This window comes from Neltuma alba, unplaced genomic scaffold (genome assembly GCF_004799145.2).
Source record: "Neltuma alba isolate B1F8T4 unplaced genomic scaffold, ASM479914v2 tig00010452_pilon, whole genome shotgun sequence".
NCBI lineage: Eukaryota > Viridiplantae > Streptophyta > Magnoliopsida > Fabales > Fabaceae > Neltuma > Neltuma alba.
The window spans coordinates 75,358-219,536 of record NW_021635344.1 but is presented as its reverse complement, the minus strand read 5'-3'; the positions used below and the strand labels follow the sequence as shown (position 1 = coordinate 219,536).

Genomic DNA, 144,179 nt, shown 5'->3' with positions numbered 1-144,179 from the left:
TCTTTAGATATACTTGCCCCATTGATAAATTGGGCTCATAACGCCCAGTACTACATAAAAATGCTTCAGATACCAACAATAGTTATCAATGGGAGTTGGATCTAATGAAGAAAGTTAACTCCTTACAAAGTGGCGAATTGGATCATTACTGAGAAATATGCCAACATTTAGTACTCAATAGTGTATCGAATAGGATTATCTCTATTAGGAGAATACATTAATCTACCCTCCCACTAACAAGAGTTGATACAATTAATAAATAGTCGACTCACAATCTACAACATCATAAGTCCAAATACTACTGCTAATGTGTCTTTCTTCTCTCTTTTGATGACATGCCTCTTCATCTTCTTCTCCCTCTATCTTTCATGGCCTCTTTTAATCAAATTGTGCTTGAGTTGTGCTTCTGTCCTCTTTATGATTATCCTCCTCTTATCCCATATGATATAATGTAGATATATTACTTTGTTTTTTTTATTTAATTTGCTTCCTCCTCCTTCAGTGGCCATGGCACCTTCTTCTCTTTATATACTTTATAATATCTCCTGCAAAATAAAAAGGATTTGAATAGATTTTACAGAAAGATTCCTTTTTAATCTTATAATTAACTAAAAAGAGGAAAATATATCAAAGTTAATTAAATAGGCATAAGATGTTCATAAATTTAACAAAATATATTCTAAAATGTAATATATTTAATTATAAAATATTTGCTTATCACTTAACATAATCAAGAAAACTAATTGTGGTTTTCAACTTGTTTGGCAATAGTCTCTTGGGAAACGATATCTTTTTACTACTTGCCACCAGTGCAAAAACGACGAAAGAAAGGAGAGATAACAAAACACAAAAAAAAAAAAAAAAACAAGAAGAAAAAATGGGAGGAAACAAACGAAAATGAAGAGAGAGCAAAGGGAAGGGAATTAAGAGAGAGATAGAGCAATAAAATATGCTCTTTATTCAAATAATTCAAAGATCTAACAAATTAGAGGACCTTAGTGGTTATACAAATAACGTTACATACAATCATTTGAAATTAAAAAAAATAGGACTAGCTTTCAATGTTGATTTTGTATTATCAAGAAATCGTCGTCTTATGAAAAGCACAAGCACAATTCTCAACACCAATATCCTCAGCAACGCAAGGAGGCTTCATTTGCTTATTATTACCTTGGTACCAAGCACAACGATTCTTCACAAACTCACTCACAAACGAATCCAACATTTCCTGCGACACATGTTGCATCACAACCACATGTGATATATTCCCTTTGCTAGACAAGCTCCACTTGCGAGCAAACGCATCATCTTGAGGCCTCTCAAACACCACAGTGTTGCTGAACTTGTTTAGCAATGCTCCAATGCCGTCCTCTCTCAAGGAGTCTCGAAGGTAAATCGCTTTCTTGATGCATTCTTGGACTTCTTGTTGAAGGCCATTGAACACTTTCTTGTTGAGAGCATACCAAATGAAGATGGCAGCATGGCCTCCTCGACTTCCAGAGATGGTATTGTTTTTTGAGGGAATGTATTCTACTTTTTCGCTTGAGCGAAAATCAATGTGTTTTAAACGAGTTATAAAAATGCCACAAGGCATTGGACAGCCCAGGAACTTGTGGCCAGAAATAGTTATGCTTCCAATGGGTTTCTTGAAAGAAATATCTGGTGCCTGTACATTCAAAATGCGATGTTTTGAAACTTTACTTGGAGTATTTAATCTTTGAAAAATCATTAAAAAAATTGAAAATTGAATAATTTTTCGCTCATAAGCCATCAAAATGTTATTTACTTTATGCAGAATCTAATGATAAAAAGAAACTCAAAAAATTTGAGAAGGGCCGCAAAATTAGGAGGCAGCTAACTGTAACAAAAAATACCCCTAGTCCGTGTGTGCGGGTTCGCGGTTGTATATCTTGAACACAGTAATGTTAATCTCCAGTACAACCTAAAGCTGCAATTAAATTATGTTGTTCTATCCCATGCGCTTTAAATTGTGTTATAATATTAGTTGGATGTATATATTTGTATTTCATTTCATATTGTTATGTATATATACTCACGCGAACATCGAAAGGTACCATCATTCCGGATAGTGCGGCATCACAGTGAATGTAGAATCGATCTTGAGTGAAACCACAGTCCTCAAGTGATTGGAGCACAAGATCCAGGTCACCAATGGCTCCCTTTAAGGTAGTCCCTGCAGCAAGACAATACCCATTATATATTGTTATTCATGCGCGCGCGCACACACATATAGAAAGAGAGAGTAGGAGAAAAGACCTGTGTTTTAGGTTGATTATGGCTGGCTTGTCCTTGTTTGCGAGAAGTGACTTTAGTTCGTTATAGTCAATCTCACCTGAGATTAGAGTTCCCACTACCGCACACTTGACTCTAAGAAGTCTTGCTACTTTCATCACTGAATAATGCGAGTCCCATGATGTGTAAATAATTCCTTCGGGATGTAGTTCTCTCCTGTTTTATTGGTAAATAAACAAATAGATCTTTACATATAGAAAGGGGGGGAAAACTCAGTCTTATTTATCTCGATATTTTATCACTTGAATTTATAGAATTGAGGCAAAATAAATCTTTAACAAGTTTAAGATTAGAGTTGGAAAAAAAAGATAATAAAATACCCAAAAAAATGATAAGGACAATTTAGCCGGATGAATTTCAAAAACCCAAACAAGACCCTCTATACTATTTTAGAACTTTAAAACATTGTGAAATGACAACATTGTCTTTACTCTCAACGACTACTTTTGTATAATTATATATTGACCACTCTAGTTTTACTATTAACTACTTTTGTTTTCAAAGTTTTGATGATTACTTTTGCATATCTATTAACTACACAAGAGTAGTAATAACTAAGTAAAAATATTTACTAGATGTCCAACAACGCTTGATGCATTTTTTAAATTTTTGAAACAAAAATAGTTAATAGTAAAGTTATAGTAGTCAATAGCTAAGCAAAAGTAGTTACCAGAATTTTAAAAATAAAAATATTCAATCGAAATACTAAAATAATCAATAGCTAAATAAGAATAGTCATTGGAATTCTAAAAACAAATTTAGTCAATAGCTTTAAAACAGTATTCAAGACATGAGAAAGAGTAGTCACCAGAACTCCAACAACCAGTCACCAAAGTTTTAGTGACATGTCCCCAGAGCTCTGGCAGCTATAACCCTGCTAAAAGTGCTGAAGTGGCAATATTTTTGAAAAAAGAAAAAAAGGAAAAAAAGTGAACGGGGTATGTTTCAGTTCGTGAGATTTAAAAATTTCAAAATAGTGCAGGAGGTTTGATTTATAGTTTTAAAATTCACCCACACTGACTTGTTATTTAGTAATTTTCAGGATATTTTATTGTTTTTATCCCTTAGAATCGTCGCTTTACTTCTCAAAAATCTAGTACGTTACCCAACTAAGAGCCCGTGAAAATTTCCTTCAGTTCCACCAGTCGTAATATATCCCCAGTACTCATTCTTCTCTATTTTCCACAGTTCGGAAAACCAATGAAGTACGCACAGCTCAAATGGGTTTGAGTCAAGTGAATAACCGCTGCCTATAAATGGATCACCAGCGTTGTTCAAGTGTAAACGTAGTAACTTCTCGAGTGCATCGTAGTTGAAGTCTAGATTGGTTGGATAACCTGCGGACATACAATTAAAACTAGAATTAGAAACTCAAACTAGTAATGGTTGATATTTTCTTCTTCTTTGAATAGTTTTGACTTAGATAGATGTCCATTAGAGAGATTTGATAGGGTTTTAATCCGGCGTGAGACCGGCCACGAAACATGGACAAAGCTTAATTATTGTTTTATGGGATGTTGACGTACTTTTCCGCAGACAATATATACCATTTGAATTTTAAATCACTTGATCATATAGAGATTAAAACAAATTAAGAATATTTAAATTAAAGCGAAATAACAAATTACCTAAGAAATGATCTCTTGTGTGAGACATACGGTCGACATAGTCATCAATGACTTTATCCATTTCGGCGTCATCCACTCCGTTGAACTGAGAGATGGTAGGACTGATCATCGAATGTGCATTCTCTAGTGCAGCTTCCTCCATTTTCTTTTCTTCTTGGATTGGCTTGTCGGAGATAAATTTCAATGGCAAAATCTGCTTTCTTTATAAAGGCGTACGTAGTGTGATGTCAACAACGATGGGTCTACCAAACAAACAAAAGACTAGTAGGATGCGTGTCTAAGGCTTTTAGCCACCCAAAAAAAAAAAACTAAAAAAGGAGGCCGAAAGTAGTACTCTCTATAGACCTTATTATAAAAATCAACAAATTAATTCACGGGTACAAATAAACACAATTAAAAGTATTAAATTTGTTATAAAATTCAAGTGATTTTTAATATTCTCCTCATTAATTACGCTGAATTTCAACATTATATTAATTTATATTTCCTCACTACTCGTATTAAATATGGGCACCTACAAATAAATGTTTCATACTCAAATTATCAACGAGTCTTATAAAAAGGATAAAAAAAAATTTTTTTTAAGAAAAGAACTAGAGGGAAGGAATAAGGCTTTAAGGACTGCTGGGTTCGGTTTCGAAATAATACTAAAAGGTGTTTTATAACATGAAATAGTTAATAACAAACCATTTGAAAAGATACAATGTTTTGTCATATTAGGCATGCAGTTTATCAATAATCGAAAATTAAAATCTTCCTAGGCTTGTTTGGATTGGCGGTAGAGTGGCTTATTTTCAATTGAGCTTTTGAAAACTTAAGATTAGGTAAAGGTTAGATTGAGTAATTTAATTGATGTTTAGATTGACTTTGATGTTTAGATTGACTTTTATATATAAGTTTATAACAATAGAATTGTTTGGATTATAATTTGATTGTTAATCTTGCTTGTTTAATGTGATTTGTTGTTTGCTTGGATGGGGAAACTTGTGTTGTGGCATGGATTGGTTGAATAACATTGGTTTATGCTTTGGCCAAATGCATTGAATTATGCCATTGTGAAAGTGTTGATGTTCCTCTTTTAGCATGGCATTAAGCATGATTTTATGTGGTTGATTATGTCTTGCGGTATGATAACATGTCACATGATAACTTGCTTGATTTGCATGATAATTGTAATTCAAATGCTATTGAGATTTTATAGAAATCTCATCCCTCCTATGTTAAATTATGTTTGTATGACATGCCTAAATGTTGGAATATTAAATGGTATAATGTCATAAGAGTGTAGGAAAAAGGAAAATGGGAGATCAATTATAGAAAGTAACATTAGGGGATAGAATCTCCCTAAAAGAGGCTAAACTTGTGGCACATGAAATAATGAGTGATGATGCCTCTGTCGTTAATGCACTCAATTAAACTATGTCCTAATTAATTTGTAGTTCAAAATCGACCTAGGTCATTACTTCCAAGGAGCAATTTATGGGTTTCTTTAGATAAAAATTCAGGTCATAAAAAAATGCAATAAATTGGACCTAAACTAAAATGCAAAATTCTAATTCTAAATGGAAAATGCAAATGTCCTAAAATCTATATGAAAATTAAATTAAACTAAATAAATGCAATGCAATTTTTGGGGGGATTTTTTTTTAAAGGAAACAAAATTAAAATGATAAATGAAGAAAATTAATCAGGAAGCAAAGAAAATTAACAAATAAAAATGGAGAAGTTCTCTTCAAGTAAGGTAGAGGGAACAACTTAGGATTCGCATGGATTTAACTTTCATAATTTTAATTAGTTAATTAGACCAAAGGGAAGTGATAAGAGAGTGGAATTAAGAAACTTAATTACCTACTTGAAACAAAGGGAACCCTCAATTTCAAAAACCCTTAAATTATTAGAGAACTCATAACAGTATAAGGTTGGTTAATTAAGATTATTAAAACCAATGAAAAATAACTCAATTAATTTTGGAAATTATGTTTGAAATTATCCAATTAAACAATTAGACAATTAACCAAATTAATTAAACAATTAAGAGGCAAAAGGACCCAAATTTTGCAATTCAAACCAAATTGATAATTAAACTCATAATGAAAACTCAATTATAAATTCAATTAACAATGCAAAGGTTCTAAACATAAATTCCAACAAGTGTCTCAACACACATAAAATCCAAATATAAATCCAATCCAAGCATAAAGATGACAATCTAGAACTAAATTGTCTCACAAAATTACAACTTAAAATTATTTAAAACTAAATAACCTCAAGTCCTTGAATTAAAAAGATAAATGGAACATTACTCCCTTGTGGTCTTCAAGTGCTAGCCCAAGGTTCGAGTCTCCTCCATGCTCCTCCCAAGTTGCCTCCCTAACAAGCTTAAGCCTCCATGGAAATTATCTTCCCTCCAAAATCATTAGATGCCGCAGCCATGAGGAGTAAAAAAGAGAAGAGGATGATTATGTGGATTGTACGTGGAGTAAGAAAGAAAAGGATGTGAATTGATGATGGTGAGAGCGGATGGATGTTTTTTTTTTTTTTTCCGAATATGGGACGAAATATATATGGCATATGGTGAATATGGGATATTGTTGAAAGGAGAGGATTCACGTTTTCTAATGGTCCGTGCGTCTTTGATATTAGCTATTGGATTGTGCTTAAATCTCAAAAAACAATCTTGCACCATTAGATTTCCTATATACTCTTTCTTGACCTACAAGAATTTAAGTGCATCCATTAATGTAGATTATATCCAAATATAATCAAAAATTAAATATCAGATCTATACAAAAATTAGGCAAGAAATTGCAAAACTTTCTAAAAATAATCTTTCTAAAAATATGAGACTTGTTTCCAAAGAAATAGAAAAAATTAATTCCAAGTCAAAAATAGGAAATCACAAAATATTTATATTTTTAATCCAAAATCTCAATTTTTATACAAAATCCAAAAACCAACCAATTAATCCAATAATGCACAAAAAGTTCATTTAAGCTCAAAATTATCATTTAAATCCTGAATTAATGTGGGATAAAATTTATAAAAATTGGGCTTTATCAATGAGCAATTATTGGAATTTGGACATGAAATTTTACAAGCTTATAAATCTTATCTCTAGCTTTAAATCAAGTAGTAAACCATCAAAATCAGAGTTTTGTGCTAAGGGTTCTGCCCTTCCAAAGTTGGGTAAAAATACTAGAAGTTCGAAGATTGACCAAATAAATAGTGCATCTTGTCGAATTTTCTGGTGTTTCTTTGGATGGAATTGAGTCCAATGAATATTTTTTCTCTATAGAACTCTTAGCAAGCTTTGTGTGAAAATTAGAACCACCTCATTTTAATTTTTCTAGATTTAGTTATGAATTTTCAAAGTTGGCCCATTTTCAGATGAATAGTATACGGACAGGATGAACAGTAAAATCCTGAATTTTAAATTTTTCTCCCAGATGTGTTACCAAACGACTTATATTGGTTCCAATTGATATATAATAGGTTATAAAGAGAGGTGTGACACCTTTTGGTATCAAAGCAAAGGTTCTGGCTCTGTTTATGTGTACTGAGTTTGCTGTTATTTATTGTGCACAATGATTGATTATTGTGAATAGTGTTTGGTAGTTGTACTGTTCCGATTGTAATTGTTGATCATGAAGTGTGATTGTTGGTTGAATGATTCTAGTTAGGATTATACCTGGGGTGATGGGTTTATTATGGATTGAGTTGAGGGCAGGATAAACTATGGCCTGTTGTAGTGATGATTCCGGGGAAACGGCAAACTAAAGGATGCCTGGGGAACTGTACCCAGACTGGTACCATCTACATATTTCTGACCTCTATGACTCGACTCCACCACCTGAATATTACCAGCCTCTTTGAGAGAAAGAGGATATATATTCAGAAGAGGACTCCAATGACCTAGTCAAGTTAGAGAAAGGTGATGCTCAGAGCACCACGAGACCTCAGTCATACCCTGATGAGGCGAGTCCCAATGCCATTAGGGCAGTACCTATCCGAATGGTAAAGCTAGAGCAGATTAAGACTAAGGATCTACCAAACAAGAAGAGACTCTATTAGTAAACAAGGTATTTAAATATCATAATAGTCTCTTCCAGGAATTAATTGAATTCGATAGACACGTAGATCCGACCCAGAATCAGTATGTTATAGTCTACCAGGACTACTTCTACTACTTGAGGTTATTGCATAATGAAGTAGTCGAAGATGGTCAGTTCGTAGATGACACTTTGTGGTGCCAAGTAGATATATTACCTACCACTCGAGTTTAGCAAACTCAGATCCGGCAGCTTTGCAAATCCTCTATGCCTAGTGATTTTGATCAGCTGCTAGATGACTTGGAACTTTTTGTAGTTACTCTGTTTCCCTCTTCCTCTACTGGGTTGTAAATATATGATGACTGTATACTATACCAATTGTGGTGGGCTGTGACCTTTTTGCTGACTGTGCCTGATGTATATATGAACTGAAAAGTAATACAAATATCATTTATGTAAATTAATGATTCTGTTCCTCTTGTAGTTAAGCCAAAAACAACAAAATGGTGAGAATAAGAGGAGGGTTAAGAGGAAGGGGAGAACCGTCAAGACCCCCGGTTGATCTAATAGAAAAGATTATAGAGAGACTAGAGAAACAGCAGAGGACCATGGTTAAGATATAGGCCACTCAGGCTAGGCAAGAACATGAGAGAGATGCTACTATAGCTACAGCAGCAGCAGCAGCACTAGCACAATTACGGCAACCCGGACCAACTTGTCACGCCCCAACTTTGGAGATGACTGGCACAGAATATGAGAGACCTCACACTCCTAAGCCTAAATATATGAATTGTTTAACTAATATATATATTTAGGATAATCATGAATAGAGGCATCTCATTAGACAAAACATTCATATACTTAATCATGTTGTGATTAAAAATATAAAACTATTTGTAGAAATTTTCAATAGAGCCTCCACTGTAATCTAGACTTCTTGAAAATTCTACAATAGCCTGCAAGTTTCAAACAATATTTGGGGCTCTGCTCCCCAGTACCAGTATATATATAACTACATTCCAAAATAACCCAAAAGATGAGGACCTAGTCATAGATTATGTGGAGCATCAAATTCTAAAAGTAAAGACATAAATGTACTTTGGAGTTTACATTAGCTAACAGTTACTCAAAATAAAGTCACAAGTTCTGGATCTTCAATGAGGCTCTTCACTGCTCAGTTGGGGGTACAGGGTCAGTGGTGCTGTCTGAAGTCAACAAAAGAATCTACCGGTGAATAACATCCCATTGATAATATTTAAAAAGGTAATAACAGATGAATGCAATAAGACTAAACTTTACTTGGAATGACTATGTGATAAAGAATTAAAGTTTCTATAGTACACAATCTTAAATTAAAAGATAAGTGTATACTCAAGCTCATTAAACAATTAAATCCAAAGTTTGTAATAAGATATCTTGTTACACAAAAATATTATAAAATAACATTTCTTAAACACTAATATTTTTATAGGACTTCAACAGAATGGAATAGCAAGCGCAGCTTGAAGCCACGAATACAAGCGTGGACACATAGTCCACGAGGGTAAGTAACCAATCAAGTGCGGCCAAAGCCACGAAACAAGCGTTGGAACGATGCGCACGAATATCAAGCGAGCTCAAAATTACCATGGCGTGCCAAGGACTAACAGTGCTACTGTTAGTGACCAGCGTTCTGTATCCAAACCTTAAAAAAAAAAAGTGTACAAGCATGCATGGGATCAAGTTTATTACTAACAACCAGGGGAATATATATTTATATATTTTATTTCCACGAATGGAATCCTTTAAGGAATATTTTATAACAGATGATCCCAGCATGAAGATTTTCAAATAATATTTTCAAAACTCCTTTTTATTAGAAACAAAAATGCAGATTAACGAATTGTAAGTAGAACTTTTAATCAGCATATAACGAGATAAAATATTCCTTCAAGTAATAGAACATTAAAACATTAAATATGTGAGATTGAAAAAAAAAATGATAAAATTTAAGTTAAATCACCTTGATAGACCATTTAAAGAAGCTAAATGTTTTTTTTTAAAAAAAAAAACTTATGACAATGGGACGCTATTCACTCACCTGTTATGCTCCCAAAATATAACTCATTCCAATTAGCACATCCTTGAGTTATGCTCACTCCTCAATCCCTTAGTGTCCCTAAACAAAACATTATTAATACCCCATTTATAACTTATATACATCTAAATCACTTATCAACAATCTCTTGCAGCTCTAACAAGCCCATCCATGTCAAAGATATCCAAAGATTAGCATAATAGTCGGCAAGCATAACATATAAATTATAATTCACTTGTTTCCCAATAACAACGTAAACTCCAACCTTCAAATTTTCTACCCACAAGAACAATAAACTCTTATTTCCTTCATGTATCTCTTGAAAACCAAAGTTTAATCATAATTAATCCAAAATAATATCTATCTTGCTCTTTTCCATCAAAATGTTATATAAACACCTATCAAGAAATTCTTTTGCTCATGTAGACATTTTATCAAACACCCCACGGGCACTCAACATTGTTTTGTGAAACGAACATCCGCACCAAAAAATTTTCAACTTTCCTTCTTAACTAAATTCATCTCATAGACCAAAATAAACAGCACCCAATGATTTCAAGCTTCAAATAATAGTTGCAAGCAAGCATCATGCATCACCCCGTTAACAATATATAAAATCCTTCCTCTTCAATATGCTTCGTTTAAGACAACCCCCATAATCCTTGAAATCTCAAAACTTCTAGCAACCAAACTAATTAACATTCTCTACCCAAGCCAAAAATCACAAGATCCAAGAAGATAACATCCTACACTTGACCACCCAAACCCAAAATTTTGCAGAAACGAATATGGAAAAGAAAATTCGCATAGCCACCCAAGATCAACCAAAATCAGCCCTAAACGCACAACAAGAAGGGTAAAACTTACCTAAACTTACACCATACTCCTACATTGCAAGACAGACCAGAAAAAGGGGAGAAAATGACTCTAACTGAAAGAGAAACACCCCAAACTCTAGCAATGTTCAGTAGCGAAAACAGAGGAGAAGGAATCTGCAAGAATGCACGCCGAAGACTGCAAAGTGAATAGTGAAGGACAGAGGGAGATGCGACTGTTGAAGAAGAAAAGGAAAGGTTAGGGATTTAGCTTTGAAAAACTTGTTCTGCTCCTCTTTTCTCTCGTTGAAATGAAAAGCATCGAGAGAGAAAGAAAAATTTGATGCTTTTTCTTTATTTATTTTATTTTTACTCTAAGGGTATTTAAGTAACTTCAATAGTGCTAAAACAAAAATTAAATTACTCTAATGACATGGCCTTAGTTCAAACCCAATACCTCCAATGCCTTCAGCCACTTCCAAAGCCATTAAACCAAATGATTTACTTGGTTGCAAGCTACAACAACAATAAAAAGAAACTATTAACCAATAATTTAGTATAATAAATTACAAGATTGTTACACAGCTATAGCCCGAACAGCCTAACCTACGCCACAACCACCACAGCAACCACCGGGAATAGCTCCTGTGAGGCCCCAACCTGCTGTAGAGCTTGATACACTACATCAATGGATTGTTAAGTTTGGAAAACACAATCCTCCTGCTTTTGAGGGGACCTTTGATGTGCAACTAGCTAAAGACTGGATAATTCGGCTGGAAAAGATCTTTGCTATACTAGAGTATCCGTTTGAGAGGAAGGCACAAATGGCAATCTATAAACTAGAAGGGGAAGCTGACAGATAGTGGAAGGGCACTGAACTGGTCCTCCAGGCTAACGGAACCCCTGTTACTTGGGAGTTATTTAAGGATCAGTTCTTTCTAAAATATTTTCCCTGATCTATGAGGGACGAGAAAGAAGCGGAGTTCCTCACTATAAGGCAAGCAGCGAATGAACCTTTCGATGAGAACTTGGCAAGGTACATTAAGTTATCCAGGTACTCCACTTATCTCCAGCACATGAACGATGAGCGTTGGTTCATAGAGAAAATGATCAGGGGGCTGAAGCCCGAGTTAAGAGGAAAGGTAGCCCCATAACAACTTGAAGTATTTAACAAGGCAGTAGAGGTCTGCCACATTACAGAGAATAGCCAGAATCTTCAAGATTCAGCCAGGGCAACCCTAAGGGCTGAGAGATTCGTGGAGAGGCCAAGTCAAGAAGGGACTTCCTACGGTAATAGCAAGAAAAGAAAAAGGCCTAGTTTGTCAAGAAGACTTAAGCAAGGAGAAAGAGCAAGACAAGAAGGAACGGATCCCATTCGCCAAGGAAGGGAATGTGAAATTTACGATAAGAGCCATGGGGATAGACCATGCTTGATTCGCCAGAACGTATGCTTTAAGTATGAAAAGCCGGGACATTTCATACGAGAATGCCTACAGAATATGGATAGTTCGAGGCGATAAACTTAGGGCAGGGTATTTGCCCTCAGTAAAGAAGAGACTAGTAAATCATTTGAGATGCCCCGAGGTACAATCATTCTAAATGATCTCTTTATACATGCATTGTTTGACTCGGGTGCTAATCATTCCTTTATATCGTATGATGACGCTAGACGCATAGGCCTCACCTTTGACATGTTATTACATGATCTTTGTGTTTCATTCATACAGATACCAAAGGTTTAATTTCTGGTGGCTATCTAAATTGCATGTTCTAATATGTTCCTTGTAGCGCTACATTAAACCCCATAAGCATGCCTTCCCATGATATTGATGCTATACTCGGATTGCATGAGTTATCCTTGCATAATTACTCCTTGATTGTAAGAAGAAAGTATTGACCCTACCTACCAGAAGATTTGGTCTTCACATTGAAGGGAAACCAAATTGCATTACAAAGGTAAAGATGGGTAAATACCTGAGACAGGGTCGCAATAGACCTAAGTAAAATAAAGGCAAGACGATAGGATAAGATGCTTGAAGTTTATATTAGAACCCTGAATAGGGATAGAAGCCCTTAGGCATGATAAACTAGGAGGGATAGAGACGAGATAATATGGAATGAAGAACTAATGCTAAGTTAAGTGCCTGACCAAAATAACACAGTGTCATGATTAAATATTTGCTATGTAATGTGATAGAAGGAGGGTGGTCAATATTTCGACCGTAAGGATAATTGGCCAGAAGGTAAGGTAAATTAAGAAATTAGAATCAGGCAAGATCCCTCTTAAGGATATTATGAAAAGAAAATATATGAGAATGTGATAGCTGATGGTTGCACTGAGAAGTGATATATAGAAAGTGATGAGCAAGTTCCCAATGATACCTAGAGTCCAATAATATTTAGACACATGGTAATGATGGTTACTAGTAAATATCTCTTTATGTCCCTCAAGCATCAATGAGAAGTACGACCATAGCACTCAGGCCAATAAGAATGCAAGAGATAAGACTCGTATAGATGGATGCCACTGCCATAGTGATTAAATGAATCAAGTTGAGAGAGTCCCCTAATAGGGATACGGTATGAAAAGAATATGCCAGGATAGAGACTAAGCAACCGGCGATCTTAGCCATAGAGTGTTTCAAAAAAAATTTTGGGAGTTGGTTCTCCGATTCAGGGTGACGCTGCTCTATTGAGAGCAAGCTGTTCTCTAAAGAGGAAGTGATTCTCTGATGTAGGGTTGACGCCGCTCTATTGGGGGTGAGCTGTTCTCTGAAGAGGAAGTGATTCTCCGATGTAGGGTTGACGCCGCTCTATTGGGGGCGAGCTGTTCTCTGAAGAGAAAGTGATTCTCCGATACAGGGTTGATGCCGTTCTATTGGGGGGCGAGTTGTTCTCTGAAGAAGGAGTGATTCTCTGACACCGAGCTGAAGCCGCTTTATCGAGAGCGAGCTGTTCTCTGAAAGACATGAAAGATTCACGGAGTTAACCTTACCCCAATGGGAACGAAACTGGCCAAGAATAAGGAAAGGATGGAAAATATAAGAAGAGCATAGAGATGATTTTACAGGATCTCTCCCTGCAAGATGAAAAAGAAAATCACAAGGCATGGCAAATTGGCATGGATATGATAACAAGCCTAGAAGGGCCATAGAGATAAGCCAATGGTTTGGAAAATTTCATGAGCACCGTGCTAGGAAAATGGCCTGAGGTAGCTAAAAGTTAAGGGGAAAAGGAAACACAAGAAAAATGAATGATTTCAAAGATGACTGAAAGAAGTGAGTCAAATCTGGAAAGACGGTACTGGCACCTATGATTGGTCTTGGGAAATGACCAGTTAAGCCACCAACTGAGGGTAGACAACTTATTCTCTAAATCAATCTGCTAGTCTAAAGACTCCTAAAGAGTGGAACATGGTTTAGGCATAATGGGAAAGAATTCAAGGTCACGGTAGGTCTTGAAGAGGCTTACAGGAGAACGTGGTAGCTCTCAAGGTCACAGTAGACCGAGCCTAAAGGAAGGTTACCAAGCTATGAGGATAGTATCTCTTTGAAACATGAGAATGAGATGACTAAGGATATGTCCAAGATAGGGAAACTTCCTTAGGTTGGTTGCTTAGTACAGAGAGAGTACCTTGACTTTTTCACAGATACCATTAGCGTTGAATAGGCCAAACTCAATTCTACTCTAGCCAATGAAAGAAGGCGAGGAAAGTACGAGTTAAAGGAACTACAAGCTGTAAGGGGGTGTTTAGATGAAGCCAAACCATGGTTTGGAGAATAGCTTCTGGAGAATAGATTTTGAAAGAATAAATTTTCTGAAAAAGTGATTTTGATAAAGTGAGAGTGTTTGGATAGTTGTTGTTAGAAGTGCTTTTTTATATGTAGAAATTACTAAAAAGGACATAAATTTAAATGATAATTACATATAAGATATATTTCATAATATATGTTTACTTAAAGTAATAAATTTGTTAATAATATCTATTTTGGCAACATAGTAAATAAGACATAAATAATATAAATAAAAAAATTAAAATGTATATATATTAATAAAATAAGTAAATATGTTTTTTGTAAAATAATTTATTTTGCCAACAAAAAATATGATTATTTCTTAAAGATTTTAAAGATGAAGAAATCCCATAATTTTTTTTTCACAAAATTGAAGAACCACACCATGGGCCCACCACCAATGTTCAATTATTTCAAGCAGAAGTAGCTCCTCCATCACTTTATCTAAAACCAAGGTTTTGGGGGGCAAAACCATGGTTTCCCCCAAAACCATGGTTTGAGATTTTTGAGGGGTGTTTGGAAATTTTTTTTCCAAACCATGGTTTGGGGAGATAGCCAAACACCCCTTAAGTCCTGAAGGGTACATATTCAGGCAAGCTAAATACGAGACAAGAATATGAAATAGAAGAGGCATGCCTTTAAAGTAAAGATGGGAACAAACGGGTATGCTGGAAGTGACAAATAAAAGTAATGTTAGAGGTACCTGAAGTGCCAAGGTACAGTAAAAAGCCATGAAGGCAGAAGCACTGCCATGGTAATGTCATGAAAGTGAGCTAGGCTCGTATAAAGGACAGAAAAACTATGCCGACATATGATAGAAACCCTTGAAATTTAAAGTTGGAAACCACGATTATCTGGAAGTACCTCCAATTATGAGTGTAGGAAGGTGGATCAAAGCCCGCAAATTGATGCCGAAGTTCATCAAGACCCTTCCAAATCCTATCCAAAGCTGCCCCGAGACTTATAGCTTGGCCCTACCCCCTGATTTGAGCCAAATTTGTGATGTCTTTCATGTTTCTCAACTAAAGAAGTACCAGCCAGATCCCTCCCATATTTTGAAATACGAAGATATAAAGCTGCAAGATAACCTTACCTTCGAGGTAAAGCCGATGAGAGTAATAGATCGGCAAATCAAGCAACTGCGGAATAAGACCATCTCGATGGTTAAAGTCGTTTAGAGGGATCTAACCCAGAAGGAGGTTGAAACATCCTACCTTTAACCCCTCAAAGTGTACAGTTGTAAGCGTTATGGTTCAAGCGGATCACAACACAAGCCCGTGGATTAAAAATTTCGACATAATTACTCAAGTTACTATTCACTGTTTAAATTTCGGATTACAGGTCCAACTTTGAAAAATCATAACTAATTCTATAAAAATCGTATTGAGGTGTTCTAAAATTATACTGAAAGATATTTGAAATCTCTTTAAGAGAAAAATATCCAATTGGACTTATCCTTGCCCAATTCGTATAGTTTAATCAATAAAGATTACTGTTCATTTGGTAAAATCTGGAACTTTGAGATTCTGTGCCTCAACTTTGAAAATTCGTATCTCCTTGTGTACATGTCCAATTGAGGTGATCTAACTTTCATTTTAAATCTTGGTATGTGTACTATAAGTATGCCAAATCTTGTGGCTAAACTCATTCATTTGCTAGGTCAAATTGGAGCTACAAACTCACTATCCCAGGACCTACGTTTTGCCCCTTAACTACTCTTTACTTTAATTCTTTTTATTTCTTTGACATACAACTTTTTTCCATACATTTCTATTAATACTATAAACATTATAATTAAATACATAGCATCATTGGCATCCATAACATAGTTTACAAAATAGGAGAATTATACATTCATCAACAGTCTCATCCATTAACAAGAATAATTCTCCGCTTACTTCTTCTTGCTTCTCATGCCATTATTGCCCATCGTTGATTGACCTAAATGGTTGGTTATGAAGGGGTGAGATTCGGAGAATCTCAGTAGCAAACAGTACCATATACATGCACAAGATAGATGCTAGTGTATGGTATGTAGTTTTTCATAAACTTAAGTTAACTAGTGACATGCCATCATGCTTTATGCTTGGTATAAAAATGCATGGCCATGAGAAACATATTAAAGACAGCATTTCCAGCAACAATCATCATGTCACAATATCATTCAAACAACAAATACAAACCAACACATGAGCATACCACATCAAGCACATAAAGGGTAAGTTCACTACCTTACACCTCAAGCTTTCCTCTTGCTTTTCTTTTGATTCCCTTGACTTCCCAACCACAAGGGCTTTCGGTCAACATCATCAAACATCCTCTTGGATGTTCCAAGATCCTAAACATAATCATAATAATCATACAATCTATTAGAACTACTAGGTTACATAAAGTTCAAGACTAGCTCTCTTGAACCTCAACCCTTTCTCTTCCTTTTAGGGTTTTCTTTCTAGCTTTTCTAACATAAATATCATCATTTTCTATCCTTAAGATCCATTTCTTATCAATTAGGATCACTTTAGATGGCCTTAGATTCAAGAAGATCAAATCTGGAAATTATGCTTCGAGGGTACTGTTCACGCAGAATTTCCAGAATTTTTGCTCAACTTTGAAAATTCATAATTAATTCTAGAAAAATAAAAATTGAGTGGTTCCAAGTCTCACTGAAAGATCCTTAAGCTAAATTTACACGAAAATTAGTTTTAGGAACCAATTCTACACCGAACAGCACCGGAATTGTACGGAACTTGAAACTCTTCCAAAAGTTCAACACTGTTTCCAGATTTCAAACCCTAACTTTGAAAAATCACCATAAATCGTACACATATCCAAATGAAGTGTTCTACCTATGGATTTAAATCTCACAGAGTGTACTTTAAGCATACAAAATTTCAGAATCAGATACGCACAGTAACTAATCCGAATAGGCATAAAATCAGGTGCTATAACCATCACATACCTTGATCTTGAAGCTTGAACTTAGGTGGACTTTCTCTCACTAAAAATGGCTCTTTCTCTCTCTAGATTTGATTTTGCAAGAGTTTCCCCTCTTAAAATGGGCTTGCATGAAAATGAACTATGGATGTGGGGTATTTATAGGCTTCATACTTTCCATAATTCCACATATGCCCTTCTTGCATAAGACTTGATCTTAGCCCTCCATTCAACCACCCTTTCCATGTGTACACATCTTAAGCAACATAGCCTAAGAAGATGACAAGTGTCTTGGTGAGTCATGACTTCAAGAAGCTTGTAGATGCTTCTAGAGATTTCTAGTTCCCTCTAGGTTCTTCTATACTCTTCTTGATTGCTCTAGATTCTTCTAACAACTTGAAGAATTCCTTTCATGCCCATTCATCAACTTGGCATTAAAATAGAGAGGAAATAAATGGAAAATTCGTGTAAAAATATTTCCTTAATTATTTCTCCAATTATCAAGCCAATCTTGCACCGTATCGGATATTTTTCGGGTCCTAACTTACCCTGCATCACCGGGACAACTTCTTCCTAAAATTCTGGCCAATAAAAGGTACATATATGGCACCATCTCAGAGGAGCATAGATGAAAATAATTAGCTCTACTGACAGGCTACTTAACCTTACTGAGTCATGCAGTAGAGATTTCACTATAACGGGTAGACAAAAGACTGTCTAAAATATTCCCGTATTGCGTTCTGATTTTTATGCTATCCATAAATATCTTCTGGTGACTCAGCATGATGACTCGTAGGTGTCATGATTACGCTTGATGACTCAGCATGATGACTCGTAGGTGTCATGATTACGCTTGGTAACTCAGCATGCTGACTCAGTATTGTCATGATGGCCCTTGGATATTTTCTTTGGTTTTGTCTCCTATTTAGGGGACAAAATTATTTAATATTTGACTAGAGCATTTTATTCAATCCAGAGCTCCAAAAATTCATCCAAAAATATCATAAAATTCCTCATATTCTAGAGAAAATCTGTGAATTTTCTCAGGTCATAACTCAACCTGTAGCCCCACTTAAAAATCATTCTTTAAAATGCCCTTTTTCAGCATAACTGGCTTTTAAGTATTCTTAAAGCCATTTTGCTAGTTTTCTGGGGATGAGACTAATTTTATAATTTTCTAAAGTCTCTTAGATCATACATCCCTATTTTACCATAATTTTTTGAGGTTTCCTTATAACTCAAACAATTAAATCTACCTCTACATCTCAAACTAAGCCATAAACTTATAAATTCCTTTTAAGTTATCTCAGGGGTATTTTCATCATCTCTCTTCACAAAAGAGCCTTAGAATATTATTTCCCATTTTCTGGGATTTTCTTAGAATTTTCTAAGTACTTTCCATTTTTAGCCCAAATGGCTGTAACTTTCTGAATTTACGGTTTTACCCCTGCTTAGGCTCAACCTCATAAAACCATCTCTTTGAGGCTTCTAACTTAACCTTTGGTTTGTATCTAGCCTCTTTTTTCTTTCTAGGCCTTTGAGACTTTACTGGAGCCTCTAACTTTGATTACACTTTAGCCCCTTAAAACCGTCACTTTGCAGTTTAGTCCCTGAAACTGCTTTAACTTCCTTTTTCATCTTTAGGACCTCTACTAAAAAAGGGTTTGGTAGCCTATCCCATTCAGGCTATTTCTAGTACTTCTAGGCCTAAAAATCAGGATGTTACAGAGGCCATGTGGGAAAACAAGATGACATAAAGGCCAGATACCCAGAACGGTTAAATAAGGTATGTTTTCAAAGTTCGAGGACAAAATTTATTTTAAAGGGGGAGGAATTGTCAGGTCCCAAAAAATTTCATCTGGCGATAAAGGATCAAAAATTGGGATGAGGGTCAATGTAGAAACTAGACAGAGAAATGAAACAATTTTTGATGTGACATCCCGATAAGGTCCGGGCTAACATTTTCATAACTATTGGTCTAGGAAGGGCAAAATAGGAAAATTTGGAAAAAAAATTCTAGAAAATCCCTAAAAATGGGAAAAGTGTAGAATAAAGGTTTTGAAAACTCGATTGAGGCTCAAAAGATGGAATTTTGGTGAAAATTATTTATTACAGAATTTCCTGTAAACGGAGGTTTTTTTGGAAAATATTGAAAAATCGAAGGAAAATAATTATTTTAATTAGTTAGAAGCCTCAATACATTTTTGAGATTGATGGAAAATTCATTTAAATATTTATTTGAATTTATAAAATTGGTTTAAGGTCTTGGAAGCTCAGGAATAAATTGTAGAGAATTTATTTCCCACAGTGACACTGATAAAGGCCTAATCGGAGAAAATTCTCTAGAGGTGGCAAAAAAATTCTGAAAATTTTCAGATCATACTCCCATATTAAAAGGTGAATTATCATAGAGAAAGATAAATTTTTGGAAGTCTGAAAAAATTATGGAATGTTACTAGTGAATAGTAACCGATAAAGTTTCTAATTGGTTTGAGATAGTGATTTGGTTTGTAGGTCATCTTTTTGCACCAGCACAAACCATTTGTGGGGCCCACATTGAGCCCAATAAGGGCCCAATTTCATGCAGAATCTGGAGGCTTCAATTAATTAAAGAAAAATGCAAAAATTGAGATATTTATGCAGAAAAATCTAGATTATAGCCACATGGAGTGATCTGAATATTTTGGACATTTGGTGGCTGCCACATACACCTTATTAGATGTCCAATTTTGTCCAATTGAAGAGGGGAGAGGGTAGATGGATTTTTTTCTATATATACCCCTTAGAAGATACATGAAAAATGTTGGAAAATTGGGAAAAAGAAGGGGAGACTCTGCCACTGTTCATCCAGTACCCTTGCATGAAAATTTTGAGGTGTTGTAGGCAAGAAATCATCCAACATACACCAAGGAAACATTAAGGTATGTCTAAGCATCATTTCCCCTAAGTTTTACATGGATTAAATAAGGATTTTTGCTTGGAAAAATGCTGTAAAATTTTGGTTGGATGTGTGATGCTTAGGCAAGAATAGAAACCTTAATAATCAAGTGGAATAAGGAAGATTAAGTGGTGTATGGATTGATTTTTGGAAGAAATCAAAGTTAGGGTTTAAGGGGAAGCAATTCGGTTAGCATTATTCATGCAGAAGCAATTTGATTTTGCTTGATTTGATTATTCCAATGGCTATAAAACATGTTTTTGTGTAGGGATATGTTGTTGGAAAGTGTTTAAAATCATTGGAATAAAAAACAAGATTTTTGTAAGTCAAGAACCCCCTATTCGGCCAAGTGAACTTCATGGGAAAGGAGTATGAATTTCAAAAATTTGATTGCACCATTGGATTCCTAATGAAAAAGTGTGTAGGGATGTGCCATGAGATGATTGGTTCTAAAGAAGGTATCATTTTGTTAAAAAAAAAAAAACAGGGGGGTTGTTAAGTTAGAATTAAAGTGTTGTAATTAAGATGTTTGGTGGTTAATGTGACCTATGTTTATACTTGGTTTGATAGGCATTATGAGGAGGAACCAAGGAGAAGCTTTGTCCCTTGAAGTAACCTAGTGGACAAGTGTTAAAAAGGTAGCTTTGAATTATAATTTGATTATTAATCTTGCTTGTTTAATGTGATTTGTTGTTTGCTTGGATGGAGGAACTTGTGGTTTGGCATGGATTGGCTGAATAACATTGGTTTATACTTTGGCCAAATGCATTGAATTATGCCATTGTGGAAGTGTTGATGTTCCTCTTTTAGCATGGCATTAAGCATGATTTTATGTGATTGATTATGTCTTGAGGTATGATAACATGTCACATGATAACTTGCTTGATTTGTAATTCAAATGCTACTGAGATTTCATAGAAATCTCATCCCTCCTATGTTAAATTATGTTTGTATGACATGCCTAAATGTTGGAATATTGAATGGTATAATGTCATAAGAGTGTAGGAAAAAGGAAAATGGGAGATCAATTAAAGAAAGTAACGTTAGGGGATAGAATCTCCCTAAAAGAGGCTAAACTTGTGGCACATAAAATAATGAGCAATTGTTGGAATTTAGACATAAAATTTTACAAGCTTATAGATCTTATTTTTATCTTTAAATCAAGTGTAAACTATCAAAATTGGAGTTTTGTGCTAAGAGTTATGCCTTTTCAAAGTTAGACAAAAATACTGAAAATTCGAAAATTGACCAAATAAACAGTGCATCTTGTCAAATTTTCTGGTGCTTGTCTGGATGGAATTGAGTCCAATGAATATTTTTTTCTCTATAGAAATCATAGCAAGCTTTGTGTGAAAATTATAACCACCTCGTTTCAATTTTTTTAGATTTAGTTATGAATTTTCAAAGTTGGCCTATTTTTAGATGAACAGTGTATGGATAAGATGAACAGTAAAATCCTGAATTTTAATTTTTTCACCCGAACATGTTATGAAACAACTTATATTGATTTCAATTGATGTATAATGGGTTATAAAGAGAGGTGTCACACCTTTTGGTATCAAAGTAAAGGTTCTGGCTCTATTTCTGTGCACTAAGTTTGCTGTTATGTATTGTGCACAATAATTGATTATTATGAATAGTGTTTGGTAGTTGCACTGCTCCGATTGTTATTGTTGATCATGAAGTGTGATTGTTGGTTGAATGATTCTAGTTAGGATTATATCTGGTGTGGACTAGTATGTTATAGATTGAGTTGAGTGCAGGATAAACTATGGCCTGTTGTAGTGATGATTCCGGGAAAACGATAAACCAGAGGATGCCGAGGGAATCGTACCCAGACTAGTACCATCTACATGTTTCTGACCCCGATGACCTGACTCCACCACTCAGATATTACCAGCCTCTCTGGGAGAAAAAAGATATATATTCAAAAGAGGACTCTAATGACCTAGTAAAATTAGAGAAAGGTGATGCTCAGAGCACCACAAGACCTCAGCCACACCCTGATGAGGTGGGTACCAGTGCCATTAGGGCGGTACCTATCTGAATGGTAAAGCCAGAGAAGATTAAGACCAAGGATCTACTAATCAAGAAGAGATCTCTGTTCTTTAATATAAGAGTTGGTTTAACATTTAATTTAATCCTAAATATAAGACCCCAATTCACTTTGTCTCTCATATTTATCTTTGTTTTTTTTAACAAAGTAGTCATTGTAGTAGTTGCATGTGTTAAAAGTTTTATTAAATGGTAATTCTAGCTAATACACATGATTAGCAAAGGTATTCTAGAAAAGATAACTCATATTCATTACAAATAACTAATTTAACAAACTTTCTTAATCTACTCAAATTAGTCTACTAACTCTTATATTAAAGATTAGAGGTAATATAAAAAAGGAGCACAAGTATTATAATACAATATTGGGTGCAAAAATACATATGGACATTTCAAAAGGGGAAAAAGTACCATCTTCGATGATTCTCCCAAACCTTTGTTACTTTTTATTTTTGTGGGTGTGTCCACATGTTATATGCTTATCTGAGTCAATCCAAGCTCTTACCGTTTCTCTCTTTCCGTCTCCTCTTAACACATGACCCCTCCCCTTACCAAGGCACTAACCAGTAGATAAACTCAGCTTCCATCGGCTCACCTTGTTGATGCGGGCCGATTTCGCCTTTGTCAGCCACTTTTGTTCCCTGGTGCGGCACGGACCCATCGCGTCAAATTCCAGAGATTTTTTTGGTATATTTCGGAGAAGCTGTCTTAAGTTTGCAAGAGAGATCGAAGTCGGTACGCTAGGAGTGACGTGGTAGAACTAGTAGCTTGGAAAAAGTAGAACCCGCAAAATAAAAAGTAACAAACAGTCGGGTGGAAGGATGAGAGCGGGGGAGATTGGGAATGGTAAGAGAGAGCAGAGTTGACCTAGACAAAGTAGGACCCTCAAACTAAAAAATAACGGGCATTCGGGAGAATGAATGGAGATGATATTTTCGCCTTATTTTAAAATATCTATATTTATTTTTGCACTTAATATTTTATTATGGTGTCTAGTGTTTCTTTTTGATATTACAATGAGTAAATTTCTCCCTTCATCTTTATTAAAAAGGCTTTGCACTATATAGGCAAACAACAATAAGGAAGGAAATTAGAGGCCACATTTTAAGAGGTGTTCCCCTGTCTCATCTTTTACCTCTATCTTTTTTTTCCCCCAACCATCTTTTACCTATATCATACAAATTAAAAGAATAAAAGCCCACGCAAAAGGACCATTCATTAAGAGCATCAATTTTCATTCAAAAGTTCTTTTCAGTATTCCTATAATACTTGATAATTAATTTGTGGATACTAAAAGGATTAGTTAAATAAATTAATTAGTTATTTGTAATAAATATGTGTGGATTTTTCTATAATAAACTTTCTAATCATATACATTGTAATTATACCTTGGTGCAAAATATTAGGGACCTGTTCAATATCAAAACAACTGGACTGCATATCGAAATTGTTTCCATCGATAATTTCGAATCAAATATAGGTGATGAAAATCCAACTAAAAATCTCGAGCTCTTTATATTTATATTTTATCTTTCATACTCAATAATGAACTTGTGTAGCGTCTCCCAATTTACTGTTGTGATATTTGTGTATGTGTGTCAAAGAAAAAGCATCACATTAATTGGTAACATGGGAGTTTGAATGAGCACATTCTTAGTGAGGATTCTGTTAAAATTCAAACATTATTTTGAAATGAAAAAGAATATCAAAATAATATTTATTATCATTTTTAATGAAAAAAAAACTGTGGGTTTATATTATGTAATAAAAACTCTTAAAGTGCCAATTGAATTTCAAGCCATGTGTTGAAGCATTTTGAAATCTTGTAAGGTCCGTTCAGATATCCTTAATACATTAACCGATCAAATATTAAATGATTTTGAAATAGTGGACGGTTTTATAATCTTAATATCTCCAAGGCTCCAAAACACCGAACGGTCAAATCACAAAAGATATCAATACATTATGAAATCCGTTTTGCTGCCACCGTTTGGATAATATATTCAAATATTTGATTTGAATTCATTGAGAAAACCGACCATTGAATGCTCTATGCCATTATGGGTTCCAAACGTTCATATCTTGGAGCCTAAGGAGCATTAGCTAGAGGTGCAAGGACACACAGCTCTAGAGTTTTCGAGCTCCTCTCTTTCCCCTCTTGTGTGCTCTCTTACTTGCTGAGTTTACTACTATCTTCTGCTGTTCTGCTCACCCTATTTTATAGGAAGGATCCGTTTAATTCTGGGGATTGCCGCATCCTTATCTACCGGTGGTTGCGGAATAACTCCTAAGGACAGCGTCCTTAGGACGTGACTCGGATTAACTATTTATTTTGTAGGTACTGCCGCCCATATTTACAGTAGCAAAATTAACACCACAAGTGCTGTGGCATTAATTTTACTTCTTCTGCCCCAAGTCTGAGCCAGAGCTCGGGATGAACAGTAGAAATACCTTGAGTAATTTTGTGCAACTTTTCAGGCAACTAGGTAAGCATAGATGAATAAATAAATTTTTGTTAAAAACATTTTTATTCACTCACAAAAAATATCATGGGCATTTTTCAGAAAAATTCATTTTTTTTTTAACAATGCTTTGTTATTTTGTACAACCATGCTGTGTTGTGCTTTTCATAGATTGTTCTTTACTTATTAGAGATGTAAGGGCTCCTTCCTTGGTGTGTGGCTGTCATTTCTTGAATATGGGTGACAATAGGATTGCTATAGGAATTTATTGGCTGGTGAAATCCAGTGGTCGTGATTTAGATGTGACTTGAAAATAATATTGTAAATTAAATTTCGTAATTTAGAATTGATTACATTGACTTAGCTTTTCTTGGTCAGCATAATTTATTTATTTCTTTTTTTTTAATTTCCTCCAATGGTGATCAAGTCTCCTCCGATTAGGACAACCGAGTCTTCTATGATAATGTCCAGTAAATGCAGATAAGGTGTTTGAGGAAGGGCTTCGTATTGGAAGGGAATTGACGTGACTTTGATTAAATTTTGTAACTATATATGAACCTGGTCAGCAACGTTTTTAGTGATCCATATGCATCATACAGCTCGGTGGGCGTCACTTGTCCTCTTCTTTTATTATTCCACAGTTCATTATTATAAAATCCACCGTAATATAATGTTTTAGAATATACCCTTTTTTGTTTGAAGCATTAATATTTGACACCCACTATCCCTAACTAATTATAAAACTTTGTAACTAATTAACTATAACTAATGACTTTTACTGAGAGTAATTTTAACATTTTGCAAGAAATAACTAATTTCATTAATTAATGTAAAGTTTTTATTAGATGTTTGTAGTAAAAATTAGTGGAAGTGTTTATTTTCTTTAATTTATTAAAAATACCATGACATCATATACCATTTGCAATGACTTCGGTTAAGCAGCTTCAAAGTGGGATGAGCAGAAGTGAACAATAACATAATTTTGGTTTCTTGCCAAGTGAGAAAAGGAAACATCATTACACAAAAAGCAACAGTACATATATAATCTCAAGGTGAAAATCCAACAACACATAAGTTTTCTATACTTGTTTTATTTTTTTAAGATTACAGAAGCCTACATGTTACGAGAACATACAATAACCATAATTAACTTTTGCGAGAGTAAAAAAGTGATACACTAGGTGAAACATTATCATCAGAAAGTTGTAGCGAAACCAGAAGAGTTTGTGTTGGAACTAGAGCTAATATTCTGGTTTTGACTTACCTCTGAAACATTGGTGGTGGATGGAATTGAAAATGATGACAACATCGGAAGTTCATTATACGTTGGTACTGGATAACTTGAAGAAAGACTAGGAAACGCAGCTTCAAAGTTCAACACATGAATGACTTGCCTTATTGAAGGCCTGCGATTTTGATCCGGATGAGCACACCAGAGCCCAGCAATCATGAGGCATTCGACTTGATCATGGTCAAAATCTCCTTGTAGCCTTTGATCAACTGCTTCGAGAATCCTAGCGCTTCCATAGAGATCCCATACCCATTTCACTATGTTTATTTCATCATCTGGAGCCTTTGGGTTGATGGGTTTTCTCCCGCAAACTATCTCTAGAGCAACAATTCCAAAACTATAGACATCAGAGCCCTTCCAGTGATGACATACTCAGGAGCCATATAGCCCATGGTTCCTGCTACAGCTGTAGTTTGTCCTCCTTTTGTGTGGTCTACAAGCCGTGCCAATCCAAAATCTCCTAGTTTTGCATTGAAGTTTGAGTCTAGCATGATGTTGCTTGATTTTATGTCTCTATGGACCACGCACTGTTCCCATTCTTCGTGCAAGTACAATAATGCAGAGGCCAAGCCTTGAGCAATTTTAAATCTAATTGACCATCTCAGCAACCTTTCGTCCTTGAAAAGATGAGAATCTAAACTTCCATTTGGCATGTACTCATAAACTAGCAATAGTTCTCTCCTTTCATTACACCAACCGATTAGTTGCACCAAATTTCGATGTCTTAGTTGACTAATAATTCTTACTTCCGAAGCAAACTGCCTCTTCCCTTGTGTAGAACGCTCTGACATTCTCTTTATGGCAACAGAGGAGTTTGAATCTTTGAGAAAACCTCTGTAGACACCTCCAAATCCTCCCTGTCCAAGCTTGTCCTCATCTTTAAAATAATTTGCAGCACTTGCTAGTTCAGCATATGAATACTTTTTGGGACCTGTTCCCCCTGCAAAATCATCTTCACTTGTGTTCTCATTAGACTCATCATCTTCCATTTTCTTTTTGTTCTTCCACAACACAAACCATACCACCCCAACAACTAACAGTAATCCTCCAACCCCTAATCCTGTTGCAAGTGCTGTGTAATTTCTACTCGTTCGGCTCATGCTCGGGCTCAGGTTCAGGTTCAGACTTGGTACTGGACTTGGACTAGGAGCGACAGTTGGGAGGTCCTCTGAGTAGAAACTCCATGTATTGATCCTGTGTGCTGCATGGAATTCTCCGGTGGCAGCTGAGAAACCGAAAGTAACCGATTCAGGCAGGTACTTTCGTAGGTCAACTATTTGATGAAGATGTTGCCACACAGTGTTGGTAGAAGGACCAGAACTATATGTGAAGGAGATGCTTAAATTATGTTTACTTGCATCGTAGCTGATGAAAGCCTCATTTTGTCTGCCTCCTGTGATATTAGGATCCCATGGCGCAGTACTAGTAGAATTCATAGAATTGATATCGACACCCACATGTGCATACGGAGGATCCCAGTCATCGTAAGTTTCGACATTGGGAAAGATATCAAACTCCACAGCAACAAATGGATGATCTGTTGAATTAAGCATCGTTTCCTGACCACCAATAATCAGACCCATCCCACCTCCTCCCACTTTTTGAATATTAGGGAGCTTTGAATCCCTCGGGGCTAAGAAGAAGGCCATCCCATCCCCAGACTTGTTGGAGCCGCCATTTGAATCAATCACAAAGATGAAGTTGGTGGAGAAATCTGCGAGTTTCCCGGTGGCTTTGTCCCACAAGTGCATTGGTTGGTAATATGTTGCTCGACCGACACTGTCATTGTACTGACCTACCAAGTCGATGGATGATCCTACCAGGCGAGCTGATTTTTCAAAAAATATTTTCTCATCGTTCGGGAAACTGGTGAAGCTAAAGTTTAAGGAAAACACATGGGGGATCAAGAGGAAGAAAACTGATACTAGCATTAACATCTTCACCCGAAACCTATTCAGCTAAAGTCTTTTCAGGGTGAAATGTTCATGGAGATGAAGGAATAATCAATAAACTTGCTAGTGCTTTTTCTTCCCCCACAACGGTTAGGTGTGTGTTTTTCACCACGCGTTTTTATCTTAGTCATGGCTTTCTTAAATTTTGTCCCATTAGAGAAGGCATCAATTTTGAATAGCGACCAATCCCTAAGCCAATGGCGATCAATCTGGCATGTGCGTCAAGTGGGCTCCCCTTTCCTTCATATGGCCCCCGCGGCAGCTAGCCATCAATGGTCCTTCTGGTTGACAATCAATCTTCTTGCGTCCAAAGCTGTATTTTAAGTTCCCTAACTTTTATCATCTAAATGCAACCCTCTATTGATATCTCTCCTAGTGAGATTAGGCCTGAGAAGTCCTCCAATCATTAATGTAATACCTAGTTAATTAATTTGAGTAGATTAAAAATATTAATTAAATTAGTTAATATGATATATTCTTTCTAAAATATCCTAATCATATTCTTTAATTACCAATTTCTTTCCTCTCTTTCCTACTTAATTATTATTGAGGGAATATCAATATAGCTAATTTAAGAAAAAATTGATAAACATATGAAATAGATTTTACATATAAGACTAATATCAACTCTTAAATTAGGTTATACATAGAGTATCAAATACTAAAGATAAGACATTTTGGAAAAAAACTAACCTATTAAAAATAAAGAGTTTCTTAAAATTCAAAGCTAACATTACATTAAAACAACAATATATATCCATTTTTAAGAGAGAATACTCAAAATAGTGATTGGATGGCCCTCATGATTTTGAGAGCATTCACAGCATTCACCCACGTCCCTTTCTCTACTGAGACTTCCGCCCCCGCACACCACTTGCTAAGTGCTTCCTTTTGTTCTCGTGGGACCCACGCCATTTAATTTTGTGATTTTTTCCACCAGCGCTCCATGGTGGGATATCCGCACCAAATTTGCTCTTTTTTCTTTTTATTTATTTATTTTTTAATTTTTCTCTTCTTTATTGTAAAATAGAAAATTATATTAATAGATTTTAAAGCAAAATTGCTTTTCTTACTGATAATTAAATTTAGAAAACTAGACAAAATAACTAAGTAAGTATAAAATATTTATAAATTCAATCAACTATATTCTAAAATCTACACCTATTTAGCCAACAAGAGTTGATTTACTTGGTAGGGAGTCAGACCATGAGTTTGAATCTAGCTACCAATTTAAGGATTTTATTAGTAGGTGATTTGCAAGTGTCACTATAAAACCTGGAGTATCCTTAACGAGCTTCTAGGAGATAATAGAAGAGTTTGTGTTGGAAGTGTAATATTCTAAATTTTATTATAAGATTTATGGAAAAAAAATGCTAGTGAAAATAATAATAATAATAATATTTTATTATTATAATAAAATAATAATATTTTATTAAAAAAAGGGAAAGAGTCAACAAATTCTGTGGGAGTTGGGAGTTGGGGGTTGGGAGAATTTATTTGTGGGAGAGTTATTTTAACAGTTATTTTAACAGTTTTCCCCACAATTTAGTGTGCAAGAGAGAGAGAAGCATACCAGTGAAGGAGAAGACAAGTTTTGAAGATAATTTAGGTACATAAAATTACTTCTTTTCATCAAAATTTCTTTATAAATATTTTCTATATATTTTAAGCTTTCTAATGACATATAAATTATGTAAGTATTGAGTTTTGATAATAGATGACTATAAAAATTTAGAGATAAATGAGTAGTTAATTTTAATTGGTTTAGATTTTCCTATTCATTAGTTTTTAATATTTAAATTAATTTGTTCATTTGAAAAATCTATTATATATGATATATATTATATTTTTACTGATTAAATTTAAGTTAAATAATTTATTTGGATTATTTGACATATTACTGAGATTTTAACCAATTTAGTTTTATGTATTGGTGACTGGAGGTTTTAAAATAATTATTTTAGCTAAAAAGTTTATTATTTATGGGAAAATATATATTTACATGATAGTTATAACATTAAAATTTTAACTATATTATTTATTTATAAATATTTGAGGTACTATTGAATTTTTGATAGTTTGGTTTTGAGGTTTAAACTTTAAATGAGATTTTTAGAATTTAGAACATAATAATTCTATATTTGGAAATTTTGAAAAATTCTTTTTATTAAAGTAAATAATTTGGGAGGATGTAAATAAATAATTTGACTTGTTAGAAAATTATAATTCAGTTCTAAAATACTAAATTTTGGGTTATGAGAGTTGCAGGAATTTAAAATAAAAATTAAATTAAATTAAAAATTTAACTAATATATAAGCTTAATTAATTAATTAATATTAATATTAATATGTGGCAATATTAATTGTGTAGATTAATTATTGCTTGAGCAAAAGATTGACCTTATGGTAATCCTTACTATTGCTTTGGCAAGAGGTAACTACTTTCCACTTGTTATATGTGCTAATATGTTGTTTGTAAGTATTTTGCTATTTTAGAATAATGATGTGTTATTTGGAACTCCTATAAATATGTTTTACTTTTCGAGCTATGAGAATTATCTTGTGGGATTTTTTGAATTGTGATTGAGAAGTTTGGAAAGATATATTATTTATGTCTTATGAACTATACTGAGAAAAAATTGAGACATTTTTTATTATATTGTGAATGATTGGTTGTTATTGGGATTTTGGAATGAGCCTTATTCTACCATGTGGTAAGGCCATCATTGGTACACATTGGTTGGCTTCCTTCATTCCCCAGAGTGAGAGATAGGCTTATATGTTTGATTGATCCCCATGGTGAGGGATAGACTAATGTGGCTTGTGTATTAGCCCCCATAGTGAGAGTTTGGATGATTGAAATTATATTTTTATGGATATATCTATATTTCTCGAGAATTAATAACAGTCCCACTTGATACCTCACGAGCACGTGTTAGTATGTATGATGAGTTGGAAAATTAGTTACTAAGACTTTTGTCTCACCCCGTGGTTTTTACTATCTTCAGGTGATAGTTCAAGTGGTGAGCCATCAGGAAAAGCTTCAGAGGCATAGTGTACTATTATAGCTTGTATAGTTCCCTTGTTTTATTTTATGTGTTGATTTATTATATATTGTTACATAAGGCTTATCTACTCTAATGTTGTAAATTAATATTTTTAATCACTACTATCTGATATGGGAGGTTGTTAGAAGGCCAAAGGTCTTTAAAACCTTACGTGTTATGCTATTTTGAAAATGTTGACTTTCGACTAATGGGCTCCATAGCTTATAATGATTTGTCAGTTTGTATGTTTAAAAATATGGGTTGGTTTGGGCTAATGATTGAATGGTATTTCTAGATATTGGAAGTCCAAGGCCCAAGTTAATTATTGATATTTCTCATGACATAAGTTTATCTCTTTTAACCATGATAGTAATTTTGTAATTTTAAGGTTTCTTCTTTTCTATTATGATTAATTTTTTGAATAAATTGTTTCATTTAATCTAAATGGGTTTCTAAAAGAACGGTTATCACAGTAAGTAAAGCTTATGTTTTTGTCTTGAATTGAATCCAAAGCATTGGTGCCTGATAGAATTGAAGATGATGACCGCATAGGGTAATTCTAGGAAATGAGAGATTTGAGAGACTAATGTAAATAATTTTAATTGTAGATGTGATCTTAACATAAGGAGTGTTTGATTTCCCCCGAAAATACTTTTTAAAAGCACTTTTATATAATCGAGATAAAATTTCTCTCACAGATTTACATTGTATATCATAAAATTATTTTAAAACGGTGGTTTGGTTTCTAGCTAAACACCCACATAATCATGTAAATTTCGTAATTAAGAATTGGTTAAATTGACTTCAAATTTATTGGTCAGCATATACAGTCTTTTTTTTTTTTTTAAATTTCCTTCAATAGTCAGCTTATATGGTTTTTTGGATCTACCAATCGCGAATCACGTGTTTGAGGAAGGGCTTCATAATGCAAACCGCGTTTTCAGTGATCCATATGGTGTTGTGTGGGGCCTTACTTGTCTTCGTCTTTTACTATAAGATTTTGTTTATAGTTTACAAACAAAGTCTTATAATTATAACTGGAGGTAGTACTTATCTAATTTTATTTATAAGGTATTTTTAGCATATTTTACATTAAAAAAAATCTTGAACTACATTAACTTCTAATTAAAATATAACAACTTTTTAACTTTATTTCTATTTAATTCATACACTTTTAAAAAAATGACTATCTATACTATAATAAATAAAGTACAAAATAGTATATTCATCCTAAAGATTTAATGAAATGACTTATGAATGGAACCAAGAAAAATCTTATCTTTCTGCTGTATAAATAGGTCCAAAGGAGTAAGAGTTAGACAAGGCTTTATTTTGGTTATAAATATAAGATCTCAGTTCATTTTGTCTCTCAAATTTATAATGTTATTCCAAAGTACTCCCTCCCATCTTTTTTATAAGATCCTGATAACTAAACCACACATTTTAAAAATATAGTGAAAATTAGTTAAAAGTAATAAATATGAAAAAAATAAACTTTCTTTTCCAAGCATGCCCTTATTTATAAGGGCCAAGTAAGAGAGAAAAAGTATGAAAAAGAATGTAGTACACATTTTATTTAATGCAATATATAAAATTAATTAAGGACAAAAATGGTAAAATGTTTAGACAACCACAAGTAAGATCTTATAAAGAGGACCAAGACAATTCAGACTTCAGGTTCTTATAAAAAGGACCACAAGAAGTAATCCTTATAATGATTACACATGTTAATGGGTTTCTGTTAAAGGTTAGTAAATACAAATAATTAATAAGAGTATTTTATTAAAAACAACACCCATTTGTTCCAAATAATTAATTAAAATAATTTTTTAACATTGACAAATTAATTATTTAGCTCTTATACCAAGGATAAGAGGTAGTGACAATTTTCTTCAATTTATAAGAAAAATCTATGACATCATATCCCTTTTAACAATGACTTTGCTTAAGTAGCCTCCAATTAAGTGGAACGAGCACAAAAGAGAACTACCATAACATAATTTCGGTTTCTTACTAAATGAGAAAAGGCAACAATATAACCCAAAAACCAACAGCATAGAATCTCAAGGTAAAGCTCCAACAGGATCATATATAATTGTACACATATGGTTTTCTATTCCAGATTGCAGTAACTTAGACATGAAAGAAATGAGGATAATATATTAGGAATATTGTGCAGTAAATACAAACAAAGAACAACTGTAATTAATTTTTGCGCGAGTGCAAAAGTGATACACATGGTGAAACATTCTCATCAGAAGTTGAGGTGAAACCAGAAGAATTTGTGTTGGAACTAAAGCTAATGTTCTGGTTTTGACTTACCTCTGAAGCATTGGGGTTGGATAGAATTGAAAATGATAAGGGCACCGGAAATTCATCGTAAGTTGGTACAAGATAACTTGAAGGAAGACTAGGGATTGTAGCTTCGAAGTTTAACACATGAATTGGTTGCCTTATTGAAGACCTGCGATTTTGATCAGGATGAGCACACCATAAGCCAACAATCATGAGGCATTCGACTTGATCATGGTCAAAATCTCCTTGTAGCCTTGGATCAACTGCTTCCAGGATTATACCGCTTCCTTAGAGATCCCATACTGATTTCACTATGTTCATTTCACCTTCTGGAGCCTTGGGGTTGATGGGTTTTCTTCCCGAAAGTATCTCTACAGCAACAACTCTAAAAGCATAGACATCAAATTCTTTGCTAGCCCTTCCAGTGGTGACACATTCAGGTGCCATGTAGCCCATAGTTCCTGCCAAAGCTGTTGTTTGTGCTCCTTTTGTGTGGTCTAGAAGCCGAGCTAATCCAAAATCTCCAAGTTTTGCATTGAAGTTAGAATCTAGCATGATGTTGCTTGATTTTATGTCTCTATGAACAACACATTGTTCCCATTCTTCATGCAGGTACAATAATGCAGAGGCCAAGCCTTGAGCTAGTTTAAATCAAATTGGCCACGTCAACAAGCTTTGGTCCTTGAAGAGATGAGAATCTAAACTTCCATGTGGCATGTACTCATAAACTAGCAATAATTCTTTTCTTTCATGACACCAACCGATTAGGTGAACCAGGTTTCGATGTCTTGGTTGGCTGATAATTCTTACTTCTGAAGCAAACTCCTTCTTCCCTTGTTTAGAATCCTTTGATATTTTCTTTATGGTCACGTCAGAGTTTGAATCTTTGAGAAAACCTCTGTAGACACCCCCAAATCCCCCGTGTCCAAGCTTTTGCTCATCTTTGAAATAATTTGTAGCACTCGCTAGTTCAACATATCAGTACTTTTTAGGCCCAGTTCCTCTTTCAAAATCATCACTCATGTTCTCACTAGACTCATCATCTTCCATATTCTTTTTAGTCTTCCACAGTACAAACAACAGCACTCCACAAACTAAAACCAACGTCCCTCCAACCCCTAATCCTGTTGCAAGTGCTGTGGCATTTCTTCTTGGGTTCGGACTTAGTCTTGGGCTTGGGTTTGGACTGGGAGCAACATTCAAGAGCTCATCGGAGTAGAAACTCCATTTGTCGACCCTGTGTGTTGCAAAATTATCTCCCGTGGCAACTGAGAAACCAAAAGTAACCCGTTCAGGCATGTACCCTGTTAGGTCAACTATTTAATGAAGATGTTGCCAAGCAGTGTTGGTAGAAGGACCAGAGGTATTTGTGAATTAAAATAGAGGAGAGTGATTGAGAGAGCTCTCAATACTGTACTATGATATCAAGAGCCCATTGAATCTTGGTGCATAGTGAAGAACCTAGAGGTGCTTTGAGAACTGGACATAGGTCAAGTAGTTGAGACTGAACCAGTATAAAATCCCACGTATTCTTCTTCTACTCTCCTTTGGTGAAATCTTTCTAAACTTATTTATCTTTCTTGATTTTGTTATTTAAGTTTTTAAAATGAAAATTTTATTCATCCAATTCACCTCCCTCTTGGATGAATCTGCTACACTGACAAAAAAGACATGAATTGACAAGGGTAAAAAGGTTTGGTTTTCAAAACTATCTACTATCGCAAATAAAGTAAAATGCAAACGAAGCAAATATGTTTGGTATTTTGTTTATACAATGGAAGTGTTAATGAAAATTGGTGTAAAATGAAGATATGGATACTGATGAAAATGGATTAGTGGCTATCCTTGCTTAGTAATGATATGGGATTTAATTCGTCACCAAGTCTAATTGGAAAAACCTCAAACAATGTTTAAGTATGCTTAACAAGTGATTAACCTAAATGCTAGATAATAATCGCTCATTGAGATACCTTTGAAAATTACTTGATGTGCAAATTAGATTGAGTAAATAAAACTTGCTTTCCTAATGCAGCATGCTCACAGAGACACTCTGAAAAAGACATTGCAATCATAATATCCAACAACATGCCAAACATAGTCGCAACAATGAACTGAAAATGGGATCATACTCCCATATAATCAACGCTCAAAATATACAACTCAATTCAAATCACAATGTTCATTTTAACAGAAGATTACAACGTGCATTCAGTCTCAATATACAAATTAACATTCCTAACATAGGAAATCATAAAGCGCAAAATAGGAAATGAATTAAACTGAACTAAACTACCCTATTTTGGTTCTGAAACTCAAGTCAAGGCTCAACCTGGAAGGGTAACGAACTCAACCTCTCATGGCGTCAACCATTGCTTCAACGATCATATTGAATATTTTGATCATATTACACTACGGACTACCATGGAAGTTGAGGCGAAGGGACTGATTGGAGTGGTTAGTGTTCGGCTCCAATGAAATGAAGGATGAGACGGTGACAAAGGGAGGAGGTGGGGGAAGATGGGTTTTTGGGTCGTGAAGATGGAGATGGATTCGACGATTGTGCTTGTGCCCTGATCGCCAAAATGGTGTGCATTGATTTGGGCATCTTTTGTAATTCGTGAAATCTATAGCAACCTTTTGGCTCCTCAACTGTCTTTCATTTCTTTTTTTTTAGCTTTTCATTTTAATTTACCAACAATAAAATTCAAGATAATGTAATATCATGTATTCTAAATATCAATTAATTAGAGTAAATTATAAAAATAAGACATTTTTTCCCTTTAAGATTTACTTTAATGGAATCAATTTCTAATTCAAATTAATTACAATATAATTAAGCTCAATTTAATTGATAAAATCTCCCAAATTATTTTTTTAATTACTCCGATAAAAACATCTTTTTTCTTTTTCTTTTTTTTTTGCTGAGTCTAACATCATTTTGTAATAGCACACTAACATAAGAATACATCAATATATCCCTGGTCATTCTGTCGTAGCCCTAGTATTATTCCAAAAATTAATAGGAAAACAAGCCTCTTCTATGAGTAACGGAAGAGAAAAAGATGATTAAAATATCTAATTCTCCCTCTGTGAGCTATTGGAAATGGAAATACAGTGAACTAAACAAAGAAAGGCAATAACTTTCTTTACGATCAAGGCGCCTGCCAACGTGATTTAGGATGAGGGAAGGAAAGAGAGAGAAAATAGAGGAGGGAGGAACTAAAAGGAAGAAAGGGAAGAAAATCAAAAAAGAGAAAACATATTCAAATATCAATATTATTCAATTCATAATAAAAAAAAAACTTACAACATAAGCACTAAACAACCTAAATCTAAGTTAAGCTTCAAAGAAAAGAAATTATAAAGATAAGAAACACTGCTAAATAGGAAGTAATCTTATAAATATAAACCTAATCTAAATTATAACTAAAAATGTTAATAAAAATAATAATAAAATTAATAATAAATCTTTCAACATAAAGGGTAGATTTCATAAAATTATTAAAAAAATGTTTAGATGAGTTGGGACGTGAGGCTTATAAGGATATGCTTCTAGACTCCAAAAATACTTATGAGTGTATGTACATACGAGGTTCTTATATTATATTATCAGAGGGATTCAAACGCAGACGTTGTGAATTATGAACCAACATTGGACTAATTGGACCTTTATTCGTTGTTAGTATATATTATATTCAATTGCCAAGTCAGAAGTGGCTGACAACCCTAGATACCAAACCCTCTCCCACCTCACTGTGGTCTCTAGACTGGGGGCCCCTTAACTCTGCAATATTCTGGCCCATATTAGCTTTTTTGTTTCTTGATATTGGGCTTCTTTCTTAGACATCTTCGGCCTATTGATAAAATGGGCTCATCGCATCCAATACTATATAAAAACAAAAAGAGGCATTTGTAGTCTACGTATGGTATCACTTCTAAGAAAAATAGCCGCAAAAATATACTGAACTGAAAAAAATAGCTGCAAATCTTATTAAAAAAGGGGGCGTAGGCGTAGTACAACTGTTCATTATTTTGTGTGTTTCATATTTTAAAACCACCTAGGGTAGTGCCTAAAGCTCTAAGCGCTACCACTAGTTGACTTTTTAAATTGTGGTGTGAAAAAAAAAATGAAAGGGGAGGAGAGGAAAGAGGAGAGGAGAACAATAAAGAAAAGATGGGAGCAAGACAGGCAAAATGGAGATATAGAGAACTCAGTATACTCGTTATTCAAATAATCCAAAGATCTAACACTTTAGGGCCATTTATATAACCCTACATACAATTATTTGCAAATAATTAGATTTAAAATAATCTTTAAAAAGATCATGATGGAAAAGATCTGATGTAAAAGTAGACCTATTACATCAGTCGCCTCATTAACGGACGTAAAAAATCTGGCTTTCAATGTTGCTTTTGTATTCTGTATGCTGAAATAGAAAAGATTAGGGACCTTATTTATGCTGAATGGGATATTGAGATCAGAAGAGTTCCACGGCATGCACGACGTTGTGCGGACTACTTAGCAAAGCAAGCGCATGACAATGTGGAAGACATACGAATGATGAGGGAGGCCCCCCCAGGATGCCGAGCTCAGCTGGAGCTAGATAGAATGACGGGCGTCGATATAGGCGATCTCCTTTTCCAATTCCTTTTCAAGTTTTTCTTGCCTTTTGATTCCAAAAAAAAAATAAAAAAATGTTGCTTTTGTATTATATATGAACAAAGCAACATCTTGTGAGAAGCACAGGCACAAGTCTCAGCACCAATATCCTCAGAAATGCAAGGAGGCTCCCTTGCTTATTATTATCTTGGTACCAAACTAACCGATTCTTCAGAAACTCACTCACAAATGAGTCCCACATTTCCAGTGACACAAGTTGCATCACGACCAAATGTCATATGTTCCCTTTGATAGCCAAGCTCCACTTGTGAGCAAACACATCATCTTGAGGCCTCTCGAGCACGACAGCGTTGCTGAACTTGTTTAGCAACGGTCCAATGCCATGGTCTCTCAAGGAATTTTGAAGGTAGATCACTTTCTTGATGCATTCCTGAACTTTTTGTTGAAGGCCATTGAAATCTTTCTTCTTGAGAGCATACCAAATTAAGATGGCGCCATGGCCTCCTCGACTTCCTGAGATCGTGTTGTCTTCTGAAGCGATGTATCCCCACTTGTTCCCTTGAGAGAAAATCAACGTGTTTTAAACAAGTTATAAGAATGCCGCAAGGCATTGGACAGCCCAGAAACTCGAGGCCCAAAATAGTAACGCTTCCAGTGGGTTTCTTCAAAGAAATATTTGGTGCCTGTACGTTCAATATGTGATGTACTACCATTCCTGATCCTGAATGCTAGTTGACTAATTTGAGTATATTAAGAAATCTCATTAAATTAGTTATTTGTAATAAATAGGTATTATCTTTTTTAAAATATCTTTACTAATCAATTGTATTAATTAGAAATATCATCACTATAAGGACTATCTTAAAAAAAATGGATAAATATGAGACACAAAGTGAATTAAGATATTATATTTAGGACCAAAATAAAAGTCAAATAAACTCTCATATTAAGAACAGAGGTAATATATACTAAGTTACTTATCATAAGAGCTATGAGAAGCGTGTTAATTACTTTAAATTTTGTGTTATAATGTTAGTTGGAAATTTGTATTTCATTTCGTGTGTACTTATACTCACTCTAACATCAAAAGGTACCATCATTCCAAACAGTGCGGCATCACAATGAATGTGGAATCGATATTGTGTGAAACCACAATCCTCAATTGACTGTAGTACAAGACTAAGGTCATCAATGGCTCCCTTTACGGTAGTCCCCACAACAAGACAACACCCATTATATATAGAGAGAAAGAATGAGAGAGAGAGAGTAGGAAAAGGACCTATGTTTAGGTTGATTATGGCTGGTTTGCCCTTATTTGCAAGGAGTGACTTCTTTAGTTCGTTAATCAATCCCACCTGAGATTAGAGTTCCAAGTACTGCACATTTGGCTCCAAGTCTTGCTGCTTTCAACACCGAAAATGCGAGTCCCTTGATGTGTAAATAATTCCATCAGAATGTCGTTCCCTCCTGTTTTGCAAAAATATTTTTATCATTTGAATTTATAGAACTGGGGCTAAATATATTTATAACAACCTGAGGATTATAATTTGGTAGAATTGATATGAAGTCCCGAGAAAAGAACATAATTACTAAAAACTCCCAATCATAACATAGCAGCATATAATGACAAGTTTCAATATACTAAATGACAACAGCTCACTTGTCACTAGGACTTTTTGATAATTAATTTTTTTGGGATCTCATAGTAATTTTCCCCTCACTATATTACTCGAAAATCCAGTACATTACCCTAATAAGATCCTGTGGAAATTTTCTTCAGTTCCACCACTCGCAAGCATTATTCTGGAAATTAGTAGGAAAAGTTAGCACAAGAGCCTCTTCTATGAGTAACGGAAGAAGAAGAAAAAAAGGAACGGCAGGACGAGAGAGAAAATAGAGGGGGGGAAAGAGGAAGCAACAAGCAACTAGACAAATTCAGGAGGGGAGAAAGGGAAGAAACTCAAAAAAGAAAAAAACATACTCATAATATCAATAAGAAACAATACTAAATGGGAAATAATCTTATAAATGTAAACCTAATCTAAATTATCACTAAAATCCTAAAAAAGATACTCCAACTTTGCTTTTGTTTCTACAATGTGGGCCCCTAACTCTTCAATATGCTGGCCCATATCGCCTTTATTATTTCTTCATACTGGGCCTCTTCTTTAGAGATACTTGCCCCATTGATAAATTGGGCTCATAACGTCCAGCACTACATAAAAATGCTTTAGATACCAACAATAGTTATCAATGGGAGTTGGATCTAATGAAAAAAGTTAACTCCTTACAAAGTGGCCAATTGGATCATTACTGAGAAATATTCTAACATTTAGTACTCAATAGTGTATCGAATATGATTGTCTCTATTAGAAGAATCTACCCCCACACTAACAGGAGTTGATACAATTAATAAATAGTCAACTCATAATTTACAACATCATAAGTCCAAATACTACTGCTAATGTGTCTTTCTTCTCTCTTTTAATGACATGCCTCTTCATCTTCTTCTCCCTCTATCTTTCACGGCCTCTTTTAATCAAATTGTGCTTGAGTTGTGCTTCTGCCCTCTGACTATATAATCCAAATCCCACTTATGATTATCCTCCTCTTATCCCATATGATATAATGTAGATATATTACTTTTTTTTTATTTAATTTGCTTCCTCCTCCTTCAGTGGCCACGGCACCTTCTTCTCTTTATATACTTCATAATTTCTCCTGCAAAATAAAAAGGATTTGAATAGATTTTATAAAAAGATTCCTTTTTAATCTTATAATTAACTAAAAAGAGGAAAATATATCAAGGTTAATTAAATAGGCATAAGATATTCATAAATTTAACAAAATATATTCTAAAATGTAATATATTTAATTATAAAATATTTGCTTATCACTTAACATAATCAAGAACACTAATTGTGGTTTTCAACTTGTTTGGCAATAGTCTCTTAGGAAACGATATCTTTTTACTACTTGCCACCTGCAAAAACGACGAAAGAAAGGAGAGATAACAAAACACAAAATAAACAAGAAGAAAAAATGGGAGGAAAACAAACGAAAATGAAGAGAGAGCAAGGGGAAGGGAATTAAGAGAGAGATAGAGCAATAAAATATGCTCTTTATTCAAATAATTCAAAGATCTAACAAATTAGAGGACCTTAGGGGTTATACAAATAACATTACACACAATCATTTGAAATTAAAAAAAATAGGACTAGCTTTCAATGTTGATTTTGTATTACCAAGAAATCGTCGTCTTATGAAAAGCACAAGCACAATTCTCAGCACCAATATCCTCAGAAACGCAAGGAGGCTTCATTTGCTTATTATTACCTTGGTACCAAGCACAACGATTCTTCACAAACTCACTCACAAACGAATCCAACATTTCCTGCGACACATGCTGCATCACTACCACATGTGATATATTCCCTTTGCTAGCCAAGCTCCACTTGCGAGCAAACGCATCATCTTGAGGCCTCTCAAACACCACAGTGTTGCTGAACTTGTTTAGCAATGCTCCAATGCCGTGGTACCTCAAGGAGTCTCGAAGGTAAATCGCTTTCTTGATGCATTCTTGAACTTCTTGTTGAAGGCCCTTGAACCCTTTCTTGTTGAGAGCATACCAAATGAAGATGGCAGCATGGCCTCCTCGACTTCCAGATATGGTGTTGTCTTTTGAGGCAATGTATTCTACTTTTTCGCTTGAGAGAAAATCAATGTGTCTTAAACGAGTTATAAAAATGCCACAAGGCATTGGACAGCCCAGGAACTTGTGCCCAGAAGTAGTTATGCTTCCAATGGGTTTCTTGAAAGAAATATCTGCTGCCTGTACATTCAAAATGTGATGTTTTAAAACTTTACTTGGAGCATTAAATCTTTCAAAAATCATTTAAAAAATGAACAATTTTTTTGCTCATAAGCCATCAAAATGTTATTTATTTTTATGCAGAATCTAATGACAAAAAGAAACTCAAAAAATTTGAGAAGGGCCTCTAAATTAAGAGGCAGCTAACTGTAACAAAAAAATACCCCCAGTCCGTGTGTGCGGGTTCGTGGTTGTATATGTTGAACACAGTCATGTTAATCTCCAGTACAACCTAAAGCTGCAATCAAAATAATATTGTTCTATCTCATGCACTTTAAATTGTGTTATCATGTTAGTTGGATATATATTTGTATTTCATTTCACATATTACATATATATACTCACTCGACCATCGAAAGGTACCATCATTCCGAATAGTGCGGCATCACAATGAATGTAGAACCGATCTTGAGTGAAACCACAGTCCTCAAGTGATTGGAGTACAAGATCCAGGTCATCAATGGCGCCCTTCAAGGTAGTCCCTGCCGCAAGATAATACCCATTATATATTGTTTTTCATGCGCGCGTGCGCACATATAGAGAGAGTAGGACAAAAGACCTATGTTTAGGTTGATTATGGCTGGCTTGTCCTTGTTTGCAAGAAGTGACTTCTTTAGTTGGTTATAGTCAATCTCACCTGAGATTAGAGTTCCAACTACCACACACTTGACTCTAAGAAGTCTTGCTACTTTCATCACTGAATAATGCGAGTCACATGATGTGTAAATAATTCCTTCGGTATGTAGTTCTCTCCTGTTTTATTGGTAAATAAACAAATCGATCTTTACATATAGAAAGGGGGAAAAAACTCACTACACTTGGGTGTCTTATTTATCTCAATACTTTATCACTTGACTTTATAGAATTGGGGCAAAATAAATTTTTAACAAGCTTAAGATTAGAGTTGGAAAAAAAAAGATAATAAAATACCCTAAAAAATGATAGAGGACAAATTAGGTGGATGAATTACAAAAACCCAAATCAGACCCTCTATACTATTTTAGAATTTTAAAACATTGTGAAATGACAATATTGTCTTTACTCTCAGCGACTACTTTTGTATAGTTATATATTGACTACTCTAATTTTACTATTAACTACTTTTGTTTTCAAAGTTCTAATGATTATTTTTGTATAGCTATTAACTATACAAGAGTAGTAAATAACTAAACAAAAATATTTACTAGATATCCAATAACACTTGATGCATGTTTTGAATTTTTGAAACAAAAGTAGTCCATAGTAAAGCAAGAGTAGTCAATAACTTAGCAAAAGTACTTACCAGATTTTTAAAAATGAAAGTATTCAACTGAAATACTAGAATAGTCAATAGTTAAATAAGAGTAATCATTGGAGTTTTAAAAACAAATTTAGTCAATAGCTTCAAAATAGTATTCAAGACATAAAAAAGAGTAGTCATCGAAACTCCGACAATCAGTCACCAAAGTTTTGGTCACATGGTGCCAGAGCTCTGGCAGCTAGAACCCCGCTAAGGGTGCTGAGGTCGCAATATTTCCAAAAGAGAAAAAGAAAGGTGAACAGCATATGCTTCAGTTCGCGAGATTTAAAAATTTCAAAATAGTACAGGAGGTTTGATTTATAGTTTTAAAATCTACCCACAATGATTTGTTATTTAGTAATTTTCAGGATATTTTATTCTTTTTTCGCCTTAGAATCGTCGCTTTACTTCTCAAAAATCTAGTACGTTACCCAACTAAGATCCCGTGAAAATTTCCTTCAGTTCCACCAGTCGTCATATATCCCCAGTACTCATTCTTCTCTATTTTCCACAGTTCGGCAAACCAATGAAGTACGCACAGCTCAAATGGGTTTGAGTTAAGTGAATAACCGCTGCCTATAAATGGATCACCAGCGTTGTTCAAGTGGAAACGTAGTAACTTCCCCAGTGCATCGTAGTTGAAGTCTAGATTGGTTGGATAACCTGCGTACAGACAATTAAAACTACAATTAGAAACTCAAACTAGTAATGGTTGATATTTCTTCTTCTTTGAATAATTTTGACTTAGACAGATGTTCATTAGAGAGATTTGATAGGGTTTTAATCGGGCGTGAGACCGGCCACGAAACATATATGGACAAAGCTTAATTATTGTTTTATGGGATGTTGACGCGAATTTTAAATCACTTGATCATATAAAGATTAAACCAAATTAAGAATATTTAAATTAAAGCGAAATAACAAATTACCTAAGAAATGATCTCTTGTGTGAGACATACGGTCGACATAGTGATCAATGACTTTATCCATGTCGGCGTTATCCGCTCCGTTGAACTGAGAGATGGTAGGACTGATCATCGAATGTCCATTCTCTTGTGCAGCTTCCTCCATTTTCTTTTCTTCTTCTTGGATTGGCTTGTCGGAGATAAATTTCAATGGCAAAATCTGCATTCTTTATAAAGGCGTACGTAGTGTGATGTCAACAACAATGGGTCTACCAAACTAACAAAAGACTAGTAGGATATGTGTCTTAGGCTTTTAGCCACCCAAAAAAAGAAAAAAAAAACTAAAAAGGGGGCCGAAAGTAGTACTCTCTATAGACCTTATTATGAAAATCAACTAACTAATTCACAGGTACAAATAAACACAAATAAAAGTATTAAATTTGTTATAAAATTCAAGTGATTTTTAATATTCTCCTCATTAATTACGCTGAATTTCAACATTATATTAATTTATATTTCCTCACCACTCAGTATTAAATATGGGCATCTACAAACAAATGTTTAATACTCAAGTTATCAATGGGTATTATAAAAAAGAAAAAAAATTTTAAGAAAAGAACTAGAGGGAAGGAGTAAGGCTTTAAGGACTGCTGGGTTCGGTTTTGAAATAATACTAAAAAAATTTATCTTTTGTGTTTTATAACATGAAATAGTTAATAACAAACCATTTGAAAAGATACAGTGTTTTGTCATATTAGGCATGCAGTTTTTCAATAATCCAAAATTAAAATCTTCCTAGGCTTGTTTGAATTGGCGATAGAGTGGCTTATTTTCAATTGAGCTTTTGAAAACTTAAGATTAGGTAAAAGTTAGATTGAGTAATGTAATTGATGTTTAGATGGACCTTTGTAAGTAAGTAAGTTTATAAAAGTAGAATTGTTTGGATTATTATTGAAAAATCAAGTTTAGTTGTAAAATGAACTTAAAAAAGCTTGAATTTTAGCATGTACATAATATGAGAACTATAATAGGAATATGAAAAATAATAATAAATTTACATAGTACTTCATCTAGTTCAAAATATAAGCATCAAATAACTAAATTGGGTGATTCAAAAAGTTAGTTAAAATTAGTTAAAGATGTAAAAAGTATAACTTATTTTTCTAAAACACCATCTTTTTCAATTGGGACTAAGTAGGAGAGAGAGTAAGTAAAAAAAGGGATGAGAGAGAATAAATGAAAAAAGACAATTAGGGGTAAAATGAAAAAAGTGCATTAAATGATAAGATAAATCCAATTTGTAGCTTATAAAAAAAAGCAAGCCTCTTCAAAAATTTGATACTTATATTTTGAACCAGAAAGAGTATAAATTTGGATATAAGCAAGATGGTACGATGCGATTTATGATACATTTCTTAAAAAAGAGAGCCAACTCTTTTTTTTTCTTCTACTTCTTCTCTTTTCATGTTTCAAAAGCCATAATCATCAAATTTCTGCTTAAAGCTTATCTTGGCTTTTCACCCAAACGCTTAAGCCCCACCGCCAATACGTTTTGGTGACATAACGTGTCACAAACGAGCTCTTAAAGTTTTCGTTGGCTCCAACGAGCCTTTTAGAGTTTGGAAAACTCAAAATCACTTAAAAATGTACTTTTACGTAAATTTAGACAAAATTCCTCTTATATACTTACTTTGTATAACATAAAACTATTTTCAAAAAACTAATCTAAACACCCATCTTTATGATCCTTTTAGTTTACTGATAACTCTCATTTATAGATGTCATATATTTACATGCATTTCATTTTTTCACGTTTAGATCTTGAGGTCTACTGATAAATTTGCGCTTTAAATAGTTAGCCTTGGGCATGGTAAGCGCGCGCGCACGCACACACACGCACACACACACACATATATATATAGATGTTCCATCCATTTAGAAACTTGAGCACTAAAACTGAGGAAGCAAAAAAAAAACAGTTACGAACGCAAGTGTTCTTGTAAATTATGCAAGCGCTTTTTCTTTTCTTTTTTTTCAGAACGATGTGTTTCAATTTTGCCCAAAACCTGATCTTTTGAACGATTAAAATGTGAGTTTAGTCTGAAAGTTGCTCACTTCTGATTAGGGGGGTAAAACCAAACCGTAGTAAAAAACCAAAGAATTTAATTTCAGTTTTTCTGTTCGGTTATTTCAGTTTTTGATTACATATTCGGTTTTTATTTTTTAACAATTTAGTTTTGGTCTTCAGTTCGGTTAGTAGAAAAAAAATTCAGGTATAACCAAAAAACTGAAATAAATATATTATATATTTATATTTAATAAATATTATTATAATAAATATATATGTGGGTATACGTGAACTCTTTAAATATATTTATATTCAATAAATATGGTTATAATAAATATTATTATAATAAATCACATTGAATGATGAGATATTTATTAATTAATGGTTATAATTGTGTTGTATTATTATTTTTAATTTAAAATCACTTTTTATATTTATATATTTCGATTAATCAGTTAACCGAATCGAAATATTTTGGTTAATTCAGGTTCAGTTAGTTTGGTTAATTGGTTTCAGTTAGGTGCTAAAAATTCAGTCTATTTGGTTATTCGTTTAATAAGATTATGACCAAAAACCAAACCGAAAATCTAAATACTCACCCTTACTTCTGATCAATGTTTTTCCTTATTTTTTTGTGGGTTCAAAGTCACCAAGAAGTGTTAATAATGGCACAATGTTGCCTCTTACTATTAGAACTGTTAATGGTTAATATTAATATTTTAATGGTCATCGTTAGTTTTTTTTTTTTTTAATGGGAGTGGGACGATATTGCTACTTTTTGAAACTTTTAGGACGCAGCATTATTCAACCTAACAAAACTTTTGGAACAATATTGGTCTTAGGTGAAAACTTTCAAAGTAAATTTACACTATAACCTTGTTTAAAATCAGCGAACACAATCTGTAAAGTAAGCAAGTTTTTTTCTTTTGGGTAAAAGGACAATACTTACAACAAGTTTATATTTTATATTCATTATGTCAAGTTCATTAATCACGTATGTCCATTTATCTTATTTTCAAAATAGTATTATTAATTATAAATCCGCTTGAAAAAAATTATAACACACGATCACTTGTGATGAAAGAACTTAACATAATAAATTTAAGTAAATGATCTATGTATTTTTCTTTGTAAAATATGTAATAATACTTGTAAGGACATTTTGATCATTTTACAATTCAAATTAATGCTGGTAGCATTTATAGCGAATTCAAGGTTTTTTAAATGATGATAAATATGTTTGCTTGCCGAGAGACTCTTGCACTTAGCTCTTTTTGTTTTTTGGGAAAAAAAACAAGAAAATACTTTTACATATACAAAATTTTATGTTAATGTTAGTGAAAATCAAAAGTCTATATCAAAACAGAGGTATTAATTTAGTATTTCTAAATGTTGAGAAAAGATAAGTTTGCCCTTGATAAATTGATAAAAAGAAAGACAATGCATAAAGCAGGTTAGTGTAGTCCATTTATATAATGGTATTGTCACTCGATATGAAAGAGTTGTCAACACATTGGACAAGGAGGCAACTTGTGATTTGCCTAAGTTTTCCAATTGATTTGCCTTATAATAAATTTTGCTATCAATATATATAACATTGTTGTCAATCTATTTGAAAGAGTTGTCAATAGTCTTAATTAGTTGGGAGCACATGATTAGTTTAAGTTTGTCAATTGGTTTGCCTTATAATGAATTTTCCTAATTACTTGTTGTCAATGGATATAAAAGTATTACTAATCTCTTTGGAAGAGTTATCAATAACAAAATTGTAATGAATTTTCCTAATTACATATTGTCAATACTTATAAAAGTGTCGTTAATCTATTTGGCAGAGCCGTCAACACACCTAACAAAGTTGTTAATCTATTTATGTGATGGCAATTAGTGTATCCTATTATGAATTTTCCACCTTATTTGCAGTGAATACATAGAAAGGAGATAACAATTTTATATATATTCAGCGAAATTCATTATAAGGCAAACCAATTGGGAAACTTAGACAAATCAAATGTTGCTTCCTTGTTAGGTGTGTTAACAACTATTTCATATGAATTGACAATATCTTTATATAAATGTACTACATTAACTTGCATCATGCATTGTCTTTCATTTTGTCAATTTATCAAGGCTAAGCTTGTCTTTAGCCAATATTTGGAAATGCCAAATCAGTACCCCCCTGTTTTCATATGGACTTTTACTTTTCACTAGCACTTATCTCAAATTTTGTATATTTAAAGGTATTTTTCTGTCTTTTCCCTTTTGGTCTCTTGTTTGCATTTTTTTTAATTTGTTTTGAACTGTTTCTTATTTCCTCAGTTGTTGAAAAAAATGATAAATATGTTTGTCCTCAATACTTAAATTAGATTTAAGTTAATAGAATGAAGCCTAATCATATATTACTCCTGATGAATAATATAAGAACTAAATAATTAATTTATTGATATTAAAAAATTATTTAAGTTATGTATTTGTAGCAAATGTATCTTGATTTTCATAAAATACTCTATTTTATCATATGCATTGGATGAGCTGCTCCTTGATTTGGAGCTCCCTTAATATGTGCAATTAAGATGAGAAACAAAGTTAAGTAAAATATTATATTTAGGATCAAAATAAATTTCTTTTTTAACTTTCTGACTATTTACAACCTGAACTAGCATTTTTAATAAGGTGAAAACACACACAGATATATATATATATATATATATATATATATATATATATATATTCTCAATGCGTACATGTGTCTTCTCATTATCTGCCCAACCAATAAAATAAATAACAAGTTTGATCTTGATCTGCTTACATTTTAGGCATACTTTATATAAATAGTCTTAGTAATCTCTGTGTGTGTGTGTGTGTGTGTGTGTGTGTGATTTATGACAAAGAAAGAGGAAAACATATGTCAAATGAAAAGTCAATACATTTTTGAAAAAAATGTTGACGATAATATAATATAACGACAAAATTTCCATTAAAATATTTAAATGATAAGGATTTCGTTCCAAAATTTTAGATTTTATGTTAAAAATTAGAGAAAATTTTGCATGCCATTTAATTTAATGTATAACGTCGTATATATTGTTTGCCGATAAGAATAATTATTAACGTCTAAATATTTTTTTGATAACATTATTATATATTTTATTTTCGGAAAATTATAGTAGGACCTATCCAATATAAGAGTTATATTATCCCTAGTAAAAAAAATATTCCTCCGGTTCTAAATATAAGACCATTTTTCTAGTGTAAATTACACTAGAAAAGGGATTTTATATTTAGGACCAAGGGAATATAATATATCATATTTATATTATATCTACGGACAAAAAGAAAATTTTCTGGCCATTATAGCCTTGATAAAACAAAACAACCTGAGGTTATATTTTCCCTTCATCTTTGCTCTCATCTCTCATCAATTTTCTTTTGCTAAAATATATAGATGAGGAAAAAGACCGGACGAAAATTTGTCCGAAAATGGAGTATAACAGACAAAAATATTAAGGTTATAATGGCTGACTGACTTTCTCTGAGTCTCGAATATAATTATCATTTTCAGGGACCACCGCAATAAAATATTAGCACATGGGTCGTAATTCTTCCTTTGTATACTGTGGGGTAAGCTAGCGAGCAGAATGCGTGGGATTTTAAGATAAAGTTACCTATATTCGTTATGTCAAATTCTTTAATCATATATGATTATGTGTTTTATATTTTTTCATGTGGATTTATAATTAAATAATGTTATTAACATTTTAAAAATAGAACATATAACTATATGATTAAAGAACTTGAAAAACATGAAAAATTAACGTAGCCCGTAGGTACTGTGGCTCTTAGAATTCTGCTCAAAGGATTCCAATATAAATTTCTAGTCCACATTATGATCATAAAACCACAAGGACCACATACATTGATTAGATGCCTAACAATTTGCACGAGAAATCAACACAGTGTTAAATGTTTCTCGTCGTATGCATGTGAGGACGTTAGGTAAAATATATATATATATATATATATATATTTTTCAGAAAAGTTAGGTAAGAATATGGGAAAATCCCTCCAAAAAACACTTAAATAACCCAAATTCTTATTTGGGTTATTGAATTTATTAAATCTCTAATTAGGTCACATGACCTAAAGAGAGATTTTAAAATTTTATGAAATGATTCTAATATCTTTTTTATTACAAACTTAGAGAAATGATAATTTTCTATCATTTCAAGTTGTTAATTTAAAATTAAAGTATATTAATTACGTAATTCAGCTTGTTAATTTTTAAAGTTGTATCATGACCATTTTTTATTCAAAAACTTATTACAACTATGTTTTAAAGATAAAAACTTGTTGATTTAGAATTAAAATATGTTAACTGTTAAAAGCAACATGTTACTTGTTAAGGTTGTATTGTGATCAAATTTTATTTAAAGGTTTACTATAAGTGTTATGGGGACCTAAAGCTATCAATTTAGAATTGATATATGTAATATAAATGCATACAATATTGGTATATAAATATTAACGTGCGTGGATATATATTTATATGCACATCAATATATATATATTAAAATATAAAATATAAAATATAATGTTAATTTATATATGACTATCATATTTATAATTTTTTTAAAAAAGTAAAACATGTAATATAATTAATATAATATTATTAAGTTAATATATTTGTATATTTTTTGATACACTTAATATATTTATATCTATTATACTTGTGGTATTTATTAAATATATTTACATATACTATACTTGTGGTATTTATGTATATATTAATAAATATTTTAACATATAATTCATATCTTAAAAATAAAAAATAATATACAAATGTAAATTTAATCATATGTATTACTGATTTCCTTATTTTAAATTTTATTTTTATTTTAATTAGTTATATAAATTTTGAAAAGGTTATTGATATATTTTTACATTATAATCTGATTTTTTTTATTTTTTTATTTTAAATTTATAAAAAATATAAATTATATTTATTATTTATATTTATATTTCAAGATACTATTAAAAAAGGATTTGGATCCTCTACTCATATTTTCTCTCTTTTTCTTTCTCCTCTTCCTATCCCCAACATTGAATTAAAAAATGTACGGTTGGGATTTAATATTATATAAAATTGTGGTTATAATATGACATAAAAATAAATAAATAAATTTAACATATTAAAATTTCTAAAAATTTCACCACTATAATACTTTAAACTAGAAAAAATAATTGTGTTATAAAATATTGAATCTCACCCATTCTTTTTTTTTTTTTTTCCATTCAATGATATAGGGATGGGACGAAGGGAAAGAAAATGAGAGATGAAATATCCTTACTTTAACCCCTCAGAGTATGCATTTGGAAGCGTTATGGTTCAAGCGATTCATAAAATAAGCCCGTTGACTGAACTTTGTGATTGGTTCTCGGGTTACTGTTTACTAGTTAAATTCCAGATTTTTCAGTCTAACTTTGAGCAATCATAACTCTTAGCACGTACATCTGTTTTAAGTGATCTACCACTTGTTTTAAAACTTAGGATATGTAATTTAACCATGTCAAATTTCCTGCCTTAACTCATTCATTTGGTAGGTCAAACTAGAGTTAGAAACTGACTGCTCTAAGACCTACGTTTTATCCATTAAACAATTCTTATTTTAATTCTCCCTTCATTCGAACATGCAACAACTAGCCTTATGAATTCCCATACATTATCATAGCTAATTACACAAGCCAACATCATTATTTATCATCACATACTATCAATGACACATTTACAATATACATCGGTATATACGGTATACAACGAAATACAACAAATTTTCCCAAATCTTTTCTTCTTTCCTTGCTTCCACTTCATGTATCCTTCGCTTGATCATATCACCTATTATGGTTGATTAAGGGATGGTGAGATTCGGGAGAATCTCAGTAGCAAACAATAACCACCCAAACATACATGGCAAGCTCGGCATTCGTAACATGCTTGCAACTTAACATTTCTATAACATAGTGACATGTTTGGAAATCATCATGCATTAACCATAAAACACATAGGCCTATGACACATTCCAAACATATTCACAATCACAATGCATGAGTTCATAAAACCATATAAACACAGAACATGTCATACATGCAAGCAAATACCAAGCACATAAGAGTAGGGTAAAGTTTGCTAGCTTGTGTCCTCAAGCTTTCTTCTTACTCCCTTTTTGTTTCCAACCATTAAAGTTGCTTGCTCAACCACATCCAAACCTTCTCTTGAATGTCTCAAGGTCCTAATTACAACCACAAGGGTCACATTACACATTAGGACCAAGAATTACATAATATGAAAGACTTAAGTCCTTAAACTTAATCCCTTTTTCCTTAATTTATAATGTAGTGTTCTAGCTTTATAAAAATTGTTCCCCCAGGCCAATCCTATACAATTTTGCTCAAAGAATCCAAATATGAGCTTAGATTCATCAAACTCCAATTCCTTCCCCTGGTTCTGGGCCAAAAACGAAATCTGCCACTTAATTTTTAGTTTTGATTCCAATGCTTCCAACTTCATTCTTTCATCTTATCCCTACACAATTTTTCATTTTAAACATATTGGAAGCATCAAAATCATCAAAATCACATCCTAGGCACAAGAACCAGGTCTGGTCGAAACATTTCCTCAAGTTACACAATCATGAAATTCAACCAATTTCAACATAAAACCATTGATTCGTGTTCCTTTCAAGCCGTTGAACATTAATCTAACATCAATTTCATCTTCCCCTGTCCTTAAAAATTTCGTGCAGCACCTTCCCCAAGGGTTCCAAGCTCCCAAAAATCATTAAAATCCATAACCAAGCTCAACAACAATAAGAGTAGTGAAAACTACATCAGAAACCATGAACATACCTTGTTTTAGAGCTTCATCTTGCCTGAGACCACTTGGCCTTTCTTTCTCCCTCTTCTTTCTCTCTCTAGAAACCATATTGCTAGAGCTTTCCCATGGATACAAGGATCTTGGACAAAATGAAGGGGTGGGGAGGGGTATTTATAGAGAACCAGACTGAATCTGGGCCGTTGATCTTAAAATTGTGTGGCTTGATCTGAACCATCCATTTTCTCTTTTGATCTTGCGGTGACAAGTGTCCTATGACATCATGCTTACCTCATCATGATGACATCATGCTTACATCATCAATCCACATGCTTTTAATCCGACCATACACGTGTCTTGCATCCAGTCGTATACATAATACCTTCTTTTCCCATCTAACCGTACACTTGTCTCTTCCATTTTCTTTCATCATTAAGGCATCAAAATAGGGAGGAAATTAATATAAAATTCGTGCAAAATGCAACCCTTAGGTATTCCTCCACCTATCTTGCCATTATGCACCGTATATGGTACTTTTTCGGGTCTTGACTTACCCAGGACCACTAGGGCATGTTCTGGTATCATTTTCTCATTCCAAATAAATCCACATGGCATTATATAACATTTCCAGAGAGAGTGATGCTCTTCCCTTGTTCGTCCATTAAAATAGTTAAAATAATTAATAATATTTATTTCGGAGTGAACTTGACCGAATTCTTTCTACCGGTCTAAGATTCCGAGAACTATCTCTAGGTACCAATACTATTTATTCATCAAGGGAATTCCTCTAATTTTTCTTAAATCAAAAGTCAACCTCTAGACATTTGACTTTGACTTTCCCCAGATAGTATGTAAATAGGCTTTAAATTCCATTAAAGCCAATCTCTTCGCTTTCTGGGGACAGAATTATTTTTAAAACTTATGATAATTCCTCAAGTATTTTTCCCCATTTTTTTCAGTTATCTGAGGCCTCCCTATACTTTAAATAATTCATTTTTAATAATATCCAAAATCAATCAAAACCCTGGGAATTCCACAAATTCCTTCTAGGGGCATTTTCGTCATTTTTAGCATCATACAAGCCTTTGAACCTTATTCATGTTTTTCTGAAATTTTTCTGAAGTGTTCGGGCCTTAACCTATCATTTCCCATTTTTTGGGATTTTTCTGAGATTTTCGGGCATAATTTTCATTTTTGCCCTTACTAGCCCAAAACTTTGCGAAATTACAGTTTTGTCCCTGGTTGGCTAAACCTCAAAATTCACCTCATTGAGGCTTCCAACATAACTATTGGCCTACATTCATCTCTATTTCTTATTCTTGGGCCTCGAGACTTCTTCTGAATTTCTAACTTTCTCTTTTCTCAGTTCTAGAAAGCTTTCTCTTTGCGATTTAGTCCATAGGAATCCCTCTATTCTTCTAGGGAATCTCTGGAACTCCTGCCATAAGGGGTCCGGTAGCCTCCCAATTTAGTATAATTTTAGTACTTCTAGGCCTAAAATCCAGGATGTTACAAGAGAAATTTTGAGGAGAGCATGAAAATCCAAACTAAAAAAATCATATAACATCACATAAATATACTTAATACATTTTTTTAGGCAAAAGGGTGTGATTGCATCACAAATCTTATTTATAAGAATATCTTGATTGAGTAGTGGTAGGACATGGAAATGTCATTCGACTGAAGATATCGTCCCTTCCTCCCTATGTGTAAATTGGAGAGTGAAAAAAAATTGGACTGTGAAGACATATAAAAGTGACACACACACACAAACATATTAAATTTTACATATCAAATTGGTAGAACAATAGACACGCAATGAGGACATACAAATATATGTATGTGTAGATATAAGGCCTTTTAATTAAAGTATAGATTTAAGCATAAAACCTTTGAAAATGAAATGTCATTGCCTTGTTTTATTTTTTTTTAATGATAAATAACATATTTAATTAATATTTTAAGATATTAAACATTAGATTTCAATCCAAGAGAAAATTACACTCGTTGGTGATAAAAAATTATCCTAAGAAGTAATACTTTTAGCGTCAACTCTTAAAAGTCATTATTAAATGCGTGATATTTAGTATGATAATTAAAATTGCTACTAAAATTCAAACTTTTTACAGCAACCGACTCTAAAAAATTATGGTAGAAAGTCTATTTTTAGTGGCTTCTTTTTGGAGTCAATATTAAAAATCATACTTTCAACGATGACTATTAGTCTCCATAAAAAGTAACTTAAAAAAGTCACAATTAAAAGTGTACTTTCTGTAACAAGTATAATTGTTGCTGCAGAAAAACTACACTTTTAGTTCCTAAAAGTCAAATTTCAGTAGCAACATTTTAGTCAGTTTTTTCATAGTGATGCACAAGCCTCATATTGTCATGCCTCACTTTTCTTAGAAGAACAGCAAAGACAATTTTTGAACTGCTCAAAAATTTCTTGTTCCATAATTTGTGAACAATTCAAACTTCGATTTAATTATCAAGGAAACTATTGGTAACCCTCATAATTTTACAAACTTTACAAAAATCATAACTAATTCTTGACAAAATCAAAATGAAATTATTTAGAAATCTCTAATTGAAGCTCTACACGACCTCTATGTAGCAAAAATATAGTTAGCCCAGGTCCAATGTTTGATTCCTTGAAAATCCTTTCTTGAAACTCTAGAATCCACTTTCTTCGTCATGCTAAAATATGAAACCAAGAGAAGATTTAGAGATTAGAAGTGATCTTGAGCTAAGAAACTGGAAAGAGATGGAAGATTTGACGTCAAACTTAACTACATCCTCTTGAATCTTCATCTTCCTCTTCTTCTTTTCCTTCTCTCTCTCCTCACTTCTAACTTTCGTTTTTTTCTTCCATTTTCTGGTTTGGCCAACTCAAATGGGAGGGAATGAGGGAAGCAGCTTTTTATCATATTCACATCTTTCGTTGATAACATCTCCATAAAAATTATTACTTTATTGACTCTTTCATGATTAGTGGACCATAATTCATCTTCCTTTCTTTAATTTCCTTGCTGCAGATCACGCCAGAATTGCACTTGAGGGAGGCCAGAATTTTCTTGCTAAACCCTCTCTTTTCCAACAATATGAGACTAATCCCTCGTAAATACTTTTTAAAGATTCCTTAAAATCATCACATGGCCAATGTAAGACATAAAAAATTCACATTTATTAGGGAGTAATTCCCAGTATTTTTTCTCAGTTTTAAATTTGATCTTTAACTATTTTTTCATAATTTCCAAGAAAAACCCTTATTATAGGGTAAAATTCCCTCAAAATATTCGTCAAACTAAATTCCCCTTCTTTTAGGCATAAAACCAATGTTATAAATTCACATTAATTTTAAAATAAGGTGTCCCCTCCTTTTCCCTAATTATTGAGGCCTTTGGTGTTTTTTGTAACATCCTAATTTTCATATCTCTAATATTTAAACAAATTTTTATAGAATAGGTAGAGGTTAAATATACATATGCAGTTAAAATAATTCTGATTTTATGTATTTGTGTATATGTGTGTGTGTGTGTGTCAGAAAATGAATAAAATAGCAATGTTCAGAAGTCCCACATCAAGTAAATGATAAGACAATGGATAAAATAACAATGTTAAAAAGTCTCACATCGACTAAATAATGGGAAGAATGAGCTCTAGGAGCTTGTATATAGGTGGTAGTAGGGGAGAGTTAAAGATGAATTAAATAATTTTCACACAAAACTAAGATAGTCTCAGTAAAGTGCTGTTTACAACTTTGTAAACCGTTGAATTGGACTGCAATTTGGTCAGCTGGTCCTAGGCTTCATACTCGTTAGTGTCAACTATTGGATCATCATTTCAATCTCTGAGTTACAAGTTATTAGGTACGTTTTCAACCTTTTTTTTTTTTTGATTTAGCAGATAGAGTCTTGAATAATAAATTAGTATTTTTAAGTTCGTTTACCATTAGATTGAGCCACAATTTGGAGGATAGTATCATGATAGATAGGAAATTAAATTCAACTATCAGATTAAGAGCTTAACTTCTGTAGTAAGAATAACCTAGCTCATATTAAATCTATTTGTCTAAGTCCTTCGAAGATAGAACATAAGTTATAAATTGGGATTCTCTATTTAGGTTATGAAATTAGTGATTCAAAAGATATACTTTAATAATTAAAGATAACATAAGTTAAGGGAACATAGGAATTGAATATAAATAATCATATATATGTTCTTACCCCAAACCTTAGAAAAAAGCCCTTCAAGTAACAGCTGACGGTATTAGAGAGAGCGTTAAAGGTTAGAAATTTGTGAGTAATTTACTCTAATACTGTAGAAATAATGTTTTAATTTCAATTGTAGATATAAACCCTATTGTGGCATTTTCGAGTATGGGCCTCGTTGGTACTTGACTGTTAGCTAGGAGACCAGGTAACTAAATTTCTATCTGTTGCATGCTCTAGTATGAAGTTAGTAAGTGGTTTTATAACTAATTTTATAAAAGTATATTATGTTTTATATGAACTGTCTTGTGGGATGCTATTTTAAAAAGGATTGACATCATTTGTATTGCTAGAAATTGGTGATTATGATTATGATGTGTTATTATGAAATTCGGTTGATTATGCATATGAATGTGTCATTTTGGACCCTATGCATCTAGTTTTGGGTGGGGGAAGGAGATGATTAGAGTTACTAAGATTCATTTACTTGCCACGTGGTATCGGCCTCTATAGGAAGCTCTATGATTGGCCACTATTGTTGTCTCACTTGCTCTTCAAGGGACTGCAACACCCCACTAGTTCTTCGAGAGGGGACCTATGGTCCACTGAGTGCTCTGTGGTCTTTGACCGGTCCATATCACTCGTGTGGTGAGCTTGTCAACGTAGCCAATCAAATGGAAAGAACTTAGCCCATAGGTCCAATCGGCAGAAATAAGGAGGATATAAGGATGGATTTGGGTTCATTGATTGCATATGACATGGTATCTTCATTTGATATTTATATCTTTTGAATAAAATGAAAAGTTTGCTATCCCTTTTGAAATTTATCAGTTGCATGAGATTGGCAAAAATATTTGACTTATATGGTTATTGTGATTTTGATTGTTAAATAAAGGTCTATTGACTGTTATTAATTATGTGTATCCCACCTGACACCTCGCTAGCCCGTGCTAGTGTGTGTGATAGGTAGGGATTTAGTTACTGAGACGTTGTCCCATCCCTATTATTTAACACTTTTTCATGTGAAAGTTTTAGAGGAGAGACGTCAGGGAAGACTCAGGAGGAGTAAAGCTACATTAATGACTTGTAACGTCTCCTCGCTTTATGAGTTATGTTGTTTCCTATATATTGCCACCTTAGGATAAATTGTTTTCAATTGATTCATGCATTATTATGTCTTATGTTTTTTGAGTTATACTATTGTGGTATGTGTGCTGGTAGTTGGCCAGAGGCCTAGGATCGCATGTGATTTGTTTATGAATTTATTATAAAATATGAATTAAAATTTAATTCTTAATATTTTGATTTGAATTATATTATATGTTGTTTTATAACCATCTTAGATAAGATTGATCCTTTCTTACATAGTTTGTATTTGAATGAATTAGGAAAAGTTCTTTTATCCGTGATAGGATGTATGATTGGGTGCTACTCTTTTCTATCACGGATAACAATTTTATATAATTAGTTAGTGTAAATGATTGTCATATAATTTGAGTTTGTATTTAGTATAGTTTGGTTATAAAAAATTATTTTTTAAAGTTACTATGAAAAAGTTAAGTTTATCGGTTTATTTAGGAAGGTTGTTTCATTTGTCATAATTAAATTCGGCCAATTGCCCTTCATTTAGCCATTAAAATTCCAATAATTATTTAAAATTTACTTCTGAAGTAATGTTTTCATTTATACCTCAATAAACCTCATACATGATTCAGGGAATTCTTATCTACCCTCCTATGTCTCCGGGGAGTTTTCCTAAAATTCGGGGCTTAGTTTTTAAAATTGCCCTTATGGCTTGTAATTTTTCAAAAATGACGTCTTTGTCACAATTGGTCAATCTGAGATGGTAGTAGTCATACAATACTTTCTTTGGTTTTATTTATAAGGTAAGGAGAAATTTTTTTTCTTGGTTCTATTTATAAGTCATCTTATTAAATTTTTAGAATGAATGTACCATTTTATTTTTCATTTATTATAATGTAGAAGTGATTTTTTAAAGGTGTATATATTAAATAGAAGTAAAGTTAAAAAGTTGTTATATTTTAATAGAGAGCTAATACTGTTTAAAAAAATTTTTTGTTTGTATAAAAGATGTTAAAAATGCCCTACAAATTGGACTAGTGGAGTATTACTTTGACACATCTACTATTTTATTTACCCCTTAGCTAACATTTAATCACATGTTTAATTAGCGTTTACTCGACACGTCTAAATGATAGACATACAAACCCCTAACAATCATGGCCATAATTCACAAATAACTTATACTGTTGATCGTAAATATAAAATCTATCTTATAATGCACACTATAAGTAAAGTCTTAAATTTAGGACCAAAAGTAGTAATTAGTAATTTTGTTAACTTTATCAAGAACTACACATACAAATCACGTCATGCACATATGTCATTTCAACCATTAGTACACATTCAAAAGTATTATGATTAATGTGAGTTGTTAATTAAAGCCCATAGACTAAATTTTGTATTTTATCATTTGATTACCATTCATCTAGCATTTTCATACTTTTGGTCCAAATTTAAAAGCTCATAATCAATTTAGAAAACTCACATGAGGTGCTCTAAATTTCTTCTTAGATCTCTTGAAGTCCTCTGCATGCAAAAAGTTATTATTCTAGACTAATCATGCTCAGATTTATATAGTTTATTCATTTTCTAAATTTGCTCTTAGAAATTGTGCCTGAAATTGGAAAGTTCATAACTTATGTTTCATAAATCCAATTGGCTTGATTTAGGACTTGTTGAAAAGATCTATGTGTTCACTATGCACGTACAAATTCTCAGGAGCATTAGAAATCGTTTATTACAAAAAATAAAAAGTTGCCCATGCACTGAGAGCCTAAATTGGGCAGTCAGGATTTAGCATCTTAAAAGCCTGATTCTCTTTTGACAAGATTAAAAGCCTGATTCGAAGGCCATGCTTGGGCACATAACCACTTCTCATCACATATGATTTGATCTAAGCTCAGTCGCCTCGGATTTAAATCACAACAAAACCAAATTAATGCATACAGCGGCACAACTTGAGTCGTGTTCTTTTGATGAGCCTTCTATTGAATCCTATTTTAACTAAGCATATAAAGACACGAATTGACAAAGATAAAAAGGTTTGGGTTTTCAAAACTATCTACGATTGCAAATAAAGTAATAAAATGCAAACAAAGCAAATATGTTTGTTATTTTGTTTATACAATGGAATGGTTAATGAAAATGGGTGTAAAATGAAGATATGGATACTGATGAAAATGGATTAGTGGCTATCGTTGCTTAGTAATAATACGGGAGTTAATTCATCACTAAGTCTAATTGTGCTTGTACCCTAATTGCCAAAATGGTGTGCGTTGATCTGGTCCAATTTTGTATTTTGTGAAATCTATTGCAACTTTTTGGCTCCTCAACTGTCTTTCTTCTTTTTGTTTTGGCTTTTCATTTTAATTTACCAACAATGAAATCAAGATAATGTAATATCATGTATTCTAAAAATCAATTAATTAGAGTAAATTATAAAAATAAGACATTTTTCCCTTTAAGCTTTACTTTAATGCAATCAATTTCTAATTCAAATTAGTTACAATATAATTAAGCTCAGTTTAATTGATAAAATCTCCCAAATTATTTCTTTTAATTACTCCGATAAAAACATCTTTTTTCTGCTGAGTCTAACATCATTTTGTAAGAGCACACAAACATAAGAATACATCAATGTATCCCTAATCATTGTGTCGCGGCCCTAGTATTATTCCAAAAATTAATAGGAAAACAAGCCTCTTCTATGAGTAACGGAAGAGAAAAAGATGAACAAAATATCTAATTCTCCCTCTGTAAGCTATTGGAAATCGAAATACAGTGAACTAAACAAAGGAAGGCAATAGCTTTCTTTACAATCAAGAGGCCTGCCTACGTGATGTGGGAGGAGGGAAGGGAAGAGAAAGAAAATGAAGGAAGGAGGAAATAAAAGGAAGAAAGGGAAGAAAATAAAAAAAAGAGAAAACATATTCAAATATCAATATTATTCAATTCATAATAAAAAAACTTACAACATAAGCACTAAACAACCTAAATCTAAGTTAAGTTTCAAAGAAAAGAAATTATACAGATAAGAAACACTGCTAAATGGGAAATAATCTTATAAATGTTGACCTAATTTAAATTATAACTAAAAATATTAATAAAAATAAAAAATAATAAATTAATAATAAATCTTCCAACTTAAAGGGTTGATTTCTTAAACTTACTTTTAAAAAAAATTACATGACTTGAGACCTAGGGTTCACCAAGATCAAAGTTTACCTCTAGGCTCAAAGAATACTTCTGAAGATACTTACAAATTACCCACAACAAGATCCTTATATTAGGAGTGGAATTCAAACTTAGAATATTGTAAATTATGAACCAACTCTACACGACCATTCATTGTTAGTGTGTGTGTGTGTATATATTTTGGTTAGCCACCCAATTCACCAGAACTTTGCTTTGACTACATCTGGATCCAACTCGCGTTGCGCACCTGGTTGTGGTGGGTGAGTCTCCCAATAGGGATTTCTACATACGCTGAGACTCGAACTCGAGACCTCGTTTAAGCAGTACCAAGCCGCTTACCACTTGGACTAACCCCCGTTGGTATTGTTAGTATATATTATATCTAATTACTGAGACAGAAGTGGTTGACAACCCTACATAACAAACCCACTCCAACCTTACTGTGGTCTCTAGACTGGGGACCCCTTAACTCTTCAATGTTCTGGCCCATATTGCTTTTTTTTTGTTTCTTGATATTGGGCTTCTTCTTGGATATCTTCGGCCTATTGATAGCATGCAATACTATATAAACAAAAAAAAGACTTTTGTAGTCTACATGTGGTATCACTTAAAATAAGGGGCATAGTACAACTGTTCATTATTTTATGTGTTCGATTTTTTAAAACAACCGAGGGTAGTGCTTAAAGCTTTAAGCGCTACCACTAGTGGACTTTTTAAATTGTGGTGAAAAAAAATAAAAGGGGAGAAGAGGAGAGAGGAGAGGAAAACAATAAGAAAAGATAGGAAGATAACAGGCAAAATGAAGGGGGAGATAGAGAACTCAAATATACTCTTTATTCAAATGCTAATCCAAAGATCTAACACATTGGATGACCTTAGGGTCATTCATGTAACCCTACATACAATTATTTGAAAATATCTAAATTTAAAATAATCTTAAATAAATCTGATGTAAAAGTAGAACTGTCACGCCTGGAAAATTAAGGAGTGACTGGCATGGAATATAAGAACTCATATTCATAAAGCTTTAAAACATATCAGTAAACATTTTATTTAATCATTGTAATACAAATCACAATATCCAGATTAATATAACAATCTTAAGAATGCATATTCCATTTACAATTCACATAAATAAACATATATGTATAAACCTCCCAAAAGAAAATTAAAGATCCTGCCTCTAGACTACGTGGAGTACCTCAAGTAAGATTTACAAATACATATATGAGTTTAAAGTTTTTCCCCCCCTTACATTAAGTTAGAAATCTTTCAAAAGGACACTTCATCTTCAAGCAAGCAACACAATCCTTCAGTGATCAGTAAGAGGAACATGACTACACTAACTAAGACCAAAATATTTTATTCCAGGAAATAACATCCCATTTATAAAATATGATAAAGCAAGTGATGAAAAGAAAAATTATGCAGATATAGTAAGTAAATGATTTATCATTGCTTTAATTTCTGAAGGAAATCATTAAAACTTTAAAATATATATAACATTTTTAACATACAGAATTAACTAAACAACTTATTTATGAAATCAAATCGTAAAATAGTGTGAAAAACCTTTTTTTGGAGTGAGGACTTCAACAGAACGAGTAACAAACATGGACACACAGTCCACGAGGGTAAGTAACCAACAAGCGCAACTAAAACCACAAATGCAAGCGTGGGCATGATGCCCACGAATATCAAGCGAGCTTGAAATTACCATGACGCACCATACAAGGGTAGCCGAGGCCACGAATAACAAGCGAACTCGATATTAACCATGGCACGCCAAGGACTAACAATACTGCTGTTAGCAACCACCATTCTGTGTGCAATCCTCATAAAAACATGTACAAGCATGCATAGGATCAATTTACCATAAAAACAAAATGGAAAATATCTTTTTTTGATAATGAAATCTCAAAGAATATTCTATAACAAATGATCCCGGTATGAAATTTTGCAAATAATATTTTCACAACTTTTCTTTCAAATGCTGTCAATCAAAGAATATAAACCGTATCTATCTGAAAGTTTGCAAAGAATATCCCAAAAGCTTTTCTTGTCAATTCTATTAAATGATAATGAGTTATACTATGAAACAATTTAAGAAAAATAAGTAACAACGGGTCAAAGAATAATGCTTAAGAAAACTCAATAGTATTACAAATAAAATAAAATGTTATTGAAACAATTATTATGGGCCGCAATTCACGTATATCTTACCCTCCAAAGGTATAACTTACTTTTATTTATTTTTATAATATGGTCAATTCTCGCTACCTTGATGTTCCAAAACATAAAAATGCGATATTCCAATTTATGGTTTATATAAAATTCCCATAACATATCATTTAATAGGATTATTCCCTTCTATGTTGCATCCCATCCATACTTCAACATATCTCAAAACAAAACCATTTCCATTTCTTTACTTGTATTATAAAACTAAATTTTTCTGGGAAAAAAAGTATATCCATTAACTCATGCTCATATCCTTATGATCAATCTTTTCTTGTTCTAACTTAAACTTGTATTCTCTAAATTATTTATCAATAATTTCAAGCAGCTTCAGCAAACACAACCATTTCGTAGGTATCCAAATGGTAGCATGACATTGACAACTAGCAAGCTTAGCATTTAAATTTCCTTCCAGCTAATAACATAAAACTCCATAACATTCTTTTTTTTTTTTTGGTGTAGAGGAGCAAATAACTCTTGCATTCTTCAAGCATCCCATGGAAACCAAAATATAAATCATAATCAATCCAAAATGATATTTAAATTACCCTCCACTATCAAAATAGCGTGTAATCCCATATCTAAATGAACTCTTTTCCTTTGAAACAATTTATGAACACCATAGGGGATCTTAAAATCATTTTATGCAAAGCAAGCATCTTAATTCACAAGTTAATAACTGTAACCTCCAAACACCCCGTATAATCCAAGGAAATTTCATCAAGTATATTCTTTTACCGATTTCATCATACAAATCACAATAAGTAGCACTAAATCAATCTCATGCTTCACAAAATTTTCCAGCCAAGTATTATAAAATACCCATTTATATAATCCATTTTCTCTTAGACATTCTAACAAACACATTGTGTGCAATCATAATCAAACAAGGTCATCAATCATCTCAATTTCCAATTTTTATTCGCTTAAGATCCCATCATCCTTTTCTACATCACGCACAGCCCACACCAACTCATCTTCAATTAATTATTGAAGCTCAACACATTCCTAAACCCACCATGACAGTTGCAAATTCTGGGGAGAGGAAAAAGTTTCCAACTTACCCAAAGAGTAGTGTTCTATCAAGCATATGGAACAGAAGACGATAGGGAAGACTCCCTTAATCAAGCATAGCAGCAGCAGCAACCAAAGGAACAAGAAACCCAGAAGAAAGAGAGGAGGAAACACCGGGAAAGAATGAGAGTTCGCACGATCGACTGCACCCCATTTCAATCGTACACCATAACCTCAGCCAACAAAGAAGAATCAACCACGGATTACTCCTCTCCCCGAATCTGTTGCAGACAGCGTCGATGAAGGGAGAAAAGCTGAACACCGAACAGGGAAGGAGAAAGATATGTAGCAACCCAAGGCCTTGAGTAAAGGAGTAATATGATGATGATGGTCATTGGCGCGCACACCGGCGACAGCCAGGGAAAAACGGACAGAACAAGTGGTGATGGGTTTCAACTCTTCCAAGATGTAGAGACGTCCTCCTTGAAGAATGAACCCGCCTTGGTCCGCTTTAAAAATTAACCGAATTAATATAATACAGCTCATGATCCAGGTCATATTTACTTTAGAGAGCCTCTAAAAAGAAATCCTAAATAACTAAGTATGCAAAAAATAAAGAATTAATTTGAAAAGGAATTAATTTTCTTTTTAATTAAATAAATAACAAAATTTAAAAGGATGTAAAAATGATAAGTAATTTTTGGATTTTTGGTTTATAAAATGGATATGGATGAAATAAACAAAGAGAATGAACATGTGATAACAAATGAAATGACAATCCTCTAGCACAATGATTTAGGCTATCTTTACTTCAATTAATTTGGGAGTTAGCTAAATTCAAAAGACTCTAAAGGCCACCCCTTAGACTCAGTTTAATTAGAATAATCAACATCTAGCCACCTTGTATTTTTTTTTTTGGTAGTTAGCCACCTTGCATATTAATTACTCACAATTAAATTGTTTCAACATAATTGTCAAAGAGAATCAAAGAAAAGCAATTAATATTTTTAGTCTAATAACCAAGCCACCTTTAATTACCACTCAATATTCACAATAATTTCAAAACATAGTTTAACCAAATACAATGTAAAGAAATCAAAGTTAATTACAGCATAATGTCAAATGCTAATAAAAAATTCTAACAACTATAACCAATCTCAATACAAATATAAATTATCACAGTATATTCAAACATCATAAAATTCATTCTAAAACCTAGAAATCACGATTACAATGAAAAAAGTAAAGATTGGAAGAGCTGAAGCTCCCATTGAAAGCTCCAAGTTCAAGCCATAAATACTGTGCTAGATAATTGAAGGATTTAGTTAAGCCTCTGCATCACCGAAGCTCCACCGTATGCTTCAATAATCACAGCCATAGCAGAAAGCGCAAAGGAAGATAAAAGAGACGATGATGATGATGAATGGGTTTCCGTTGATGGGAGATAAGGAAGTTGCGATGAAGGCAGTGGATTGAGAATGAAGGTATGCAGTTTCTGGCGAGTCCCTCTGATCCTTCGTTGCGTTGCTGCTCTGTCTCTGGTCTGCCTCTGTTCGCTCTCTCCGTTCTGCCTTCTCTGGTCTGCGCTCTACTGATTCCAGATGGAGGAGGAGAAGAAGATGAAGACGATAGTGATGATGGAAGATTCAGCCACGCCGTCGCAATCCTCTAGTCCTTCTTCGCCTCCGTTGACGCAATCCCCTGGTCCTCTCTCGCTCGTTGTCGCTGTCCTCTCGTTCTTCCCCGAAGATGACGAAGAATCTGAATTAGTTTTAGGTCAGGGGGCAAAACGCAACGTTTTGCTCCCCCCCTAATTATTTTTTCTTTCTTTTCTTTTCTCTTTCTTTTTCTCTTTTATGATTATTATTATTTTTTATTTTTAAATCCTCAAAACCTGCAATCCAAAATTGAAAATAAGATAGTATTAATTGTCCTTAAAGATCAATCAATCATAATTATGACAAATTTGCTCCTATTATGCACTAATTCAAGTTAAAGCACTCTAATATGAGTTATACTCAAATAATACAATTAAGGACCAATAATAATGACAAAAACCCACTAAAAAGATATAAAAATACATGTAAAACATAGATTTGTCACTCATCCACCCGTAAACAAGATTGGAATAGAAGAAAAAATCTAATAGGAGCTTTTTTTTTCCAGAAGAGCATTAAGGTAATTCGTAATGTGGAAAAAGCAAAATAAAACTTAGATTTTGAAACAGGATGGATTTGTGCTTGTAACCGCTAGCACCCGCCATAGCTTCTAATAATACCACCAAACCATAAGTTTCTCTTTGACAAATTGCAATCAATAAGTAAAATATTAAATTATTAATAACCTTATACTATTATACTTACTACCATTTTTTTCTATGTTTATTACTTTCTTTCCGGGGCTATTACAAGAACATTACATCAGTCACCTCATTAACAGACGTAAAAAATCTGGGTTTCTATGTTGCCTTTGTATTATGAAGAAAGCAACATCTTATGAGAAGCACAAGCACAATTCTCAGCACCAATGTTCTCAGAAATGCAGGGAGGCTCCCTTTGCTTATTATTATCTTGGTACCAAACAAACCCATTCTTCACAAACTCAACTCACAATTGAATCCAACATTTCCAGCGACACATGTTGCATCACGACCACACGTGATGTATTTCCTTGGCTAGCCAAGCTCGACTGACTAGCAAACACATCATCTTGAGACCTCCTGAACACCACAGTGTTGCTAAACTTGTTTAGCAAGGCTCCGATCCCCTGGTTTCTCAAGCAATCTCGACGGTAGATCGTTTTCTTGATACATTCTTGAACTTCTTGTTGGAGGTCATTGAAGCCTTTCTTGTTGTGAGCATACCAAATGAAGATGGCAGCATGGCCTCCTCGACTTCCTGAGATGGTGTCGTCTTTGGAAGCGATCTATTCTACTTGTTCCCTTGAGAGAAAATCAATCTGGTTTAAACGAGTTATAAGAATGCGACAAGGCATTGGACAGCCTAGAAACTTGTGGCCAGAAATAGTAACGCTTCCAATGGGTTTCTTGAATGAAATATTTGGTGGTTGTACATTCAGTATGTGATGTACGACCATCTCTACTCCTTAATATAAGAGTTAGTTAAGTAATTTGAATAAATTAAAAAAACTAGTTAAATTAGTTATTTGTAATAAACAAGTGTTATCTTTCCTAAAACATCCTTGCTAATCAAGTATAGAACTTGAAGAAAACTGAATAAATATGAAAGACAAAGTGGATTAAAATCTTATATTTAAGATTAAAATAAAAATTAAACAAGTTAAACTCTTATATTAAGCACCGGGTTTAGTATATATTAAGTTGGTTATCATAAGAGCTATGAGAAGCATGTGCATTGAACACAATAATGTTAGTCTCCAGTACAAATTACTAAATGTGCAATCAGATTATATGGTCTATTATTTCTCTATTCTTCCTTGCTACGTTAATTACTTTAAATTTTGTGTTATAATGTTAGTTGGATATTTGTATTTCATTTCGTGTGTACTTGTACTCAAGCTAAGGTACTTATATCATTCCAAACAGTGCGGTATCACAATGAATGTAGAATCGATCTTGTGTGAAACCACAATCCTCAAGTGACTGTAGTACAAGATTCAGGTCATCAATGGCTCCCTTTACGGTAGTCCCTACAAGAAGACAACACGCATTATATATAGAGAGAGAGAATGAGAGAGAGAGACAGAGAGAGAGAGAGAGAAAGTAGGAAAAAGACCTATGTTTAGGTTGATTATGGCTGGTTTGCCCTTGTTTGCACGAAGTGACTTCTTTAGTTCATTATAGTCAACCTCGCCTGAGATTAGAGTTTCCAACTACGGCACATTTGACTCCAAGTCTTGCTGCTTTCAACCCTGAACAATGCGAGTCCCTTGATGTATAAATAATTCCGTCGGAATATAGCTCCCTCCTGTTTTGCGAAAATATTTTTATCACTTGAATTTATAGAATTGGGGCTAAATATATTTATAACAACCTGGGGATTATAATTTGGTAGAACTGATATGAAGTCCGAAGAAAAGAGCATAATCGCTAAATAGGAAATAATCTTATAAATATAAACCTAATGTAAATTATAACTAAAATCCTAATAAAGATACTCCAACTTTGCTTTTGTTTCTACAATTAGGTCCTTTAGCTCTTCAATATGCTGGCCCATATTACCTTTATTATTTCTTCATATTGGGCTTCTTCCTCAGATGTACTTGTCCCATTGATAAATTGGGCTCATAACATCCACTACTATATAAAAATGCTTCAAACACCAAAAAGAGTTAGTAATGAGAGTTGAAGCTGGTGAAAGGATAAGGTGATAAATTAGATCATTACTGAGAAATATGTCCACATTTAGTATTCAATAGTGTCTTGAATAGAGTTACTTCTATTAGGAGAATATACCAATCTACTCCCACATTAACAAGAGTTGATACAATTGATACAAAGTTGACTCATAATCTACAACATCATTAGTCCAAATCTTACTACCGGTGTCTCTTCTCTCTTTCAATGACATGTTTCTTCATCTTCTTCTCCATCTATCTTTCACGGTCTTTTTTAATCCCATTGTGCTTGAGTTGTGCTTCTGCCTCTGACTATATAATCGAAATCCCATTTATGATTATCCTCCTCTTATCCAATATGATATAATGTAGATGTGTTACTTTTTTATTTAATTTGCTTCCTCCTCCTTCAGTGGGCACGGCACCTTCTTATCTTTATATAAATATGCGTGTGCGTATTCCTTTTCTAATTTTCTCTCTTCCTATACCTCACAATATCTCTTGCAAAATAAAAAGGATTTGAGTAGATTTTATAAAAAAATTCCTTTTTATCTTATAATTAACTAAAGTGAGGGAAAATATATCAAAGTTAATTAAATAAGCATAAGATATTCATAAATTTAACAAAATATATTGTAAAATGTAATATATTTAACCATAATCAAGAACGCTAACACTAATTGTGGTTTTTAATTTTTTTTGGCAATAGTTTCTTAGGGAAGGATATCTTTATACTATTTACCACCCGTGCAAAAACGAAGAAAGAAAGGAGAGGTAACAAAAGACAAGAAAACAACAAGAAAAAATGGGAGGAAAACAAACGAAAATGAAGAGAGAGCGAAGGGGAAAGAATTAGAGAGAGATAGGGAAATAAAATATACTCTTTATTCAAATAATTCAAAGATCCAACAAATTAGAGGACCTCAGGGGTTATACAAATAACCCTACGCACAATCATTTGAAATTAAAAAATGGGACCAGCTTTCGATGTCGCCATTGCAGTATCATGAAATTAACATCTTCTGTGAATGTGGACTCAGAGAGAGCAGTAAATCTTGCAGGAATTAAACTATCTGAAGAAGCAGCAGAAAAAAAAAAAATTCTGTATCACAAATACTAATAATATATATCTATATATTCATTTTTTGTAAAATATTACCTGCTTCGATCACAGAATATGTAGAAGTATATTGCTGTCTGTGCATGCATGTGCATTGCATGTGAGGTATATCTACTTTTTTGTCCTTTTTAATTTATTTAGAGGCTCTCAAAATCTTATTTCTTTAAATGGGATAGGGATATACAGGGATTCTGTATCTTATTATCTTTAATTTCTTACAGGCGCATTGTCAATTTAAAATGGGAAGTCCAAAGGTTCTATATCCGCCTTTGTCAATTTAAAATGGGAAGTCCAAAGGTTCTATATCCGCCTTTAGTAAAGGTGTCTGAATCCTGACTTCCCAATTGGGGAAAAAACTATCACAACGCGCCTTTATATAATACTACCTCCGGTCCTAATTATAAGACCCAGTTGATTTATTTGAAGAGATTAAAGAAGTAAGTTAAATTAGTTATTTGTAATAAATAAGTGTTGTCATTCTCAAAATATCCTTGCTAATTAAGTGTATTGGCTACAACTATCATTAGTAGAAGGACTATCTTGGAAAAAATGCATAAATATGAGAAACAAAATGGATTGGAGTTTTATAATTAGGACCAAACAAAAAGTCAAACGGGGTCTTATATTAAGGACCGGAGGTAGTATAAGCTTTAGAGATGACTAGGGAGCCACTTAACTCCTTTTGGAAACCCTTAAAAGAATGAAAAAGACAAACTATAAAAATTTGATTCTTGAGTTATTATTTATTTGATAATTTCAGAATTTTTAAAACGTTTTAAAAATTCATAATTAATTTCAGAAAAAATATACTACCTCCGGTCATAATTATAAGATCCAGTTGACTAATTTGAGAAAATTAAAGAACTTAGTTAAGTTAGTTATTTGTAATGAATAGATGTTGTTTTTCCTAAAATATCCTTACTAATTAAGTGTGTTGGCTAAAACTATAATTATTAGAAGGACTATCTTGAAAAAAATTAAGTAAATATGAGAGACAAAATAGATTGGGGTCTTATATTTAGGATCAACATAAAAGTCAAACGAGGTCATATATTAAGGACTGGAGATAGTATCAATTAAGATGGATTAAGTCTCTGTTTAAACCTCATTTACTTCTGTAAAGATGGAAAATATGATTCAGATCATCATTGTGATCAATAATCCCAGAAAGATCCGAGGAATAGTCTCTGTTCATCATTTTAGTCAGAAATGCATTTTTCCCTTTTTTGCCCCAGCGTTAATACTATATATTCTGATTACCCTCACATCCAATTGCTAAATTTATTGGACAGATTCTATGATTTGCCCTGCTTTCACTCAACCAAAATGATTGACCCTTATCAAGGGCTTATTATCTTTCAATTCAACTTAAATTATGCAATAATTATATATACCATCCGTAGGACTACACCATTTCCTTGAAATGAGTCTGGGTGCTTATCAACCCCAAGCTCATTATATTAAAACCGTTCAGATCTAATTTAGATAGTTTAAATTTAGTTTTTCTTTTAAAATTTTTTAAATAGTCATTTTAATGGGTATAGAATGAAAAATAAAAGTAATGTTCCAACTGTCATCTTTTTAAAAGATAATTTTTGTTTTAAAAGTAAATATTTAAAAATGTTAAATCTGTACCGTTTAAATCTAATTTGGATGGTTCAGAGTGCTCATCAAATCAAGTCTCATTTCCTTTGGTTGAGTCATACAATCCCATTGGCACATATACATAATTCAGAGCCATCAAAATAAATCATATACCACAGTGACAAAAACTTGGAGAAATTAAACACAGCTGAGCAACAACAAAGGGTTCTTCAACAAATTCTTTGGCCATCTCTTTGCCCTTCCTATTGAAGGAATTTGCACTTAGGTTAATTACTTAATATAAAAAAGAGTAAGATTTCAAAGAAATTATTTTAGCAAAAATACCAACCCAGACGCTATCAAATATGCATGGTCATTGATTTCCAGTTAACGTGATGCCATGACGTAGAACAAATCCTCACATGGTCATACCATCACCAAAGGTTTAAAATAACAGCCGATGATACACATGTCAAAGACATGTAATCCTAACTCCAGTTTTTAATATAAAAACTAGTTGACTAATTTAAACAGATTAAAAAATTAGTTAAATTAGTTATTTGTAATAAATCTAAAATGCCGTTGTTAATAATGTATATTAGCTAGAACTACTATTTGATAAAACATTTAATATTTGCAACTACTATAAGTATTACTCTGAAAAAATGAATAAATATAAGAGACAAAGTAAATTGAAGTTTTATAGTTATGATCAAATTAAAAATCAAACTAGCTCTTACATTAAGGATCAGAAGTAGTACAATATAACACACATCATTTTCCATTCAAATCCCATGCACCAAACAAGTATAAATTCTGGCTGAGTGTACCTATGACTTCTATGAAGAAGCACTTGCTTACACGAATCCGAATCATAAACAGAACTCAAATTATGATACACAACAAATACACCAATGGATAATTAGATGAGAGAAGAGTGTTTTCACAGAGATGGAGAGGAGAGAGTACTTTGGAAGTCACAGTATGCACACATTAAAAAAAAAAAAAAAAACACTGATTTGCATGCTCAAGATTGTATCTTGAGGACAAGAATAATATTCTGAATTAGGCTTTTGCGCTTAGTTGACTTGGGTAGCTAGGTAGTTTTTTTTTTTTTGGATAATACAAATTTTAGTCCCTTGAATTTGGACCTATTTTAATATTGGTCCCTGAGATTTTAAACTCGTGATTTTAGTTCCTAAAATTTCATCCGTTTCAAACCATTACACTGTTAATTTTTGCTGAGATGGCACTAACTCTGTTGACATGATGATATGGCGCCTAACTTAGAAAAGTGAGCTGATCATGCGGCATGAGTCAGGGAACGCTGGCCTGGACAATCAGAGGATTTTCAAAAGCAGAGACGAGCTGAGGTAAAATACATATCAGTCGCACACACCAAATGATCTGGATTTTTATTAGGGCATAAAAGAAGGAACACAGTCGAAGGTTCAGTGGGGGAGCAGGGCCGACGAAGACAAGAAGGACCGGTTGAACGCAAAGCCGTTTAAAATCATTTGTGGCCTATTAATTGCAAGTTCCGACCTCTCGTGCTCTTGCATGTTTTGGTTAACATTCAAAACCAAATTGACCGGATTATCTATAGCATTCACTTACTCTTCTTCTCAGAACTCCTTTCAATTCTTGGATTGCTGCTAATACCCCCTGACTTATATCAGAAACCTGTGCCCATAAAATTCATCAAAAGATAGACGCTCCTCTGCAACATTTTGGAAATATCTCAGTATTAAATAGATCTCCGTGAGGATTTCAGCTGACTAATATCGATGATGATGATGATGATTTGATGTACCAAAAGCAGTGTGCATGACCTGGATTTAAAAACAGTCGGGAATGCATAACCTGCCAAAGCAAAATATTTAACTTTTTTTTTTTCCTAGTTACCTCTTTCGTTTCAAGCTTTGGCTTGCCCTCCGTACTAAAAAAAAAAAAAAAAAAGGCCGATTTGCCTCGTTCTTCCTCCCTTTTCCAATGATCACGTCGCTGACGGTTACCGGATTGGTTTCCATAACAAAATGAGAAAACTGCCTTGGATGACCCATATCTTTCCTTAATTTTCCATAGAGCCCGACTTGCATGGGCTCGGTTCCCATACACCTAAGAGTGGGCTAAGCATAAACCAACAAAATTAATTCCCATTTTACTTGGACCTTACTCCTTGAATTTTTGGACTTTTGGTCTAATTACTTTAACTTCAACGTCATATAGTTTTATCCTATAATTTTTCGCGTAGAATTTATTTTCAATTTTGAATTTTATAAAATTCAATCCTATTCCCATTAATTCATCTTAGTCCAGATGTTATGGTATTCTTCAAAGTTCCAAACTCATTCTCTAAAAATTTATTCACGCAAAATTTCTTTCTAAAATTATTGGAGCCATCAAATTTAACAAATTCTAGAACCAACATGCTCATCCCCTCTTGGCCAAAATTCATAGAAAATAGGAAAATATATTGTAGGTTTTGTTTTTCTTCCATCTAACACATGATTTCATACCCTCAACACCTCCCAATCCTTGTTAATATTTTTAAAATTTGGAAAGCGCCTCCCCTTAAGGTTTGACAACCCAAAAAATCACAACAACCATAACAACATATTCTTGAAGTTACCTACTTCCAAGCTTGATTTTCTTGAGTTTTCCACACTCCCTCCACTTATATAAATCACTCTCTCTTCCACAGAGCAAAATTGATTTAAGAGAGGTTAGCATGTCAAGATGGAAGTTTGGAAACACAAGTTAGATGGAAGATTAAGCTTGGAACTTGCCTATATCACTTGTGCAACCTTGGTTTTCCTTCACTTTCTTCTTCTTCGTTCCCTCTCTTTCTCCTTCCCTCTCTCTTTTGGTAGTTTGGGAGAAATGGCAAGGGGGCTTAATGGGTTAGAAGAAAATTATTAACATGTTTAATGAAATTTGAAATTCATTACTTTTAGCCACACTCTTTTCCTCTTGTAATTTATGCCAAAGAATTTTAAATAGTTCCCCTCTCTAGTTTTTAATGGTCAGCCACGCCCTTCATCTCTTTAATGGGGTTTAGGCTTGATTTATTTGAATTCTTGGATTTATGCTAGGGAATTCGGACAATTCTCAACAAAATTGGAATTAAATTCCATAATTTAATTGCTTACGCAATTCCTCACCAGTAAGATAAATATAATTGTTCAGAGAGTTCATTTCTCTCAAAATAATTTTCTTAATTTTCACAGGTCAAAATTTGATCCCTGGCTAATTTTCCTTCAATTTTGAGGAGTTACTAATGTTTAGGTCCAAAAATAGTTATACATCTATAACTACCGTTTCTCAGAAAATAAATTTACCCATTAATTAAATCTAACCCTCAAATGATTATTCCCCACATTTTCTTATTATTTGAAACCTTCACATAATTTCAACTAAAAACTAAATAATTAGCCAAACCAGACTTTTTAATCCAATACATGTTTCTCGAGTTTTTTTTTTCACCTTTAATAACTTTTTTTGGCGGTCAAAAACCGATTAGAGAACTTTTATTTCCTGCGAATACTAGAATTCTATTTAGTCCATTTATGTTTATATTCAAAATACTGGACTAGTCCTATGTTGCCGAAGCACCTCCCAAGGCACCACAAGAGATAGAAGTAATTCATGGTTAGAATTTGAGGAAGAGGAAAGGATCAGAACAGAGCCTCCATAAACAGAAGAAGTCTAGGACCATTTTGTGAAGCTGTCAATTGAAGAAACCAAAAGAGAAATGAGCTTGTGATCCTAACAAGCATAGTACAACTAGATAACTAATTTAGGTAAATCTAGTTGCGTTATAAGGACCTCCATATTAATCTTTGCTGAGACACTTTGATAGGACAGCAAGTGGCAATGGATGGACACGTGGGCGTGTTTGACTTGGTTAGGACTAAGCGTATGTTTGGATCTCCGTTTTGAGATCCAAACATGCCTTGGAAAATGTAATAAGTCAATTGGGGGCGTTCTGAGGGTAAACTGATTGTTTGAATAGGTAGCTTTTCAACCTGACTTATGAAAAAAAGCTTCTTATTTCTCAACACTCCCAGAAGCAACTTTTCCACCGTTTCAAATTGCATTATACCATTAAATTAATGAATATTAATTTCTCTCACCTATCCTACCGGACCCAGCTGCCTCTCTTCAAAGCTTCACCATTCCAGCCTTAGCTCTACCAGACCCAAGGCAAAACACTCTGATCCCTCACTCTCAGCACTCGCCTATCTCTACCTGACGGAGCTGAGAAGTAACTTCTAAGAAGGGTGTGCGTAGCATTCGCTTGTGTTTCAACTCCCTCACTCTCGGCACTCTCTCTTCATTGCTCTTGCCGGCGTCTTCGTCCATCAGTCTCGACTGCGTCTCCATCCGTCGGTCTCTCTGGCGCCTCTGTCCGTGGGTGTCGACGGCTCTGCTCCCCCTCCATCAAAACAAATCTGGGTGTGGCTACGTCTCCATCCGTCGCTCTCTTTGCCGTCTCTGTTGGTGGGTGTCGACGGCTTTGCTCCCTCCACTGCTGAAGGTTGTTCGTGCCATCGCTGGTGTGTTTTTCTTCTCTTCCCTGTTCGACTCTCAGCTCCCTCCACCGCTGAAGGCTTCATTTTTTTCTTCCTTCTCTGATTGTAGATGCTGTTTGACAGACAATAATATGTGCACTCCCTTAAGCTGTTACTCCTTCTTCGTGCTGAATCAGTTTGTGTGTGCATATGTGTGAATGTGAACTGAATGGCTGTAATTAATGGTGTATGGTGTTGGTTTATGGTGCAAGATTTATGGACATGTGAATGCTGTTTTGATCGAAGCATATGGGTATTTTCGCTCCTCTTTTTGTTGATTGAAGAATTTATTTTGTTGACCGAAGCATATCAGAGTTAATGAATGAATGAATCAAAGTGATGGGAAGATGGGGACGAATGAATGTGTGAAGCAAGGGGGGAAAAGAAATTATATATTTGTTGAAATTGCCTTGATTGTTTGCATTGAACAATAGTTTGGCCTTAATTTTGTTAGATATTATGTTATACTACATGGTTGGAATTTTTGAGTTAAAGGAAAAGAGTATTTTTGGTGCTATGGGCTTCATGTATCATGATTGAGAATGGGTGGTGTAATTGTGTGCTGAATCCAAATATCGATAAGTTCCTATTTTTCTACATGTTTGTAAAGTAAGGCAGAGCTTGAGCATGGAAGTATAATAGATGAAGACAATAATCATCCAGCTGGTGAAGCATCCTCGTCAAGTTTAACATCTACCGCACAAATGAATCGTGTTCGCGACTCAATTAGAGACCAAATTGTGCAAAATTTACGATCTAATTAGTTATGTAATTTTATTTACTTTAATTAGAGACCAAATGAATTTTTATTTAATTTATATTCACGTTATTCACGTTTATCCATTATATATATTTAATTAAGTACGATCTAATTACTTTTATAATTTCATTTATTCTAATTAGAGACGAAATGAATTTTAACTTATGTTCATGTTTGTCTATTATATATATTTAATTAATTATCTACAATGTGTTTTCAAATTTTTCTCAATAGCAAATATTTTTATTTTATAATCTCAAAAAAAAAATTTATTTTATCATAATAATTTTAGATATTTTTTAATAATTATCACATTAAAAATATCAAACAGTACTATTCAATAAAGTATATGCCCTTTTCAGTCATTTTACAACTGAACTAATTTTTTTATTCATCCAAATAACTTTTAACTTTTCTAACTGACTTTTTAAAAGCACCTATCTAAACATACTATAACTGACTTTTATTCTAACTTCAGTTACAAAAGTCAGTTGGACTAGAAGTCAGTTTTATCCAACAGCAATCCAAACATACCCTAAGTTTTCATGATGGTGTTATTGGGGTCAGAGTGGCTGACGTGGAAGGACGAACCGAGTCTTCGTTGGCCCATGAGGAACAAGGGGACTGGGTCTGTTTCATGCAATTCCAGGGCCCAAGACTTCCATCTTCCCGTTCCTCAACCAACACTAATAGGTAGACTTAGCGTCCCGCTACTCAACTCACATGGATTTTTTTTTCCCCAAGATAAAATAGCAAGACTTAGGGAGCGTTTTAATTAGCTTTTATATCAAGAATAAAAATATTCATGATTATTATATCATAATTAATATTAATTAATTGAATATTAAAATTATGATAATTCGTATCATTCAAAAATACCAATGATAGCACAATTGTGCAAAATAATACAACTCTCTTTATTTTTGTCATTTTTATATTGCATTTAATTTTGCGAAAATATTTTATTTCTTCAGTTTTTAAATAATCACATTTAATTATATTTTAAAAATTAATTTCAAAATAACAGAGAAACAAAAAGGATGGCTTTTTTGGGGGAGGGGACCATGAAAAATTTTGATACTTAACATTAAATTCAGTGTGATGCACAAAAATTAATTTCCCCCACAAAATCATGTAAAAAATTCCTCTTTTGCATTGTTGACTTCACAAATAAACTTCAAATATGTATACACTCTAATTTAATTAAAATTAGGGAGTCATCAATGGATCATTCGAAACTGATGGCTTCCCTAATGGGACCAACTTTAGAAAAAGGCCTGAGTCTTAATAATGAGAGTTGGGAGAAAAGATAATGAAAAACCTACATCTGACCGTAATGTCATATGAAAATTCATTCTTCTAACTAGAGAAAAGCTTCGTATGTGACTTTTATTGCCGAGAGTTGAAAAATAAATGACAAGAAAATTAAAACTTGATATTAATATTTTCATGAATTTCTTTAGATGATAGGAAACTTGGATGATTGTTTGAGAGAAGATCTTTATTGATAGAATATTTTTTGTCATTCTTAACAGCGTGTAGAGAAAGTTTCATGACTAACACTAAACCCTTTTGAAAAATCTATGATGCGAGGGGATTAAATCACCGTTATTAGCGGCGGATGCCCTGGACCTAACAAGAAAAAGATTTAGTGAATACGATACATACAAAGTTGATTTTCCATATTGAAAATGAACTAAAATATTAATATAATTTTTTTGTTATAATTTCTTTTACATTATTTTCGTCTCTAAATATAATTTTCCATCGTTCATTAGAATCCATATTTGCATTTAATTAGGTGAAGACTTTCCTATTATCCAAATGGGAATGGAAGAAAATTTAATCCGAAGGGGGGCCAATTAACCTGACAGATACATGGCATTGTGAACACCATGGAAAAGGAAGACGTAGAGATTTAAGACACTAAAATTGGTGAACCGTGGTGGTGAAAGAAAAACATTGCTCACAAGTTTCTACACTTCTTCGATTCTATCTATAAACTTCTCTCCATGAAGGTTCAAACACAACATATTTCTTGGCAAAATCCGATCATAAGTTTTGAATCCTGGTGAATATCAGCTGTTTCTACTATCCACTTTCTTCCTCTTGATACCCCATGCGTTTTCCTTTTTAACTTCATCTTCCCCGGTTTCCAACCCTATGTATACTAACATATCAAGAACTTTCGGTCATCATCTTCAATTCTGTTAGGCATCAATGCTTTAGTGGCAATTCAAGACAAAAACATAAGCTCTACTTTCAACACAAACTCTTGGACTCGAACTTATGATCTGACTCTTTACTAATTGAATCAATTTTTATTAGCTAAGTAGATGTAGATTTTAGAATGTATTAGATTGAGTTTATAACTATTTTCTACTTATTTAATTATTTTGTTTAGTTTTCTAAATTTAATTATCGGTAAGAAAAGCAATTTTGCTTTAAAGTCTATAAATAAAAAGAAAAAAAGAGCAAATCTGGTGCGGATCCCACCCGGGAGCGATGGTGGGAAAAATCACAAAATTAAATGACGTGGGTCCCACGAGAAGAAGAGGCCGCAACTAGCAAGGAGTGTGCCGGGGGCAGAAGTGAAGGAATTCTTGCGTGCTCTAACAGCACCACGTCATTTATAGTCTCACAAATAAAAACTTACCATCTCATTAAATTTAGAGAAAATTATAATGATATCCCAAACAAGAAAAATAATTAAAAAACAAATCTCAGTCATTCTTATTATAGGACTTGTTATTATAAACTGTTAAGGTTGTTATTAGAATTTTTTAATAATTTTTTTTTTCTGTAAGACTTGATTATAATTTTTCCTTAAATTTAATCTCATCTGTGATCTTTAACTGTCAGCTTTGTTATTTATATTTGTTTAGCAATTTAATTTAACAATTTTTTTTAGAAATCCGCACCCATCTTTTTTCTTTGACTTCTCTTGCCCTCCTCTCTCATCTTTCCTTGCCCCTTCCCCGCAAATCCTCTTTTTTTGTCCATTTTTTTCCTCCTTGAATGTATCCCTTCTCTCTATGGACTCCATCCATACCCACGAGATGAAGACCCTCCTTCCTTCGCTTAACGCAAAACAAAAGCAGCAAATCAAACATAAATTTCAAACCGTGGACTCAGGTTCAGGAACATCAATTTTTCCCTCATGGCTTTGGATCTGGAGAAGGAAGCAACCAGATTCAAGAACTTGAAAGAGGAAAAAAGATGGGCATGTGAATGGAAGAAGGAGATAGACATTGATGTACAAGAAGAGCTATTGATGTAAGGGTTGGACTCTTCCAAATAGAGCGAAGCGAACTAGACGGAATCATTGACTGCAGGGTTGAGGTGGGGCGGGCGGAAGTAATGGTGGGAGGAGTCGGAGGGTGAAGGTGAGGGAGATAGGAGAGGATAAATATAGAGAAGCTAAGGGTAATGAAGGTAGAAGAGGGGAGAAACATGGTGATTCTTGGCGCAGAAACACACAACAAGGAAGAAAAATAATTATGCGGGGGGAGGTTTTGGAAAAACAAATGGAGAAGAAGACGATGGGCTAGCGACGAGGGCAGAGAAGTCAGGAAAAAAAGATAAGGACGACTTTCTAAAAAAAGTTGTTAAATTAAATTTCTAAGCAAATATAAATTAAAACGCTGACAGTTAAGGTTACATCTAAGATTAAGTTCAATGACATGGCAAGTCTCAGTAGAGAAAGGGACGTGAATGAATGTTATAAATGCTCTTAAAATTATAAGGGCCACCCAATCACTATTATGAGTATTCTCTCTTAAAGATCGATATATATTGTTTTTTTTAATATCATTTTACGAGTCCCTGAGCTTAAAAGTTTAAGAAACTCTTTATTTTTAATAGGTTAGTTTCCCCCCCCCTCAAAATGCGCTATCTTTAATATTTCATACTTTTTATTTTTAATGTATAACCTAATTTAAAAATTAATATTAATCATATATATAAGATATATTTTATATGTTTATTTTTTTTCAAATTAATTCTATTAATATTATGTTGAGATTATATAGTATTGCTTTTTGCGTAATGATGTTGCGTTTTCTCACTTTTCGAGAAACCAAAATTATGTTATTGTTCATTTCTGCTCATCCCACTTTGAAGCTGCTTAACCGAAGTCGTTGTAAATGGTATATTATTTCATAGTATTTTTAATAAATTAAAGAAAATAAACACTTCCACTAATCTTTGCTGCAAGCGTCTAATAAAAACTTTAATATAAAACCTATTTATTGAGTTAATTTTAATCATAAATATAAGACATATTTATCGTATTTATGATTATTTTTTAAATTACCCTTATTGATATTCCCTCAATTATTATATATCAAGTAAGAGAGAAAATAAGGATATTAAGAAAGATTATTATAATATTTTGAGAAAAAAACATGCTATATCTTTTATAATTAACTAATTTACTTAACTTTTTTAATCTAATTGAATTAATTAAATGTAGGAAAATGGACCAGTCCACCTTGGTGGATTGGACCCAAACCCATTAACTCAGATGTTTTGGTGCAAATGACAAAACATCTGGGTCGGGAATTACAATTTCCCGTTTAAAATTGTAATTTGATATAAGAGAGAATGGTTATTGCCAAACGGTATATGGGGGGTTGGTTATTATCATTAATGTAAAAAAAAAAAAAAAAAAAAACGAAACACAGAACCAACAAACCACTCCTCCTCCCTCCTATTCTCTCTTCTTCCTCCTCCACACATTTGTTGTGAGACTCCATCACCGTGACCGGACTCCTCATCACCGTGACCGGACCTTCGCGGTGGTTATCTGACATTGTTATACACTCCAGATATGCCCGAATCCATCATCAAGTAAGCATATATTAAAGACCGGATGAGTATTAAAATTACTCTCAATGGAAGTCATTAGTTAAAGTATAGTTAATTAGTCAGGAAGTTCTATAACTAGTTAGGTGTATTGGGCGTAAAATATTAATGCTTTAAAAAAACAATGGTATATTCTAAAATTCTGGTGGATTTTATGATAATAACTGAGGAATAATTAAAGAAGAGGACAATTGAGGCCCATGAGTTTCATAATGCATATGGAACACTAAAACGTCGTGACCGGGTTCATAGTTACAAGATTTAATCAAAGTCAAGTCAATTCCCTTCCAGTACGAAGCCCTTCCCCAAACACGTTATCTGCCTTCCACTAGACATTATCATAGAAACTTGGTTGTCCTAGTTGGGACGAGACTTGATAACTATTGGAGGAAATCGAAAAAAAACCAAGAAGAAATAATAAATTGGCTGACCAAGAAAACTAAGTCAATGTACCAATTCTTAATTACGAAATTTAATTTACAATAGTCACGTGATCACCGGCCAATCAATTCCTACTTGCATAGCAACCTTATTGTCATCCATATTCAAGAAATGACAACCACATAGCAAGGAAGGAGCCCTTACATCTAGTAAAAACAATCTATGAAAAGCACACGACTGCATAGTTGTACAAAATAACAAAACATTGTAAAAAAATTGAATTTTTACAACAACAAAAAAAGACCATGATTTTTTTGTGAGTGAATAAAAATGCTTTTAACAAAAAGTTATTTATTCATCTATACTTACCTAGTTGCCCGAAAAGTTACACAAAATCACTCACGGTATTTCTACTGTTCGTCTCAGGCTCTGGCTCAGACTTGTGGCAGAAGGAGTAAAATTAATGCCACAACACTTGTGGCGGTCATTTTGCTAGTGTAAATTGGGAGATACTATACAAATTCATTATGTATTCTTCACATTTCTCGGATGCTAATTATTACTGTTTGAGTATGAGAGATAAAATATAAATATAAAGAGCTCGAGATTTTTAGTTGGATTTTCATCACCTATATTTGATTCGAAATTATCCATGGAAACAATTTCTACATGCAGTCCAGTTGTTTTGATATTGAACGGAGATTCCTATCATTTTGCACCAAGGTATAATTACAATGTCTATGATTAGAAAGTCTGTTATAGAGAAATCCACATATATTTATTACAAATAACTAATTAATTTATTTAACTAATTTTTTTGAATATCCACGATTTAATTATCAAGCTTTTATAGTATGTTTCGGAGTGAGAGTGCAATGAAGAGGTTGGACGTGTTCATGAATGAACTAGAGGGAGGGGGAGGAACTCCAAAGCCGTCTACATGAAGAAGCTAATTGTGTGGACCTGTAGAGGAGCTGCAAGCAAGGGATTTGTGGTGGATACCCTAGACTTAACCCAAAAAAAAAAAAGAATATTTTTTGTGAACGCAATATATACAAAGTTATTTTTCCATGTTGAAAATGAAGTAAAATATCAATAAAAATTATTGGTTATAATCTTTTTTTTTTGCCGAATTTTCGTCTCTAAATATAATTTTCCATCGTTCATTACAATCCATATTTGCATTTAATTAGGTGAAGACTTTTCTATCATCCAAATGGGAATGCAAGAAAATTGAGTCCCAAGGGGCGTGATGATTATAACAATATATCGTTTGAATTAGCAGCTGATATTTCAGAACCACACCTCTACGTAACACCAAACCAAAGGGACAGTAAAGGTCGAGCCACATATAAGCAAGAGATGCGCCTGTGGGACAAAGACACTGGGAAACTCGCAAATTTCAACACCAGTTTCACCTTCGTGATTGATTCACAGAGAAATAGTTTGTATGGAGATGGGCTGACCTTCTTCTTAGCCCCTACTGGTTCAACGCTTCCTGATCGTAAAGACGTTGGAGGAGGTTCTATGGGTCTAATTATTGGAGGCAACGAAACGATACTTAATTCAACAGATCATCCTTTTGTTGCTGTGGAGTTTGATATCTATGCCAATGTCGAATCTTACGATGGCTGGGATCCTCGGTATCTACATGTGGGTGTGGATATCAATTCTCTGAAATCTACTAGTACTGCGCCATGGTATCCTAATATCGCAGGAGGCGGACAAAATGAGGCTTTCATCAGCTACGATGCAAGTAAACATAATTTAAGTATCTCCTTCACAAATGCTTCTGCTCCTTGTCCTTCTGCCAACGCTGTGTGGCAACATCTTCATCAAATAGTTGACCTAACAAGGTACCTGCCTGAACGGGTTATTTTTGGTTTCTCAGCTGCCACGGGATTTAATTCTGCAACACACAGGATCGACAAATGGAGTTTCTACTCAGATGAGTTCCAGAAAGATGCTCCCAGTCCAAACCCAAGCCCAAGACCAATTCCCAACCCAAAAAGAAATGCCATAGCACTTGCAATAGGATTAGGGGTTGGAGGGACGTTGGTTTTAGTTTGTGGGGTGCTGTTGTTTGCACTGTGGAAGAATAAAAAGAATATGGAAGATGATGAGTCTAGTGAGAAAATGAGTGATGATTTTGAAAGAGGAACTGGGCCAAAAAAGTACTCATATGCTGAACTAGCGAGTGCTACAAATTATTTCAAAGATGAGCAAAAGCTTGGACAGGGAGGATTTGGGGGTGTTTATAGAGGCTTTCTCAAAGATTCAAACTCCTACGTGGCCATAAAGAGAATATCAGGGGATTCTAAACAAGGGAAGAAGGAGTTTGCTTCAGAAGTAAGAATTATCAGCCAACTAAGACATCGAAACTTGGTTCAACTAAGCGGTTGGTGTCATGAAAGAAAAGAATTATTGCTAGTTTATGAGTACATGACACATGGAAGCTTAGATTCTCATCTCTTCAATGACCAAAGCTTGTTGCCATGGTCAATTAGATTTAAAATAGCTCAAGGCTTGGCCTCTGCATTATTGTACCTGCATGAAGAATGGGAACAATGTGTTGTTCATAGAGACATAAAATCAAGCAACATCATGCTAGACTCCAACTTCAATGCAAAACTTGGAGATTTTGGATTAGCTCGGCTTGTAGACCACACAAAAGGAGCACAAACAACAGCTTTGGCAGGAACTATGGGCTATATGGCTCCTGAGTGTGCCATCACTGGAAGGGCTAGCAAAGAATCTGATGTCTATAGTTTTGGAATTGTTACTCTAGAGATAGTTTGTGGGAGGAAACCCATCAATCCGAAGGCTCCAGATGATGAAATAAATATAGTGAAATGGGTATGGGATCTCTATGGAAGCGGTAGGATTCTCGACGCAGTTGATCGAAGGCTACAAGGAGATTTCGACCATGATCAAGTCGTATGCCTCATGATTGCTGGGCTCTGGTGTGCTCATCCTGATCAGAATCGCAGGCCTTCAATAAGGCAAGTAATTCATGTGTTGAACTTTCAAGCTGCGTTTCCTAGTCTTTCTTCAAGTTATCCTGTACCAACGTATAATGAACTTCCGATGTCATCATCATTTTCCATTCTATCAACCGCCAATGTTTCAGAGGTAAGTCAAAACCAGCATATTAGCTTTAGTTCCAACACAAACTCTTCTGGTTAGGCTAAAACTTTCTGATGATAATGTTTCACCAAGTGTCCCACTTTTTTACGCTCGCAAAAGTTAATTATGGTTATTGTATGTTCTGGTAACATGTTTCTGTAGTCTAAAAAAAATAAAACATGTATGGAAAACTTATATGTTGTTGGATTTTCACCTTGAGATTATATATATACCGTTGCTTTTTGTGTAATGATGTTTCCTTTTGTCACTTTGCAAGAAACCAAAATTATGTTATTGTTGATTTCTGCTCATCTTACTTTGAAGCTGCTTAACCGAAGTCATTCCAAATGGTATATGATGTCATAGTATTTTTAATAAATTAAAGAAACTAAACACTTCCACTAATTTTTACTACAAACATCTAATAAAAACTTTAGATTAATAAATGAAATTTGTTCAAATTAGCTATTTCTTGTAAAATATTAAAATTACTCTCCGTAGAGGTCATTAGTTAGAAAGTTTTATAATTAGTTAAGGATAGTGGGTGTCAAATATTAATGCTTTAAACAAAAAAAGGTACAGCCTAAAACATTATATGCATGTGGATCACCAAAATCGTCGCTGACCAGGTTCATAGTTACAAAATTTAATCAAAGTCAAGTCAAATCCCTTCCAATACGAAGCCCTTCCTGAAACTCGTTATCTGACTTTACTAGACATTATCAAAGAAAGACTTGGTTGTCCTAATCGGATGAGACTTGATCACTATTGGAGGAAATCGGGAAAAAAAGAAGAAGAAATAAATAAATAAATTATGCTGACCGAGAAAAGCTAAGTCAGTGTAACCAATTCTCAATTACGAAATTTTAATTTGCAATATTATTTTCAAGTCACATCTAAATCACGACCACTGGATTTCACCAGCTAATAAATTCCCACTTGCATAGCAACCCTATCGCAAAACCAATCGAGTCTGACGACATTCTGCATTTATGGAATCGTTTCGATAGCTTTAGATGAATAGCAACAAGTTATTTGGTGTTATCTGCTATGAGCGCACTTCAATAGTCGGTTTCCACTTATTGGAAGAACCAAGTTGACTTCCTGTCCTTGACTTCGCGGAGTAAAATAGGATCATTAAGGGGGCAAAATAGCTAATTGCACATGAGCAAGTTTCCAAGCTTTCCCTTATAGAGTGGGGTGAAAATAGGTCAGGCTACTTATTCAAAACCTATGACTTGACGTGTATTTAGCTTGACCCAGTCTGATCTATTTAAAATTAAAAGCAAGCTCAAGTCTGTTTAACTTAACATGTCAAGCGTAAGCTCTCTGAAAAGCCTAACAAGCCATTAGACTGGCATAGGCCTGTTATAAATTTATAATTATAATAATATGAATAAATTAGTTGATACTATTATCTTTAATATGCTCCTTTAATTTATTTTTATATATAATTATTGTTTTATTGGATTTTGAAATTTAGTTCACAAGCGAAGACAACGAGATAATTTAAAACAATAATATCAATACTGTGATCTTTAAATCGTAAAAACGTAGATCAACGAAAAATTTTATTCTGCAAGGACAGTTAAAAACAAAGGGAAGAATTTTGTTTGGAATTCTTTGCTAGAAATTTGGAACGAAAGGAACAATCAGCATGCATTGCACAGTTTTTCTTTTTTTTCTTTTTTTGTCTTTTTGATAAAATCAAACTACGCATTGACGGATAAAAGTGAAGGACATAAACTTGGAGAGCATGTTCCTTACATCAAGTAAGAGGTATAAAAGAGTACAGGGGATGACGCTCTAGCTTAGCAAAATTCAAATATGCGAAGATTTAGTTAAGTTACAAATCAAAGGAAATGGCGTAAGGCGTGGGACAACGTTCTGATTGAATGAGAAAGTAAGTGCAGATCGTAAAGCCAACAGTTGAAGTTGCAAAGGTCGAAGCCTGATTGGAGGAGAAATCCACCAATCATGCAGAATGTCAACATTGAGACAAGCTTACACAAGAATCTGATGACGACCTCGAGTGGGTTTGGTAATATGTAAATTAAGAAGCCAAAAACTGTAAGATAGACAACGGAGTTCAGACCGCTGAAGGGGTTGAACATTTCTTGTTTGTTGGCACATATTGTAGGGCAAGACTGTTGAGGATAGAGAACAGAAGCTTGTGCTTTAGATAATGCCATAGAAATTACATGTTCAGGAGAATATCTTTTCCCTGCATATTAACCATAATATATCTAAAATATGAAAGGGCAATCTAAAGAGGGAAGAAGCTACCTCCATGTTCTAAGTCATCCAAAACCACAACTATTGAGGTAAATCAGAGTGAACTAGGGAAACAATTGGAAAACCTAAAGCACTACCAAACTCACAAGCTCTGGAAAAGAGGCAGTGAAGAAAAAGATGTTCAAGAGATTCATTTGCATCAGGGCAGAAATAACAAACCTCCACATTGGTGAGATGGCGATTCTTGAGGAAAGCAGTGTTTGGTAGAATTTGTGTGACAATCTTCCAGAGCAAAAGTTTGATCCTGGGCAGAATAGGCAATTTCTAAATTTGAGGGCATAAAGAAAATTGGCGGATGGAGTTAACAATAGATGGATTTGCCAGAAGCATACGTAACCATATTGAACAGTATAAGTGCTTGAAGTATTTCCAGCCCATCTCAAACAATCCATAGGTTGTGAAGTGACTGGATACTTAGTAAATTCATGGACGATATTTGGAGGGTATAAATTTCTCAGAAGAGGCAAATTCCATTGACATCGGGGGCGTAGTATAAGGTTAGAAGCCTTTAAAGAAGGATATGAAAGAGCTGACTGCTGCTTGAAAAGCCACAAGAACCTGTTACTAAGGGAAATAGAAGTACTATCACCAACTTGTCAGGATAGGTGCTCCAAAATAATATCACTTGCTCTGACAATTTGTTTCCGAAAAGCAGAACTGTTGTATTTAACATGGAATTGAAAACTGCAGTCTGCATCTAGAGACTTAGAAGACATGAGTCGAAGCAATCTCACTTGCTCATCATACTACTAGTGCCACGGAATCTCTACGTTGCACGAACATTGGATAGTTAGCGGCTATTTTCTTCCCTTATTGATCTTCTTTGCATTTTCCTGAGAACTGCTATACATATTGCCGAAGAAAATGCACTTTTCACTTAAAAAAGGCAAAGAATTGATAAATTAATTAATATGCTAATCAAATTATGATACCGCTTTGTTCATGTAAAGTTAATTTTTCTCCCTATTTATTTGTCTTAATTTTAATTTTAATTTTATAATTATATCTAGTCTTATGTCAAATTTTAACATATAATTAGAATTTGTTTTCAATAATATTCTTCAAACAGTACTTATGACAGTAAAGTTTAAATAAAAGACAAGACTAAAAAATAATTATTATGTAGTAGGTATATTTTACTTTTTCATTAGCTTGTATATTTTTTAGTATGTAGTCTAAAATTTGGTAAAATTACACATTTTTTTAACAAGTTTCAGATCAGGCCAGTCTTTTGTACAGGCCAAACTTCAGACCAGGTTTAGGCCAGCTTATTACTAGACAAACCTAATTGTTAAGGACAAAGTTTGGTTTAGTTTGGCCTGTTTCCACCTTTACTTGTAAACTCGTTGATCTTAAATGTGACTTCCCTAATGGGCCGGAAAAATTGTAAAGATAATATTAGAATATTTCAAAAACATCATCAGATGAACAAGTCGCTTATAGAGGACGGGTCATTATTTTTATTTAATCACCCTCAAAGATTCCACAGCATTGGCTTGCGGACTCGGTTTTGGTCTTAAAAATGATGACTTTCACCTACTGGACCGTGCAGAACGAAGACGCAGAAATATAAATGCTACGCCTCTCTATGAAAGCTCAAACAAAACATATTTCTTAGCCAAATCAGATCAGATGTGGCTAGTATCATCAGTTTTCTTCCTCTTCATACCCCATGCCTTTTCCTTGAACTTCAGCTTCACCAGTTTCCAGCCCAATGATTATAACAAGATAACGTGCGAATTATCAGCCTACATTGCAGAACCATCCATCTACCTAGTAAGGAACCAAAAGGAACAATCCTCGCACGATAGTCAAGGTCGAGCCACATATAACCAAGCGATGCACTTGTGGGACAAAGCCAGTGGGAAACTCGCAAATTTCAACACCAATTTCACCTTCGTGATTGATTCACTGGGAAAAACTGTTTATGCAGATGGGCTGACCTTCTTCTTAGCTCCAATATGTTCAAAGCTTCCTAATCCCCCAAAAGTTGGAGGAGGAGCTTTGGGTCTGATTATTGGAGGTGAAGAAACGATACTTAATTCAACAGATCATCCATTTGTTGCTGCGGAATTTGATATCTCTTCAAATTCAAATTCTGGCGGGGGTCCTCCGTGTGTACATGTTGGTGTCGACATCAACTCTATTAAATCTCTTACTAATGTGACATGGTCTGCTAATATCACTGGCGGCAGAAGAAACGAGGCTTTCATCAGCTACAATGCAAGTACACATAATTTAAGCATCTCTTTCACTGGTTTTGATACTTCTAACAAATTGTGTGGCAACATCTTCATTATATAGTTGACCTAAAAAAGTACTTGCCAGAATGGGTTACTTTTGGTTTCTCAGCTTCCACAGGACAATTATTTGCAACACATAGGATAAATACATGGAGTTTCTACTCAGAGGACTTCCCAAATACCGCTCCTAGTACCAGTAGAAATGCCACAGAACTAGCCATTGGATTAGGGATCGAAGGGTTTGTCTTAGTTTGTGGGGTTGTATTGTTCGTCTTGTGGAAGAACAAAAAGAAAAAGGAAGATGATGAGTCTCTGGACAACACGAGTAATAACGAGTTCGAAAGAGGAACATGGCCCAAAAAGTACTCATATGCTGAACTAGCAAGTGCTTCAAATTATTTCAAAGATGGGCAGAGGTTAGGACAGGGAGGATTTGGGGGAGTCTATCGAGGTTTTTTGAAACATTCAAACTCCTACGTTGCCATAAAGAGAATATCGAAGGATTCTAAACAAGGGAAGAAAAAATTTGCCTCAAAAGTAAGAATTATCAGCCTACTAAGGCATCGAAACTCGGTGCAACTAATTGGTTGGTGTCATGAAAGGAAAGAATTATTGTTAGTTTATGAGTATATGCCACATGGAAGTTTAGATTCCCATCTCTTCAAGGACCAAAGCTTGTTGACATGGTCAACTAGATTTATAATAGCTCAGGGTCTGGCCTCGGCCTTATTGTACCTGCATGAAGAATGGGAACATTGTGTTGTCCATAGAGACATAAAATCAAGCAACATCATGCTAGATTCCAACTTTAATGCAAAGCTTGGAGATTTTGGATTAGCACGGCTTGTAGACCATGCAAAAGGAGCACAAACTACAGCCTCAGCAGGAACCATGGGCTATATGGCTCCTGAATGTGTCACTACTGGAAAGGCTAGCAAAGAATCTGATGTATACAATTTTGGAATCGTTGCTCTAGAGTTAGTTTGTGGAAGAAAACCCATCAACCACACGGCTCCAGAAGATGATATAAACATTGTGAATTGGGTATGGAACCTCTTTGGAAGCGGGAGAATTCTAGAAGCAGTAGATCCAAGGCTACGAGGAGATTATGAGCATGATCAAGTCGAATGCCTTATGATCGTTGGGCTGTGGTGTGCTCATCCTGATCATAACCGTAGGCCATCAATAAGGCAAGCAATTCGTGTGCTCAACTTTGAAACTCCATTTCCCAATCTTCCTTCAAGTTATCCCATACTATCGTACAATGAATTTCCAGCACCATTTTCAATTCTATCAAGCTTAGATATGAGTCAAAACCAGAATATAAGCCCTAGTTCCAACACAAACTCTTCTGGTTTCACTACAACTTCTGATGATAATAATGTTTCATCAACTGTATCACTTTTATACTCGCTCAAAAATTAATTATGGTCAGTGTATATTTGTGCTTCCTGCATAATATTCCTAATGTTCTTCTCATTTCTTTATAGCGAACCTGTATGGTCTATTGATCTTGTTGGATTTTTACCTTCATTTATGCTCATTCCACGTAGGAAAGTGAAGTTTACGAGGTTCAAAGTTACAAAATTCATTCAAAAATCATGTCAATGGCCTTGCAATATGAAGCCCTTCCCCAAACACTTAACTACTCTCTCCTTAAGTCTTTTCATAAGATCTTTTTAACCAAATTATGCAGTTTAAAAAACAGTTGAAATTAATTAAAAGCAATATTTAACAATATTTTTTCAAGTATGTGCCCTTATTTGGTAAGAGGGTAAATAAAAGACAGAAATACTAATAATAAGATAAATGATGAAAAAGAATATAGTATGAGACAAAAGATGAGAAGAGAGAATAAACAAAAAATTAAGGGCAAATTTGGTAAAAAAATATATTTAATGTTCACGCATCTCTAAATAAGATTTTATAAAGAGGACAAAATTAATTCAGACTTTGAGATCTTATAAAAAGTATGGAGTATCATAAAAGACTTGGTTTCTTTTTTTTTTTTTGGCAAAAGGACAAAATGGTATTAAAATTAAAAGGATTACAAAGTCGCAAATGATAACAACCTACAAGTTTCATAAGAAAATTTTAAAAATAAAGAAAGAGAAACTACTCTAGATTTATCACTCTTAAGATAAAAAGAAAGAGATATCTTTCCAAACTGGATTAGCAGAGGGAGGAGGCTTGGGTGGAATCCTGATGAAGCATTTTTGCGCACAGCTCACAATTAATGATTGTAGTCCTTGATGCACAAACAACCCAGAATTTTGAATCTAGAGAAGAGAAGCTCCTAGGCATAGTCAAAGAAAGATTTGACTCTTGTAATTTCCGCTTCTCCATAAAAATTCTTGTAATGATGTTCCATTGAAGCATGTAATTCCATGACAATGAGTGATCCTCTGTGTCTTGATATAGAAAATGATATCCCAACATTCATTGCTTTGGAAGTTGTAAACCCAAGATAGATTGCACAGGAGATTGGCAGCTATTAACATCAGTATGAGGAGGGGGAAAAAAAAAAACCGACTTAGAGAATGTGTGCCCTATTTCTCTTTGATAGTAGCTATCAAAGATATTTCTTCCCCTGATGTAGGATTACATTTTGCTTTTGCCAAATAGAATTAAAATACAAATGATTCCACAGGCTTCATTAACATATCCTAGAAGAATTGGTTGCCAAAAGAAATTGTAAAAGATCAGACTTGATCCCTGCTGGAGGAAATGGTAGAAAAAAGAATCAATCAGGCTGACCAAGAAAAGTCACTTTAACCAATTCTTAATTACGAAATTACATGATTATTTTCAAGTCACGTCTACAATTAAAATTTACATCAATCTCGCAATTCTCTCATTTCCTAGCCTTCTTTTACTGTTTGTTTGGTCCAGGGTCTGTGGGGTTTTTTTTTTTTCTTTTGGGGGCGGGGGAAGGGGAGGAAGAAGTCACTGTGGTTGGTTGGCACTTGGAAAAATAAGGGGGGAAGGGAGATATTTTTTTGTCTTTTTCCTCTTCCCTCGTCTCCTCTCTCTTCCCTCCAAAACCGGAGCTTTTTTTTTTTGGAGGGAAGAGAAATTTTTGCTTATTTTCGGTCAATTTTATCCCTGCCACTTTTCTCCTCTCATGTTTCTCGTTAGCTGTCCGACACCAAATCCTGATCTTCTTTCTCCTCCTCCTCTCCTACTCCCCGATGGCTCTCATGAAGGTTGAAGCTCCTGGACTCAAACGTGGTGTTGCTGCTCGTCTTTCTCTCTGCTGCTTCAAGCTCACCGTCTCTTTTTACTCTTTTTCGATAGCCTGTCTCTGTTCGCACTTCGCGGTTCATCCCAGCATCTTCTTTGTTTTTATTATTTCGATGAAATCATCCCCATTCCCCAACGTATTATTGTTTTAATAGTTATATAGATTTGTACTATATTATATTATATACAATAATACTTCTGATAATATATATAATGTTAATACATTAGAAAAATACTGTTAATATATATAATATTATAATAATATTATAATAATGTTAGTATTTTTTTATATTTCAAAATGCATAAAAAAATGCTTTATTATATAAAAATAAAATAAGGATAAAATTGTCTATATAGAAATTTCTCCAGTTTCTTTCCCTTTTGAACCAAACAATGTAATATTAAAATCCCTTCCATCTACTAAAAACTCTGCTCTCCTTCCTTTTCCCTTCTTTCTATTAAAATCCCTCTCATTCTTTTCCCGTAGTTGAACCAAACATGCACATTCTTAAATTATCCTGTACCAACATACCAGGAATTAATTCTAGCTATTCAAAATTTTTTGAAAAAGCAAGCCCTTAATTACTAAAAATCAGTTTTAAAGTTATTTATAACTCACTGTGGAAAATAAATTCCTCTATAAATTTTATAATTTTCTAAATAATAGTTCATAATTTTTAATAATTATTGTCTCCTTCTTTTTCTTAAAATCTCGCCCAAAAATATTTTTTTTTGCCAAGTAAATTCTTTTTGAGACATCTTTAGTTTATCTAAACCTCAAAAATACCTTAGGAACCTCTTTCCTATCCTCCGGGGTTTTATCGAGTTTTCTCAAATTTTCGGGCATATGCCATGATTATAATGTTCCTTGATAATTCCTCATATTTAGATCTTTTTGCCTTTAACTTCTCATGTTTGCATCTTTGACTAACTTTTTTTCCCCCTCTTACTTTGCCTTACTTTGACTCCATGCACTTTTTATTTACTTTTAATTTCGCCCTTACATGTCAAAATCTCTTATTTAATCAGTATATAAAATACCATATATATTAAAAATATTGCCTGACAAACATGGAAGTCATGGAATCAAATGAGGATGCCGACTGTTTGATTGAAAAGAATATTAAAAAAAATACCAAGTCTTCTAACGAGAAGAAGCTTCGAATGTGACCTATGTTGCTGGGATCAGAGTTTAAAAATAAATAACAAGAAAATTAAAACTTGATAGATGTTAGTATTTCTATAGATCTCTTGTGACACCAGGAAACTAATTCGAAGCTGAGAGCATATTTTAGTCAATACGATACAAAGGTAATCTTCCATCGTTTGAGGAATAATTAAAATTTAAAACAAAATATTAATTCAATTTATTTTTGTCAAATTTTCTTCCTAAATACTTCTTTGGTCTTATTTATAAGGCAGAGTAAAAAGGTATTTTTTGATACTCTTTATAGTGCATTGAAAGAAATTTTTTATCTATAAATGTATAATTTTACCTTTCGTTCATTATTTTGTTGATTTTATTTATATGAGATATAATGTATATTAAATAGAGATAAAATTAAAAAATCGTTAAATTTTAAATCAGAGTTAATAAAGTTTAAGATTTTTTTGTAGCTGTGTGAAACATGATGAAGATAACTTATAAACAGGGCAAGAGAAGTATAATTTTTCATCCTTGATTTTCCCAACTACTTGGCGTTGAAATAGTCAAAGCATTATATATCTCCATTGATTAATTAGGTCATTAGCCTACTGCATTACAATCCTTATTTTCATTTAATTAGGCAAATACACTAACTAAACTATTCCATTATATATCCAAATGTGAACGCAAGAAAATTGAGTCCGAGGCGGTGCCAATTACCCTGACAGATTCACAGCGTTAGCTTGTGGACTCCGTTGCTCTTAAACATAGAGTAGATGACCTCTCTTATTCGGCCATGGAAAAGGAAGACACGGAAATTTAAAGACATGAAAAATTACACATAAGAGTTGGTCCCACTGATAAGGAATTGGTTTATAATTCCTAAAGTCAGCTAATGTGAGGATTTTATTGGTGGGTGATCTGTAAATACCTCTATAAATGCTCTCTGAGTCTAGATGCATGTCCTAGTCCTGGTAAATCTCCGGAACCCAACTTACCTAATCTTCATTTTACCACAAAAAACAAAGACATGAAAAATTAGCAAGGAATTGACTAATAACCTATAAAATTATGAGTTCAAATATTACTGCCAATACACAGGCCTTATTAGTGAGTGGCCTGTAAATACTCTTATAAACACTTTTTGATCCTATAAACATGCATTGACATTCGTGAGTCTGGAGACCAACTCACCTAAAATTTTTCACAAAAAGAGGAAAAAAAAAAAGAAAAAATGATTGGAGTGTGTTTTGATAGTTACTAGCATCGGTCCTATTTATAAAATCTCATTTGTAAATTATAAAAGAGGTCTTATAATTAAGACAAGAACTAGTATAGCCTAGCGCATTTAACACTCTTCCGGGCTACTATCCTGACGTCGCAAGCTGACTGTTGTACGCCCAATGACAATGGGTAGTGTGTTTTGAGGATCCTCCTGTCCGTTACGAATTTAAAAAAAATAAATCTTGAAAAATGATTAACCGTGGTGGTTAAAGGAAAAAAGGGAAATTAATTTGCAAATTTTTATAGTTTTACCAATTTTTAAACTGCTCTTCGTAGCTTTTCCTTTTTCTTTTCATCACATATGTATAGTTTTGCTTAATTTTTACTTAGGTTCCCGTAATTTTTTTAATTATATTCTTATAATTTCACGTGATTTTTTTTGTAAAGATTTCACCTAATTTTGTAGTAAGGTCTTTGTAGTTTTTTTTATTAGCCACATGAAAATACAAGATTCTCATTGTAAATCAAGTAAAATTATAATTAAAGAACTAATATAAAGAACAAGAATTAAGAGATCTAATAAAAATCAGGTGAAATTATTAGGATCTGATTAAAAAAAACTAACGGGACTTGATTGAAAAATAAAATAAAATTACAAAAAATTACAACAATGTGTTGATTTTTTTTCCCCAGAGAAGAAAGACAGGCAAGTTTCTTGATAACTCCCAATGGGTCAATCACTCAACATCATCATTAATTTGCAAGATCCGTACAATAATGAAGAGGCATTGCATTTTCCAGTGGGAAAGCATCTGATCAATCGCAATCCATTTGTGAACAGTCATTATGTTTTCCTGGACTTTGGTGAAGTTTGAAAGCAATATTTACTACTCCCTTTCACAAAAAGAGGAAAAAAAAAAAGGAAAAATGATTGGAGTGTGTTTTGATAGTTACTAGCATCGGTCCTATTTATAAAATCTCATTTGTAAATTATAAAAAAGGTCTTATAATTAAGACAGGAACTAGTATAGCCTAGCGCATTTAACACTCTTCCGGGCTACTATCCTGACGTCGCAAGCTGACTGTTGTACGCCCAATGACAATGGGTAGTGTGTTTTGAGGATCCTCCTGTCCGTTACGAATTTAAAAAAATAAATTCTTGAAAAATGATTAACCGTGGTGGTTAAAGGAAAAAAGGGAAATTAATTTGCAAATTTTTATAGTTTTACCAATTTTTAAACTGCTCTTCGTAGCTTTTCCTTTTTCTTTTCATCACATATGTATAGTTTTGCTTAATTTTTACTTAGGTTCCCGTAATTTTTTTAATTATATTCTTATAATTTCACGTGATTTTTTTTGTAAAGATTTCACCTAATTTTGTAGTAAGGTCTTTGTAGTTTTTTTTAAATCAAGAAAGAAAACTTTTAAAAGAGCTATTTACTTCTAGGTTTGATAATTTAAATCTGACTTAATAATATTAAATATCAAATATTGCATAGAAAAAGAAAGAAAATTGTTATATAGAAGCAGCTTGCATGCGTATGAATTCTAGCGCAACTCGGTCATTGCCTTGTCGGGTCGAAGAAGTCAGTGGAGGAGTTAAATTTCCTGGCACTCGCTGGAACAACGATCACAAAAAAAAAAAAAATCAAAAACAGAAGACGCATAAAGTCGTATAATTGGAAAAAAAATTAAATCACGTCAAGTAGACCCACAAAGTCACATCAAATCGCTTGGGCCACTGCCTAGGTGCCAGGTGAACCTTAAACGATAAGATGGCTTTCGAAAGTACCTTCGATCATTTCCAACCATCAAATGACATTAAAATTTCAAATTAAAAATTCAGTTAGATTGATTGGGATAAGATTCAGAGAAAATGACGAAAAAGAACCTTAAATATAAAAAAATTGAAAAAGGCAGCTAAAACTTTCAAGCAAGAAAAAATGAGAGAAAATCTGAATTGAAATTATGAAAATGTTAAAAAATGATTAATATGTCTTTACGTGATGCTAAGAAAAGGACATTATTATTATGTATTTCAAACTTATTAATTATTTGCATATTAAATTTAGTTATTTTTTTAAATGGACATATGCTTTTACCTTAGAAAAAGATTAAAGAATGTTAATTCTGTATTCCAAACTTATTAATTTACATTAAAATTTTATTATTTTCAAATCAAATATAGTCATTTTTCAAACAAATATAAGGGTATATTGGCAATTTTTCTATATTTTCATAATTTCAATTGAGACTGTCTTTTATTCCATCTCATTTGGAAGGGTTAGCTGTCTTTTTAAAATTTCTTATTTTCAAGATTCTTTTTTTTGGTCATTTTCCCTAAGATATAAAATAAAAGAATAAAAAAATTAATTAAAAAATTTTAACTCAATTTTTTTTGCAAATCAATTTTCTTAAAATTCTCTCCCTCCTTTCGTTCTCCTCCAATCAAATAAAAATTAGAATCAAAACAAAATTTTCAACTAGATAACTTCTACATTTATGAGGAGAAAGAATAACTTCATGCAAATAAGAAATTTTGGTGCTCACTGTAATTATAAGCATCATAGTACTTATTATTATCCTTAGATCTTTACTGTTTAAATACAGTTTTAATAATCCAAATTTAAAAATTTTAACTAATAATTTTTAAAGAAGAAATTAGGGTGTGGTTTGAAAATTAAAAAATTATAAAGTTCAGAGTATAAATTAATGCAAATTACAGGGATCGAATAATAAATTTTATCCACAGGTGAGAATAATTGGAGTATATGCCTTGTCGAAACAGAAGCTGGTGGCTCTTAATATAAGCCAAGTCATTCCTCAAACTGCCTGCATTTTGAACAAACGACTCTCTCTCTCTCTCTCTCTCTCTCTCTCTCTCTCTCTCTCTCTCTCTCACACACACACACACACACACACATGGAGATATCTCTGCACAAGAGTAAAACCCATCTGCTTCCTCTTTTGTTCATAACCAAAATTTTCTTGTTTCTCACAATCAATGCTAGTGCGACCTCAATAACCTTCAATTATGAGCAATTTCGTGATGTGGATCATCAGAACTTGAACCTTCAAGGAGAAGTTTTCCAGGAAAATGGGATGCTCAACCTCACCAGGTAATTAATATGTACATCATCAATAGCTTCTTCTGGCCAAAAAATATACTCTTCCGATCCTTAATATAGGACTCAATTTTGAGTTAGTTTTTATCCTAAATATAATATCCATTTCTTATATTTATCAATTTTCTCTAAATTACCCTTATGGATACTCCCTTAACCATAATTAAGTAGAAGAAGGAGAGGGGTATTAAGAAAGATGATTATGGTGTTTTAGGAAAAATGTGTCACATTTCTTATAATTAACTAACTTACCTAACTTCCTTAATTTAATCAAATTAATTAAATGGGTCTTATATTAAGAACCGAAGGAGTATTATAGTTGTTTGCTTTGGATTCCTTTCAAAATATATTCTTTTTTACTTTTGTCTTATGATATACACCCTCAAATCTTATTTATAAATCATGCAATCTATAGATACTTTATATGTTTAAAATCCCTTTACAAGTTGAATATGGAATTTGTGCATTTCCTCTTTCAAAAGGGTACTAGCCTCACTTGAAAATTGGTCTATTTCAAAATTTAAATGAACAAATTGTTGTTGGTCGTTGAATAAATAAAATTACTTAAATGGTGTAAGGTGGTTATGAAATTTGCGCAACCCTTCTGTTAACCAGTTTCGGTGCTATCACTTGGCTCATGAGCACCAAATCTCAACCATATATTTATATTAAATTTAATGATCTAAATTTAATATAATTTTTTAGTGGTTTAATATTCTAATATGTATACGACAAAAAAAAATAAAGATTATCCTTAAACTAAATTTTAAAAATGTTTTTTTTAAAAAAATTTTTAAAAAATATTCCTTCCGGTCCTAAATATAAGACCCATTTTATAGTGTAAATTACACTATAAAATAGGTCACAAAATAGGTCTTATATTTAGGACCGGAAGATTAGTTTGAATTAATAAATCCTCTTTGTTGAAAAACACCAACTTGGCTTGAGAATTCAACTATTTTACTTGAACTAAATTATTTAAAAATAGGGAAATGACTTTTAAAAACACCAGGGGGGGGGGGACCAAAAGTGACCCCACTGCTAGCAGGTCTCCGATGGCCAAATGGTCATTGCATTCAGGTTCTTAACCTTTTTAGTGGCCAGCAGGCAGCCGCAGGTCGGTAGGCAGGCGAAATGCATGTGATATATTTTTTTGGGTAAGAACTTAAGCCAAGGATCTTGGTGATTCCATTGGATTTCACTACTTTGAGGTATTCAAATGTAATTATTGGCTTACAAGTTCCGTAATGATAAATTTCTCTTCATATATGACATTTGGTCATAACTAATTTAAAAAAATTAAATAAATTAGTTACATTAATTATTTATAACAAATTTATGTTGACTTTTTCTAAAGTATCATATTTAATTGTGTACATTAGAACTACTCTTTAGTAAAAACCTTTAAAATCAACACAAATATTTTATAAAAAAAACATTGTAAATTTGAAAAAACAAAATGGATTGAAATCTTATATTTAGAATTGGAATTAGTATTTAGATGGAATCCACTATTAAAGTGAATCTTATATATTAATTATGCATTATTTATTTGTAATTGTCATGAACTAAAAAGATAAATCAATCATACTTGATTTTTTTTCAGATAATTTTCAAGTTCAAGCCTTGGGAGTGAAATAAATTACTTAAAGAAAGCAAACCATATGTGGCGATCTAAAAACTTAAATTTTGATTAGTTGATGGTATTAAATAGTAGATGGTTAATTATGGAGAACAGAGTTAAAAGGGCAAAATTCCGTCAAATACTCTAATCTTATTTTTTCAGTGCATAAAAAATAAAATCAAGATGCTAGCTGTACCAGAAAAATAAAATTATAATGCTAGATTCATATGAGAAATAAGATCACGATACTGGATGTACATTTATCCTTAAAAAAATAGGTAGTCAAATTCCTTCAGTCTTACGTATAAAAGTTAGTTATGGTCAATTTTAGTGCTAAATATAAAACTCAGTATTTTATTTTCCAAATTATTTATATTGATTACACTTGTTAACGGTTCCAGTATAAATAATTAAAGAGGATATACTATAAAAACCAACACATACTCTTAACAAATAATTTAACTATTTTTTTCGATCTCCACATACTAATTATCTAGCCATCTAAGCCACACGACTTCATCAAAAGATGATGCATGCAAAGACTCGCTAATGACCACCAACACAAGGTCAAAACGTAGGTATAAGCTCAGTTTACTCGAATGATGGATTTTGGTGTCATTTCCCTGGCACACGCTTAGTAGTCATATAATTTGATGTTATCCGATCTCTACAGTTCAACTAAGGTGGAAGATATATATAATACATAAAAATGCCTATGTATAAATTTGTTATGAATCTAACAATCTGATTCCTGACTCAGGTATAAGAAAGACAGTGCCGGGAGAGTAACATACAACAACTCATTGCAACTTTGGGACAATGAGACAAGAACACTTGCAAACTTCACTACTCGTTTCACCTTCATCATCAATGTACTAAATGAATCTCGTGATGGAAAAGGAGATGGCATCACATTCTTCTTGGCAGAGCCTGGATTTCCGTTTCCATCTCCCCCGGATGGCACAGGTATTGGTCTTGTAAGTCGCGCACAGATGCAGGATCAAAATTATCTCGACGAGCATCCATTCGTAGCAGTAGAATTTGACACCTTTTCCAATACGGATGTGGGTGATCCACCCTATGATCATGTGGGAATCCTTGTAAAAACAATGCAGACTAATTATAGAACACAATGGTACACTATGAATGATGGTAGAAAGTATGATGCTGAGATTACTTACGATTCTAGCTCATTCCAGTTAAGCGTCATGTTTACAGGATACAAGGATAACGTCAAAATCAGACAAAATTATTCCCATCAGATTGATTTGAGAGACTACCTACCAGAAGAAGTTCAATTTGGAATCTCTTCAGCCACAGGATTACGGTTTGAGTTACATACACTGTGTTCATGGTCCTTTAATTCAAGTCTTGAAATGCCCGGAGTGGTGCAAAGGAGTAAAAGCAATAATAAGCGTTTGGTCATTGGAGTGAGCATCGGATCAGTTGTAGTTATTGTTGGGTTATGCATAGCTTTGTTTCTGGTATGGAGGTCAAATTGTAGGGTGAAAAGACGTGATCGCTTGGATCTTTCCCTGGACAAAGATTTTGAATGTGTTGGACCAAAGAAGTTTTCCTATAATGAACTTGTCAGAGCCACAAATAACTTCGCAGAGGAACATAAACTCGGAGAAGGAGGTTTTGGTGGGGTCTACAAAGGATTTATCAGAGATTTGAATTCTTATGTTGCAGTAAAGAAGGTTTCCCATGAATCTAGACAAGGAGTTAAGGAGTATGCTTCTGAAGTAAAGATCATCAGTCAACTGAGACACAAGAATTTGGTGCAACTCATAGGGTGGTGCCACGAGAAGAATGATTTTCTACTTATCTATGAGTTCATGCCAAATGGAAGCTTAGATTATCATCTATATCGAAGCAGAAACCTTTTGACATGGCCAGCCAGATACAATATTGCTAAAGGCTTAGCCTCAGCAGTACTATACCTTCATGAAGAGTGGGAGCGATGTGTGGTTCACAGGGACATAAAATCAAGCAACATTATGTTAGATTCGAATTTTGATACAAAGCTTGGAGATTTTGGGTTAGCGAGGCTTGTAGAACATGGAAAGGGGTCAGAAACAACAATTGTTGCAGGAACAAAAGGGTACATGGCTCCTGAATGTGCAACCATAAGCAAGGCAATAAGGGAGTCTGATATATACAGTTTTGGAATTGTTGCTCTAGAAATAGCTTGTGGGAGAAAGCCAATTGACCACTATGCTCCTAATGACCAAGTCATGATGGTGGAATGGGTATGGGAACTCTATGGCAAAGGTGAGCTTCTTGAAGCAGCCGATAAGAGGTTTGATGGAGATTTTGATGAGCAAGAACTTGAAAGGTTAATGATTCTTGGGCTATCGTGTGCTCACCCAGATTATACTATGAGGCCTACAATTAGACAAGCACTTCAGGTACTTAACTTTGAAGCTTCACTGCCTACTCTCCCACCAACAATGCCTAAAGCAACATATGTTGCTCCATGTTTTTCTGATATTGGTTCTTCAATTTATTCATCTGCATATGCTAGTTCTTCTGCAACCAATGACCCAAGGCCTTCAACCAATAGTAGGTCATATACCAGGTCCTCACAATATTCATCCAATTCAGGGCACTCGTCTACAAAGGGACAATTCTGAATGAATTGGATTTTCCAAGCTTCAATTTCAGACTTGGACTAATGCTAGTTCAAGTCAGAATTGATTTCCTTTCAATTACTCATTAGTAGTTCAGGTAAGCAAGGAGAGAAGTTGAAGTTGGTGCAACCTATCCCACATGGGTTCAATTCTTCTCTATCTCTCCACTTAAGCAATTGAGAGGATTTAAAGTTATTCCCTCATTTTCCCTTTCATGTGATCTCAGCTTAGGAGATGTTTGGGTGGAAACCAAATTATGATTTTAAAAGTGATTTTATGGTATACGAACCATATATGTCGAAGAGTTTATCTCAATTTGCGAAAAATGCTTTTCAAAAGCATTTTTATAATTTGCCAAACACCCCCTTGTTATATGTAATAATTCCCAACAAGCAAACTTCAACCATCTAAGAATCTTCTGTATCTTTTGGTAATATGAATGTTATTTGACTAAAAACATGTGATATTGTTTATTCGCTTTCATTTATTTAATTTCATTTTTTAAGCCCTTTGTTTACCTGGAAACTTAAATATGGTTGCATTGTCTGAGTTTGTATCTCTTCGAAGTGTATGTGTGTGAGAATCAAGTTTTGCATAACCCTTTTTTCCCTTAATAACCTTTCAATTTTGAACCACTCAGCAACGCTTTTCTATTGTTTTTATTTTTATTTTCTTCAATGTTTGAAAAATAATTGCTGTCAAATATTCTCATATTAGAACTTGGGCAATTAAAATATCCACTGAAGCAAAGAGTTATTACTTAACCTTTTTGAAGAATTCTCAAGTAGATATGGATATAGGCCAGTTCATTATGATGGGAAATTGGCCTTGTTTATCCTATCGGTGCCTAAAATCTGAGTTTATAATAGTTCCAATATGTTCATTATTGAGTGTTAAAGCTTTTTCTGCTTTTCACGTATCTTTATGGGTTCCTTCCATTAATTGTTGAACATATACGGAGGGATTGGGGACTGGACGGGGGAGGCCATCTTACAGGGTGCAAAGTTGAGAACGAAGAACAAAAATTTACATGGGTAAGGATTTGTGTAATACCTAACTCTAAGAACCTAACTTTGAATTCAATCTTCATTTATTAACAACAGTTACAACTTTACTCCAAAAAGGTAAAATTTTAAAACTTTTTATCTAACTTTGAATTCAATCTTCATTTTTCTAAAAGTTTTATGCTATAAAATGAGACTCAAATTCGCTCTCAAACTACCTGTTAGCAATAACTATATATACACCCCTAAACCCCCAACCACTCTTCCTTATGGAGGTACATATAATTATAACAGTACAATTTACATGCTTCACAAATAGGGCAAAATATAAACACATAAAATGTTACGAAAGGGAATATAAACACAACATATTAATTTTTCTCATTGATTTACTAATCAACTAATTTCTTCTTCTCTTCCACCTTAGCTACACTCCCACCAACTTCTTATTCCTCTTGGATCTACTGGGCCTTATGGTTACATAGAAAAGAGGGGTGAGATTCCAAGAATCCCAGTAACAGTAATCATATTTCATATATTATACATGGTATAAAACTGAGCATGCAAAACAAGTCATGGAGAACAATGCCTTACAAAAAAACTAAACTAAACTGAATAATCAACTGAAGCATATTCGCTATCATAGAACTGAATCTCATATAACTGTTGCGCATAACTAAGTAACTGAATAAGTGAATAACTGTGAAGCTGCTAACTGATTAACTGAATAACTGTGTAGCTGCTATCTGATTAACTGAATATTGTGCAGCTGCTAACTGATTAACTGTTAAATACGCTTATACTGGATAGCGAAATGCATGCACATGACCATAGCAATAACTGGTAAGGCAATTTACATGTTTTCATGCTTAACTATAACATTATAGCACAAACAGACATGCAACCAAAACAAAACATACAAAATAATGATTAAAGCTACTTTCGCTTGCTCCCCTATGCTGGTACCTCACTTTGAGTTTCTTCTTGGTACGGCAGGCTAGCAATCAAATCCTAACATTACGCGCTCGCGCTGTGTGTGTAGGCACAGATGCGGGCACGGCCAATCAAATCCTAACATTGCGTGCATGCGTGCTCTCCTCCCATAAGGTGATTGGTCATCTTACACAAATTCCCATATTTAATCTTTATATTTCAAAGGTCTCTAAAACCTCCCCTTTTTCTTGCCTTCCTCTTGCTTCTTAGTTCATTATGATTTAGTTAAAATAATGAGATTCGAGCAAGTTTTCAACTTCAGAACATTAACAAAGCATAAAATCATTATAGAATTTAAGCAATGCCATTCAAATTCGTTCTATAACTCTTTGAAACTTTACTTAATAAGCTTTAAATCAATCCCACATTTCAAAATTCTAGCATGACTAATTGACTATGACATTCAAAACATCATTTCTTTTCATTTAGTTATAAGCATATTTTCAGCATTTTATGCAATCAATCATTCAGCAAAGAATCAAATAGCAAGCTTTATGGTCACAGTTTCAGTGGTAGCTATTTTCCTATAATCAAAATAGCTTAAAACACGACACATTATTAAAATAAAAACACTTCAAACATTTTCGGACAGCAACTCCTTCTATTCACTTTGAGCCATTGATTTAACTAAAAGTAGCTTCTTTTAAAAGCATTTCAGCAACAACAATCAACACACACAAAATGAATTCAGCTTCCACAAACTTGGTTTTCTCCTTAAAACTTTGGACAACCTTGTGCTTTATTCTGGAAATTTCTAGAATTAAAATCATTCTTCACATTCCAGATTTCATTCCATTCATCTCTACACGGTACGCCAATCATATATAATACATAACTATTAGCTTTTAGATGCTATTGTGCTCATTAATAATCATCTAACATCCAAAGTAGTTCTCTAACATAACACAGCAACACACACAGTTATATATATTTATGCATGTGTGAGCAACTTAGGGACATTTAATTTAAAATGCTCTTCTTTCATTGCAGCAATAAAATTTTAATCACAGCAATTTCAATCCTTTCATTATAACCATTCTGCCATTTACTTTCACTAATCAATTTCTAAATATTATTTCTTTTCAAAGTTGGGCATCTCCTATTTCTCAGACCCAGAAAGTGTATTTAATAATCCATATACTCCTTTACTTAAGCGTATTAAATAGCAGGTTCTCTACATATAGCTTTCAACAACAATCTGAACTAGCTTGTAGTCAAAACAGCTGGAATCTAACAAGCTTATGTTCCCATATTACCAATTGTACTCATTTTCATACCATTCTCAAGAGGAATGAACATATTTCCTTCAAACAAGAAGCTGTAAGCTTGGCAGTGGCAACCAATGACATGTAATATATATAAGATTTGATTAACATTCCTTTAAACATCAATGAATAAACTTATTCCAGCTCTTAAATTTCAGAATTCAAACCTCAGTCCCAAGCATTAAATCGAAACCATACACGCACACATACACTAGCATGCGATTATTTTATGCCATTCTTATCTAAACACAAAATCGGTCATCTAAATTCAAGAACTCCTTTTTATGATAGTCAATATAATAGAGAAGAAACAAGAGATTCTCGGTCTCGGCAATCAAAAGTCAAAACAGAACAACCGCATACGCATCACAAAATTCCTATTTAAGCTTTGTTCTACTCCTATAAACCATCTCTTAAATCTGTCGATGTTTCGCCCTTCCCCTTAACAACAAAAGGTCACTCTTAACTCTCCAAGTAGTATTCTAATGCTGAGAAAGAGGGTAGAAGGAGCATTAGAAGGTTTACCTTCGTTGGATCCTAGCTTATATGCGTCGAATCTTCCTCTTTCCCTTTCTTTCTTCTTCCTTTCTCTTCTGCCACCAAATCGCACCCTTTCTGTCTCTCTCTTTTCAGGTTTGCGCACGAGTGAAGTGAGCGCAAAGTGTGCTCCATAAGGAGAAGAAGCAGAGATGTCGTGGCAAAGGAAATTTGGGAAAGAGGACACGTATACGATGAGTCATCAAGCCACCACGTTTAGGGAAATTCTTACATACACCCAGAGCAGAGCACCCAATCATTCATGTTCAAGTTCTAACTAATAAGAATTAGCCACGTCACTGAATTTAATCTGAGGTGTATGCTGTCTAGAGATTCGTGCCGTCGGAACTCACCCCTTTCTTTCTTTCTTTTTTTTTTTTTTTTTAACTCTCTCTCCATGTTAGCTTTTTCTGGACAATCCCAGGAGTTCTGAAACCGATTCTTCCTACCCTAGCTTCAATCAACCACGACCATGGCCACAAATATACCCACAAGAGCGATCCCGGTAACGAAGGTCTTACTAACGGAGAATGCCGCAAAGGGTAGTGCAGGAGATTCGGCAGATGGCTTACAACAGGGCCGCCGCCGGTAGGTTAAACGCTCTTGGGAGCAGGTGCGGGTGGGGAATTAGCAGGTGATGCCATTGGTGAAGGAGTGCTGGGAGCTGGTGCTATAGCTGGAGGTGGAGTAGCAGGTGGCGAAATGGCCGGCGGCAGGTTGCAGGGAGCAGGTGCGGTGGCTTTCATTGGGGTTGCAGGGACCGAGTAGGTGCAGCTCTTGAGGTTTGAGCAAAGCAAGAAGTAGCCAAAAAGTTTAAGATGATGAATACTCGAAGAGTAGCGAAAACTATGACGAGATCTGAAAATGAAACTCAGATAACAGAGAACGAAATATGAGGAAAGCGTAAAGATGGTGCATTCGGTGATGTGATCTTTGTTTGCAGTGATTTTTTGTAAAAAAAAAAATAAATGATAAAAAATAAATTTAAATATAAAAGGGCAAATTGCAAATAAAAACCCCCAAATATGTAAAATTACAATTTGGAATCCTAAATTTGAAAAATAGCAAATAAGGACCCAATTTTACTTTTGTAAATATGAAATGTGGGTGAAATATCTGACATGCCCCTCAGTCAAATGACAAATTGACTATGAGAAATGATAAGTTCACTTTAGCGAATGACAATTTCAATAGACCAAATCACAACTTGACTGAGAATATACTAAATGACGAGTTGATTATGAGAAATGACAAGTTCATTTTAAGAAATGAAAACTTCAGTAAACCAAATCATAATTTGGTTGAGAGGTATTTCAAACATTTTACCCATATTTCATATTTACAAAAGTGAGACCGAGTCCTTATTTGTTATTTTTCAAATTTAAAGTCCCAAATCACAATTTTCTATATTCGGGGGTCTTTATTTGTAATTTTTTCAATATAAAATGATTAGAAAACACATAAATTTTATTAAGTAATATTATAATGTGACACTCATTAAAAAAAAAACGAAAAACGATAAAAAAATGATAAATGAACTTCATAATGTTAATAATATCACTTGAATTTGAAAAATCCCAATTTAGTCCTAAGTAACTAATTTGACATTTATAAATTTACTGAAATGATCATATTGCTCGTTTTTTAAAAATCCAAAACCTTCACCAGCCGGCCGGTTGCCAAAGCACCGGTGGCAGCTACAACGGCAATCACCGAAGCTCCAATGATTAGCCAATAATTGGTTGTTGGAGTTTCGACAGTCAGAAACAATTTTTTTGAAAATTTTTACAATTTCGGTATAATGGTTAACAACTTTTGTAATGCTATTAACAAAATCAGTATAACAGTTAATAACAGTTTTCCAGGAAATTCAACAATTGATTGCCAGAGCTCTGGCAACCAGAAACAGTTTAAAAAAAAAAATTTATAACTTTAATATAATGGTTAACAGCTTTCGTAACGCTATTAACAACTTCAGTATAATAGTTAACAACGGGTTTTTCAGAAAATTCAAAAAGTAGCATTTTTACAATTTCAATAATGTCGTTAACAAATTCCGTAACTTTATTAACAATTTCAGTATAGTATTTAATAACAGGTTTTCTTAAAAATTAAAAAAGAGAGGCATTTTTATAACTTTAACAACTATTTTTTTAAAAAAATTTTTTTACAGCTTTAGTATAATGGTTAACAACTTTTGTAATGCTATTAATAACTTCAATATAGTAGTTAACCTTTTCAAAAAATTCAAAAAGTAGCATTTTTACAATTTTAGTAATATCATTAACAAATTCAAAATCTGTTGTTAACCTCTATACTGAAGTTGTCAATAGTGTTACAAAAGTTGTTAACCTTTATACTTAAATTGTAAAAATCTTTAAAAAATTTGTTTCTTTCTACCGAAACTCTGGCAACCAATTGCTAAATTTCCTGAAAAACTATTATTAACTGCTATACTGAAGTTGCAAATAGCATTATAAAAGTTGTTAACTGTTATACTAAAATTGTAAAAAAATTTCAAAAAAATTATTTCCTGCTGTTGGAGCTCCGTTGACCAATTGTCGGCTTGTCACAGGAGTTCCATCGACCGGCTAGCAGTGGGGGCTTTGATTTTTTAAAAATAATAAATAAAATGAATGGTAATATTTCAGCAAATTTATAAATGCCAAATTAGTCATTTGTGACTAAATTGGGATTTCTTAAATTTAGTTAATACTTTTGGCATTATAAAATTTATTTATCATTTATTTATCATTTTTCCTTAAAAAAATATTGAAAATAATAAAATATTAACTAAAATAATATTATATAAATTATATAGTAAGTTCTAAGCAATAAAATAAGAACAAAAAGATGTTTCTTTTACAAAAAAAAAATCTAAACATTAAGTAAATAAATGAAAAAATGGTATGGTGTTTTTTTTTTTCCAATTTTATGTTCACTATTCATTTATTTTGATAATTTATGCTCAGTATTTACTAACAAAAATATTATCCTCAATTTATTGTTCAACATTTACATTTTGTGAATGTTAAAAAAAAAAAAGAAGACTGTTCATGTTCAATGATATGTATGATGTCTTCTCTTTCTTCTCTCCTTCCCTCTTACACACCCTCCTCATCCCAAAAGCACAAAAAACAAGCTTATGCTCAAAAGCTCGTCAGATCCAATAAGTCTATCACTAAAAGAAGTCAATCTAAACAATTTCAAAATTCAAAAAGTAGCTTTTACAGGTGAAAACGAATGTTTAGGCTATAAAACGCGATCCTAAACACAGCCATAATCCGTCAAACAAATTTCTAGTGAAATTACTTCAAAGGACCAATTTGTAAGTGCTTATTTTTACGGTTCTTTTCATGATTGAAGCTTCAGCTGTGTTTTGGGTTGAAATGCTTCAACAAATATATTATGAGTATGAATAAAGTATACGGATGAAAGAACAATTTTCGTATAGCTTTTGAGTACCAGGAGGGAGTTTCAGAAAAAAAAGGTGAAGAGGGGGACGGATGGATGCCAAGAGACAGGTGAGCGAAACCAAAGAAAGTGGGCACGGATCTTTAGAAGAGAACATTATTTGGATTAAATTGTTAAACTCTCATAAATTAAAAGGGTGACAGCTCAGCTTACACATCAGATTATATTCAATGATGTGGCATAGTTTTATGGTTCAGAGCATGAAGAATGTGGTGCTCGGGTCTATACAAGAGGCTCTCCCAAGTTTATTATTTCATTCATACATTCATCCTAAACTTATCCAGTAAGCTTACTAGGCTAACACTCCCATCATCCAGATTTTTAATTCCTCTGCCCTAGAATAACCAAAAAAAATTTCCTCTGGCCCAGACCCACGAGTTGGGTTTCTAATTGGAATGTGCCCACGTAATTTTCCACTAATGGGTAATGAGTTAACTATTTCTTGTTTCCTTTTTTTTTTAATATTTCTTTACGAAACAACTCTTAAAAATTAATCTGGAATACATTATATGAACTTTTCTCCTCATTTGACTTCCTAAGCTCATAAAATAATTTTCCAAAAATTTTCAGATCAAAAATTAAGCTTTAACTATTTTTCTTGAATTGCTGAAGAAAATAACTCTTTAATTTAGGAAATCAACTTTTAAATTATTTCTACCCCTCTTTGGAAAATAAAATCTTCCATAAACTCTTTTTATTTTTCAAAATGATAATCTATCTTTAATTATTATAGACCTTTATCTATTTTTAATAATTATTTCTTTTTTAATTTTTTTTCTTGAAAATCGGCTTTTATTTTATACTTATTCTCAGAGGCCTTGACTAATTATTTTAGCTTCTTAGACATCTTATAAATTTCTAGCTTCAAAATTGGGGATATTACAATTTGAGTGACAACGAAGAGCTTTTTTTTTTTTTGTCTTGTTTTTAAAACAATTTTTAAATTGTTTCCTAAAACAAGTTTTAAAAACAAAAAAAATTATTTGAAAAATAAACTTTAAAAAATCACATTTGAAAAAAAAATCCTTGGGATGTGGTAGTCATCAGTGATATGTAACAGATAATAGGTGCGAAGGAAAAAATTCTCAAATTTTCAAAATAAAAAATAAAAAACACAAAAACAAAAATAAAAAAATGTAAAAATTATTTTAGTTTTTTAAACCAATCAACTAAAAATTAAATTATCAAACAAATTCTGTTATTCTTATATTTTTAAAAATAAAAAAAAATTGTTTTCAAAACAAACACCAACAACTCAAAATCCTTCGACTTCTCTCTCTTTCTCAATCTCATAGGTCACGGCCAAGCACATAAAGTCTGAGCTCTTTGATCGCCCACTTTGTACCTCTTTCAAGGTTCTTGACAAGGAGTCCATCGACTTCGTCTTCGTCTTCGTTTTCGTCTCCGTTCCGAACTTCGGCATATGGTGAGAAGCTAGAGTAAGATCTGTCCAAAACTCAGATCTAGAACGAACGTCAGAAGAAGACAATATGGACGTTAGGTGACTTCTAGTTTACCGTTGCTGCACCGCCTTCTCGCATTCCCAAATCATGAAGAGTCGAGAGGCACCACTTTATATATATAAAAAAAAAAAAGCTTAGTCACCAGAAGAAAAATGGCAACTCATATTGTTAAGCCGTGTCAGCACAGTTAATTAACATAAGGAGTTAGAGCCTAACGGTCTTAAGCTACAAGGACCCATGCTTAAAAAAAAAAACTCTAGGGACCTTGACCAGTTTGATTAAAGCTGTAAGGACCTAAAACACAATTCCTCTTTTGTTTATCAAATTCTTATAATTTCATCTAGCTTTTAATCAAATTTTTTGTTTTTTCTTATTACATGCTTTTCCCTTTTTATCAGCCACCAGAAGCTAGAAACCTCACTGTAAATCGGCGATATAATGACCTGATAATAAAGAAAAAATTGTAGAGAATTTATTAAAAATAAGGTCATTAAAATTATAACGACTAATTGATTAATTTTTCCCAAAAAAGGACTCGCAAGTTTCTTGACTTCTTCGACTATACATATAAACGTCTCTTCTTGAAAGCTCGGACACCAGCATATTTCCTAGCCAAATCAGATCAAATGTTGCTAATATTAATTTTTTTTCCTCCTCATACATCGTGCCTTTTCCTTAAGCTGCAGCTTTACCAGTTTCCAGCCCAATGATTATAACAAGATATCGTGTGAATTATGAGCTTATAGTACAGAATCATGTTGGATTGTTACGTTCAGATTCTATGTTCCTTTTCTCATATTTTAAGAAACCGAAATTATGTTATATTATTGTTCATTTATGCTCATTCCACTTGGGAGCTGCTTAAGCGAAGTCATTGCAAATGGGATGTGATGTCATAGTATGTTTTTCTAATAAGTTAAAGGAAATTAATAATAAACGAAGAAGACAAATGCATATGGATCTCTGAAAACGTGGTTACGCTGTTCATAGTCATAAATATATTAAAAAATCATGTCAATTGTCAATGGCCTTGCAATATGAAGTCCTTCCTCAAACACTGGGTGCTCAAAACCGTGGTTTCAGAAGCACTTTTCCGCAAAACGAGATAACCTTCTCCACATATTTATTTCGTAATCCGCAAAAGCACTTCTGAAACCATGGTTTGGTTTCTATCCAAACACTTCCACTTGGTTGCCCCAAAAATACGTTAGAAACCTCTTTCCTATTTTCTTCGGTTTTCTCAAATTTTCGGTCATTTGTCCATAATTATAGTTTTATTTGATAATTACCCGTATTTGTGTTTTTCTGCCAACTTCTCATTTTTTCCATTTTTTGGTCCAACTATCTTTGACTTTTCCTCTTATTTTGCCTTATTTTGAATCCACACTTATCATTTTACTTTTAATTTAGAAGGCAATCCATGTCATATTCTCTTATTGAATTGCCATATAAAAGGGGAAATCATAATTAAATTCTGTTGAACTACCGAAATCAAAATTCATCACAAATTCCTAATAATCAAGTCAAGAGGTTTACTTGGAAATTTTTTAATGTTGTTTAAAAAAAAAAACTAAAATGTTTCTCTATATATAGTTAAAAATGACATTAAAATTTAAAGTCAATAACGAAAAACAAATGGAAGCACTATTTTAAGCTTTCATGGGTTGTCAAATCCAGATTCTAAAATAAAAAAAAGTAATGTCATTTATTTCAGGACCTAACATAACCAAAATCAACAAGTTTTTTCTGGTTTTAAGCTATATACTTCAGATAACATTAATAATTTTTGTTCTTTAAAAATAGGGTTTATTATGTTGTATCTTTTTACTATTATTGCTATTTATTCAAAAAAAGAAAAACCAAAACCCACAAGTATCTGACCCTTAAATAAACCCCAAAAGAAGCTTATACATGAGAACGTTTTGTTTTTCGTCTATGTAACTAAATCGGTGTTCGATGATCTCTTGCTAATGACAGCATCTATTAACTGGAACAACGAACACTGGCAAAAGAACCCTATTCTTGATATTTTCATTTTCAATCTGTAATTGTCCTAATTTTTTTTAAAAACATATTCCACTCAGAACCTGCAAATAAATTACAGAGGGACGTACAAATAGTCCTTCTATTTATTATTTAATTTAAATGTAAATTTCCATTTTAACTATAAATGGGCCTTCGGACTTTTTAACAACACTTGGAAATTTTTAATGAGACTTAAAAGTGTAGAGTCGAATTTAAATTTTAATATTTTAAACAGATTTAATTAGAATTTTTTCATATAAAATACCTAATGTGAAAAGAAAATTGCTTGAGAAACATGGAAGTCTTGGAATTAAATGAGGAAACCAGCTGCTTGATTGAAAGGAATATTGGAAAACAAACTAATTCTTCTAACTGGAAAAAGCTTGGAATGTGACTTCTGCTGAGATCAGAGTTGAAAAACAAATAACAAGAAAATTAAAACTTGATATTAATAATTTATAGATCTCGTGTGACGTCAGGAAATTAAACTTAGATGACGGTTTGATTATAATTTTTTTATCCCATTTCCTTCCTAAATATAATTTTCCAACGTTGATTTTCCCAACTACTCAGCATTGAAGTAGTCAAAAACATGGTCAGATCTCCATAGATTAATTGGGTCATTAACCTATTTCATTACAATCCTTATTTTCATTTAATTAGCAAAGACCCTAATTATTCTATTATCCAAATGCAAATGGAAGAAAATTTGTCCCAAGGGGGGCCAATTACCCAGACAGATTCATAGCGTTAGCTTGTGGACTCCGTTGCTTCTTTTTATTTTTTATTTTATTTGTCTTTTTTTTGGGCGTATAAAGACTCGGTTGCTTAAATATTGGCTTAAGGAGAAATTTAAGACGTTTATAGTTTTAAAGCATGAAAAAAATGATGAACCGTGGTGCATATTAAAGAAAAAGGCAAAATTTATTTGTAAATCTTCGTAGTTTTAATTATTTTTAATCAGATTTTTGTAGGGGTTTTTTTTTCATCATGTCCTTATAATTTTACTTGATTTTAATGAGGTCTTCATAGTTTTCTTTATCAAATTCTTGTAGTTTCATCATCTAACTTTTAATCAAATTTTTGTGTTTATCAGCAACTAGAAGCTAGAAACCTCACTGTAAATCAGGGATATAATGACCTAGTAATAAAGAATAAGATAATTAAAATTATTACCACTAGCCGATTAATTTTTTCCAGAAAAGGGGACTCGCAAGCTTCTTGACTTCTTCGACTGTATATATAAACGCCTCTCCTTGAAAGCTCAGACACAGCATTCCTCCTAGCCAAATCAGATCAGATGTTGCTAATATCAATTTTCTTCACTTCTGCGACTCTATCTATAAACTTCTCTCCATGAAAGTTCAAACACAACGTATTTCCTAGCAAAATACGATCGTAAGTTTTGAATTCTGGTGAATATCAGATGTTGCTACTATCCACTTTCTTCCTCTTCCTCTTGATACCCCATGCGTTTTCCTTAAACTTCATCTTCCCCAGTTTCAATCGCGATCATTATAACAATATATCGTTTGAATCAGTAGCTCACATTTCAGCTCACACCTCTACTTAACAACAAACCAAAGGGATCAATCCTCGAAAGTTACTAAAGGTCGAGCCACATATAAGCAAGAGATGCGCCTGTGGGACGAAGACACTGCGAAACTCGCAAATTTCAACACCAGTTTCACCTTCGTTATTGATTCACAGGGAAGTAGTTTGCTTGGAGATGGGCTGACCTTCTTCTTAGCCCCTACTGGTTCAAAGCTTCCTGATCGTAAAGACGTTGGAGGAGGTTCCATGGGTCTAATTATTGGAGGCAACGAAACGATACTTAATTCAACAGATCATCCTTTTGCTGCTGTGGAGTTTGATATTTATCCCAGTGTCGAATCTTACGATGGCTGGGATCCTCGGTATGTACATGTGGGTGTGGATATCAATTCTATGAAATCTACTAGTACTGCGCCATGGTATCCTAATATCACAGGAGGCGGACAAAATGAGGCTTTCATCAGCTACGATGCAAGTAAACATAATTTAACTATCTCCTTTACAAATTCTGGTCCTTCTGCCAACACTGTGTGGCAACATCTTCATGAAATAGTTGACCTGACAAGGTACCTGCCTGAACGGGTTACTTTTGGTTTCTCAGCTGCCACGGGACAAAATTTTGCAACACACAGGATCGACAAATGGAGTTTCTACTCAGATGAGTTCCCGAAAGATGCTCCCAGTCCAAACCCAAGCCCAAGACCAAGTCCCAACCCAAAAGGAAATGCCACAGCACTTGCAACAGGATTAGGGATTGGAGGGACTTTGGTTTTAGTTTGTGGGGTGCTGTTGTTTGCACTCTGGAAGAATAAAAATAATACGGAAGATGATGAGTCTAGTGAGAAAATGAGTGACGATTTTGAAAAAGGAACTGGGCCTAAAAAGTACTCAAATGCTGAACTAGTGAGTGCTGCAAATTATTTCAGAGATGAGCAAAAGCTTGGACAGGGAGGATTTGAGGGTGTTTATAGAGGTTTTCTCAAAGATTCAAACTCCTACGTGGCCATAAAGAGAATATCAATAGATTCTAAACAAGGGAAGAAGGAGTTTGCTTCAGAAGTAAGAATTATCAGCCAACTAAGACATCGAAACTTGGTTCAACTAAGCGGTTGGTGTCATGAAAGAAAAGAATTATTGCTAGTTTATGAGTACATGACACATGGAAGCTTAGATTATCATCTCTTCAATGACCAAAGCTTGTTGCCATGGTCAATTAGATTTAAAATAGCTCAAGGCTTGGCCTCTGCATTATTGTACCTGCATGAAGAATGGGAACAATGTGTTGTTCATAGAGACATAAAATCAAGCAACATCATGCTAGATTCTAACTTCAATGCAAAACTTGGAGATTTTGGATTAGCTCGGCTTGTAGACCACACAAAAGGAGCACAAACAACAGCTTTGGCAGGAACTATGGGCTATATGGCACCTGAATGTGTCACCACTGGAAGGGCTAGCAAAGAATCTGATGTCTATGGTTTTGGAGTTGTTGTTCTAAAGATACTTTCGGGAAGAGAACCCATCAACCCCAAGGCTCCAGAAGATGAAATAAACATAGTGCAATCGGTATGGGATCTCTATGGAAGTGGTAGAATCCTGGAAGCAATTGATCCAAGGCTGCAAGGAGATTTTGACCATGATCAAGTCGAATGCCTCATGATTGTTGGGTTATGGTGCGCTCATCCTGATCAAAATCGTAGGCCTTCAATAAGGCAAGCAATTCATGTGTTAAACTTCGAAGCTACAATTCCTAGTCTTCCTTCAAGTTATCCTATACCAACGTATGGTGAATTTCCGGTGCCCTTATCATTTTCAATTCTATCCAACGCCAATGTTTCAGAGGTAAGTCAAAACCAGAACATTAGCTTTAGTTCCAACACAAATTCTTCTGGTTTCACTACAACTTCTGATGAGAATGTTTCACCATGTGTATCACTTTTGCACTCGCACAAAAATTAATTATAGTTGTTCTTTGCTTGTATTTACTGCACAATATTCCTAATATATTATTCTCATTTCTTGTATGTGTAAGTTACTGCAATCTGGAAGTAAAACCATATGTGTAGAATTATATATGATCCTGTTGGAGCTTTACCTTGAAGATTCTATGCTGTTGGTTTTTGGGTTATATTGTTGCCTTTTCTCATTTAGTAAGAAACCGAAATTATGTTATGGTAATTCTCTTTTGTGCTCGTTCCACTTAATTGGAGGCTACTTAAACAAAGTCATTGCTAAAAGGGATATGATGTCATAGATTTTTCTTATAAATTGAAGAAAATTGTTACTACCTCTTATTAGCTAAATAATTAATTTGTCAATATTAAAAAAATTATTTTAATTAGTTATTTGTAACGAATGAGTATTGTTTTTTATAAAATACTCTTATTAACTATGTGCATTTACTAACCTTTGATAAAAACTTGTTAACATATGCAATCACCATAAAATTTACTTCTTCTGGTCCTTTTTATAAGAACCTAAAATTTGAATTCTATTGATCCTATTTATAAGATCTTGCTTGTAGTTGTCTAAACATTTAACGTGTTTTTACCATTTCTGCCCTTAATTAATTTTATATATTGCATTAGTTAAAAGGTTTACTATATTCTCTTTCATACTTTTTCTCTCTTACTTGCCCCTTATAAATAAGGGCATGGTTGGAAGAGGCGGCTTATTTCTTTCATATTTATTACTTTTAATTAATTTTAACTATTTTTTAAGACTATATGGTTCAGTTATTAGGCTCTTATAAAAAGGATAGGAGGGAGCACTTTGGAAAACATTGTAAATTTGCGAGACAAAATGAACTGAGGTCTTATATTTATAACCAAAATAAAACCTTGTCTAACTCTTACTCCTTTGAACCTATTTATACGGTAGAAAGATAAGACTTTTCTTGATCATATTCATAAATTACTTCATTAAATTTTTAGGATGAATATACTATTTTGTACTTTATTTATTATAGTATAGATAGTCATTTTTTTAAAAGTGTATATATTAAATAGGAGTAAAATTAAAAAGTTATTATATTTTAATTAAAAGTTAATCAAGTTCAAGATTTTTTTTCTTGTCTACGTAAAATCTGCTGGAAGTACCTTATAAATAAGATCAAAGAAATACTACTTCCGGTCTTAATTATAATATCTCATTTATAGTCTACAAATAAGGTCTTATAATTATGACCAAAGCTAATATATTAATTATGAAGCCCTTCCTCATACACGTAGTGATTCACAATTAGTAGATCCAAAAAAACATGGTATAAGCTGACTATTGAAGGAAATTTAAAAAAAAAGAGATTATATATGCTGGCCAATAAAATTGAAGTCGATTTAACCAATTATTAATTATGAAATTTACATGATTATGTGGGTGTTTAGCTGGAAACCAAATCACAGTTTTAAAGTGATTTTACAACATACAAAATAAGCCTACGAGAGGAGTTTTATCTAGGTTTACATAAAAGTGCTTTTAAAAAGCATTTTTGGAGGGAAATCAAACACTCCCTATGTTCAGGTCACATCTACAGTTAAAGTTATTTACATTAGTCTCGCAAATCTCTCATTTCCTAGCTTGCTTCAAATTACCCTATGTGGTCATCATCTTCAATTCTATCCGGCACCAATGCTTTAGAGGCAATTCAAGACGAAAACATAAGCTTTACTTCCAACACAAACTCTTCTATTATCTCCTGGAAGCTCGTTAGGCATACTCCAGGCTTTATAGTGATACTTAGAGATCACCTACCAATAAAATTCTCACATCAGTAGCTAGATTCGAACTCATGGTCTAACTCCCTACCCACTAAACCAATTCTTGTTGGCTAAATAAGTGTAGATTTTAGAATATTCTAGATTGAATTTATAAATATTTTATACTTATTTAATTATTTTGTCTAGTTGTCTAAATTTAATTATCGGTAAGAAAAGCAATTTTGCTTTAAAATCTATTCATTACAGGAAAAATAAAGAAGGGAAAATTAAAAAATAAATAAATAAAAAGAAAAAAAGGAGCAAATTTGGTGCGGATCCCACCCTGGAGCAATGGTGGAAAAAATCACAAAATTAAATGACATGGGTCTCACGAGAAGAAAAGGAAGCAACTAGCAAGGAGTGTGGGGGGGCAGAAGTCTCAGTGGAGGAAGGGACGTGAGCGAATGCTATAAATGCTCTTACGATTATAAGGGCCATCCAGTTACTATTATGAGTATTCTCTCTTAAAAATCGATATATATCGTTGTTTTAATGTAATGTTACGAGTCTCTGAGCTTTGCATTTTAAGAAACTCTTTATCTTTAACACGTTAGTTTTGTTTCCAAAATGTGTTATCTTTAATATTCGATACTCTTCTTATCTTTAATATATAATGTAATTTAAGAGTTAATATTAGCCTTATATGTAAGACCTATTTTATATATTTATTAATTTTTTTTCAAATTAATTCTATTGATATTCTCTTACTAATAATCAAGTAGGAAAGGGAGGGGGAAATGGGAATTAAAGAATATAATTAAAGTGTTTTAGAAAGAACATATCATATTAACTAATTTAATTAATATCCTTAATCCACTTAAATTAATTAATTAGGTATTACATTAAAAACTTTTCAAGCCTAATCTCACCGAGAGAGATATTAATAGAGGGTTGCATTTAGATGATAAAAGTTACGGAACTTAAAATACAACTTTGGATGCAAGAAGATTGATTCTCAACCAGAAGGACCATTGATGGCTAGCTGCTCCGGGGGTAATATGAAGGAAAGGGGAGCCCAGTTGACGTACATGCCAGATTGATAGCCATTGGCTTAGGGATTGGTCGCTATTCAAAATTGATGCCTTCTCTAATGGGACAAAATTTAAGAAAGCCATGACTAAGATAAAAACGCGTGGAGAAACACACCTAACCATTGTGGGGCAAGAAAAAGCACTAGCAAGTTTATTGATTATTCCTTCATCTCCACGAACATCTCACCCTGAAAAGATTTAGCAGAATAAGTTTCAGGTGAAGATGTTGCTAGTATCAGTTTTCTTCCTCTTGATCCCCCATGTGCTTTCCTTAACCTTTAACTTCACCGAATTCCGGGGCGATGACAACATGACTTTAGAAAAATCAGCTCGTCTGCAGGGATCATCCATCGACTTGGTAACTCCGTTCACTGACGGTGTCGGGCGAGCAACATATCACCTACCGATGCACTTGTGGGACAAAGCCACCGGGAAACTCACAGATTTCTCCACCAACTTCACCTTTGTGATTTTTTCAAATAACAGCCTCAACGAGTCTGGCGATGGGATGGCCTTCTTCTTAGCCCCTAAGGATTCAAAGCTCCCTAATATTCCAGAAAGGGGAGGAGGTGGTTTGGGTCTGATAAGTCTGATTAATGCAACAGATCTTCCATTGATGGGTCTGAATAATTCAACAGATCATCCATTTGTTGCTGTGGAGTTTGATATCTTTCGCAATTACTGGGATCCTCCGTATATACATGTGGGTGTCGATATCAATTCTACTAATTCCGTTAGTTCTGTTCAATGGGACGCTGATATCAAAGGAGGCAGAACAAATGAGGCTTTCATCAGCTACAATGCAAGTACGCATAATTTAAGCATCTCCTTCACTGATGGTTTTGATCTTTCTAACAACACTGTGTGGCGACATCTTCATCACATAGTTGATCTACGAGAGTACCTGCCTGAATTGGTTACTTTCGGTTTCTCAGCCGCCACCGGACGATACTATGCAGTACACACGATCGATAGATGGAGTTTCCACTCAGAGGACCTCCCAACTGTTGCTCCTAGTCCAAGTCCAGTACCAAGTCTAAGCCCGAGCCCGAGCCCAAGCCGAACGAGTAGAAATTACACAGCACTTGCAACAGGATTAGGGGTTGGAGGATTACTGTTAGTTGTTGGGGCGGCATGGTTTGTGTTGTGGAAGAACAAAAAGAAAATGGAAGATGATGATTCTAATGAGAACATAAGTGAAGATGATTTTGAAAGAGGAACAGGTCCCAAAAAGTATTCATATGCTGAACTAGCAAGTGCTGCAAATTATTTTAAAGATGAGCACAAGCTTGGACAGGGAGGATTTGGAGGTGTCTACAGAGGTTTTCTCAAATATTCAAACTCCTATGTTGCCATAAAGAGAATATCAGAGGGCTCTAAACAAGGGAAGAGGGAGTTTGCTTCGGAAGTAAGAATTATTAGTCAACTAAGACATCGAAATTTGGTGCATCTAATCGGTTGGTGTAATGAAAGGAGAGAACTATTGCTAGTTTATGAGTACATGCCAAATGGAAGTTTAGATTCTCATCTTTTCAAGGACGAAAGGTTGCTGACATGGTCAATTAGATTTAAAATTACTCAAGGCTTGGCCTCTGCATTATTGTACCTGCACGAAGAATGGGAACAGTGTGTGGTCCATAGAGACATAAAATCAAGCAACATCATGCTAGACTCAAACTTCAATGCAAAACTTGGAGATTTTGGATTGGCACGGCTTGTAGACCACACAAAAGGAGCACAAACTACAGCTTTAGCAGGAACCATGGGCTATATGGCTCCTGAGTGTGTTATCACTGGAAGGGCTAGCAAAGAATCTGATGTCTATAGCTTTGGAATTGTTGCTCTAGAGATAGTTTGTGGGAGAAAACCCATCAACCCAAAGGCTCCAGATGATGAAATAAACATAGTGCAATCGGTATGGGATCTCTATGGAAGTGGTAGAATCCTGGAAGCAGTTGATCCAAGGCTGCAAGGAGATTTTGACCATGATCAAGTCGAATGCCTCATGCTTGTTGGGTTATGGTGTGCTCATCCTGATCAAAATCGCAGGCCTTCAATAAGGCAAGCAATTCATGTGTTAAACTTTGAAGCTAAAATTCCTAGTCTTCCTTCAAGTTATCCTATACCAACGTATGATGAATTTCCGGTGCCCTTATCATTTTCAATTCTATCCAATGCCAATGCTTCAGAGGTAAGTCCAAACCAGAAAATTAGCTTTAGTTCCAACACAAACTCTTCTGGTTACGCTACAACTTTCTGATGATAATGTTTCACCAAGTGTATCACTTTTTTACTCTCGCAAAAGTTAATTACGGTTATTGTATGTTCTCGTAACATTTAAGTTTGTGTAATCTGAAAAAAATAAAACAGGTATTGAAAACTTACATGTTGGATTTTCACCTTGAGATTATATATATACTGTTGCTTTTTGTGTAATGATGTTTCCTTTTCTTAATTTGCAAGAAACCAAAATTATGTTATTGCTTATTTCTGCTCATCCCAGTTTGAAGCTGCTTAACCGAAGTCATTGCAAATGGTATATGATGTGGTAGTATTTTTTAATAAGTTAAAGAAAATAAACACTTCCACTAATCTTTACTACAAACATCTAATAAAAACTTTACATAAATTAATAAAATTAGTTCAAGTTAGTTATTTCTTGTAAAATATTAAAATTACTCTCAGTAGAAGTCATTAGTTAAAGCATGGTTAATTAGTTAGAAAGTTTTATAATTAGTTACGAATAGTGGGTGTCAAATATTAATGCTATAAACAAAAAAAGGTATATTCTAAAACATTATACTCTGGTGGATTTTATGATGACGAACTGTGGAATAATAGAAGAAGAGGACAGGTGAGGCCCCACGGAGTTGCATAACGCATATGGATCACTAAAAACGTCATTGATCAGGTTCATAGTTACAAAATTTAATCAAAGTCAAGTCAATTCCCTTCCACTACGAAGCCCTTCCTCAAACACGTTATCTGACTTTACTAGACATTATCATAGAAGACTCGGTTGTCCTAATCGGATGAGACTTGATCACTATTGCAGGAAATCAAGGGGGAAAAAAAAGAAATAAATAAATTATGCTGACCAAGAAAAGCTAAGTCAATGTAATCAATTCTTAATTACGAAATTTAATTTTCAATATTATTTTCAAGTCACATCTAAATCACGACCACTGGATTTCACCAGCCAATAAATTCCTACTTGCATAGCAACCCTCCTGCAAAACCAACCGAGTTTGACGACACTCTGCATTTATGGAATCGTTTCGATAGCTTTAGATGAATAGCAACAAGTTATTTGGTGTTATCTGCTATGAGCGCACTTCAATAGTCGGTTTCCACTTATTGGAAGAACCGAGTTGACTTCTCTGTCCTTGACTTCACAGAGTCAAATAGGATAATTGAGGGGGCAAAATAGCTAATTGCACGTGCGCAAGTTTCTTAGCTTCCCCTTATAGATTGGGGGTTTAGAATCTACGACCTAACCTGTATTTGGCTTGACCTAGTCTAATCTGTTTAAAATTAAAAGCAAGCTCAAGTTGTTTAGCTTAACATGTTAGGCGTAAACTCTTTGAAAAGCCAATTAAGCCTATGAGACTAGGATAGGCTTGTTATAAATTTATAATTATAATAATATGAGAAAATTAGTTGATACTATTATCTTTAATATTCTCTTTTAATTTATTTTTTTATACATAATTAATGTTTTATTGGATTTTGAAATTTAGTTTAACGATATAATTTAAAACAGCAATATCAATAAATAATATGATCTTTAAATCGTAAAAACATAGATCAACGAAAAATTTATTCTGCAAGGATAGTTAAAAACAAAGGGAAGAATTTTGTTTGGAATTCTTTGATAGAAATTTGGAACGAAAGGAACAATCAGCATGCGTTGCACAGTTCCCCCCCCCCCCCTCTTTTGATAAAATCAAACTACGCATTGACGGACAAAAGTGAAGGACAAAAACTTAGAGAGCATGTCCCTTACATCAAGTAAGAGGCGTAAAAGAGTACAGGGGATGACGCTCTAGCTTAGCAAAATTCAAATATGCGAAGATTTAGTTAAGTTACAAATCAAAGGAAATGGCGTAAGGTGTGGGACAACGTTCTGATTGAATAAGAAAGTAAGTGCAGATCGTAAAGCCAACAGTTGAAGTTGCAAAGGTCGAAGCCTCATTGGAGGAGAAATCCACCAATCATGCAGAATGTCAACAATGAGACAAGCTTACGCAAGAATCTGACGACGACCTCGAGTGGGTTTGGTAATATGTAAATTAAGAAGCCAAAAACTGTAAGATAGACAACGGAGATCAGACCACTGAAGGGGTTGAACATTTCTTGTTTGTTGGCACATATTGTAGGGCAAGAATGTTGAGGATAGAGAACAGAAGCTTGTGCTTTAGATAGTGCCGTAGAAATTACATGTTCAGGAGAATATCTTTTCCCTGCATATAAACCATAATATATCCAAAATATGAAAGGGCAATCTAAAGGGGGAAGAAGCTACCTCCATGTTCTAAGTCATCCAAAACCACAATTATTGAGGTAAATCAGAGTGAACTAGGGAAACAATTTGAAAACCTAAAGCACTACCAAACTAACAAGCTCTGGAAAAGAGGCAGTGAAGAAAAAGGTGTTCAAGAGATTCATTTGCATCAGAGTAGAAATAACAAACCTCCACATTGGTGAGATGGCGATTCTTGAGGAACGCAGTGTTTGGTAGAATTTGTGTGACAATCTTCCAGAGCAAAAGTTTGATCCTGGGCAGAATAGGCAATTTCTAAATTTAAGGGCATAAAGAAAATTGGCGAATGGAATTAACAATAGATGGATTTGCCATAAGCATACGGTAACCATATTGAACAGTATAAGTGCTTGAAGTATTTCCAACCCATCTCAAACAATCCATAGGTTGTGAAGTGACTGGATACTGAGTAAATTCATAGACGATATTTGGAGGGTATAAATTTCTCAGAACAGGCAAATTCCATCGACATCGGGGGCGCAGTATAAGGTTAGAAGCCTTTTAAAGAAGAATATGAAAGAGCTGACTGCTGCTTCAAAAGCCACAAGAACCTGTTACTAGGGGAAATAGAAGTACTATCACCAACTTGTCAGGATAGGTGCTCCAAAATAATATCACTTGCTCTGACAATTTGTTTCCGTAAAGCAGAACTGTTGTATTTAACATGGAAATGAAAACCTCAGTCTGCATCTAGATACTTAGAAGACATGAGTCGAAGCAATCTCACTTGCTCATCCTACTGCTAGTGCCACGGAATCTCTACGTTGCACGAACATTAGATAGTTAGTGGCTATTTTCTTTCCTCAGTGATCTTCTTTGCATTTTCCTGAGAACTGCTATACATATTGCGGAATAAAATGCACTTCTCACTAAAAAAAGGAAAAGAATTGATAAATTAATTAATATGCTAATCAAATTATGATACCCCTTTCTTCATGTAAAGTTAATTTTTCTCTCTATATATTTGTCTTAAATTTAATTTTAATTTTATACTTATATCTAGTTTTATTTCAAATTTTAACATATAATTATAATTTTTTAATAATATTCTTAAAATGGTACTTATGAGAGTAAAGTTTAAATAAAAGACAAGACTAAAAAATAATTATTATGCAGTAGGAATATTTTATCTGTATCTTTTTTACTATGCAATCTAAAATTTTGTAAAATTACACGCTTTTTTAATATGCTTCAGGCCAGGATAGTCTTTTGTACAGGCCATACTTCAATCTAGGCTTAGGCCAGTTTATTACTAGACAGGCCTAATTGTTAAGGATAAAGTTTGGTCTAATTTGGCCTGTTTCCACCTTTACTTGTAGACTCGTTGATCTTAAATATGACTTTCCTAATGGGCCAAAAAAAAATTGAAAAGATAATATTAGAATATTTTCTCATTAGCGTAAATACTGTTATCCGTATCATTAGTGTAGGATCGAATGTATATACTCAGTTCTTGATCACGAATAGAGACAAGAAATTTCCTATACAACCCTATAAAAATAAAAACAAAGGACAAGAAATTTTCCCATTAATATTATTCTTAATAACGATATAATAAGTTTAAGTATATTATAAGGATAAGATAATGTATTACTCCTTACTGTATTATAATTTATAAGGGTAACGATAATAGTATAACATATAATGAGGCAGGTTCTTAGCCTTGACTCGCAGACCCGGTAAAAGTAGAGGGCGGAAATTGCTTGAGAAACGTGAAAGTCTTGGAATTAAATGACGAAACCGAATGTTTGATTTTTTTTTTTAAAAAAAACTAATTCTTCTAACCAGAAGAAGATTCAAATGTGACTTTTATCGCTAAGGTTGAAAAATAAATAATAAGAAAATTAAGCTTGATATTAATAATTTTATAAATCTCTTAGATGACTGCTTGAGAGAAGTTAATTCTTCATCATTGAAAATGAATTAATATTTCAAAAAAATCTTAAATATAACTTCACCGAATTTGCCTGCCTAAATATGATTTTCCGTAGTTGGTTTTTCCTGGCTAATTAAAGAGCACTGAAATAATCAAAAACATCATCAGATGAACAAGTCGCTATAGACAGGGTCATTGTTTTTATTTAATCACCCTGAAAGATTCACAGCATTGGCTTGTGGACTCGGTTTTGGTCTTAAAAAATTGATGACTTCACCTATTGGACCATGCAAAGCGAAGATGCAGAAATATAAGACATTTGTTAGTTTCAAAAACATGAAAATTGACGAACCGCGGGGGTGAAAGAACAACAACACACAAGTTTCTTGACTTCTTCGACCCAATATATAAACGGTACGCCTCTCCATGAAACCTCAAACAAAACAAATTTCTTAGCCAAATCAGATGTGATGTGGCTAGTATCATCAGTTTTCTTCCTCTTCATACGCCATGCCTTTTCCTTAAACTTCACCTTCACCAGTTTCCAGCCCAATGATCATAACAAGATAACGTGCGAATTATCAGCTTACATTGCAGAACCATCCATCTACTTAGTAAGAAACCAAAAGGGACAATCCTCGCAGGATAGTCAAGGTCGAGCCACATATAACCAGGCGATGCACTTGTGGGACAAAGCCAGTGGGAAACTCGCAAATTTCAACACCAATTTCACCTTCGTGATTGATTCACTGGGCAAAACTGTTTATGCAGATGGGCTGGCCATAGGTTCAAAGCTTCCTAATCCCCCAAAAGTTGGAGGAGGTGCTTTGGGTCTGATTGTTGGAGGTGAAGAAACGATACTTAATTCAACAGATCATCCATTTGTTGCTGTGGAGTTTGATATCTTTTCAAATTCAAATCCTGGCTGGGATCCTCCGGCGTACATGTGGGTGTCGACATTAACTCTATTAAATCTGTTACTAATGTGACATGGTCTGCTAATATCACAGGACGCAGAAGAAATGATGCTTTCATCAGCTACAATGCAAGTACACATAATTTAAGCATCTCTTTCACTGGTTTTGATACTTCTAACAATATTGTGTGGCAACATCTTCATTATATAGTTGACCTAACAAAGTACTTGCCAGAATGGGTTACTTTTGGTTTCTCAGCTTCCACAGGACAATTATTTGCAAACACATATGATAAATACATGGAGTTTCTACTCAGAGGACTTCCCAAATACGGCTCCTAGAACAAGTAGAAATACCACAGCACTAGCCATTGGATTAGGGATTGGAGGGTTTGTTTTAGTTTGTGGGGTTGTATTGTTCGTCTTACGGAAGAACAAAAAGAAAAAGGAAGATGATGAGTCGCCGGACAACATGAGTGATGATGAGTTTGAAAGAGGAACAGGGGCCCAAAAAGTACTCATATGCTGAACTAGCAAGTGCTTCAAATTATTTTGAAGATGGGCAGAAGTTGGGACAGGGAGGATTTGGTGGAGTCTAAAGAGGTTTTTTGAAACATTCAAACTCCTACGTTGCCATAAAGAGAATATCGAAGGATTCTAAACAAGGGAAGAAAGAGTTTGCCTCAGAAGTAAGAATTATTAGTCAACTAAGGCACTGAAAGTTGGTGCAACTAATTGTTTGGTGTCATGAAAGGAAAGAATTATTGTAAGTTTATGAGTATATGCGCCATGGAAGTTTAGATTCTCATCTCTTCAAGGACCAAAGCTTGTTGACATGGTCAACTAGATTTAAAATAGCTCAAGGTTTGGCCTCGGCATTACTGTACCTACATGAAGAATGGGAACAATGTGTTGTCCGCAGAGACATAAAATCAAGTAACATCATGCTAGATTCCAACTTTAATGCAAAGCTTGGAGATTTTGGATTAGCACGGCTTGTAGACCATGCAAAAGGAGCACAAACTACAGCTTTAGCAGGAACTATGGGCTATATGCCTCCTGAATGTGTCACTACTGGAAAGGCCAGCAAAGAATCTGATGTATACAGTTTTGGAGTTGTTGCTCTGGAGTTAGTTTGTGTAGGAAAACCCATCAACCATACGGCTCCAGAAGATGAAATAAACATTGTGAATTGGGTATGGAACCTCTTTGGAAGCGGGAGAATTCTAGAAGCAGCAGATCCAAGGCCACGAGGAGATTATGAGCATGATCAAGTCGAATGCCCTATGATCGTTGGGCTGTGGTGTGCTCATCCTGATCATAACCGTAGGCCATCAATAAGGCAAGCAATTCATGTGCTTAACTTTGAAACTCCATTTCCCAATCTTCCTTCAAGTTATCCCATACTATCGTACAACGAATTTCCAGCACCATTTTCAATTCTATCAAGCTTAAATGTGAGTCAAAACCAGAATATAAGCCCTAGTGCCAACACAAACTCTTCTGGTTTCACTACAACTTCTGATGATAACAATGTTTCATCAAGTGTATCACTTTTGTACGCGCTCAAAAATTAATTATGATCATTGTATGTTTGTGCTTCCTGCATAATATTCCTAATTTTTTTCTTCTCATTTCTTTATCCAGAACTTATATGATCTATTGATCTTGTTGGATTTTTACCTTCATTTATGCTGATTCCACTTAGGAAAATGAAGTTTAAGAGGTTCAAAGTTACAAAATTTATTCAAAAATCATGTCAATGGCCTTGCAATATGAAGCCCTTCCTCAAACACTTAACTGTACTCTCTTTTTAATTCTTTTTATAAGATCTTTTTAATCAAATTATACAGTTTAAGAAAACAGTTAAAATTAATTAAAAGCAATCTCTTTTCAATGATGTGCCCTTATTTAATAAGATGGTAAATAAAAGAGAGAAATACTAATTATAAGATAAATGATGAAAAAGAATATAGTATGAGAAAAAGATGAGGAAAGAGAATAAACAAAATCATTAGAGGCAAAATTGGTAAAAACATATTTAATGTTCACGCATCCCTAAATAGGATTTTATAAAAAGGACAAAATTAATTCAGATTTTGAGATCTTATAAAAAGTATGGAGTATCATAAAAGACTTGGTTTTTTTTTTTTTTGGGTAAAAGGACAAAATGGCATTAAAATTAAAACGATTACAAAGTCCTAAATGATAACAACCTACAAGTTTCATAAGAAAATTTTAAAAATAAAGGAAGAGAAGCTACTTTAGATTTATCACTCTTAACACAAGATAAAAAGAAAAAAATATCTTTCCAAACTGGATTAGTAGAGGAAGGAGGTTTGGGTGGAATCCTGATGAAGCATTTTTGTACACAGCTCACAGTTAATGATTGTAGTTTCTGATGCACAAACGATCCAGAATTTTGAATCTAGAGAAGGAAATCTCTTAGGTATAGTTAAAGAAAGATCTGACTCTTGTAATTTCTGCTTCTCCATAAAAATTCTTGTAAAGATAATCCATTGAAGAAGATAATTCCATGACAATGAGTGATCCTCTGTGTCTTGACATAGAGAATGATATCCCAACCTTCATTGCTGGGGAAGTTGTAACCCAAGAAAGATTGCACAGGGGATTGGCAACTATTAACATCAGTATGAGGAGAAAAAACCAACTTAGAGAGTGTGTGCCCTATTTCTCTTGATAGTAGCTATCAAAGATATTTTCTTCCCCTCATGTAGGATTACATTTCGCTTTTGCCAAATAGCATTTAAAATACAAATGATTCTACAGGCTTCATTAACATATCCTAGAAGAATTGTTGCCAAAAATTTTTTTACAAGATCAGACTTGATCCATGCTGGAGGAAATGATAGAAAAAAGAATCAATCATGCTGACCAAGAAAAGTCATTTTAACCAATACTTAACTACGAAATTTACATGATTATTGTCAAGTCAAGTCTACAATTAAAATTTACATCAATCTCGCAATTCTCTCATTTCCTAGCCTTCCTTTACTGTTTGTTTGGTTCAGGGTTTTTGGGGGGAAAGGGAAGGGAGGGAAGAAGTCACCGTGTTTGGTTGGGGAAATAGAACGGGAGGAGTAGTTCGGATTAATAAATCCTCTTTGTTAAAAAACACCAACTTGGCTTGAGAATTCAACTATTTTACTTGAACTAAATTATTTTAAAATAGGTCAATGACTTTTAAAAACACGAAAAAAAGGGGAAAACCAAAAGTGACCCCACTGCTAGCAGGTCTCCGACGATGACCAAATGGTTATTGCATTCAGGTTCTTGACCTTTTTAGTGGCCAGCAGGCGGCCGCAGGTCGGTAGGCAGGCGAAATGCATGTGATATATTTTCTTGGGTAAGAACTTAAGCCAAGGATCTTGGTGATTGCATTGGATTTCACTACTTTGAGGTATTCAAATGTAATTATTGGCTTACAAGTTCCGTAATGAGAAATATCTCTTCATATATGACATTTGGTCCTAACTAATTTAAAAAAATTAAAGAAATTAGTTACATTAGTTATTTATAACAAATGTATGTTGACTTTTTTTAAAGTATCATATTTAATTGTGTACATTAGAACTACTCTTTAGTGAAAACCACTTAAAATCGACAGAAATATTTTTAAAAAAAAAGCATTGTAAATTTGAAAAACAAAATGAATTGAAATCTTATATTTAGAATTGGAATTAGTATTTAGATGGAATCCACTATTAAAGTGAATCTTATATATTAATTATGCATTATTTATTTGTAATTGTCATGAAATAAAAAGATAAATCAATCATACTTGATTTTTTTTCAGATAATTTTCAAGTCCAAGCCTTGGGAGTGAAATAAATTACTTAAAGAAAGCAAACCATATGTGGCGATCTAAAAACTTAAATTTTGATTAGTTGATGGTATTAAATAGTAGATGGTTAATTATGGAGAACAGAGAGTTAAAAGGGCAAAATTCCATCGAATACTCTAATCTTATTTTTTAAGTGCATAAAAAAATAAAATCAAGATGCTAGATACACCAGAAAAATAAAATTATGGTGCTAGATTCATATGAGAAATAAGATCACGATACTATATGCATATTTATCCTTAAAAAAATAGGTAGTCAAAGTTCCTTCAGTCCTACATATAAAAGTTAGTTATGGGTCATATTTTAGTGCTAAATATAAGAACTTAGTCCATTTTATTTTCCAAATTATTTACATTGATTGTACATGTTAACGGTTCCAGTATAGATAATTAACGAGGATATATTATAAAAACCAACACATACTCTTAACAAATAATTTAACTATTTTTTTAGATCTCTACATATTAATTATCTAGCCATCTAAGCCACACAACTTCATCAAAAGATGATGCATGCAAAGACTAGCTAATGACCAGCAACACAAGGTCAAAACGTACGTATAAGCTCAGTTTACTCGAATGATGGATTTTGGTGTCATTTCCCTGGCACACGCTTCGTAGTCATATAACTTAATGTTATCTCGATCTCTACAGTTCAACTAAGGTGGAAGACATATATAATAAATAAAAATGCCTATGTATAAATTTGTTATGAATCTAACAATCTGATTCCTGACTCAGGTACAAGAAAGACAGTGCCGGGAGAGTAGCATACAACAACTCATTGCAACTTTGGGACAATGAGACAAGAACACTTGCAAACTTCACTACTCGTTTCACCTTCATCATCAATGTACTAAATGAAACTCGTGATGGAAAAGGAGATGGCATCACATTCTTCTTGGCAGAGCCTGGATTTCCGTTTCCATCTCCCCCGGATGGCACAGGTATTGGTCTTGTAAGTCGCGCACAGATGCAGGATCAAAATTATCTCGACGAGCATCCATTCGTAGCAGTAGAATTTGACACCTTTTCCAATACGGATGTGGGTGATCCACCCTATGATCATGTGGGAATCCTTGTAAAAACAATGCAGACTAATTATAGAACACAATGGTACACTATGAATGATGGTAGAAAGTATGATGCTGAGATTACCTACGACTCTAGCTCATTAATTCCAGTTAAGCGTCATGTTCACAGGATACAAGGATAATGTCAAAATCAGACAAAATTATTCCCATCAGATCGATTTGAGAGACTACCTACCAGAAGAAGTTCAATTTGGAATCTCTTCAGCCACAGGATTACTGTTTGAGTTACATACACTGTGCTCCTGGTCCTTTAATTCAAGTCTTGAAATGCCGGGAGTGGTGCAAAGGAGTAAAAGCAATAATAAGCGTTTGGTCATTGGAGTGAGCATCGGAACAGTTGTAGTTATTGTTGGGTTGTGCATAGCTTTGTTTCTGGTATGGAGGTCAAATTGTAGGGTGAAAAGACGTGATCGCTTGGATCTTTCCTTGGCCAAAGATTTTGAATGTGTTGGACCAAAGAAGTTTTCCTATAATGAACTTGTCAGAGCCACAAATAACTTCGCAGAGGAACATAAACTCGGAGAAGGAGGTTTTGGTGGGGTCTACAAAGGATTTATCGGAGACTTGAATTCTTATGTTGCAGTAAAGAAGGTTTCCCATGAATCTAGACAAGGAGTTAAGGAGTATGCCTCTGAAGTAAAGATCATCAGTCAACTGAGACACAAGAATTTGGTGCAACTCATAGGGTGGTGCCACGAGAAGAATGATTTTCTACTTATCTATGAGTTCATGCCAAATGGAAGCTTAGAGTATCATCTATATCGAAGCAGAAACCTTTTGACATGGCCAGCCAGATACAATATTGCTAAAGGCTTAGCCTCAGCAGTACTATACCTTCATGAAGAGTGGGAGCGATGTGTGGTTCACAGGGACATAAAATCAAGCAACATTATGTTAGATTCGAATTTTGATACAAAGCTTGGAGATTTTGAGTTAGCGAGGCTTGTAGAACATGAAAAGGGGTCAGAAACAACAATTGTTGCAGGAACAAAAGGGTACATGGCTCCTGAATGTGCAACCATAAGCAAGGCAATAAGGAAGTCTGATATATACAGTTTTGGAATTGTTGCTCTAGAAATAGCTTGTGGGAGAAAGCCAATTGACCACTATGCTCCTAATGACCAAGTCATGATGGTGGAATGGGTATGGGAACTCTATGGCAAAGGTGAGCTTCTTGAAGCAGCCGATAAGAGGTTTGATGGAGATTTTGATGAGCAAGAACTTGAAAGGTTAATGATTCTTGGGCTATCGTGTGCTCACCCAGATTATACTATGAGGCCTACAATTAGACAAGCACTTCAGGTACTTAACTTTGAAGCTTCACTGCCTACTCTCCCACCAACAATGCCTAAAACAACATATGTTGCTCCATGTTTTTCTGATATTGGTTCTTCAATTTATTCATCTGCATATGCTAGTTCTTCTGTAACCAATGACCCAAGGCCTTCAACCAATAGTAGGTCATATACCAAGTCCTCACAATATTCATCCAATTCAGGGCACTCGTCTACAAAGGGACAATTCTGAATGAATTGGATTTTCCAAGTTTCAATTTCAGACTTGGACTAATGCTAGCTCAAGTCAGAATTGATTTCCTTTCAATTACTCATTAGTAGTTCAGGTAAGCAAGGAGAAAAGTTGAAGTTGGTGCAACCTATCCCACATGGGTTCGATTCTTCTCTATCCCTCCACTTAAGCAATTGAGAGGATTTAAAGTTATTCCCTGATTTTCCCTTTCATGTGATCTCAGCTTAGAAGATGTTTGGGTGGAAACCAAATTATGATTTTAAAAGTGATTTTATGGTATACGAACGGTATATATATCGAGGAGTTTATCGCAATTTGCAAAAAAAAAGCTTTTTAAAAGCATTTTTATAGTTTGCCAAATACCCCCTTGTTATATATAATAATTCCCAACAAGAAAACATGTGATATTGTTTATTCGCTTTCATTTATTTAATTTCATTTTTTAAGCCCTTTGTTTACCTGGAAACTTAAATATGGTTGCATTGTCTGAGTTTGTAACTCTTCGAAGTGTATGTGTGTGAGAATCAAGTTTTGCATAACCCTTTTTTCCCTTAATAACCTTTCAATTTTGAACCACTCAGCAACGCTTTTCTATTGTTTTTATTTTTATTTTCTTCAATTTTTGAAAAATAATTGCTGTCAAATATTCACGTATTAGAACTTGGGCGATTAAAATATCCACTGAAGCAAAGAGTTATTACTTAACCTTTTTGAAGAATTCTCAAGTAGATATGGATATAGGACAGTTCATTATGATGGGAAATTGGCCTTGTTTATCCTATCGGCGCCTAAAATCTGAGTTTATAACAGTTCCAATATGTTCATTATTGAGTGTTAAAGCTTTTTCTGCTTTTCACGTATCTGTATGGGTTCCTTCCATTAATTGTTGAACATATACGGAGGGATTGGGGACTGGACTGGGGAGGCCATCTTACAGGGTGCAAAGTTGAGAACGAAGAACAAAAATTTACATGGGCAAGGATTTGTGTAATACCTAACTCTAAGAACCTAACTTTGAATTCAATCTTCATTTATTAACAACAGTTACAACTTTACTCCAAAAAGGTAAAATTTTTAAAACTTTTTATCTAACTTTGAATTCAATCTTCATTTTTGTAAAAGTTTTATGCTATAAAATGAGACTCAAATTCGCTCTCAAACTATCTGTTAGCAATAACTATATATACACACTAAACCCCCAACTATACAAGAACTAGCCCCAACTACTCTTCCTTATGGAGGTACATATAATTATAACAGTACAATTTACATGCTTCACAAATAGGGCAAAATATAAACACATAAAATGTTACAAAAGGGAATATAAACACAACATATTAATTTTTCTCATTGATTTACTAATAAACTAATTTCTTCTTCTCTTCCACCTTAGCTACACTCCCACCAACTTCTTATTCCTCTTGGATCTACTGGGCCTTATGGTTACATAGAAAAGAGGGGTGAGATTCCAAGAATCCTAGTAACAGTAATCATATTTCATATATTATGTATGGTATAAAACTGAGCATGCAAAACAAGTCATGGAGAACAATGCCTTACAAAAAAACTAAACTAAACTGAATAATCAACTGAAGCATATTCGCTATCATAGAACTGAATCTCATATAACTGTTGCGCATAACTAAGTAACTGAATAAGTGAATAACTGTGCAGCTGCTAACTGATTAACTGAATAACTGTGTAGCTGCTATCTGATTAACTGAATAATTGTGCAGCTGCTAACTGATTAACTGTTAAATACGCTTATACTGGATAGCGAAACATGCACATGACCATAGCAATAACTGGTAAGGCAATTTACATGTTCTCATGCTTAACTATAACATTATAGCACAAACAGACATGCAACCAAAACAAAACATACAAAATAATGATTGAAGCTACTTTCCGCTTGCTCCCCTATGTTGGTACCTCACTTTGAGTTTCTTCTTCGTACGGCAGGCTAGCAATCAAATCCTAACATTACGCGCTCGCGCTGCGTGTGTAGGCACAGGCGCGGGCGCGGCCAATCAAATCCTAACATTACGTGCATGCGTGCTCTCCTCCCATAAGGTGATTGGTCATCTCACACAAATTCCCATATTTAATCTTTATATTTCAAAGGTCTCTAAAACCTCCCCTTTTTCTTGCCTTCCTCTTGCTTCTTAGTTCATTATGATTTAGTTAAAATAATAAGATTCGAGCAAGTTTTCAACTTCAGAACATTAACAAAGCATAAAATCATTATAGAATTTAAGTAATGCCATTCAAATTCGTTCTATAACTCTTTGAAACTTTACTTAATAAGCTTTAAATCAATCCCACATTTCAAAATTCTAGCATGACTAATTGATATGACATTCAAAACATCATTTCTTTTCATTTAGTTATAAGCATATTTTCAGCATTTAATGCAATCAATCATTCAGCAAAGAATCAAATAGCAAGCTTTATGGTCACAGTTTCAGTGGTAGCTATTTTCCCATAATCAAAATAGCTTAAAACACGACACATTATTAAAACAAAAACACTTCAAACATTTTCGGACAGCAACTCCTTCTATTCACTTTGAGCCATTGATTTAACTAAAAGTAGCTTCTTTTAAAAGCATTTCAGCAACAACAATCAACACACACAAAATGAATTCAGCTTCCACAAACTTGGTTTTGTCCTTAAAACTTTGGACAACCTTGTGCTTTATTCTGGAAATTTCTAGAATTAAAATCATTCTTCACATTCCAGATTTCATTCCATTCATCTCTACACGGTACGCCAATCATATATAATACATAACTATTAGCTTTTAGATGCTATTGTGCTCATTAATAATCATCTAACATCCAAAGTAGTTCTCTAACATAACACAGCAACACACACAGTTATATATATTTATGCATATTTGAGCAACTTAGGGACATTTAATTTAAAATGCTCTTCTTTCATTGCTGCAATAAAATTTTAATCACAGCAATTTCAATCCTTTCATTATAACCATTCTGCCATTTACTTTCACTAATCAATTTCGAAATATTATTTCTTTTCAAACTTGGGCATCTCCTATTTCTCAGACCCAGAAAGTGTATTTAATAATCCATATACTCCTTTACTTAAGCGTATTAAATAGCAGGTTCTGTACATATAGCTTTCAACAACAATCTGAACTAGCTTTTAGTCAAAACAGCTGGAATCTAACAAGCTTATGTTCCCATATTACCAATTGTACTCATTTTCATACCATTCTCAAGAGGAATGAACATATTTCCTTCGAACAAGAAGCTGTAAGCTTGGCAGTGGCAACAAATGACATACATACATATATTTATATAAGATTTGATTAACATTCCTTTAAACATCAATGAATAAACTTATTCCAGCTCTTAAATTTCAGAATTCAAACCTCACAGTCCCAAGCATTAAATCGAAACCATACACGCACACATACACTAGCATGCGATTATTTTATGCCATTCTTATCTAAACACAAAATCGGTCATCTAAATTCAAGAACTCCTTTTTATGATAGTCAATATAATAGAGAAGAAACAAGAGATTCTCAGTCTCGGCAATCAAAAGTCAAAACAGAACAACCGCATACGCTTCACAAAATTCCTATTTAAGCTTTGTTCTACTCCTATAAACCGTCTCTTAAATCTGTCGATGTTTCGCCCTTCCCCTTAACAACAAACGGTCACTCTTAACTCTCCAAGTAGTATTCTAATGCCGAGAAAGAGGATAGAAGGAGCATTAGAAGGTTTACCTTCGTTGGATCCTAGCTTATATGCGTCGAATCTTCCTCCTTCCCTTTCTTTCTTCTTCCTTTTCTCTTCTGCCACCAAATCGCACCCTTTCTGTCTCTCTCTTTTCAGGTTTACGCGCGAGTGAAGTGAGCGCAAGGTGTCCTCCATAAGGAGAAGCAGAGATGCCGGGGCAAAGCAAAATTTGGGAAACAGCACACGCATACGATTGAGTCATCAAGGAGGGAAATTCTTAGTTCTTACATACACCCGGAGCAGAGCACCCACATCATTCATGTTCTAACTAATAAGAATTAGCCACGTCACTGAATTTAATCTGAGGTGTATGCTGTCTAGAGATTCGTGCCGTCGGAACTCACCTCTCTCACCTCATCCGTCTCCCTCCTCACCTTTCTTTTTTTATTTTATTTTTTTCAAACTCTCTCTCCATATTAGCTTTTTCTGGACAATCCCAGGAGTTCTGAAACCGATTCTTCCTACCCTAGCTTCAATCAACCACGACCATGGCCACAAATATACCCACAAGAGCGATCCCGGTAACGAAGGTCTTACTAATGAAGACTGCCGCAAAGGGTAGTGCAGGAGATTCGGCAGATGGCTTACAACAGGGCCGCCGCCGGCAGGTGAAACGCTCTTTGGAGCAGGTGAGGGTGGGGAACTAGCAGGTGATGCCATTGGTGAAGGAGTGGTGGGAGCCGGTGCTATAGCTGGAGGTGGAGTAGCAGGTGGCAGAGTGGCCGGCGGCAGGGTGCAGGGAGCAGGTGCGATGGATTTCATGGGGGTTGCAGGGACCGAGTAGGTGCAGCTCTTGAGGTTTGAGCAAAGCGAGAAGTAGCCAAAAAGTTTAAGATGATGAACACTCGAAGAGTAGCGAAAACTATGACGAGATCTGAAAATGAAACTCACACAACAGTGAGCGAAACATGAGGAAGTGTAAAGATGATGTATTCGGTGATGTGATTTTGTTTGTATTAATTTTTTTGTTAAAAAAAATTCAGTTTAAAAAGTTTGAATTTATTTGAATGAAATGATAAAAAAATAAATTTAAATATAAAAGGAAAAACTGTAAATAAAAACCCTAAATATGTAAAATTATAATTTAGGACTATAAATTTAAAAAATAGCAAATAAGGACTCAGTTTTATTTTTGTAAATATGAAATGTGGGTGAAATGTCTGAATTACCCCTCAGCCAAATGACAAGTTGACTATAAAAAATGACAAGTTCACTTTAGCAAATGACAACTTCAGCAAATTAAATCACAACTTGGTTGAAGGTATGCCAAATGACGAGTTAACTATGAGAAATGACAAGTTCACTTTAAGAAATGACAACTTCAGTAAACTAAATCATAATTTGGTTGAGAGGCATTTCAGATATTTTACCCACATTTCATATTTACAAAAGTGAAATCGGGTTCTTATTTGCTATTTTTCAAATTTAGGGTCCCTAATCACAATTTTATATATTAAGGGGTCTTTATTTGTAATTTTTCTAATATGAAATGATTGAAAAACACATAAATTTTATTAAGTAATATTATAATGTGACACTCGTAAAAAAAAAAAAGGAAAAATGACAAAAAATGATAAATGAACTTCATAATGTTAAAAACATCACCTGAATTTGAGAAATCCCAATTTAGTTACAAGTAACTAATTTAGCATTTATAAATTTACTGAAATGATCATATTGCTCGTTATTTTATTTATTGTTTTTAAAAATCCAAAACCTTCACTGGCCGGCCAGTTGCCAGAGCACCTGCAGCAGCTGCGGCGGCAGTCACCGGAGCTCCAGTGATCGGCAATAATTGGTCGCTGGAGATCCAACAGTCGGAAATAATTTTTTTTTAAATTTTTATAATTTCAATATAATGGTTAACAACTTTTGTAATACTATTAACAAATTCAGTATAGCAGTTAATAACAGTTTTCCGGGAAATTCAACAATTGATCGTCAGAGCTCCGACAACCGGAAACAATTTTTTTTAAAAATTTTTACAACTTTAATATAACGGTAACAACTTTTGTAACGCTATTAATAACTTCAGTATAGTAGTTAACAACAGGTTTTTCAGAAAATTCAAAAAGTAACATTTTACAATTTCAGTAATGCCATTAACAAATTCCGCAACTCTATTTAACAACTGCAGTATGGCATTTAATAACAGATTTTCTTAAAAATTAAAAAAGGGCATTTTTATAACTTTAACAACTACTTTTTTTAAAAAAAATTTATAACTTTAATATAACGGTTAACAACTTTTGTAATGCTATTAATAATTTAATATAGTAGTTAATAACAAATTTTTCAGAAAATTCAAAAAATAGCATTTTTACAACTTCAGTAATACCATTAACAAATTCAAAAACCTGTTGTTAACCTCTATACTGAAGTTGTTAATAGTGTTACAAAAGTTGTTAACCGTTATACTTAAGTTGTAAAAATTTTTAAAAATTTGTTTCCGGCCGCTAGAGCTCTAGCAACCAATTGTTAAATTTCCCGAAAAACTATTGTTAACTGCTATACTGAATTGTTAATATCGTTACAAAAGTTGTTAACCATTATACTGAAATTCTAAAAAAATTTTAAAAAAATTATTTCCGGCTGTCAGAGCTCCATCGACCAATTGTAAGCCTATCACCGGAGCTCCGGCGACCGGTTAGCAGTGGGGGCTTTAGTTTTTTTAAAAACAATAAATAAAATGAAGAGCAATATTTTAGTAAATTTATAAAGTTTTTTTTAGTCATTAAATAAAATGAAGAGCAATATTTTAGTAAATTTATAAATGCCAAATTAGTCATTTGTGACTAAATTGGGATTTCTTAAATTCAGTTGATGTTTTTGACATTATGAAGTTTATTTGTCATTTTTTTAATCATTTTTCCTTAAAAAATATTGAAAACAATAAAATATTAAATAAAATAATATTATATAATTATATAGCAAGTTCTAAGCAATAAAATAAGACCAAAAAGATATTTCTTTTACAAAAAAATCCAAGCATTAAGTAAATAAATGAAAAAATGGTATGGTGCTTTTTTCTTTTCCAATTTTACGTTCACTATTCATTTATTTTGATAATTTATGCTCAGTATTTACTAAAAAAAAATATTATCCTCAATTTATTGTTCAACATTTATATTTTGTGAATGTAAAAAAAGAAAAAAGAAAAAAACTGTTCATGTCTAATGTTATGTGTGATGTCTTCTCTTTCTTCTCTCATTCTCTCTCGCATAACCTCCTGCCTTATCCCAAAAGCGCAAAAAACAAGCTTATGCTCAAAAGCTCATCAGATTCAAGAAGTCTATCACTAAAAGAAGTCAATCCAAAAAATAGTTTTTGCTGGTAGAAACAAACATGATCCCAAACACAGCTATAGTCTGCAAAACAAATTTCTAGTGAAATTACTTCAAATGACCAATTTGTATGTGCTTATTTTTATGGTTCTTTTCATGATTGAAGCTTCAGCTGTGCTTTGGGATGAAATGCTTCAACAAATATATTATGAGTATGAATAAAGTATCCCGAGGAAAGAACAATTTTCGTATAGCTTTGAGCACCAGGAAGGAGCTTGGGAGAAAAAGGTCAGGAGGGGGACGGATGGATGCCAAGAGACAGGTGAGTGAAACTGAAGAAAGTAGGCACGAATCTTTAGAAGAGAACATTATTTGGATTAAATTGTTAAACTCACATAAATTAAAAGGTCGACAGCTCAGCTTACATGTCAGATTATATTCAATGATGTGGGGTAGTTTTATGGGTCAGAGCATGAAGAATGTGGCGCTCAGGTCTATGCCAGAGTCTCTCACAAGTCCCAAGTTTATTATTTTATGCACACATTCATCCTAGACTTATCCGGCAAGCTTGCTTGACTACCACTCCCATCATCCAGATTTTTAATGGGAGAATTATAATCAAATCTCGTAAAAAAAATAATTACTAAAAGATTCTAATAACAATCTCAACCGTTTATAATAACAAATTCTATAATAAGAATAACAATATTTAAGATTTATTTTTTAATTGTTTTTTTTTGAGACTTTATTGTAATTCTTTTTTTAAAATTTCTCTAGCCTAGAATAACCAAAAAAAAAATTCCTCTGGCCTGGAATAACAAAAAAAAATTCCTCTCGCCTAGACCCACGGGTTGGGTTCCTAATTGGAATGTGCCCCACGTAATTTTCAACTAATGGGTAATGAGTTAACTATTTCTTTTTCCTTTTTTTATATATTTCTTTATGAAACATCTCTTAAAAATTAATCTGGAATACATTATATGAACTTTTCTCCTCATTTAACTTCCTTAGCTCATAAAATAATTTTCCAAAAATTTTCAGATAAAAAATTAACCTTTAACTATTTTTCTTGAATTGCTGAAGAAAATAACTCTTTAATTTAGGAAATTAACTTTTAAATTATTTCTACCCTCTTTGAAAAATAAAATCTTCCATAAACTCTTTTATTTTTCAAATGATAATCTATAACTTTTCTTTGATTCTTATAGGCCTTTATCAATAATTATTTCTTTTTTTAATTTTTTTTCTTGAAAATAGGGTTTTATTTTATACTTATTTTTCAGAGGCCTTGACAAATTATTTTAGCTTCTTAGACATCTTATAAATTTCTAGCTTCAAAATTTGAGATATTATAATTTGAGTGACAACTAAGGGCCTTTTTTTTTTTTCTTTCTTTGTTGTCTTGTTTTTAAAACAATTTTATAAAATTGTTTCCTAAAACAAGTTTTAAAAACAAAAAAAAATTATTTGAAAAACAACCTTTAAAAAATCACATTAAAAAAAAATCATACTTGGGATGTGGTAGTCAGCAGTGATATGTAACAGGGTAATAGGTGAGAAGAAAAAAATTCTCAATTTTTCAAAATAAAAAATAAAAACAACAAAAGCAAAAATAAAAAAAGTGCAAAAATTATTTTAATTGTTAAAACAGTCAACTAAAAATTACATGATGAAACAAATTCTTTTATTCTTATATTTTTAAAAATAAAAAATTGTTTTCAAAACAAAAACTAAACGATTCCTAATTTTCTTCCATGGAGGAAGTTTTTACTCTATTCGACACCAACAACTCAAAATCCCTCGACTTCTCGCTTTCTCAATCTCATAGGTCATGGCCAAGCACATAAAGTCTGAGCTCTTTGATCGGCCACTTTGCACCGCTTTCAAGGTGCTTGACAAGGAGTCCATCGACTTCTTCGTCTCCGAACTTCGGCATATAGTGAAAAGCTAGAGTAAGATCCGTCCAAAACTCAGATCCGGCACGAATGTGAGAAGAAGACAATCTGGACGTTAGGTGACTTCTAGCTTCCCGTCGCTGCACCGCCTTCTCGCATTCCCAAATCGCGAAGAGTCGAAGAGGCACCACTTTATTTTTTTTAAAAAAAAAAGGCTTGGTCACCAGAATAAAAATGGCAACTCGTATTGTTAAGCCGTGTCAGCACATACAGTTAATTAACATAAGGAGTTAGAGCTTAATGGCCTTAAGCTACAGGGACCCATGCTTGAAAAAATAAACTCTAGGGACCTTGACCAGTTTGATTGAAGCTGTAAGGACCTAAAACATAATTTCCTCTTTTGTTTATCAAATTCTTATAATTTCATCTAACTTTTAATCAAATTTTTGTTTTTTCTTATTACATGCTTTTCCCTTTTTATCAGCCACCAGAAGCTAGAAATCTCACTGTAAATCGGCGATATAATGACCTGATAATAAAGAAAAAATTGTAGAGAATTTATTAAAAATAAGGTCATTAAAATTATAACGACTAATTGATTAATTTTTCCCAAAAAAGGACTCGCAAGTTTCTTGACTTCTTCGACTATACATATAAACGTCTCTCCTTGAAAGCTCGGACACCAGCATATTTCCTAGCCAAATCAGATCAAATGTCGCTAATATCAATTTTTTTCCTCCTCATACCCCATGCCTTTTCCTTAAGCTGCAGCCTTACCAGTTTCCAGCCCAATGATTATAACAAGATATCGTGTGAATTTTGAGCTTATATATAGTGCAGAATCATGTGGGACAGTTACGTTCGGATTCTATATTCCTTTTCTCATGTTTTAAGAAACCGAAATTATGCTATATTATTGTTCATTTATGCTCATTCAACGTGGGAGCTGCTTAAGTGAAGTAATTGCAAATGGGATATGATGCCGTAGTATATTTTTCTAATAAGTTAAAGGAAATTAATAATAAACGAAGAAGACAAATGCACATG

At 33.6% G+C, this 144,179-nt stretch overlaps 6 protein-coding genes and 6 pseudogenes across 6 annotated transcripts in view; 7 read left to right on the top strand and 5 right to left on the bottom strand.

The window, feature by feature from the left end:
- LOC114756684 (serine decarboxylase-like) overlaps positions 1-4,049 on the bottom strand; it is a 6,121-nt gene extending 2,072 nt beyond the window's left edge. The window contains exons 1-5 of the mRNA XM_028945625.1: positions 3,942-4,049; positions 3,419-3,650; positions 2,284-2,469; positions 2,058-2,199; positions 1,083-1,666 (exon numbers count right to left, since the gene is read on the bottom strand). Coding sequence (XP_028801458.1) covers positions 1,083-1,666; positions 2,058-2,199; positions 2,284-2,469; positions 3,419-3,650; positions 3,942-4,002 — 1,205 coding nt within the window. The 5' untranslated portion in view covers positions 4,003-4,049. The remainder of the gene's footprint in view (positions 1-1,082; positions 1,667-2,057; positions 2,200-2,283; positions 2,470-3,418; positions 3,651-3,941) is intronic.
- Positions 4,050-26,260: 22,211 nt separating this feature from the next.
- LOC114756669 (L-type lectin-domain containing receptor kinase IX.1-like) lies at positions 26,261-28,293 on the bottom strand (annotated as a pseudogene).
- A 5,225-nt stretch (positions 28,294-33,518) lies between these two features.
- Positions 33,519-38,195, bottom strand: LOC114756686 (L-type lectin-domain containing receptor kinase IX.1-like; annotated as a pseudogene).
- A 244-nt stretch (positions 38,196-38,439) lies between these two features.
- On the bottom strand, positions 38,440-44,404 carry LOC114756685 (serine decarboxylase-like). Its single transcript, XM_028945626.1, has 6 exons — positions 44,351-44,404; positions 43,853-44,084; positions 42,702-42,895; positions 42,488-42,624; positions 41,520-42,103; positions 38,440-38,517 (listed from the first exon to the last, which is right to left on the bottom strand). Exons 1-6 carry the CDS (start codon positions 44,376-44,378, stop codon positions 38,490-38,492), a joined length of 1,203 nt encoding a protein of 400 aa, XP_028801459.1. The 5' UTR covers positions 44,379-44,404; the 3' UTR covers positions 38,440-38,489.
- A 23,070-nt stretch (positions 44,405-67,474) lies between these two features.
- On the bottom strand, positions 67,475-76,407 carry LOC114756668 (serine decarboxylase-like; annotated as a pseudogene).
- Positions 76,408-80,515: 4,108 nt separating this feature from the next.
- LOC114756667 (L-type lectin-domain containing receptor kinase IX.1-like) lies at positions 80,516-85,788 on the top strand. The gene is made up of 2 exons (XM_028945618.1): positions 80,516-80,631; positions 83,832-85,788. The coding sequence occupies exons 1-2, from the start codon at positions 80,516-80,518 to the stop codon at positions 85,786-85,788; spliced, it is 2,073 nt and encodes a 690-aa protein (XP_028801451.1).
- A 3,867-nt stretch (positions 85,789-89,655) lies between these two features.
- LOC114756666 (L-type lectin-domain containing receptor kinase IX.1-like) lies at positions 89,656-91,691 on the top strand (annotated as a pseudogene).
- A 7,111-nt stretch (positions 91,692-98,802) lies between these two features.
- Positions 98,803-103,820, top strand: LOC114756665 (L-type lectin-domain containing receptor kinase IX.1-like). Its single transcript, XM_028945617.1, has 2 exons — positions 98,803-98,999; positions 101,390-103,820. The coding sequence occupies exons 1-2, from the start codon at positions 98,803-98,805 to the stop codon at positions 103,263-103,265; spliced, it is 2,073 nt and encodes a 690-aa protein (XP_028801450.1). The 3' UTR covers positions 103,266-103,820.
- A 6,747-nt stretch (positions 103,821-110,567) lies between these two features.
- Positions 110,568-117,671, top strand: LOC114756664 (L-type lectin-domain containing receptor kinase IX.1-like). The gene is made up of 3 exons (XM_028945616.1): positions 110,568-110,585; positions 111,831-111,961; positions 115,580-117,671. Exons 1-3 carry the CDS (start codon positions 110,568-110,570, stop codon positions 117,534-117,536), a joined length of 2,106 nt encoding a protein of 701 aa, XP_028801449.1. The 3' UTR covers positions 117,537-117,671.
- Positions 117,672-120,586: 2,915 nt separating this feature from the next.
- On the top strand, positions 120,587-122,623 carry LOC114756663 (L-type lectin-domain containing receptor kinase IX.1-like). Its single transcript, XM_028945615.1, has one exon. It carries the CDS (start codon positions 120,587-120,589, stop codon positions 122,621-122,623), a length of 2,037 nt encoding a protein of 678 aa, XP_028801448.1.
- A 4,629-nt stretch (positions 122,624-127,252) lies between these two features.
- On the top strand, positions 127,253-129,275 carry LOC114756662 (L-type lectin-domain containing receptor kinase IX.1-like; annotated as a pseudogene).
- Positions 129,276-132,298: 3,023 nt separating this feature from the next.
- LOC114756661 (L-type lectin-domain containing receptor kinase IX.1-like) lies at positions 132,299-134,183 on the top strand (annotated as a pseudogene).
- The last annotated feature ends 9,996 nt before the right edge of the window (positions 134,184-144,179 follow it).

Bases quoted from the DNA above. Each gene is read 5' to 3' on its own strand.
- LOC114756665 (XM_028945617.1), top strand. From the start codon at position 98,803: ATGGAGATATCTCTGCACAAGAGTAAAACCCATCTGCTTCCTCTTTTG. The intron at 99,000-101,389 runs GTAATTAATATG...TTCCTGACTCAG, and splicing joins GGGATGCTCAACCTCACCAG to GTATAAGAAAGACAGTGCCG.
- LOC114756663 (XM_028945615.1), top strand. From the start codon at position 120,587: ATGTTGCTAGTATCAGTTTTCTTCCTCTTGATCCCCCATGTGCTTTCC.
- LOC114756664 (XM_028945616.1), top strand. The intron at 111,962-115,579 runs GTGAGAAGCTAG...CTCACATTTCAG, and splicing joins GTTCCGAACTTCGGCATATG to CTCACACCTCTACTTAACAA.
- LOC114756685 (XM_028945626.1), bottom strand. From the start codon at position 44,378: ATGTCTCACACAAGAGATCATTTCTTAG. The intron at 42,104-42,487 runs GTGAGTATATAT...TTGAATGTACAG, and splicing joins TGGTACCTTTCGATGGTCGA to GCAGCAGATATTTCTTTCAA. The intron at 38,518-41,519 runs TTGGTAATACAA...AACTTGTGTCAC, and splicing joins TTTCATAAGACGACGATTTC to TGGAAATGTGGGACTCATTT.
- LOC114756667 (XM_028945618.1), top strand. From the start codon at position 80,516: ATGGCTTTGGATCTGGAGAAGGAAGCAACCAGATTCAAGAACTTGAAA. The intron at 80,632-83,831 runs GTAAGGGTTGGA...TGGGAATGCAAG, and splicing joins GTACAAGAAGAGCTATTGAT to AAAATTGAGTCCCAAGGGGC.